At 43.0% G+C, this 144,179-nt stretch overlaps 2 protein-coding genes across 2 annotated transcripts; one reads left to right on the plus strand and one right to left on the minus strand.

The window, feature by feature from the left end:
• Window positions 1-71,302: 71,302 nt before the first annotated feature.
• On the plus strand, window positions 71,303-84,494 carry HIKESHI (heat shock protein nuclear import factor hikeshi). Its single transcript, XM_084261794.1, has 5 exons — window positions 71,303-71,394; window positions 72,170-72,407; window positions 78,564-78,715; window positions 80,615-80,733; window positions 84,263-84,494. The coding sequence occupies exons 1-5, from the start codon at window positions 71,365-71,367 to the stop codon at window positions 84,315-84,317; spliced, it is 594 nt and encodes a 197-aa protein (XP_084117920.1). The 5' UTR covers window positions 71,303-71,364; the 3' UTR covers window positions 84,318-84,494.
• Window positions 84,495-88,908: 4,414 nt separating this feature from the next.
• Window positions 88,909-107,131, minus strand: EED (embryonic ectoderm development). Its single transcript, XM_084266911.1, has 12 exons — window positions 107,000-107,131; window positions 103,954-104,106; window positions 98,093-98,185; window positions 97,129-97,194; window positions 96,264-96,389; window positions 96,064-96,145; window positions 94,400-94,491; window positions 93,346-93,479; window positions 92,160-92,265; window positions 90,653-90,811; window positions 90,135-90,208; window positions 88,909-89,239 (listed from the first exon to the last, which is right to left on the minus strand). The coding sequence occupies exons 1-12, from the start codon at window positions 107,123-107,125 to the stop codon at window positions 89,113-89,115; spliced, it is 1,338 nt and encodes a 445-aa protein (XP_084123037.1). The 5' UTR covers window positions 107,126-107,131; the 3' UTR covers window positions 88,909-89,112.
• Window positions 107,132-144,179: the final 37,048 nt, after the last annotated feature.

Consider the following 144,179-nt stretch of genomic DNA (forward strand, 5'->3'; position numbering starts at 1 on the left):
GGCAGCTGGTATGGTGGGAGTACAGAAAGAAATATCTATGCTGTTTTCTCTTCCTTTGGGCTAAATACAACAGCTCTGGTAACAGTTTTTGAAAATTTCCAATATCCCTGGAATATTCAAACTAGCATTTTGCTGTTGTTATGTTTGGTGAATATGGTTCTGCTTTTGTTAAATATTAAGCAAAGGTTTATGAATACCACTCAAGAGTGTTCTGCGAGGCCAGATAATCACGAGTGGCAGGGTACGTGGCAGAGTATGGGCAACTACCTAGGCACTTTCTCACGTCCGATGTTTTGGAGTTTCACTCCCGAACAGTTACAGGACCCTGATAAAGTGGCTGCATATCTGAAAAGAAATTGCCGAAAGTTTCCCAGAGATGCACAGTTTACTGCACTGTGCTGGGCCCTGGCCACTATTTACCAAACACTGCTTGATAGCAGTCATCAGTGTCAGAGGGAAAGGAAGGAAAACAGACCAGCAGAAACTGCAGCTACTGTAACCACTGGGACTAACACTGAGGCCACTGTAACTTCTATGACTAGAACTGTGGCTACTGCAACCTGCCCAACTGAAACTGCAGCTACTGTAACCACTGGGACTAACACTGAGGCCACTGTAACTTCTATGACTAGAACTGTGGCTACTGCAACCTGCCCAACTGAAACTGCAGCTACTGTAACCACTGGGACTAACACTGAGGCCACTGTAACTTCTGTGACTAGCACTGTGGCTACTGCAACCTGTCCAACTGATGCTGCAGCTACTGCTGCCCCTACAGCAGATACTGCCGGTAAAACAAAAAATCAACCCACATCAGTGTCGGTTGCTCCTGTACGAAAGAGGAAATACACAAAGAAAGTTGTTCCTGTAGTGAAGGATGAGGATGAGGATGAAATTGAATCAGGGCCACCCGATGAAGGTCAGGATAAAGCGGGGTCATCTGATGAAGGTCAGGATAAAGCAGGGTCATCTGATGAATCTCAGGATAAGGCAGGGCCATCCAAACCATCTCAGGATAAGGCAAAGCCATCTCAACCATCCCGGGATAAGGTTGTTCCATCTCAACCATCTCAGGATGAGGTTGTTGTCACACGATCCCTGTCCCTGAGTGAGCTGCGTGAAATTCGAAAAGATTTCAGCCGCCGCCCAGGTGAGCACATCATCACTTGCTTGCTCCGATGCTGGGATCACGGGGCCAGTAGTCTGGAATTAGATGGCAGGGAGGCCAAGCAGTTGGCATCCCTAGCTAGAGAAGGAGGCATTGATAAGGCAATTGGGGAAAAGCCTGAAATCCTCAGCCTCTGGAGGCGACTACTGTCAAGTGTGAGGGAACGGTATCCCATAAAGGAATACATCACATGTCAAACACCCAAGTGTAACAACCTAGAGGCAGTTGTCCAGCACCTGAGAGAATTAGCTGTACGGGAGGTAATTTATTATGATCTGGACAACCCACAGCTTCCCTCTGATCCTGATGACGTCCTATGCACTCCAGATATGTGGCGTAAGGTTGTACGAAGTGCACCAGCAGGGCACACCAATTCATTGGCAACAATGGACTGGAGTGATACATATCCACCAACCGTATCTGAGGTGTCCGGCCACCTCCGGAGATATCAGGACAATGTTTCTCTCTCTGTGATCGCAGCAGTAGAGAAACTGGTCAAGCGACTTGATGAAAATGTGTCCATCTCCCAACCCGTATGCAGCCATGTTGCAGCTATTGGGAGAAAGCGTCCATCATCCCAGAAGGGAGGATACAGTAGGTACACACCGCGAGAGACGCTGTGGTTTTACCTGCGTGACCATGGTGAGGACATGAGTAAGTGGGGTATGCAGCCCACCTCAGCCCTTCAAGCACGAGTAAATGAGCTGCGAGGCAAGAGGATCGCACAACGCGATTCTGCCAGGAAGAACATTGCACCAGTGAACAGCCAACACAGTCAGCAACAATAGAGGTGCCCTGCCTCCAGCCAGGTGGAGGAGAGGGATAATCGTGTTTATTGGACTGTGTGGATCCGATGGCCTGGCACGTCAGACCCACAAGAGTACAAGGCTCTGGTGGATACTGGTGCCCAGTGTACGATAATGCCATCGAATCATGTTGGGACTGAACCTGTTAGCATTTTTGGAGTGACAGGGGGATCCCAACAATTGACTGTGTTAGAGGCCGAAATGAGCTTAACTGGGAAGGACTGGGAGAAACACCCAATTGTGACTGGCCCAGAAGCTCCGTGCATTTTAGGTATGGATTATCTCCGTAGAGGTTATTTTAAAGACCCAAAAGGATACCGATGGGCTTTTGGAATAGCTGCTTTGGAGACAGAAGAAATTGAACAATTGCGTGCATTGCCTGGACTCTCGGACAATCCTTCTGTTGTGGGGTTGTTGAAGGTTGAAGAACAGCAAGTGCCAATTGCTGCAACAACCGTGCACAGGAGACAATACCGTACTAACCGAGACTCCCTGATCCCCATCCATAAGCTGATTCGTCAACTGGAGAGTCAAGGGGTGATCAGCCGAACCCGCTCACCCTTTAACAGTCCCATATGGCCAGTGCGGAAGTCTGATGGAGAGTGGAGGCTGACAGTGGATTATCGTGGCCTGAATGAAGTCACTCCAGGTATGAGTGCTGATGTACCGGACATGCTGGAACTGCAGTATGAACTGGAGTCAAAGGCAGCTAAGTGGTATGCCACAATTGACATTGCAAATGCTTTCTTCTCAATACCACTGGCGCCAGAGTGCAGGCCACAGTTTGCTTTCACCTGGAGGGGCATCCAATACACATGGAATCGTCTGCCCCAGGGGTGGAAACACAGCCCCACCATCTGCCATGGACTAATTCAGACTACACTGGAAAAGGGTGAGGCCCCAGAGCACCTGCAGTATATTGATGACATCATTGTATGGGGCAATACAGCAGAGGAAGTATTTGAGAAAGGAAAAAGAATGATTCAAATCCTTTCAGAAGCTGGTTTTGCTATAAAACAAAGTAAAGTCAAGGACCTGGTTGTACTTGGTGGGTAATGCAGAAGAATGGAGAAGTTCAATGTGTACCTCAAAGGAATTTGATTTTAGGTGAGAATAGCCAATATAATTAATAAGGTGGAGATTGTATTATAATAATTGCTCTGTGCATTCATTATTGCTATTATTGCTGTATGTTGTTGTATGTTGTACCAATGGAGTTACAGCCGGAGTCATACAAGTCAATGAAGGAAGAGTGCCACGATGACGGGACCAAGACCTGGTGTTCCAAGAACTTCTTCCTCCTTCCCTTTGAAAATGAACATCTTTGATTCACAGACTATGAACATGGACCATGTCAGATGTATCGGCCGAGAGCCCGAGATGCAACGATCCAATGGCGCATACTGACACCATGAGAGACTTTTACGATGACTGAAGCCTGAAGATCATCATGGACTAAATGTTCATTCACTCAACAAACTCAGAAGAATGGTCCATAGACTAAGGGAATAATACGTGTATGCACATGTGTGCGTATACATGTGTGCACACATATATGTGTGTCTGAAACAAGAAATGGTTGGATTTGGTCATGACGTAAATGGTATGGAATAAGGGGTGGATAATGTCCTGGTTTTGGTCAGGATGGAGTTAATTTCATTTGTAACAGCAGATGAATGCTGTGTTTGAGAGTAAAATGGGAGTAGTGCTGATAACACCCTGATGTTTCTAGTTCCTGTCAGACAGTCAAGGACTTTCTCAGCTCTTCATGAGAAAGGAGGGGCGAAGCCAGGACAGGTGACCCAACTGACCAAAGAGAGTATTCCATGCCAGTTACGTCCTGCCTAGGATATTGGGGGCTGAGGGGAGGAAGGCCTGGGGCGGCTCCGGGACGCGCGGTTCTTGGGGGACGGTCGGGTTCTGGGACGGCTCTGGGTGGCACGGCCTGAGTTGTATGGTTTGGTGAGAAACTGCATTGTGTATCAACTGCTTTATATATGTTTGCTTTGAAGTCCTGTTAGTATTGTTACATTGTATCTTTCTGTTATCTTAGTAAACTATCCTTATCCCAACCCACGGGCCTCTTAATTTCTTGATTTTGGGGTTATTTGCCCCTTTCTATTCCTTTTCCCTTCCCTTACTTCTCACCCCCCCCTCCCCTTCCCTTTAACCTGCTCTTTTCCTTTAAGGAGCAGGCAGCTGCGTGGATCTTGGCCCTCAGCCGGGTGAAACCACGACACTTTAGTGGAATTCCTTTAGAGAATTTTACCAGGCAATGTTTGGCTCATCTACTCATACATCAGCTCTGCAGGACACTCACAGAAGTTTTCTGAAGTTTTGCATTATGAATACTCACTCCAGAAAGTCACAGTCACTCAGGAAGAAACCACAACACAATGTAGCTACAGTTCAGTCTGCAAAAATGCATAGTTTGCCTCTTGTGTCCAAGTCCTCTGAGACCTGAGGACCTGATTTGACATTGACATCTTTCACTGCCTTCCTAAAAACTGGCTATCCCTCTCCATTCTTCATCATTTCCTCCAGGAATGACCAGGCTGCTGTTAGGTCCCTCCAAAGCCATCTCTTCATTGAGCTGAACAAGTCTCACTCCCTCAGCCTTTCCACAAAGGGTAAGTGCTCTTGCTCCTCCCCATGTTGGTGTCCGTCATGTAAGCTCATCAACATCTTTCTTGTACTGACAGACGTAAAACTGGACACAATATTTCATGAGTGCTCTAATTAGAGCTGAGTGATGATCGCTTTTCTTGATCTACTATCTTCCTGCTGCTACAGCCTAGGATGCTGTTGACTTTCATTCCAAAAGAAAAATCGGAAGAGACAACAAAAATAAGAGTCCACTATTTGTCAAAGATTCATTCCCCTATCTGTCACAAAATCCATATACACAGCTAGAATTTTTAATCGCAACTATCAATAATTAAGCACTGCAGAATAAGTAGTTTGCAAACACTACCCGCAAACTGAAATATCTGCAAATGCATGAAATGTATTGTACTCACAAAAAATATAAAATAGAGAGGAATTCAACAAATAACTTCCTACAGAATAGTTCATCCAGATGTACTAGAAATCATAGATTACAATAGCAATTTTCTGAACATTTCCCCATTGTTTTAATGGGAAAACACTTTATTTATATGATGTCATTCTGACTTACATGGCTGCCCTCAGAAGCACATCTGTACAAGCAGAATTGTTTCAAGAATGCAACTATGCAAACTTATAATAGTGTTCACTGGAAACTCTCCAAACACTTTTAACTATTACGTCAATTCCATGATATAGGTCAGTACAGTAAATACCATGATCCTGTGCATTTGCTGTCAGAAAGTCCAGCCTTTACAAAAAAATTAACCTTGCAAACAGGAAAAGGAAAAAGGGAATCACAGTTATTAGTATGTAGGTAAACAGTGGGACCATTTCTGAATGAGGTTTATATAGTTGACTTACAGCAATGCGTCCCATTTTCACAGCAGTTGTAAAACTGTCATTCTTTGATTTCAAAATATCATTGTAAGACAGAACTACCAGAAATAGGGGGGAAAAAAACCAACCAACAAAAAACCACAAATTATAAAGTCACAAAGAAACTTCAGCATTGGACTGACACTGAAATTAATCCCACTTTAGTTATTGCCTAACTTTAGAGACAGCCTAAGGTCTAAACAAATAAGTTTTCTGCCAGACAACTTTCCATGGCATTTCTGCTTTAAATGGCTTCATCTTGGGAAGACTTGGCAGCTTTATATTTATCTTTCATCCAAGCTTTCTCAGGCTTCTAGTTAAAAACCTTTAAATAGTCTAACAAAATTCTTATCAATCCAAGATTCACTCCAAAACAGGCTCTTACTGCCCTTCTCTCATATGCAAAAGGTCAACAAAAGCATTCATCCAGACACTGACTTCTGCATGCAGTTCTACCCTCCTCTAGAGGAAATGCAAAACTATTACTAAATTATTTATTCAATGATCCATGCCCTGGAGCACTGCTAGGACAACAAGCTCTCCATAAGCCAACAGTGTGCCCTCATGATCAAGAAGCCCAATTGTGTCCTAGGATGCATTAAGAAGAGTGTGGACAGCAGGTCAAGGGAGATTCTCCTCCCCCCTCTACTTGGCCATGTTGAGGCCACAAATGAAATATTGTCTCCAGGTCTGGGCTCCACAGTTCAAGACAGACAGGGAACCACTGGAGACAGTTCAGTGGAGGGCTACGGGGATGATGAAGGAACTGGAGAGTCTCTCATACAAGCAAAGGCTGAAAAAGTAGGGTCTGTTTAGCCTGGAGAAGACAGAGGGGATCCTACCAATGTTAATAAATATATAGAGTGGATGTCAAGAGGATGGGGACAGTGGTGTTCAGTGACAGGACAAGGGGCAATGAGCGCAAACTGGAACAGAGAAAGTTCCATCTCAGTCTGACAACCTTCTTCCCTTTGAGGGTGGCAGAGCCCGGGGACAGGGCTCCTCAGAGAGGTTGTGGAGTCTCCTCTGGAGCGAGTCAAAACCCTTCTGGATGTAATCCTGTGCAACCTGCTGTAGGTGATCCTGCTTTAGCAGTGGGGTTGGACTAGGTGGTCTCCAGTGGTCCCTTCCAAATCCTGCCCTTCTGTCTGTGATTCCATGTGATTCTACGGCAGCCTTATTGCTTCCAGTGGCCATCCCACTTGAGAGCTTAGGCATCTCTGCACTGTGCCATTCACCTGTCAGTTGCACAAGGATACCAGACATCTGAGACTGAACAAGAAATTCAGGTCTCACAGGGCTGGTGTTAATGAGCTAACCATTATACTTTATCCTGCTGCAGTTCCAACTGCAAAATGCCAATGTTGCTGTGACATTTCTTCAGAAAGCTAGGGAGAGAGTCAACTTTTAGCGAAAAGGGTGTTTGATTGGGTTTGAGTTTTTTCCTACTTTTAGGGAAAAGAACTATTCTCCAAAACCAAAAAAGATTTAAATAGTGAGTTTCATTAACAAGCTTTATGGACCTTATTGTTAGAAACTGAGTACTGGTGTGGTGATTTCCCTTGATTACAATTACAGGAGCTAAGTTACTTAATGCCAAGTAGTTGTCTGTGTTTTTTGCCAAATAAGAACTACTTCAGAGTTATAATGGTTCCAGCATATTGTGTAAATGCATATTTTATTTAGATTTCTTATCCCAAGAGTTAAAAATGTGTATTCATTATAACATAATTTCTTCAGTCTATGCCATGGGCTATTAAAAATAAGTTTTACATGATTTAATTACTCTTTTGAGGTAATAGATGCATAGAAAGCTTTAAAGCTTAGTTTGCTTAAAAACCTTGTATCTACACAATCAGTGTTGTGTGCATTGTCATCTCCCAAAGTACAAACCTTTATCTTTTGAATGTGAAAAACACCCCCTTTGTTAATAGAGTTGATCTATGATACATGGCTCCTTTCCCCAAAATCTAGTGAGGATTTCTCCCTCTAAAAAATGATTTGCTTAGTAACTAACCATTGATAGGACAACAAGAATTCGGCCATCCGTTTCAGAATACAGTTCATATAATGTAACCATCCACAAGTACTAGCCAAAGTCCTTCAATAAAACAGATAAATAATGGAACCTAATGTTCATCTCCTTATAATGATCCTTTAGGCCTCATCTATACACAAAGTTAATTACTTTAAACTGGCAGAGGGAAAGCCTTACCATCAGGCTTACAAAAGTAGGCAGCAATTTTTCATTCAAGTACATCTTTGTGGAAAACTTTACAATATTTCCTATCATCAAAATCTACAGAAAAGTATTGCTCTGAAGGTGTTTAACTGAAAGAGGTTATTTCATTTAATTAAACTGACCCTAATATTGGGATAATTCTCCCCTATCTGTAGTTATCTAAAATGTGTCTACTGTAAAGTAATCAACTAAAGCTCTAATGTCAATGCAGAAAGATGAGACTCTTCAAAGGGTAATTAATCCTCTGCTAAGACAGGAAGGATGAATCACCCTCTGGAAATACCTTTTTCCATCAACAGTACTTTTTCATATCATGCATAATAAAACTGTGAAACTCATTACCACAGGATGCTGTGGAGGCCCAGACGAAAGGCACTAATGCATTTAAAAGCCCTAGACTAATTGGTGTTGAATGGGTGCAGTAAGCAGATGGTCCGAAAATAGCCACCAGCTCAGGAAGTCCATAAACAATATATCTGGAAGGTGGGAAGTATCCCTTTGTATATCACTTTGTATATCACTTGTTTTTTATACTCTTCTCCAAACATCTGGTACCAGCCCCTGTGGGAAACAGAATACAAGATCAGATGGTCCATTGGTCCAACCCAGTGGGATACCCCCTTTGTTCCACAGTTAACTCACATCCTCAGTCAACTTATGTATTCTCCTTAAGAAAAGAAACCACGGGTACAAAAAAATTAGGAGACGGTTTTTATTTATATAAAGGGATGTTATTCTATTTAGTATTAAGACATTTTCTTTTGCTCCAAGATACTTTTCTGATCTGAAATATAGCCATTTTGATTTAGCCAATAGATTCTTTTTATAAGCAGTAATTTGTATAAAATTATGTCTACATATTCTAACAATAATATTTCCTAAAAAAAAAATCTAATAACTTTGTTCGGATAGAATCACAGAATCACAGAATTACAAGGTTGGAAAAGACCTTTAAGACCATCAAGTCCAACCTACTAAACCATATCCCTAAGTACCTCATCTACCTGTCTTTTAAATACTTCCAGGAATGGTGACTCAACCCCCTCCCTGAGCTGCCTGTTCCAGGCCCTGAGGACTCACTCAGTGAAAAACATTTTCCTAAAATCCAATCCAATATATTGTTACCTGCTGTCCATACCTCTGATAGACCAGTTATCTGTAATCAGTCGTCTAAAGTGGAGGCTCTATTTCTGTAGAAGCCACCTCTCCTATGAAGACAGGCTGAGAGAGTTGGGGCTGTTCAGCCTGGAGAAGGCTCCAGGGAGCTCCTGTACCTGCTCTCCAGTACCTGAAGGGGCTACAGGAAAGATGGGGAGGGACTTTTTAGAAGGGCAGGGAGTGATAGGACAAAGGGGAATGGTTTTAAATTGGAAAGGGTAGATTTAGATTGGATATTCGGAAAAAGTTCTTCACTACAAGGGTGGTGAGACCCTGGAACAGGTTGCCCTGGAACGTAGTAGATGCCCCTTCCCTGGAGATGTTCAAGGCCAGGTTGGATGCGGACTTAAGCAGCCTGGTCTAGTGAGAGGTGTCCCTGCCCATGGCAGAGGGGTTGGAACTAGATGGTCCCTTCCACCCATAACCACTCTATGATTCTATGATATGATTCTATGATCATGAACATATTTTAAGATATGATTCCAATAAAAGAATAACAACATATTTGGAATACGATATTACTGGACATGCCCTGCAGGGATACATCATAATTCTCAGTATACGTTCCACTTTTTTTTACTGTCATTTTCAGTATTAACAAGACCTCCTGTTTTCTGTGTCTCATTAGCTTTGCTAACTTTTGGGGACTGTGATTATATTTCCAAATATGTGAGCACAGTTTTAAACATTGTAAGAAACTTGAGTATGTTCTAAAGACTTTTTTTTTAATTATAGAATTGTTATTCATTTAATTCAGTAATTACTGAATTTTGGAAGCCTAGGATCATCAGGACCAAACTATTGGAAAAAGGACTTCAAGTCACAAGGTCAGAAGGAAAGAGTATCTTTTCGGTCTGAGAGAAGCAAGTTTGATAGATGCTGTAATAGAATCGAGGATCATTGGGTGACAAACATGTTCTGAAAACCTGGGTCTCACTCTTTTTAATGGTTCATGGCCATCGATGTGGCGTGACCTTCTCATGCCTGAGACAATCTTTTGAGAGGCTCTGCAGATAAAGTGCTCTAAACTGAGTTGCGTGCAGCAGTGTCCCTAGGACAGACAAGTGGCTTTTAAAGTTACCTTCTTTCTTTAAAATATCATTGCTGTTCTACATTTCTTTTCAATAATCAGTAGGTTATTTTTACACTCCAGAGGGACTTCCTTCTGACACACAAAACTTTCTATTAAAGTTTCTTAGGTTTAGGTCCTAACATTACTTGCAACTTCAATTTGCTACTTGCAGCATTGCATTTCCAGAGCCTTCCAGACACTAAAACACTTGTGGGATAAGAATTAGTTGTGGAAATATACACCATGCCTTTTTTCATAACCCATTAGTTTTCATAACATTTGTCAAGGAGCTGCAGCTATGTAGGACCCAGGAAAACCATTTGTTTCTTTTGTCTCAAACTCCGCTGGTCAGACAGATAGTTATTCGATCCTAGATGAGTTTCTATGGTAGGTGAAGCTTTTTCATTAATATGGAGTACATGAAATAACCAGAGGCATCCTATCCTCTAGGTAACTAATTGCTTTCCCACAGAAAAGCAGTCAGTGTGACTTTGTAGCTCACAAAGAAAATTCTGTGTTGCTGTAGCAAACATTTAAAATCACATTTATAAATTTTACCATATGAATGTCGTGTTATTTGAGACAGCACACTGCCTTTTCCATACAATGAGGCAGAATCAGGAGAAGGTGTTGAAAGTTGGATATGGCTTCAGTTATAGGTAACATTTTCCAAAGTTTTTATGTGTCTTTCAAACCCAAAGCCTGATTTGAAAAGGTATCTAGGCCATCTTCAAGCACAAATCCATTGTGAAGTGAACTAGAGTAAGAATGTAAAGAACAACTATTCTGCAGCTATTTACCTTTCCTCTTGGCTGGTGGGCAATATATCTGTTGCTGTACTGAAATTAATATATTGCCCAATGTCATTCCCTAATGTCAACGGCATTATTCCAGCCTACAGCTAAGATTCTTTCCATGTAACCGTTGGCACTCAGTTTAGGAAATGCTTTCTCTAATCAGTGGAGAAAGACTTCAGAGTAAGATGCAGTTTGGCTGAACTGCTTTCTGTCTATGTCTTACCATTGAGCATGGTACCCTTACAGTACCTGAAGGGACCTACAGGAAAGCTGGGGATCAACTTTTTTTAAGGACATGTAGTGACAGGACAAGGGGCAATGGTTTTAAACCTGAGCACGGTAGGTTTAGATGAGACATTAGGAAGAAGTTCTTCACTATCAGGGTGGTGAGACACTGGCATAGGTTGCCCAGAGACATGATGGAGGCCCCATACCTGGATACATTCAAGGTCAGGCTTGATGAAGCTCTGAGAAACTTGATCTAGTTAAAGGTGTCCCTACTTATTGCAGGGGAAAAGGATTAGATGACCTTTAAAGGTCCTTTCAACCTAATGCATTCTGTGATTCTCTATGATTCTCTCTCTAACGCATTCTGTGATTCTATGAATATGTAAGGAGCTCTGCAACCCAGGTCCTAACTTCAGTAACCAGGTGGCTATGAGTGTTTTTTCCTGCAGTTTAGCTTAAGCCAAAACCAGACTATCCACAAGAAGCACTAGTGCACAATAGCTGTTCAAAGTGTTAAACTCTAGGTGACTCTGTGGTCCTAGTCTCCAGAAAAATCTACAGAAGTCAGATTTCCAAATTGTACTTTCTAAATGTGAATCCAATGTCTCAGTCAGTATGATGCTTTGGATGATAATTTGCACAATTATAGAAACACATCTCCCCAAGAGGCATAAACTGAAAGTATTGAGATTAGGTAGAAAGACTAATCAGGAAAAAAAAAAAACAAACAAACCAAACAAGCGGTATTTGGCATTCCTGCCATCTAATGCTGAAAATTCTCCAAGTCAAACAAGAAAGCTTCTCTAGATCTGATGAACAGTGACTTTCAGATCTGCTTGTTTAAATCCAAACATTCTTTGGAATAATGCAAATGTGAAGATTTGACATTTTATCTTCTCTAGCAATACCAGTATTTTCCTTTAATCTCATTATTCTTAGTTTTTTGTTAATGGTTAGTTCATAGCAGAGCTCACAAAAGGTGAAGCAAGTCATTAAAAAGATATCAGTAAAAATAAACCGTAAAATGAAGAGCATAAAAATATAATATAGGTGATTTGTGACTAACTCAATCCTCTTACATGAGAAATAGCTGTGTTAAAGAACATTATTTTTCATAAACTTAGGAACTCAGAAACTAACAGCAGTCAAAATTAAGATATCTTTTTTAACCTTAATTCAGTCACTTTGTGCATATGCTGATATCTGCACATACAAGTAGATGCACTTGGTCACATAATTTTTCTTCAAATAAATTGCTCCAGCCAGGATGACATCTTGTGTTTCGTTACAGGTTCCCTGATTCTTCCAGGCAAACCTGACTTCTCACCTCTTCTTTCCAAACTGTTTCCTGATCCTACTGATTTCCATCTAGTTCCTATTTTCTCACCCCAGCCTGATTGTCCCAGGCCAGTTTTTGAGTTTTCATTACATTTTGAAAAGCTTCCCCGACAGCTCTCTTCCTTAATTTACTAGGGTCAAGACCAAACCTTGAGTCTATTCATGTCTTTCTACTACCACTCTGTTTTCACTGGGATGCCAAGTCTTAACTCAGCTTGAACCTGCATTTACAGGTAACATTGTGCAGTACCACTGTCACGTCTTCCTCCAACTCACAAATCCGCCATGGATTTAGGATTAGGCTAAGAATGGTGGAGGTTGGATGGAGACTATTAGCTCATGAAGGACCACAGCAACACATAAGGGAAGCAGCGGGGATTTGTAGTTCCAGATTGGGGCTAAGAAGAGTCAACACAACTCAGCAAACTTCATTGAGCTTAAACAGATATCTGTATAATTGGAAATGAATTGTAATTTGAAACATATACAAGGAGTTAAATTAAGTTAGATCACTTCATTTTAAATGTAATTACTTTCCACTCCGGATCAGTTTGGGTGCTATAATTCTGAAAAGATACGTTGACTTGCTCTCACCTTTCTCAGACCTTTTCACATTTTTTGGTTAATTTTGTTTGGCTTGTCAAACACATGAAGGTTGGATTATTAATAATATTCTAATGTGGCAGGTGCGTATTTGTGTGTGGGAAGGTGTCGTTTTAAAGTGACAGATGAACCTTTTGCTGAAATACAAGGTTTCCTCCCAGGAGAAAGTGAACTTATCTTTTCTTTTTTCTCTGGGTATGGTACACTGTATGATAGAAGATGTTAATATTAGAAGTAGAACAGATGGCTCAGATTGAGATTGAGGGCACAGCTACAACTCAGAGATTTGGAAACAGATTCAAAAAGGAGCCGACAAGAGCAGAAAATTCAATTAAAAGGTTCATTTTGAGGAAGCAGGTGTGTGGGGTTTGTTATTGAGACCTCCACATTCTCATTTAGAGTAACCCATTTATGAGGCTTGTTATGAACTTGTCTAACCCTATGGCTGGCATTTTACTATCTATGCCTACTTGAAAGGAATTTTAAATGTCATTGGGTAGCTCTTGCTCTCTCTTCCTCTCTCTGGTTACATCTAAGAATGTAACAGCTCTATTTCGCTGGAAGGGTTGACAAGCCAGTGATTCTCATTAGGCACAGCAGAATATAGATGCTTTGGGATCTTTCTGAATGGACAACTCTACAATAACTCAGTCCTGTACTGCTGCCATTAGTATTAAGCATAGAAAGTGCCAAAACTGATGTTTCACAGATTTTCAGCAACATCACAATGTGGTGTAACTAAGCTATTATAAAATTAATATCCTCCTAAGCACAGATTGTGTATAGCTCTGTATAAGATTCAGCTACTTTTTGTTCATTCCTAAAACTCTCCTAGGGCCTATTCTTGCTAAGATATTATTCAAACCCCTTAAGAAGACAGGACTGAAGACTGACTGGCTTACCAAGTCCAAACTCCCTATCCAAGAAACCAGATGATGTGACCCGTTTCATAAAATAACCCAAAGTCCATCTTGAATTCAGCCAGAAGAGTTTTGCCCTAACTTAGGTGTCATTCAAAAGCCTCACAGGTTTTAAAACTTTCTTCTAAGTCTCAGCCCAGGTTTATACAGTTGGCTAATTCCATCCTGCTTTCCACTTGTAGTTTTGCCTGTCGGGGTTCTGGTGGAGGAGGAGGGGGCAGCAGGGGTGGCTGCTGAAAGAAGCAGCCAGAAGCTCTCTGCAGGTCCCACAGAGCAAACACCAGCCGGCTCAAGGTGGAGTCATTGCTTATCAAGGCCGAGCCCATCAGCGATGGTCACAGCACCTCTGGGAATCACAGTTAGGAGAAAGAAACACAAGCAGCCGTTTTTTGCCCCCAGAGAAGGGAGTGAAAAGATGTAAGAAACTGTGCAGACACCAAGGCCAGGGAAGGGGGGAGGAGGCACCCCAGGTGCCAGATAGAAAGATGCCCCTGCAGCCCATGGAGAAACCCATGGTGGAGCGGGTGGCCCCCCGCAACCCATGGAAAAGGCTGAGACCCCATCTGCAGCCCATGGAGAGGCCCCATGCTGGAGCAGGTGGAGACATACAGAAGATGCTGTGACCCTCATTGGAGCAAAGCCCTGCCAGCACTTGCAGCCTGTGGAGAGAGACAGAGACATGGACATGAGCGAAAGACAGATCTGTGCTGGAGTAGGTTTGCTGGGGTGGGGTTTGTGACTCCCTGGGAGACCAGGCTGGAGCATTTCTGGGTCTGAGAGACTGAGAGACATTATGTGATTTATGACTGCACCCCATAGAAGTGACCCATGCTGGGGCAGCTAGGAAAGGTCTTCCATGGGTGGGACCCCACGGTGTAGCAGGGGGAGGGTGTGAGGAATGCCCCCCCCCCCCCCCCCACTCAGCTAAGAAGGAAAACAGCTTGTGAGGAACTGACTGAAACCTCCATTCCCCCAGTCCCTGCCCCTCCCCATGCCTCAGTGGGGGAGAAGAAGGGAGCAAAATCATCACTAAAGTGCAGTCTACTAAGAAGGGAGGGGTGGGGGGAGGTGCTTTAAGATCTGGTCACACTTCTCATTACCCGACTCTGGTGTCACTGGGTGTGCAGGACAGTGTCATCAATTAGAGAGTTTTCTTTCCTTTATTCTGTGTTGAGTCTGTTTTGCCCATGACACTCATTGCGGAATGATCTCTCCCTGTCCTTATCTCAACTCCTGAGCCTCTCAATATATGTTTTCCCTCATATCCATCTGAAAAGGGGAGTGATAGACTAGCTTTGGTGGGCATCTGGCCTCCAGCCAGGGTCAAAACACCACACCACTGCTTCCAGGCAATATCCTTCTGCAGGTATTTCTGTTTTCACATTTCTGCCTCCTTAATGTTGTCCCTAAATATCGAGAGTTTCATCTTAATTCACATAAAAGTACCTGATGCAGCAGTGTGTAAAGTAAATACTCTCTTCCTAATCCCTTTCCCTTCTCTCTCAGACTTTCATACCCACAAAAAGAATTTGCATGTTGCTTTTACAGCCGATACCAAATGTGCATTCTGGAGGGCTAACAAGAGAAAAAAAGGATAAAGCTTAAAGTTTCTTCCTAAGAATTACTTGTCAGCATTCTTGTTTGAATAAAAAGTGCTCTGTGATAGCAGGAGCATGAGTACTGTGTACCTGATACACATTCCTGCACTGAATCTAAGTTCAGAAACACACATGGGAAAATCAGGAAAGAAAATCATCTTTGTACCCCCTCATGTAGAAGTACCTGTAATCTTATCCTTCAATTCTTATTCAGGCAAAGCTCCCAAATCCGGATTCATAGTTACTGTTCCAGATTCTCCAGTGTCACCTTGCTGGTTTTTGTTGTTCTTGTGACATGCAGCAGCAATGCACCAGCTTTACATCACTCTCCAGTACACAGCAGGCCAACCCATATCCAACCCACGTAACTGTGTCTGAAAGAAGACTCATTTTGATGAAAAACCTGAAGATACATCTCATCTAATTAGATTTTTACTTAGATAATGACTCATGTTGAATCATGAGCCACGAGTGGACATGACTCAACTCTGTGTCTCCAGATAATCATTCTGTAATATGGTGAAATGCCTGTCTCATAGATATCAAATGACCCAGCAGAATCAAAATATTTTCAGGCTCACCTCAAAATTCTAGCTTGTGATGGAATACTAAACTAAAAGTTGTCTTAAAACTCGTGCATAAGTATTTTTTAAATACAAACTACAAGCTGTGTCCTCTCGACCAAACAAAGCAGTCTGTGCCCCTTAATGATTTTTGACTGCTTATTAAATCAAAGGTTCAAATATGAGTCCTCTGACACCAAATGTGTTCCTGTCATTCTGTACAAACATCACATGATGATGGTACAAGCTGTTAAGACAATGTGATTGACACATCTTCTTAACTACTCTTTCAGGTACTCTTTCTGAGACAACCAATTTGGTCTTCAATCTCATTAAATTCCACTATTTTGGTACCTTATATTAGTTGAAAGTTACAGTCTACAATGTATTTGAACTGGAGGTATTTAAAGACCCTTCTCACAGACAGGAATCCTGATCAGATACAAGTCAGACCTGCTGCCAGCTGTCAAAAGGAAGGAGAAAAAGTGAAAGAACGTTATCCCCTGACTGAGGGACGCTGACGTCTTCTAAACAGGGCCAGGTCATTTTTACGTCGCATTAGACAGAATCCAGCAGTAACCAGTAGTCAGTGTAAGCAGTGACACAGCCATGCTATGAAAGCCAAAATATGCTGGCATGTAAAAGCATTACAGCAGCAAGGCTAAGTTTATTGCTCTGCTGCTTCTCTACTTGCTAATAATAAATTACCGCATTAATCATCCGTTGTACTTATCCTATTGGAGATTATATGATTACTGATAAAACTTTTAACTGCATTAGCAACACTACACTAATTGCATTAACTGGCATAATAAAGTTAATGTATAAATATGGTGTCCTTGATACACACATGGTAAGATTGCACATCTCATTAAGATTAATATTGTTGGAATAGTGTCATACTATTTTTATGCAAGGCAGTATTACCAAACAACCACGACCCCCTGACTGGAAGTCTTAAAATTTAATACTAGGTAACAGGATTAAACCAGTCTTTTTCAGATGCAAATGTAAAGGCAAATTTAGAGGTTGTTTTATATAAATCAGAAGTTAATCAAGCAAGGCCAATTTAAGTCCTATGAGAGCCTTACTCTGAAAGAGATTGTACCAACATAAATGGCCCAGGAACCCTGAAACAGCGGATCAGGGTTAGTCTGATCAACTGGCAAACACCAGTTTCCTCCTATTTGTTCCCAGTTCTGTGTGATCTTTGACAAATAATGCTTTCTCATTATGTCCTCACATCTACTTCAACTTGCAGGAAACCTTAATAAATTAGGCTGTGGATTAGAAGGAAATTGAGAAATTTTTCTACACTGCCCTCCCATCATAAAAGAAAAAAATATTAAAAGAACAGAGAGTTTGGCATAAAATCTGACCAATAGGCCAACACATACAGGATGAGTCTGGGAATGGAGAAGAAAATTTATATCAAAGCCAAACAACAAAGATTGTCCAACAGAACACAGAACTAACTTGTGAATAAGCAGCAGGAATGAAATGGTTGAATTTGATCAAAAGAAAAGGTGACAAAGATTACGGCGTCTAGATTAAGATGCCTTGTCATGATTCTTGATTTCTGGTGGCTTAACAGAATCATAGAATCACTAAGGTTGGAAAAGACCTCCAAGATCATCTAGTCAAACCGTTCCCCTATATTACTTACTAAATACATCCCTAAGTACCTCATTCAACCTTTCCTTAAACACCCCAAGGGATGGTGACTCCACCACCTCTGTGGGCAACCCATTCCAATGCCGAGCCACTCCTTTGGAGAAGAAATTTCTCCTTATTTCTCACCTGAACATCCCTTGACACAACTTGCAGCCATTCCTTCTTGTTCTATCACTACTTATCTGCAAGAAGAAGCCAGTCCCACTCAACTCAACCTCCTTTCAGGCAATTATTGAGGGCAACAAGGTCTCCCCTGAGCCTCTTCTCGAGGCTAAACAGTCCTAGTTCCCTCAGCCACTCCTCATCAGATTTGTGTTTCAGACCCTTCACCAGCCTGGTTGCCCTTCACAGGATATGCTCCAGGGCCTCAACATCTTTCTTGTAGTGAGGGGCCCAAACATGTACACACTATTCAATGTGTGGTGTCACCAGAGCTGAGCACAGGAGGATGATCATCTCCCTAGTCCTGCTGGCTATGCTATTCCTGATAGAAACCAGAATGCTATTGGCCTTCTTGGCCACCTGGGCACACTGCTGGCTCATGTTCAGGTGAAAGCCTTTTCCTCTGTGCAACTTTCCAGCTTTCCAGCCACCCTCCCCCAAGCCTGTAGCATTGCCTGGGGTAAAGAATGTTCTTTCCTACATCTGCCCATTTTCACATCCACAGTGGGGGCACCTCTACCTAGATACTGACTAGCTCTGGGCCAAGGTTGTGATTGTGGTCCACTCATGGCTTGTTCCACACAACTCTACTCTTATCAAGTCCATGCTTTGAACATAGGAGACAAGTGCGAGAGCTCAGGCATCCTCATTCTGGGCACGAGCAAAGCAGCCTCCAGTTTCAGTTAGGAATGTCAGGTTGTTACCGTGAATACCTGTCTTTGCACTGCGATTCCTCCTTTGGTAAAACAAGAAATCTACCTTGTAACAGCGTTGTGAGTGGAATTGCAATATGAATTGCAGGTGCCCAGATGAAACACCTTAACAACAAATGTACTGAAAAACTAGGCAAGAGAAATACTGTTTCCTTTGAAGACAGCCATATTTTTAGCTCAGTGTTCCTTTAAAATACATGACCTTTTTGGCCTGCCCAATAGCTGCACTAAAGCAGTGAAATTTCTTTCAGTAAAGCTGTGAATGGAACAACATTAAAATCCAATATTTATTCATATTACAGCGCAGTAATTTGATATGTAATAAGCATTAAGGTAAATATAATTCCGTAGTGTACGAATCTAAAATTTGCTTTATAGCTCAAATCTCTGGGGGAGACATGATACTTGACATTTAATTTGAAAAGCAAGGTAGCCTGATGGAGAAAAAAACATATCCATGTCGATAGCAAAAACGCATCGGTGCATTTTATTTGATATGGTGGATTTGCTTAGCTTTATTTTCACATTTTAATAAGCTCATCTCATAAAAGTATAATGAAAATAGAAAGATCATCTATCATAACAATAGATGGGTACAGAATTTTTTTCTCTGGGTTTTTGTGTAGGAGAAAAATAGTTTTCTTCCTACTGTTAGCAATAAATGTAGATTAAACAGTATGAAATTTCCTAAAACATCACAAGTTGCAGAAAGGACATCATGATGCTTAAATGCCAATACCAGATCAATCAAAGAAGCTGAATTTTCATGATGCATAATTCTAAAACAATTATGACATAATTTTAAATTTGCAGTGTTAAATACTGTAATGTCAATACAATATGCAGTGCATTGGCAAAGATAATGTCCTATCTTTTTTGATATGGGCAGGTGAAGTTGACCCTTGCATAGGGAATAATTTCCCACCTACCTGAGTAAGGGACAAGTGATAGGATATGTGACACATAGAGAATCTTAGTGTAATCTCACCAGTGACTGGGATGGCTCCATCAGGGATCCTTGCCAGGGTAACTCAAAGAGAAGACAAGCTACCCCGTTGCACAGCTGTGATTGTCCTTCACTTTTTTCCTCTGAGCTTCCTTCTTTCTCAGGTCTGTTTGATCCTATTTTCATTTCCAGCAAGCAGAAAAGACCTTCAGACCTCCTCTCCCCTTTACAGAGCGGGACTAGAGGCACTGAAAGGATGTGAGGAATCTGCTCAAGTGCTTATCTGGGATCAGGATTGCATTTTTGAAGTAACCCTCCTGCCTGCCCCCACTGATCCCAGCTTTGTTTCTTAGTCTTTGAGAGCATGGAAAGTGTCTATTTCTGTTGAAAGCAAACCAAATAGACTGGTCCAGGAACAAAACTAATATGTTCAAACCACTGTTATTCAAAACCAGAGCTGTTACTCAAACCAGAGCTGAGTACAAGGGAATATCACCTCCGTGGTCCTGCTGGCTACACTCTTCCTGATACAAGCCAGGATGCTCTCGGCCTTTTTGGCCACCTGAGCACACTTCTGGCTCATGTTCAGGCAAGTGTCAACCAACACCCCCAGATCCTTTTCCTCTGCTCAGCTTTCCAGCCACCCTGCCCCAAGCCTGTAATGTTCCTTGGGGTTGTTATGACCAAACTGCTGGACCCAGCACTTCACCCCGTTGACCTCTACCCATCAATCCAACTTTTCCAGGTCCCTCTGGTGGGCCTTCCTACTCTCCAGCAGATCGACATTCCACGTCAACTTGGTGATGTCTGCAAACTTATTGAGGGTACACTCAATTCCCTCATCCAAATCATCAATAGTCATTCACTCCTGTTTATCCTCATGATCTGTGTGGAGAGTTATGTTGGGGTTGCATCTTTCTTCTGCCAGTAGTGTCACATCAGCTCAAGATGTGAGGGCATCACAATATCTTTTAGTGACCAGCCCCTAAACAGCACAGAGGACAGCATTTGGAGTCAAACTTTAGAATTTTTATGCAAAGGCAACATTAATGTCCTACTAACACCTGGGTCATCGTCTGGGAAGAACAGGTTCAACTACTACTGCAACAAGAAGGTCCATAATGCTTCAGTAGACAGAAGACACTGGGGTTCAAGAGCAAGGAAGGACATATGAATTGAGTAGTGCTGATAGATACAAAGAGACTCTATATCTAAATCCTAACATTCAATCACAAATGTACCTCATTTATGTGTATATGAGCTGCAGTGCTCTTTTTCCCAGGCACTATTCTAGTTGTCCTCATCAGCTGTTTCTCAGCAGCTCCTAATTATTCCTCACATACTGTGAACTTCTCCCTAATTACTCTTTCTCTGTCTCTCCAGGGCTTCTGCAAGAATGACAATGCCATTTGCAAATCTGAAGTGGCTCTGAGCTCTAAAGTTAACCTTTTGCAGACTTCTTTGTCCCTTCAAGGTCTTTACATTCTTATGAAGTCTAAATTTGAAAATGCCTCAGAAAAGACAGTTCACTAAAGACCATTCTTCTCAAGTTGCCTTGAGACTGGAGAGGTATATTGTATGAGAAGCCTTGGAAAAATTGGTTGCATTTTTGTTTTTTGAAAGAGTTTTGGTAAATTATGATTTCTGTAAAGAGGTCAAAGAAACAAAAATGCCAAAAGGTCGTTGGCCTTCCTCTAAACAACTTTTCCAACCTCCTAACCTTGCAAAGAGAAAAGTCTCTCAGGACTAATCACTTTCTTCTGTTGCATCTGTCCATATATCTCATTCTCAGCTCTTTTCCAGATCTAAATTTTCTAATGCCACACTTCTCTCTCTTCTCAGAGTCACACTGACAGGGAAGATACCCAGATATATCCAACCTTCTCCCCTCACCTAATTGAGAGAAGAGCTTTGGTGATCCCATTGCCCTTGCTACTGCTCAAGAACAGCAATAAGATTTTCTGCAGCCCTTCCTGCTTCACTTTAATTGTTACAGATCCATTGAGTTCTTTTCCTGGGATGAGACCAAAGCAATTTGTTTATTCTGAATGGATGAAGCTTCATGCCTGCATGCTATGAGCAGTGCCATCATTATTTGGCTAGGTTTCTTCCTCATCTTTTTATGGACTAGAATACCACTGACAGCCATTTCAGCTATTGCCAGTGTTTCTGGCAGCCTATGATCCTTCAAAGGCACCTTTTGCATGTGATGTGGAAAGAAATTCTGAATCACTGTCTTCTGCACAGACCAGGGAAAGGAAGTCTGTTGCCATTCTTTGTTTCTATGTTTATTATTTCTTTATTTGTTCCTTTCTTGTTTTTTTCATTGACTTTCATCTGCCAATATCTGAACTTAGTGGCAGATACTAATGAAAAAGTAACAGCCAAGGAACAAGCTCGAATACTGGATCCCATCTGTTTACTTTGAGAAACATAATTAACTCACTCTCCAAGTCAAAGCCCAGGAGCTATCTGGAAGATCTTCCCTGCAAGAACAGCTTCCAAATGGCAGTATGGGTGATATGGCACCATGATTGCTTCCCCTATCCTAGAGACTTGCAACAGTACTTCAGCACACACCCCTACTCTCAAACTTCCTCGCAAGCTCTCATCATGTGTAGCACACAGCCTCAGTATAATCCTATGAAAACACCATTCTTGATATAACACAGTTCCCATATTGCTTCTGACATTTTAATGGAAAACAAAAAAAAAATCCAATAAATAATATTTTTGGGTCACCTGGATACCCCAGGATACCAACCATGCCAAGAAATATGGAACAAGAACACAGAAACTCTAGAGAAAAACAACCTTAGTTTTGTGGACACAAGGCAGTTTATGTTCACAGGCATCTGTGAGCAGTCAGAAAATTAAGATATGATGCAAAGAGCCAACTGGTCTGTAGCTTCTGTTCACAGACTAGAAACGCGGCTCTCCTTTATGTCTTTTCATTTCTATGAGTTGCCCCAATAGCTACTGCATTGAATATACTTTTTGTGGAGAGTTCAAATATGGGTAACATCTCGGGTAGCAGGTGACTGGCACAATCCAAGAACTCATGAATGTCAATAACTGAGCCAAGCTTCACCTCCTTAGGGAAAGGAACACATCTTTCAAACATATGTGTCTTTTAAGTACTGTGTTGTCAGCATTCGGACAGCTCAGAAATATTCTTATAGACACTACATAGCTATTTCCATATATCACCTTGCTGAAAGCTTGAGGAAGCATCAAAAAGATGCCCAAAAAGCAATTTTGGAAATATCCAAGATTAAGATGAGTGAATCTTTCAAAAAATGGTTCCATCCTTACACTAAGCATTTTAGCAGCAGACAAAACCAAATACCAGATATAGCCCTCTTGAGTTAACACATAAGCTATTCTATATCCACAGAAGAAAATAGCAAACATAGGTTGAAATGTTGGCTTGACAAGGGTCATTTCTTAAACTACTCTTGCTCCTCTCAGATTGGGTTTTCACAAGTGAAGGACACAACCTGGCAGACAGGTAGGACTGATTAAACTGTCACATACCAATAATGCATTAAGCTACTTTGGTGGGGCAGGAGAAGCAGAGACTCAAGGTTGCTGCTACTGGTTATGTTTCACTATGTATGGCCACAGATGAAACCCCTGAGGATGTCAAAGAATAAACACGAGGGCATAAAGCAGGGGAGCATGTATTATGCATGCAAAAGTAGGGGAAAACAGTCATTAGTCAAGGACTTAACTGTAGGGACACAAAGGTACGGTAGCAGTGTCATCTCATAGGAGCCTGTTCTCTGTCCCTTAGGAATTTGAACAATCAATTTGTTTTACACCAAAGTGGACATAAACCATATTCACAGAAGTTTGACAGATCATTACCATAGGTGTCTAGAATTTCATTCGTATTAATTTTTTCCCCAAGTACAGAAGCAGACCAAAACCAACCCTTATGACCTCATTTCTTATAGAAGACAAAGATAAATACAGCGAAAAATATCTGGAATTCGGATTCAACTAAAACAAGCCTTCAAAAATGAGAATGTTTATAAAAAAATGCCTTCTGAAAACAAAACAAATAAACCCCCACTGTGAGGTAGTTCTGCAAGGTGGCTTTGAAAAAGAAACTTTGAAAGTTCATACACAGATTTCTCAGAGGTTTTCTACCTTCCATCCGGATCCTAACCAGAAACAAAACTTACACATGGCTAATTAAGTATGTCACACACATCTTTTCAATCAATAATCATGGTTAGGAATAATCATTCCTCTGTTTTTCTTTTCACTTATACAGTAGAATGAGAGGAATAGAGGTGCCAAACCTCATTCACCTCTTCCTTAAATTGTTTTTGTGCCAGCAGAAAACAAGCCTGAGGATTCACTCTTAAGTGTCATCACCATAAGACCTCCAGACCTTATCTGAGTTTCTTCTTGCTTACAACAACCAGCATGAAAGACTTCTGTCTCTAAAATGTTTATCATATTTGGGAGGAATCATTTCAATATAGGTAACTAAAAGTCAAGAGACACGAAACTGGAGCAGTTGGAGCTGTGCAACGTTTATAGTCAGGTGGTCTATCATTACCATTATTATTAATAATACCAATATGAACATTTAGGGCATGCTTGTACTTATGTGCGTAACTGGTCCTATAGTTGTGCTTACTCCATTGTGAGCCAGCCAGACATGTATCTGTGTCACCATATCGTGCAAGCAAGCAGTGTTCACTTGCTATGTACATCTGCAATCTAGGACTTATTGTCAAAAAGGGGGTGAATCCTGGGTTTGGCTCTGTCTACAGCTGGTATCAACACAGGCATGTGCTGTGCACGGACAATTGGCTGAACCTGAGCATTCAGCTACTTCTCACAATGGATCTAACAGAAATTAAACTTTGGCCTGACTTCACCGTTGAATTAATTCCCTCTCTTTGTGTGCCTAAACAGCCCCCACCACAGATCTGAATATCACTGTTTACCCTTTCTCCAGCTCATGATCAGTCCAACCCAAAACCCTCAGAAGACTGATTCTTACTGCCTGCAGCACTCCAGGAAAGCTGCCTGCAGTATCCAAACACTGGACTATAACTCCTTTCAGGTTTTTATTACTGCAAACATTATCTTCTAGTCACTGTTATTTTTGAATTTACTTTGAAACTCTGAGGAACAAAAAGCACAACGGGCAAATCTGGCTGGCCACCAGAATACACACACACACACACACATACCCCAGACACATGCTTTCCAGGTCCTGTGCTTCAAAGCTACTAACTTTGGGGACTGATCTGACATACAGAGCAAAGGTTGAATGTGCAGTTATTCTAGTTAGTTGCAGCCTGTCTTCTTTTTATATTCTGTTCCTTTTACCCTAGGAGTCTGAGTTTTTTATTTTAACAAATAACTTCTATAGGGGAAATAACTTCCCACGGCATCAGAAGAAACAAGGTGCTCATCCCATAACAGCAGGGAAGATGAAACATGTATATTCCCAGCACCACAAAGCAGCACAATTGAATTAGGTTTGCAGTTCCAGACCCCATCTAATGGCCACTTGATTTTTGCATTACTTAAAACAGAGAAACACAGAGCAATTTACTGCCCTCCATCCGTCAGCTTTCTGTGATGTTAGAAGTAACAGCGGTACTTTCCTTTGATCTGGGAAACAAGGAAAAGCAACAAGATGCTGTATGCACCTGATGCCTGTCTGCACCAAACTACAAATGAATGCCATATTTCTGAGTTGTACTGAGTCTAAAAAATATGGGGTTAGTAACTCATAGGACAGAGAAACAGCTGAGTCGTTGTTTCAGGTACGTCTTCAGCGATCAATTAATTGTCTGATCAATGCAGCATGATCTGGGAAGCTTACTGTAGAGAAGCACATATCTCTGGGGGGGGACCACTGCCAATAAAGTTAACAGCCTTTAGAAATGCAGCTGCCTTATTTGATTTCGGAGGAAAAATGTTGTGAAACGAGATATAAGGACATCATGGATAATTGACATCTAGAGTGATACCCTTCAACAGGAAGGCTTCAGACTGAGAATTTATTGACACCCACAGACTCTGGTGGCAAGAGTGCTAACACATACATGTTCACATTTGGAACCCAACAGCAGGAAGTCATGAATTTTTTATCATGCCATCACAAAGTTGAAGCTGATTTTTCCTGAACGGAACAATGCTCTTTTAAAGAATAAATAACGATCCACGTATAGGTTGTGGGACCTATAACAAGAGTAATGCTCTTGTTACAACTACCTGTTAGTAACCATGTGAAACTAGCTATATCAAATCCTTTTTGTATTAGGCAGAAGGGGCAGAGAACTGGAGAGATTTCTATGTCACCAGAGCTACTGGAAACCTAATTTTCCCTTGTGCATACACATCATACAATTTAGAAGAAATGAAGTAACTGTCTTTGAACCATAAAGAAACCCAGTTAAATATCTCACATGAAACAGCTACCGGGATACTCTGAAATTCTGTATTTTTGATTGTTTTTTCTCCGAGGTGCACAACACCAATTCCTCTGTGTGGGTTCCATGTGAGACTTACTCTGCTGGGTTTGGCTGCCATTAATTTTCTTCATAGTATCTAGTACAGGGCTGTGTTCTGGATTTGTGATGAAACAGTTCTGATAAAGCAGGGATGTTTTCATTCCTGCTGAGCAGTGCTTACACAGAGTCACAGAATTCTCTGCTCCACACTCCACCCCACCAGCAGGTAGGCTGGGGGTGCACCAGGGTTTTGGAGGGGACACAGGCCAACTGACCAAAGGGATATTCCATACCGTATGACACCATGCGCAGCAAATAAATATGGGGGAAGGAGGAGGAACGGGAAGTGGTGTTTGTCCTCCTAAGTCACTGTGATGGAGCCCTGCTCTCCTGGAGATGGCTGGACACCTGCCTGCAGATGGGAAGTAAGAAATTAATTCCTTCTTTTGCTTTGCATGGCTCTTTCTTTACCTATTAAACTGTCTTTATCTCAACCCATGAGTTTTCTCACTCTTCTGATTCTCTTCCCATCCAACCAGGAGGAGAGTAAGTGGCTCTGTAGTGCTTGGCTTCTGTCTGGGGATAAACCACAACACTTACACATGTACAATGCAATTGAGGGTCCAGTTTGAGCAGCTGGACCTGAAACCTGAGCAAGATTCCTAAAGGATGTTACAGACCCCACAGTGACTTTATGCACTCCATAAAATAACATTGAGCATAGAGACTTCACATGTCTCAGAGAAGTCATCACTACTATTCAGACAAAGAGCTGATCATTGCGGTGAGTACCCAGTGCTGAGGGGAAGAAGGGGTCTAGTCCAAGCCCTTTGTCTTTCTTGGCACCTACAGTCATTGCTTTCAAAAATTAGACAGATAATTCTTTCTTCAGGTGACTGCTATCTGACTGTCCTGCAGCTCAAGTGTTAGAGTCTGCACTGCGAGGAAAGAGGGCAATAACTGTGAATGGAAAATGACTGCCACAAAGTAATCGGGATGTTAACCAAGATTGCTCATTCTCCATGTGGATATGCACCTGCAGAATGCGCTGATCATTAATCCCTTGATACAGCCTCTAATCCTTTGGCTACCTAATAAAACATGTGGGCTGTGCTATCATTAGCAAATGAAAGAAAGCAAATAGAAAAGTCCTTTGCATGTAGTTTGTATTTCATTTAACTCACTTGCACCAGTGGACTTCCGGAAGACTTCTGGGTGATATTTACTTCCCTACCAGGTTATCATAGAGTTAAAGATCCAGCTGCACAGGCAGAAATGGGTCTGGCCTGAGGAAGGGGCAATCTTCTCTGAATTTAAAATACCTTGAATAGAGTTGTGATTGGTGAGTTAATATACCACAGGGCATTAAGCAAGAGGGTTTTATCAGAATTTTGAACCTGGGTATTTTGATTTTGCATAAATCCTGCTTGTAGTCCTCAGTCTTGTATCTAAGCTAGCTTCTACTTGCTAGAGGAAAGAGCAATCTTAGAAAACCCAGGGCATCCCATGTCCTAATCCTAAATCCATACAGGACTTACCATACAACCTGACCCACTCAGTTTTTCCCTTTCCAGAGCCTATTATGCAGACCAACTGATTAATTTATGAACACATGTAATGAAGTGAATGTGAATGAAGTGAAAGATGTTGTATGAACCAACATCACTAACTTCACTACTCTTCCTCCTTGAAGACATGGGAGCATTTTCACACAAGAATCCACCAGGTTACAGGGAAAGAAACCTATTGCTTCTCTTTGCAAAGTAAAAAGTACATTTTGAGGAAAGACAAGCATATTAGACCTCTGATGGTATTATAGGAGCTGTTAATAAATTGTTCCAATTTCACAGTCAAAGGCCTAATTTGTCATTATTTCTACAGGGCTGTCTGGATTTACATCTACAATTGAGCCATGTAAGTAGTTAGGCTAGAATATGTAAGGTTTGGGTTTTTTATAGAAATTTGTCATGGTTTACCTCAGCACACAGCTAAAACAACCACATCACCATTCATTCAGTCCAGTGAGATAGAGGAGAAGATTAAAAAAAGGTAAAACTCATGGGTTGAGATAAAGAGAGTTTAATAGATCAGAAAAGGAAGGGAATAATAATTAATACTAGTAATAGTAATAGAATATACAAAACAAGCGATGCACAGCACAACTGCTGACCACCACCAGAACTGATGCTCAGCTAGTTCCTGAGTCACACCACCTACCAGCCAATTCCCCCAGTTATATATCAAGTGTGATATCATATGGAATATCCTATTGACTAGTTTGTGTCAGCTGTCCTGGCCATGTCCCCTCCCAGATTCTTGGGTGCCCCCTGCCTTCTCTTTGACAAGGCTGTATGAAAAGCTGAAAAATCCTTGACTACTTGACAACAACTAAAATATCAGTGTATTATCAACATTATTCTTACACTAAATCCAAAACACAGCACTATACCAGCTTGTAGGAAGAAAATTAGCTCTATCCCAGCTGAAATCATGACAGAATTCGTGCACTTTATGAAGCTGTATGGTTATTTGACTACAATAATATGGATAGGAAAACATAAATCTCACACTTAGCATGTGAGCTACTCTTTATCAGGTGAACTTGGGTAGTTCCATGTCCTTAACAAATGGTGAAGGTAAGGTAGATATTTTCCCATCCCACACTGAATAGGAGTCAGGCCACATATCATTACCTTATATTACCACAGAGGAGAGCGGGGACAGTGACCACAGCTCAGTTAACATACAATGACGTGCAAAGCCATCAAAGCCTAGCACAACTACAGGCTGGGCAGAGACTGCACTGAGGAGCCCTGAGGAAAAGGACTCAGGAGTGTTGGTTGATGAAAAGCTCAACATGAGTTGGCAATGTTCACTTGCAGCCCAGAAAGTCAGATATGTCCTGAGCTATGATTAGCAGGTCAAGGGAGGGCATTCTCCCCCTCTACTCTGCTCTTCTGAGATCCCACCTCCAGCACTGTGTCTAGCTCTCTTCTTGTTCCCAGTTCAAGAAGGACACAGACCTATCAGAATGAGTCCAGAGGAGGTGATGAAGATGATCAGAGAGATCTCCTATGAAGACAGGGTCTGGTTTTGCTGAAAGCAAACCAAATAGACTGGTCCAAAACCACAAGTAATATGTTCAAACCACTGTTATTCAGTCCTTGGGACTTGATTGAGTTCATCCAGAGGAGGCCACAAAGATGATCCAAGGGCTGGAGGTTCTCTCCTGTAAAGACAGGCTGACAGAGTTCAGGCTGGTGAAGAGGAGGTTCCAGGGAGACCTTAGAGCAGCCATCCATTACCTGAAGGGGATACAGGAAATCTGGGAAGGGACTGTTTATAAGGGCAGGGAGTGACAGGACAAGGGATATTGCCTTTAAACTGAGGGAAGGTAGATCTAGATGAGATATTATGAAGAAATTCTTACCTGTGAGGGTGATGAGGCCCTGGACAGGTTTCCCAGAGAAGCTGTGGCTGCCTCTGGATCCCTGTCAGGGTTCCAGACCAGGTTGGAGGGGGCTTTGGGCACCCTTGGCTAGTGGAGACTGTCCCTGCCCATGGCAGGGGGTTGGAACTAGATGGGCTTTGAGGTCCTTTCCAACCAAAATCATTTTGAGTCTATGGTTCTATGATTCCATTGACATGATGAGATACATAGGTACATAGAAAGTTCCACTCTCCAGATAAAAACAAAATGGACTCAAAAATACATAATTCTCTTCCTAGCTCTTTTTTTCCAGCCTGACTTTTAATAAGCATGATCTATCCTTTCTGTTTCAACTACGCTTGGTAAAAGCCTGGTTGTTTTACCTTTCTAATGGTCCTAAGACCTACCATGTTTCGTTATGCTCAAAAAAATTTTTATGATAAAAAGTTAAGTGCAACTGATACATATAAGGCCAGGAATTAGTGTAACTGAAGAATTAATATAACTGTTAGTGTAATGGAAATCTTAATCATCAAATCATCATTAGTCTAGATCTAATTATAACAGAAAAAAATATTTCTATGCAAAAAAAAGTCCTAATAACGATATTAACAAAAGTAAAGGTTTTATATATATGTATCTTAATTTCTACTCCTTTTCCTGAGGTTATGCTTACCCACTCTTCTGGGTCACGATATTGCTGATTTCAACCCAGAGGGGGAAATGGAGCATGTTAGGATGAGTCATCAACATCTGGATTCCTTAACTGGGAGGAATATGATCTTCATATTGATGTTTTCTTCTTTCTCTCTTTAGGATCCATTTGGGGATCTATTTTATATGTTTAGTAACACTTTGATCCATGTCACATCTAAATTTACTATACATAATGCCTTTTAAGTATGTCAGGTACCTTTTCATTATTCTCTTTGTTATCCCTAAAACTAGGTTTGACCAGCTCCAGGTCTGCATTTCATTTAACTGACTGTGAGTTAATTGTTTATGACCGTTGGGTCTCCAGTGCCAGCCTGTGCTCCATCCCTTATCATACCCTGCCCGTGCTCCTCTGTACTGTGTCCTGTGTCTCCACCTCTCTGCTGACCTACCAGGCTTGTATTTCTCTATACAACATCATTACGTTAAAGTCATAAAACCATGGAGGTACAATAGGAAGACAAGCAAAAGTAAAATAAATTAACCATAGACACTTGGTCAATTAGAAAAATTGCTGTTACAGCTACAGCAAGTAAAACAAAGCTCAGACAGGTCATGAAGAGTTCAAACAAAACAAACCTGACACACCTCAGCCTTGCAAATTCAGCACAAAGCCTGTGGCCTGTTACTAGCAAAGGCAATACCATATTTGTCAGAGCCCTGTGTAGAAAAGCAGTAAGCTCTAAACTGAGCTTGTCAATTTAAGGCAGCCTTCAGAAGCATACAGCACTCATGAGACTCATTTAGATGGATCACTTAGAAAAATCCACTGTCCTAGTGGATTCAAGCCCCCTTTCCCTGTCAATAATCACACCTTATCATTTCCAGCTAAAGATATTAAGTGAATCAAGTGGGGAAAAAGGTTAAAAGAAATACACAGTCCACTGATGACCTGGCACATTTTTACCGTGAAGGATTTGCTATAGAAGAAGGAAATCTGATAGGCAAGAATTAATGGCTCCAAGGTATAAATACCATCATTTTCTTTCTGTTCCATTTCCACTCAAAGGTTTCAACCACACGAGCACTTACAAAAGTATTTAGCATCTTACATTTAAGTGGTCCCAAGTGTAGTTATGGGTTCTTTGAGCAAAGCTAATGAAAATAGTACAATAGGGGACTTTATTCCCAAAGTCTGGCTGATCCTTCATTACTATTGCAAGACAATGCCAGCAGGGAGAGTGATCCCTCCAGCCAGGTGCTGTAACACCATTCACTTCTCCAATAACTACTAACAGGATCGTTAAGACATGAGGGATCTTGTCAGCCCCTTTCAAATAAGGTACCTCGTCTCAAGGGGGTGTGCCTGGGCTGCAAGCCTTGGTGAAAGAGCTGTGTGCTGTCTTGCTCGGAGCTACCACAAGCCCAGGCAGTCACTAATGTGAATACATTTCCTCAATATTCCTCTGCTCAGGCTGACTACGGTCTCAGTATTTAAGACCTTTCCAGTGGTAAATAAAGGGCTATTACACAGACTGTGAGGTATTACCTGTCAGAGCAAATTAAAATTAAACACAACCGAATTAACAATTGTTGCTTTTTCTAGTTTCATTTCTGAACAAACGACCTAAAATGATGACAAACCTGTGCATGCTGCTTAGGCAGAAATCAATAGAGAGGTAGAAAATGCTGTTTCTGACTGAAACTGCAGTGATAGCTGCCTTTTAGAAAAGCCTAGCAGAGGATGTGTAGCATATATACTTCGAAACATTGCTCCAAAACCTCTACCCTTCACACACAGCCTGCAATCTGTTGTACCTACATGCATTCTTTTCCTAGTGACTTCTTAACCTTCTTGGTTAGTTCTATAAAACCATCATAGTTAGTGCTGATGACGTTCACTTTCCTCAATATGACATCAACATATTATCATGCCACTGTGGTATTGTACATCTGAACCTTGTTCTTCATTACTAACCAACACCAACTCCAGCAAAGAGCACAGACATTAAAACTGAATTAAAGTACCCTGTCTTCGCTTGGCATTTTAACCAATAACCCAGGTCACTTTAATCTCATCGGAACGGGATGACTGCTTTTCTCAGCATCCCCAACAATTTAATTCAAGCACATTTTTTGGACTTAATGTTTTCCTACCTGCATTTCTGCATAATTAAAGCACTTCAATGTGGTCAATGAAGTTAATAATATCCATTTGTCTTAGGCAAACCGGCAAATGTCCAGTAATCACCCATTTGTTTCTACCAGCAGTTGCTGTCTCCCCTTCTGTTTTTTCCACCAAATACATTGGAAGTTGAGCCTGGGTACTACTGCAGGTAGTAAAATAGTAATAAATATATTCTCAGGAAGCTGTGGCTGTAAGGACTCCATTGCCTACAAAGTCTATTGTAAATTATGCATCGCTGTTTAGTATCCTTGACATTTTTAGTGAGTGCAATAAAACACCTTTATAGAGTTGGAAAGAACTGTATGTCAGCTCAAGGGAAAAAAAGAACAAATGAAAGACATAATTGTTTTATCTACAATAGATTTCTTTAGCAGATTACTGCTGAAACGCACAGACTTCTCCCTTGTCTGCTAGGCAGGATTAAAACCTGGAAGGCTCCATATGTCATTCAGCCAGCCATTAGATTAGAAAATAAAGTGCAGAAAGGAAAAAACAAAGAAAATTGCAACTGCTAAGTTCAGAGTGACAGCAAGGAGTTACATTTGCCACCATTTTAAAAGTAAATAGAAGGATTGGAGGGTGAGCAGGTATCCATCAGCAGCTCTCCGGAGCTCTCAGCATCAACTAAATCCTCAGAAACTTTTCTGTGCCAAATTCTAGGACTTAAAATTAGCTATAAGCATGATAAAGTATTACTTGGAGCTGGAAGTAAACTAGCTAACAGACAGACTCTCAGGTAAAGCATAAGCAAGCTGTGCTCTGCCTTCCTCGGTGATCACAGTCCATAGGACCTCTCAACTGTCATGGTCAGTGAAGTCATATAAAGCAGATATTCATTTTTGCCTGCATGAACATTTGCATTTTCACACCTCCTATTAAATATGGACAGCATTCTGAATCGTTTCCAGCTACCTGATACCAAGAGAGAAGTAAGCAGCTGCAAAGCCTAATCATTGCTTTTTCCTTGTACTTAGGGTCTTTTCAATCTTGCTGACAGCAGAGTAACACAAACTATTGGATTATCACATGTCAAATCAGTTCTCTCTATCCTTCTTGAGGTAACTGTATATCTACCATATCTTTGATGGCAGCCAGAAATTCACTCTTTTGGCCCCCAAAATAAATCTATAACAAGGATCAGGTTGTGAAACTGAACTTTAGCTGTACTAATAGAAGTTATACTTCAAAGATGTGTTCCTCTGTTTCCTGTATAGAAAAAATCACCCTGACTTCTCATACAAACATCCCTGCAGTATTTCTTCTACTCCTAAGGAATTCCCCTGGCATGCACTCCCATCTTTGAGACAGAAGACTCAACCCAAGAAACCCACAACAAGCAAAAAGCCATCTAGAATCATAGACTCATGAAATGGTTTAGGTTGGAAGGGACTTTAAAGCCCATCCAGTTCCAGTCCCCTGCCACGGGCAGGGACACCCTCCACTAGACCAGGTTGCGCAAAGCCCCATCCAACCTGGCCTTGAACCCTGCCAGGGATCCAGGGGCAGCCACAGCTTCTCTGGAAAACCTGTTCTAGGGCCTCACCATCCTCACAGGGAAGAATTTATTCCTAATATCTGGTTAGAATCTCTTTGATGGACAACAGGATGGCCATGATCCAGCAGTGTGCCCTGGTGGCTAAGAGGGCCAATGGGATCCTGGGGTGCATCAAAAGGACTGTTGTCAGCAGGTCAAAGGATATGATCCTCCCCCTCTACTCTGCCTGGTCAGGCCCCACCTGGGGTATTGTGTTAAGTTCTAGGCTCCATGGTATAAAAAAAGACTGGGATCTCCTGGAGAGACTCCAGTGGAGGGATACAAAGATGATTAAAGGCCTGGAGCATCTCCCCTATGAGGAAAGGCTGAATGAACTGGGACTGTTCAGCCTTCAGAAAAGAAGACTGAGAGGGGATCTGATCAATGTTTATAAATATCTGAAGTGTGGGACACAGGGGGAGATGGCCAGACTCTTCTCAGTGGTCTGTGGGGACAGGACAAGGGGCAATGGCCTCAAGTTGGAGCACAGGAAGTTCCGCACCGATATGCAGAAGAACTTTTTCACAGTGAGGGTGACAGAGCCCTGGGACAGGCTGCCCAGGGGGGTGTCGAGTCTCCTTCTCTGGAGATATTCAAGACCCGTCTGGACACCTCCCTGTGCGACCTGTCCTAGGGAACCTGCTTTGGCAGGGGGGTTGGACCCAATGATCTCTGGAGGTCCCTTCCAACCCCTACAATTCTGTGATTCTGTGATTCCCTGATTCTGTGATTCCCTTTCCTTCAGCTTAAAACCAATACCTTGTTTACCACTCCATGCTCTTGTAAACAGTCCTCCAGCTTTCTTGGAGCCCTTTTATGTGCTGAAGTTCCCCTAAGATGGTGAATTCATGTTTTCTCACATCCTCCTGCCTTGGCAGTCATGTTGGATGGATACAGGCCGGGCAGAGATTGGACATACAGGTCTTAAGCCTCATCCACATCCCACTGCTCCCTCAGTTGGAGATAACTATCCATAAGGAAGTGGAAGCTGCATTCACACTAGGAAAAAACCAGACCATAAACTCCCCTCTGCTTTAGCAAGATTAAAGACAAATGGTTCATCTATCATACCTCTATTCAGATTTAAAGAAATGTCAGGTGGTCCTAACAAATAACCTCCATTAAGTAGTCAAATCAGGAACCTTGGCTGTCTAGTGTCAGTCATCAGAACTTCTATTTTGTTCACATACTTTTTTGCCTTTGAAAAGGTGTTTTGAATCACAGAATCACAGAATCACAGAATCAGAAGGTTGGAAAAGACCTTTGAAAATCAAGTCCAACCAATCCCATCCTAAGCTAAACCATATCCCTAAGTACCTCATCTACCCTTTCTTTAAACACATCCAGGGAAGGTGACTCAACCCCCTCCCTGGGCAGCCTGTTCCAGGCCCTGACAATTCTTTAGTTGTAGGTGGTGATAAGGTCTCCCCTCAGCCTCCTCTTCTCCAAGCTAAACAGCCCCAGCTCCCTCAGTCATTCCTCATATGATTCGCCCTCCAGCCCCTTCACCACCCTGGTTGTCCTTCTCTGCTTGAGAACCTCAATGTACTTCTTATGGTGAGGAGCCCAGAACTGGACACAGTATTTGAGGTGTGGCCTCACCAATGCTGAGGACAGGGGCACAATTACTTCCCTAGACCTACTGGCAACACCATTTTTGATACAAGCCAAGATGCCGTTGGCCTTCTTGGCCGCCTGGTCACACTGCTGGCTCATATTCAGCCTGCAGTCAAACAACACCTCCAGGTCCTTCTCTTCCTGACAGGTCTCCAGCCAGTCTCCCCCAAGCCTGTAGAGCTGGATGGGGTTGTTATGTCCCATGTGCAGCACTCTACACTTGACCCTGTTAAACTTCATTCCATTGGTCTCAGCCCATCGGTTCAGTCTGTTCAGATCCCCCTGAAGAGCCTCCCTGTCCTCATGCAGATCAACACTTCCTCCTAGTTTAGTGTCACCTGCAAACTTACTGAGGGAGCATTCAATCCCTTCATCAAGGTCATTGATAAAGATGTTGAACAAAACTGGCCCCAAAACTGAGCCCTGGGGGATGCCACTCGTGACCGGCCTCCAGATGGATTTGGTTCCATTCACCACCACCACCCTTTGGGCCCGGCCATCCAGCCAGTTTTTAACCCAGCTGAGGGTCCACCTGTCTAGGCCAGTGGCAGCCAGTTTCTCAGTCAGAATGCTGTGAGAAACTGTGTCACAGGCTTTACTGAAGTCCAGGTAGACCACATCCACAGCCTTCCCCTTGTCCATCAAGCGGGTCACCTTGTCATAGAAGGTGATCAGGTTAGTTTGGCAGGATCTACCTTTTGTAAACCCATGCTGACTAGGCCTGATCCCCTGGCCATCATGCATGTGCTGCATGATAGCTCCCAAGATGACCCTCTCCATGATCTTCCCCAGGACTGAGGTCAGACCGACAGGCCTGTAGTTCCCCGGATCCTCCTTCCGGCCGTTCTTATATATGGGGGTAACATCTGCCAGCCTTCAGTCAAGTGGAATTTCCCCAGCCTGCCAGAACTGCTGATAGATGATGGAAAGGGGGTTGGCTAGTACACCTGCCAGCTCTCTCAGCACCCTCGGGTGAATCCCATCAGGTCCCATTGACTTGTGGGTATCTAACTGGCCAAGTAGGTCGCTAATCATTTCCTCCTGAACCATGTCAGCCAGTTCCTGAGGATGAGTACTCAGGGAATATCTATCTTTACTATTAAAGACTGAGGTAAAGGAGGAATTAAGAACCTCAGGCTTGTTCTTATCCCTTGTTGCTAATGTTCCCTCTGCATCCAATAAGGGCTGGAGATTCTCCTTGACCCTCCTTTTACTGTTAATATACCTATAGGACTTTTTATTATCTTTTACAGAACTGGCCAGTCTGAGTTCCAGTTCAGCTTTAGTCCTTCTGGCTTTCTCCCTACATGATCCCACTACATTCCTATAGTCGTCCCAAGACCCTTCTTCCAAAGCTCATATTTTTCCCTCTTTTCCCTGGATCTCTCTACTCAGCCAAGCTGGCTTCTCTCCTCACCGACTTCTCTTCTGACAGATGGGGACAGCCTGTTCTTGTGCCACCAAGATTTCCTTCTTGAGGAGCAACCAACCCTCTTGGGCTCCTCTGCCCTCAAGGGCTGCTTCCCATGGAATCTGATCTAGCATCTTTCTGAACAGACTAAAATCAGCCCTACGGAAGTCTAAGGTGCTTGTTCTGGTGTCTCCCTTCCTAAGAATTCTATCAGCTCATGATCACTATGCCCCAGGCGTCCTCCAGCCTTCACAAGGTCAACCTTTTGAATGACCCATGATCTGCTCTTCTTCGATGAAATGAATGCCCTTGATTTCAATTGTCATTTTTTAGTTGCTTTAAGACTGTGTGTTAATAAAGAAGATAAATGCAGTTATTATTTAAATCAGTTTTTACTTCAGAGGAATGTGTTTTGCCTTACATTAAGTAACATGAAATTATGACTATCTGGACTGATCTAAACCAATATAATTAATTTAATTTCAATTAATTTTTATAAAGAAATGCACACTGCTGAACTGATTGAGGTTACCCACTCTTCCCTGAAACCAGAATTTTTTCAAGTTATAAAACTATTTTTGACATTTGGACTCTCTTTTCCAGGTACAAATATTAATTTTCCAAAGTTAAAATAAAAATTTAATTAATTATTTGTTCAATAACTACTTCTTTCAAAGGATGGATAGAAAAACATAGAAGGGTTTCTTTTCTTCCTCTAGTTTAGGAAAAAAAGATAAAATTAGTTTTAAAATATTAAAGGACATGTTGACACGAAATAACAAGATTTGTTAACTAATGAATGGCAATATTTCATTTGTTTATTAAATGATCTTTTGAATATGAAGCATTTTTCATTAACATTTTTCCCTGATATATCTATGTCACTGGATTAGTTTTATTAAATTAATCATTAAAATGTTTCTGTGCATTTAATTGAATTTTATTCCCATTTAAATGTAATTTGACACAAATTGCACATAAAACATTAATCATCTACTAGAAAGGAAATGTATCATTCATCATCTTATACAGTGAATATGCAAGACGTAACGTTGAGAATAAGTATATGTTAAGCCATGCTACTACTTACAGACACATACAAAATCCTATATATACATCTATATGGGTATAGATATTCATGTTTGGATCCATATTCACATGGTATATGTATACAGATATTGTCTTGCTTAGCAGAAAAATACCAATTTTTTTCTAAAGATATATTAGAATATTGGCTTCCCAGATCAAGCTGTTGTAATGGTTATTCATTAGTAAGGACTAACCTGTCTTTAGTAAAATAATTATCATTATAAAACAAGATTATAATAGATCATTTAAATCAAGGCTCCCCACTTACTGATTTAAATTATTACTAGAATTGGCAATTTAGGTCATTCTGAATTAAACTAATTCAGTCAAGCGCGGCCATTTTTTGTCATTGAAGTGTTCTAAAAGGTTTACAGAAAATTGAATTAGAATGCTGTCTATCAAAAGTTCACAGCAAAACAGCATAAGCTATTTAGAAGGAAATATCTCTTTACTAAACATGCTGTGTGTAAAAAAACCCCAACATATTCTGGTTCAAGTTAGCATATTCCAGGGACAGGAAGTGTGGTGTTCCTGAAGACCCTGTTTTCTGAGTCCTCCTTTGCCCTATACATGATGTAATACTTTCTACTTGAACATTATTTAATGTATTTTTTCTGTTTAAAGATGGATCTGAAGCAAAATAGAATTTTGAAGGAAGTTACAACCTGACTTTTCCCAGGCTGTAGTGGAATAGAATTACTCAAGATAAGAATAATCAATTGTGCCTGTATCCAAGCTTAGACCTGGAACAAGTAGTCAAGACTTTAGCCCCAACTGTCCGTCTGATCCCTATTTTCATATCTTGCTTCAGGAACTTTTCTGCTTAAAAGTAAGCCCCGCAACCAGCATCTGACTGGACTTGGTACAAGGGTTGTACAATAAAGAACCATCCGCAGGTCTTGGCTCACGTGCAGAAGCAGCTCCCAGGAATGGCATGAGAATTGCATATAAGAGGCTAAAACCCATGGTGTCCACTTACCCCTTGTGCAGACATTTTGCATGGAGATCTGCAAGGTCAGCACAAGAAGCAGCCAAAGGAGGAAGTCTCACAGCAGCCAGTAGGCCCTGTTTTGGCTGAAGAACACGGAACAAACAGATAAACAGCTTCTGCACAGAATCTTGAAAGCCACATTGCCCATAGTGAGAGATTTTGCTTAATCCATGGAATGAATGTTGAAGTTGACACTTCTGAGTATGATAATGAGCTTAAAGAAGTACATGTTAAACATAGTGTTATAGTACTCAAATCTCCACCTGAATCATGTTAAATGTTCCCCAGGGAGTGGAGCAGCTAACGTTAAGATATAAAGGAATTTGAGGAAAATAGCACTGCGGGGAGAGATGAGAAAGAGGCCATCGATGGACTGTGCTCTTTCTTCTCCACCCAAGTTAGGGGCACCTTCTTGGTAAGCATTGCACCTTCATCTCTAAGTGAAGAGTAGCCAGGATAGCACTTTGCTAACACTGTCATCATATATTAGCACTACTGCAGTCAGTGTATTTATCAATGGCAATTCTGAACTTTTTATATCTGTCACCTTAATAAATAAATAAATCTTTTCAACTTTCCAAAACCGACTCAATGAAAGTCACTCCCATTTATAGGTCATGTCACTCTCATTTATAAAAAAGGGAACAAGGAAGACCCAGGGAATTACAGGCCGGTGAGCCTCACCTCTGTGCCTGGGAAGATCATGGAACAGATCCTCCTGGATGACATGTTGGAGCACATGAGGGAAGAACATGTGATCCGGGACAGCCAGCACGGCTTCACCAAGGGAAGGTCGTGCCTCACCAATCTGGTGACCTTCTATGATGGAGTGACAGCATCGGGGGATAAAGGGAAGGCGACCGATGTCATCTACTTGGACTTGTGCAAGGCCTTTGACACAGTCCCCCACCACATCCTTATCTCTAAATTGGAGAGAAGTGGATTTGATGGGTGGACCATCCAGTGGATAAGAAACTGGTTAACAGACCGTAGCCAAAGGGTGGTGGTCAATGGGTCTGTGTCCAGGTGGAGGCCGGGGACAAGTGATGTCCCCCAGGGGTCTGTCTTGGGACCGGTGCTCTTTAACATCTTTATCAATGACATCGATGATGGAATTGAGTGCACCCTCAGCAAGTTTGCGGATGACACCAAGCTGAGTGGTGTGGTCGACACCCCAGAAGGAAAGGAGCCATCCAGAGGGATCTTGACAGGCTGGAAAGGTAGGCCTGGGGGAACCTAATGAGATTCAACACTGCCAAGTGTAAGGTGTTGCACTGGGGCCGGAAGAATCCCAGACACAGATACAGACTGGGAGAAGAGCTCCTTGAGAGTAGCCCTGCTGAGAAGGACTTGGGGATTGTGGTGGATGAGAAGCTTGACATGAGCCAGCAGATTGCTCTTGCAGCTCGTAGGGCCAATGGTATCCTGGGCTCCATCAGGAGAGGAGTGGCCAGCAGGGACAGGGAGGTGATTGTCCCTCTCTACTCTGCCCTCGTGAGGCCCCATCTGGAGTACTGTGTCCAGATCTGGGGCCCCCAATACAAGAAGGATGTGGAATTGTTGAAGAGGGTTCAGAGGAGGGCCACAAGGATGATTAGAGGGCTGGAGCACCTGCCCTACAAAGAGAGGCTGAGGGAACTGGGCTTATTCAGCCTGGAGAAGAGAAGGCTGCGGGGGGACCTCATTGCAGCCTTCCAGTACCTGAAGGGAGCTTATAAGCAGGAGGGGATTCAACTTTTTAAAAGAGCAGATAATGGCAGCACAAGGGGGAATGGACTAAAGCTAAAGGAGGGAAGGTTTAGATTAGATATTAGGGGGAAGTTTTTTACAGAAAGAGTGGTGAGGTGCTGGAACAGGCTGCCCAGAGAGGTGGTGGATTCCCCGTCCCTGGAGGTGTTCAGGGCCAGGTTGGATTGGGCCCTGGGCAGCCTTGTGTAGATCCAGGCCTGAAGGTTGGTGTCCCTGCCTGTGTCAGGGGGGTTGGAGCTCTATGATCCTTGGGGTCCCTTCCAACCCAGACCATTCTATGATTCTAAAGTACTTGAGGATGCTCTGACAGGCAAACATTGACTCTGATAAGCCGCTGCATACAATCATTTAGACAAACTGTTGACCAAGTCTGGGACTAAGACTGGACCTAGCCACACCTAGGCTTCTCTCTGAGAAGGAGTTTAGAAAGCAAGGGGCCTTGTGACCCTTGTGACCCTTGTGACTCAACAAGAGGATGTCCCACAGCCATGCAGCAGACTCTTACCCTTTACATGATAAATGGCTGAACTGATTTTGGATGTCTACCTCCCCCACTGCCCCCACAGCTGGCATGCTCATCACATCTGGATTTTCAACCTCTGAACAATGAAAGATTTTCAACCTCTGAATGAGGAAAAATGGCTCATAGACAAAAAGGAGGACATATGCCATGTTCAGTGAAGGTTTGACTTAATCTTGTATTACCACTGCAAAAGACCCGGATGAAAGACAACAGAGTGTTTAATAAGCGTATGACTATGCTGGAAGGAACTGTCAGTCCACCGGATGATGGGATTAATCACAGAACAATTAATATTGAACATCAGCTCAAAAAATTGGAAAAATGTGCTTGTCAGGGGGAAGAGTGAAGTGTGCTGTTCAGCAGGTTGAGGCATAGGTAGGTAGGAGTCATCAACTGCTCACATAAAAGGGGAGCAATCACTTACACTGCAGGTCTGCAGAAACAGGCTATATCTGAAAATAAGCCAGCAATGGCATGAGTAAGGCAAACAGTTGTCAGAGACATAAGCAGGAATATACTGTCTGAGAACACATCCCACAGTGATAGCTTCAGCTGGTCTGTTCTCTCCAGGTTTCCACCCCACACTTCAGGAAGGATATAGACTTTTGAAGTGTGGAGGCTAACAATAGAAAAAACTCAAGTTCAAGAAGAGAGAAAAAGAGCTGGAAGATATCTAGCCTGGAGACAAAGTTGGATGGTAACCAGTTCACCCACCCATTTCCAAACCCATTCTGGACTCACCATCCTAGGTGATGTCACAAGAATAGTGAAGGGTCTGGAGGGGAAGTCTTACAAGGAGAGGCTGAAGTCTCTGGGTTTGTTCAGCCTGGAGAAGAGGAGGCTGAGGGGAGACCCCATCGTGGTCTGTGGCTTTCTGACAAGGGGGAGCAAAGGGGAGACACCAATCTCCTCTCTTTGGTGACCAGTGATAGAACCTGAGGAAATGGCATGAAACTGCAACAGGGGAGGTTTAGGTTGGATGTTAGGAAGAGGTTCAGTACTGAGACAGGGGTCGGGCACTGGAACAGGGTCCCCAGGGAAGTGATGCAGCACCAAGTTTGGCTGAGTTCAAGAAGCATCTGGACAATGCCCTCAGTCCCATGCTCTGACTTAGCTGGTCCTGTGCCAAGCCAGGAGTTGGACTCGATGACCCTTCCAACTCAGAAGATTCTAGGATTCTGCAATTCCATCAGTTAGAGATATGCCATCGCATCTGTGACACCATTCATCCTGTAACATTTTGTAATTCTAAGCAAGCTGCCAAGAAACTAAAGTAAGATTTACGTGATCAAACCCAGACATTACAGGGCAAGCACATTTCAGGCTCCTTTGGTAACTATAGGTAGGAAATTCACTCCAGCTGCAGCAGAGGTGTTTGTTCCTGAGAAGTGTGGCCTACAAATTCCCCAAGGCAAACCCAGGGTTGTAAGATTGGGCATAGGTCCTTTGAGTAGTAGATATCTAGTGAGTTGAGATTAATCCCACCCTAAGTTATTCAGGAGAACAGTACAAGAAGAAAACTATGTTTTTTTGCAAAATTATATATTATGCCTATCAAAGGAACTGCAGTTTTCTGCTACTATCTGAAAAGTGCATGTTCAGGTGTGGTACCACACAAAACACATTCTATTTTAAATACAGCTAATACCAGCATCAATTAGCCTAAATAAAATTAATGAACAGAAAGAAATAATGACTTAATTGGGATTAAAGAAAATGATAGGATAGACTACGTGGTTCATTTTCTATTTAGGAAGTACCAGCCAAGTAATATGAGATGTGTTAAAGTGAATGTTAGCTTAAGTATCTTCCAAGTTAATAAGCTCCAGTGTTTAAAAGCAGAAAAGCCTGGTCTGCTGGGAGTTAAATGGCAGTGCTTCTTATCTGGGAGACATATTACTAAATGGAACAAATAAGAAGAAACATGGAAGAAAACTCAAAAAGGATCTGAAGACATTACAGAAATATTGAGCTTGCTGCTAAAGAAAACAAAGCGTGCTGTCCTTCAAGCATATGAAATAGAGCAGAGAGTTTAATCTTTTGCACAAAAATGTAACTTCCAGAAATAGAATCATAGAATCACAGAATCATAGAACTGTCTTGTTTGTAAGGGACCCTTTAGATCAAGTCTAAGCATCACCCTAACCTTCCATCCACTACTAAACCATTCCCTCTGCACCACATCTATCCATCTTTTAAATGCCTCCAGGGATGGAGACTCCACCACTTCCCTGGGCAGCCCATTCCAATGCCTAACAGCCCTCTCTGGAAACACGTTTTTTCTTAACATCCAAACAAACCTCTCCTGGAGTAAACTGATGCCATTTCCTGTTGTCCTATCACTTTTCACTAAGGAGGTAAGGTAAGCACCCAAAGGTCCAGTTCATCTGGGATATACAAATTACTGTCGCTTTCAGTCTCTCCTCTCTGAGTGACCAGTGTAGCCAGACACTTGCTGAAACCAAAAATCCTGTATTTACTTACCAAAGCACTTCAGAATTCAGAGTCACTTTTCAGTTCTTAACTACTGGAGTGATTACATCCTGTAGAAAACAACACAGTTCAATAATCTCATGTGATGAATAAGAAAACCCTGAAGCATGTGCTTCCCTGTCCTCATTGACGGCTAGATAGGGCAAGTCTGAAAAAATGGATCAAATCCAATGATTGTAATAAGAGGCAAGGGAGGATCAGCTGGGGAGCTGGGGCTGTTTAGTCTACAGAAGAGGAGGTTGAGGGGAGACCTTATCACTGCCTATAATTACCTCAAAGGAGGTTGTAGAGAGGTGGGAGATGGTCTCTTTGCTGAAATGACAGGTGATAGGATAAGTAGGGATGGGCTCAAGTTGCTCCAAGGCAGGTTTAGATTAGGAAAAAGTTCTTCTCTGAAAGGGTTATTGGGCACTGGAACAGGCTGCCCAGGGAGGGAGTTTAGTCACAAACCCTGGACGTATTTAAAAGACAGGTAGATGAGGTGCTTAGGCATATTATTTAGTAGAGAACAGTTATGGTTGCACTCAGTGATCTCAAAGATCTTCTCCAACCTAGTGATTCTGTGTGATTTTGTGAATGCATAGTGCTATTAAGAACCTTAGATGATCAGTAGAGGGTCATACCCACAATTTTTCACTGGAAGTAGTGCTGATGTTTAGGAAAAAAATTTTTAAAAAAAGGAAAATCTGTAGCAATCCTCCCCTAGCATATCTTCTCCACTTTGGACTTCCCTAGCCCTTCAGTGAGACAGGGAAATCTTACAGCAGTTTTTCCTAATTGCCATGTCCTGTTTAACAGCAATTTTTAAAATTCTTTTGTTTTCTGGCATCTAAAATAACCTGGGGCAGCAACCTCCACATTTTAGTTATGCACTTTGTGGAAAAACATGCCTTCTGTTGTTTTTAAATGCACAATCTGGAAATTTTATTGGGTGTCCCTTTAATTCTCATGTTGCAGAAGGTAGAGACCATTCCCTAGTCCTGCTCTTCCTTCATTGCAGTATCCTCACTCCTTGAATACTGTCTTTTGTTCTTCATCTATGGAAGAAACTACATCCATCCAACAGTGCTTCCTACTCTTCTAGACAGTTTTGTTCACCTTCTGCATCAATGAAGAGAATGACTAGAACTGTAAACATCATGGATTTGTCTGGGGGACTTTCTCCTTGTTTTCTTTGAACTTGTGTTCCTTATCTTCTGTTTGTCTTTGTACTAACACCAACACTTGAACTGACATGCATTTTTTCAAACTTTCTCTCTTCTCTATTCATCTGCTTCAAGATGTTGATCTGCTTGAAAAATAAATTTAACTAATGAAAGTGACCTCAGTTAGGAATTGTTCATTCTAAGCCTTGCTACTTCTTACTTTGTGGTCCAAAGGGAAATGCAGGTGCCTGAACAGCAAGTCTGAACCTAATCACAAGGGAATTGAGTGCACAGACTTCAGTGTGCTCATGCCAGCGTGACCCTAGATGCAAATTACTGGTGCATTCACGTCTGTAATGGATTTACACAATATGACTCTAGAGATATTAATTAAGCATGTGGACCAAATCCATCTGTGACATCATTCTGCACACATTGGGATGCCTCCCCTGCCTGCAGTACTGTACACCTTATCACAACAGCTGATAATTTGACCACACATGACCATCTGTAAAGATGCCCTTTAGCAAGGTCTGGCTGAGTGGTGGGACAGGCTTTAGCTGGTTTCACACATTCTTCACCGAGTGAGAGAAAGGTGAAGACTCTGAAAAGGCAGAGGCTTTTTTATTTGCAGTGTGCATCCCGATTACTTAGAGGAACGATGGCAGTAATGCTTACACTAGACCCAGAGGCAATGAAAGAAATAATTCCCTTGGACATCTCAAAGCCATTACGGTATCACCACTGTCTTTCATTTAATCAGACGTGGCTTTAACTATACCTTTAACCTATGTATCTTCTTTGTATTTGTCTGGAGCCACAGCAGTGGCAGAATCGGCGTATTTTGCTCAAAAAGGAACAGAATGGTTTGCTACAATCTGAAAACTCTCTGTTTCCTCTACCTTGCCCATAGTGGCTAAAAATATTAACATCACACACGTTATTTTTTTGAAAATGTGGTGCAAATGCATCCCAGTGCAGAACTGGGTGCCTCTGGAGACATCTTCTGAGCACCCCCCACTCACGGAGTACAACCAGATAACCTCCCAGATGCAGATGTTCAGGTTATACTGCAGAACAACCATCCTGACAGCTCTCCTAATAGATAGCTTTGGAAGTGTACCCAGTGCTACACAATAGGTGAGCAGTGTAATACAAATTACACTGAGTTATGTTCTTTCTGCGGATGACTATAAAATTATATAGGGCTCTCTACATAAGGGACTTAACTTACCTTCTGCAATGAACACAAATGTGTGGCATGAATCACGAGGACAAAGATGAAACTGATTCTTAATAGCTAATTGTTTCACAGGGGAGACATCACCTTTATGGGAAAAAAAGGGCCTGTAAATTTATACATAGCTGATGCCTCCTAAAGCCTTCAGAACTGAGAGGATTACTTTCCTTACAACATATTCTGTGTTCTTTCTTCCTAATTTCTTGCATGTAAGCTAGACAGCTGTTTTCCAAGCTCAGGATGTGTCTCAACTACATCCAAGTTTCTTCCAGCACACAATCTTATTCTGTGATGCAACATAAAGTCTAGCAGCTCCAAAATGTCATGTTTTTCTTTAACATTCTTTTCCTGATATTTCTTTAGCCATTTTATGGAAAACCTGGCCATTGGTCTCTCAAGCTTGAGTGTTATCCATGGTTATCACTGGTGTGTTTGGCCATTTGAGAGGAGGGACAGCAGCAGAGCATGACTCTCACGACTGTAACTATCATTTGAGACTTCTGTTGCCCCTTCCCACTCTGCAATCCCATCTGTGGAAAGTGGCCTTAGTCACTGAGAGGTCACAGCACTGGAGAAGTCAACCATAATGTTTGTTGTTCAGGTATATCGAGATCCAGGACTCCCTCTGCTGGTGACCTATCCCTGTCTTATCAAGACAAACTACAGAGGTTTTTCACATCTACCTTAGAGTGGTTACGGTTAAAAGCCATGGAATTTTATCAGAGGGTCAACACTGGAACCACTTCCTTGCATGTCCTGTACCAACATCAAAACAAAAAATAGAGTTATCTTGGGCTTAGCTTTTTCTGTCCACTAAAGGAAATGGTGAGCACTTAGCTGTCCTTCCATTCAACCTTTTATTTTTGCACACACACAAGCACAAACACAAACTTTTGACCAGCTAGCTTATCCAGATCTCACTCAAATGTGCCACCCATCCAAGCTTCTGCAGAGGGAGAACATAAGTAGGAAGCAGAGGAGCCTTGATCCTGCTTTATCTTAATCAGCCACTGCTGATACATGCAGGAAAGCTACAGTAGCTTTCTTCTTCTGGAAGCACAAAGGACCCAGACACTGAGTCACACTTCTTTTCACATGTCTCTCTTGGCCTTACATTAAGTCAAGACATTAAAGATTCATCACTATTCTTCTAGCTCTTCATGTCTGGCTGAGTACAGTATGAAGATTCCCATGTCTTCACAAAAATCAGATGCTTCCCTAAAAACATCATTTTCCTTTAATGACCCAAAGGCCTGACTTGAAATGAATTGGTAAATATATCAGACTTCTAGGAAATAAAAATAAATAACCTCAGATAGTAAGGAGTAGAGGAACTCCAAAATTCAGTAAGCAACTCTGAAATGACATATCATCTTCTGTTGCCAAAGATTTTTATATTTAATGTCTCTGAGTCAAGGGATATGGACTGTGAGACTAAGAGAAGCAGCAAAAAAATTATACAGTAGTGGAAGTGTTTCAGGAACCTTTCAATACTTTTTGGAGGAGACTGACATTGAACACTTATTTCCCCTTCATTCTTCCCTTTAATAACAGTGATATCTGCAGCTCCAACTTTCCAAATAGCACAAAGGTGGGTATGTTGTCATGAATTTTGGTAATCATGGAGCATTTCTATGTAATCAAAAGACATGGGAACCTGGCCCTGTTTCACATAGTATTACTGAGAGTGGACTTTTATGTGAGTCAAATTAAACCTCACAACTCCTTTTAACTGTAAATGAAGAGGTACCACTCTCATTTTGGATGTGGAGGAACCGGGGAAGGATTTTAGTATAATCTGCAGAATCAGGAATCTCTGTTCCTTTCACTGAAGGAAGCTCCACAGAGATTTTTACTACTTGCCACCTCCTTCCTCAGTTTCCCAGTTGATTTTTTTCTTTGAAGATTTCCAATGATTTAAAGCCACGCTACTCCTTTTTATGTTCACATAGCCATTCCAGGAGGAAGGGCATATGTCTGTTCGCACTATGAACCTGCCACGTGTAGGAGCTTCTCTATTGCATACTGTGAATAGACTTTATTTTTCATTCATTTCATTTTCTTGAGGGGAAGAATTTTTCTTCCCAGTCTTGGAGTCTGCATGAAAAATGATCCGACCTGCAACTCTCCTTCCACTGAGTTGTGTGAAAAGGATGCACCTTGTTAAAAGTGGTCTTTGTATATACACCAGCTCAGGAAGCTCAGAATCAATCCATCATCTATTTAATCATATTTAGAGACTCTTTCTCTCTGTTCTGCCATAGATCTTTCCTGCTACTCTAATTTCTCCTTTGTTATACAATGGTGGTAAGTCTTAGTGATGTCACTGGAGCTATTGCATGAGTACTTCCATTTTGATATCAGTAAAGGGTGGAAAAGTTGGACATAAAATAGTTGCACCAGAACTTGATAATGGTCTCAAGAAATAGTCCAATGAAACAGTAGCCCTGCTTAATCTGTTCTCTGAAAAAGGGGAAAAAACATTACCTTGGTTCATTTTTAATTAAATGTCAAAACACATAGAAATCTGCATAACCCTTATTACATCTGGATACAGTGTCTGTGTACAAAGGTGACTTCTTCCTAAAATTACTTCTCCGTTTGCTGTCTACAGCGATATTCTTCATAAGGTTGTTCTGTTTCACTGCCTGTGACTAGCAGAGAAGACCTAGAGAAAAACACTGAATTGACCGGAAAATAATCAGATCTACACACTGTAAAATAAATGAACACTTAACCATTCCCATTTCCTCAGGAAGACCTAATTCTTTATAGACACAAAGTGTTGCAACACACAGCTACAGAGCTTGTTACTCATGAAAAGAACTACCTTACAAAGGAAACACTAAAGCAGCATTTGCAGAGGCGAAGCTTCATTTTTAGGAAGGTCAGTTTGCTCAGGGCAAAGTCACAAGACACTCTTTTCCAGCTTTTGTAGGATGATATATCACCACATCAGTCATGCATAGGAAATGTACAGTCAGGGTTTATGTGCCAAGGGGAGATAATCTAGCCAAATCCCCACTGGCAAAACAAAACAAACTAGATAATAGCTCCAATATCTGCACAAAGCCTACAAACCTGACTGTTTTTCATAGCTCCATAAAACTGATAGAACAAGTTCCTGGGATGAAAGAAAGAAGAAAAATGGGGTATGCATGTTTTCCTCTGGCAGAGAAGATCAAAAAAATTATCTGCTGATGTAGGCATTTCAGTAAGTGATTTCTATGTGCAGACGCAGGGGATTAACCACAGGGATTTAATGATAGAGTACCTGTCGCCTTTTGTGGATCAGCCAGAGTTGTGGTGTTGAAGTAGGTAGGACCTGAGATGAGGACAAAAGTCCACAATGGATGGTTTATGTTTTCTCTCTAGTAGTCTCTCTGTTTAGAATCTGTACATCTTTCATTTAACCCCAGTCTCTCCATCTATTAACTTCTTGCACACACACACACATGTTATTTACCCAGAAAGTGATCCCTGTCTCTTCGACTGGGGGCAGTATGCTCACCAGGAGATTCTCCAATAGCTGTAGGATCCCCCACTTCTGGAGGTCTACATCAACACAGAGCTCAAATCAGCTGCCCACAATATGTCGTTGTCACGGTGCTGTTGCCTTTTGGACAACAAAATGGAAACCATTGGCTTAAGCACTCAGAAATTAAGAAAACCCCATACATAGTTTGGGAGGCATTTGAAATTTGAAATTCTAGATGAAGGTCCATATTTTAGACTACCTAAATACTAGTCCTCAATGTTCTGACCAGCTGACCATTTTGTATGGACTATATCACTCTCCATGGCAAGCTCCATTAAGCCTATCTGCAAGTATAGAGATTAGGTCATGTGTGCCTACTTGGGCATAGGCTTCAAGTTTGGTTTGGGGGTTTTTGGAGGCAATACTTAGTCCTCAGGACTTTCAAACCTATCCACAAAGATGTTGATATCCTTAACAAAGCTCTGTGAATACAGTAGGGAAGAAACCCAACAGTATTAGTGCCCCTGCACTAAGACCTTAGTTTTGATATTCTTTTTAGAGATAGATATAAGCATAATGTGAGCTAAATCGATGTTGGTTTTATGCATAAAAATCCAATAAAAAGGCTTTCCAAGGTTGGAAACACACAGCCAAAGCAGAAGCCCAAACCACTCCTGAGGCTGTTGCTTTATGACAGGCTTTAGGGGCTGCTAGAGTCTAAGGTACAGACAGTGTGCTGTGGGTTTTCTAAAGCATAACTGTGTTGTCAGTGCCCCTGTGTGGCCTGATAGCTTTCCAAGATGATCTTCCAGACAGAAGCTGAGATATAGTCTCTCCAAGCCAAGAACATCAAAACCTGTGATAATGTTCAATTATGGTACTTTACTTCCATTATGTTTAATGCCTAATGTAGATATAATTGATTTCTCTTCTCAATATTTATGCATGCAACAGCATGGTTATTCAATAGCTCCACTCTGCTTGGTTCTGAGAATACACTTCTTGCAATACATGCCTTAGACATTGAAGACCATCTCTATTTGAAGAAATATTTTAAGACTACTTCTACGTGTGTTTTTCAAAGCCAGGTACTTGTGGTGCCCTTCTAGCACCAGCTCAGAGTATGCTATATCCTGCACAGAAAATACTTCCCAGAAGATAACACATTTCTCTAAATATTTCACAGATACAGTTTACAGCTTGTCAGAAATGTCATAACAGAGAGGTTTTGTCAGAAAAAGCTGAGGCATCAAAACCAAAAGTTTTCACTACTACCTACTATGAAACTTTTGATCAGGAGAGGTTCCTCAGCTGCATGACTGAGGTTTTAGATGAAGAAAAGGCAAACTAGCAGGAATTCTGCCTGGTAAGAGGCTTTTTTTTTAGTATGGTCAAGACCTAGGATATAATCTCTTTACAACTTAATTCAGACCTGGAGACTGATCTCAGTTCATTTAAATGCCAAACATGTTTGAGAGGTATTTGAATGCAGCGACAAGGAGGACCAATGCATATTTTGTTATTTACATACTCTCAAACAACTTCTGCTTGAGCTAACAAGAATGCCAGGATCTCATTCTTCAGTCTTGAGCACACTGCAGAGTTCTTTGTGCCAAAAGTGACTCCTTGTTTGCATCCCTAATATTATGTGGACTGGAACCTCTCATGGACTGTAGGTCAAATTAATCACCCAAGCACACTGCTTATCCTGAAATAATGTGGGGTTTTTTACCAATCAACCAAGTAAGCATTACTGGTTAAGAAACTAGGAGAGGCCAGTGCCTACAGCATGCTTGCAACAGAGTACAGGTGGCCCCAGGTCTGCTCCTGTCACATCCACCCTTGCTAAGAGAACATTAGGCAGAAATGACATCTTTCCTTTCAGAGATGCCAGAATCTTTTGCAGGAGAACCTTGGGTTGCCTGTTATAGGGTAAGAAAATATTGACAGCCACTGAGAAACCAGGCTGAGGCGAGCTGCCAGTACAGAAACCAATGCTGTAACTTGTAAATGGTTTAGGAGTCAGGGAGCACAACAGCTATTGCAATGCAAAAAGAACAACACAATAAAAACAGATGCTTTATAAGCCCTGGAGGGTTGGTTGTGGCAACTCCATGAAAGCCTGCAAGCCCAATGAATGCCTTCCACCACTATGGACTTCACCACTGCTCCTGCTCACAGACTGATTTTTCAAGGTCTACTTGCACCCCATGCCTTCCAAGGGGCACCAGTGCATTAGAGAACATTCCTGCTTTGGAGAGGACAAACACAAGGACAAAACTAGAGTTGCACTTTCCTGAACAGAAAAAATAAACCTGCTTTTCCTAGACTGGGCAAAATTTGCACATGTGGTATTCACCACTTCCCCTAGATACAGCTAGTGTCTAAAAGAGACAGATAGAAAATGTACAGCCAGCAGATCCTTCCAACTAAGCTGGCCATGCTTTCTAAAGTGTCCTCTACTATTTCCTAGCCATGCTCCAACAGCAGCACAGGGCAGAGTGTTCTGTACAGATAAAGTGTCAAAAATTGCTCAGAACCAGTCTTCATATTCAAAGACATGTTTTCATTTAATTTAGCAATTCTGAATGGCCTCCAGTCACTTCAAGATGTTGAAAAGCACCACAAATATAAAGAATTACAGCATTTGCTTTAACCATAGAAGCAATTAACTCTCCAGCAGAGTGGAAAACAGCTTTTGAGCTGTATTTATTGATGCATAGATTTCACTGTAGTGTGATATTTGAAGACAAATTGCTGTGCCCATAATTAAGACTGCTGAGGAATTGGCAAGTGAAATATAATGATGAAAGACCAGCTCAAAGGGCAAGTGAGTTAGATTGGTCAGGATGATACAATCTATATGACCTCAGTGCCCTATTCCTGCTCATTGATTTCCCAATTAAATATAACTTTTTATTCAATCAGTTAGAATATACTGCAGGTTATTGATGCACTGCTAGTAAGAAAAAGCAATGAAGTAAAGATAAAACAGTGGGTGAACACTGTCTCATTTTAACATTTTATTAACCTTAATGGGGTCATGATGAAGATGATGTTATTCACTTGGATCTTTTTGTTCTTTTTCATCTCTTTTTTTTAAATTTTAGTTAAAAGTGAACTTATTCTGATCAACCTAAGGCAGGCAAAGCCCAGTCCTGTGAGGTGTAAGGCCCTTTTGCTATCCTTTATTTGAACGATGCTAAAATTCCATCATCAGTACTGCACCTTCACCTCAGCTCAGCTAGATGAGAGACAAATGAGGAAATACACAGAGACAGAAAGAGACATAGAATAGTTTCTGTACAAGGAGAAATAGAACAGGCTGATTTGAGCTTGGGAAAAAAACCCAAAAGAATAAGACAATAACGGTCCATGAAATGAAAAATAGCTTAGAGAAGGTGAATAGTATTGTTTAGCCCTGATGAACTTAAGGCATCATCTGCAGAAAGGAGCTGGAAAGGCTGGAGAAAAGACTTCCAGGAAGAGTACACCTGTAACAGTGCACATTAAGCTGGACATGAATATTGCTGGGGGGTTGTGAGAAAAATGCTTTTGACTATAATCAGGTTTGCATGAGAACTTGTTTCTGGTTTATGAATCAGATCCTCGTGCAACTGACCCATCACTATTTTTCCAGGAGTAAGGCAGCAGCTTTTATTTATCTTTGCATCATAATCTCTTTACCTGTTGTAATACAGATTCAACATTCAGCCTATTAAGGAAAACTAGATTATTCTAAAATTTTCACAGGCTTGGGGGCCAGATAATAGTAGACAGAATATAATAGCAGTTACTCATTTTCACAATTTTCTCCAAACAGTATTTCACCCACGAGCTGGAGAGACACATAATTGAATACTACCATCTTGTTTGCATTCTGGTCTACTCCAGCTTGAAGGTAAGGAAACACCTTCTTTTTACCCAAAATTAATTCCCTTTCAAATAGCAACATTTTCAGAAAACCATTAATACTGGCAGAATATGAATAAATTCCAGTGGTACACAAATTAATGGCTTTGTGAAGATTGCAATGTCATAAGGACCTGGTCTACCATGAGCTGACATTTGTGCACCAGGAATAGGAGTGTTGGGGTCAATGGGACTGTATATAACAGATGAGTTATGGAGACAAGCCAGGCCTCAGGGCAGTGATTTTATTTTTTGTTTAATGTGTCTAGGCAACATATAAAACCAGATCTTCTGTTCAGGGAACATGGATTGTGAGATGCATTGAGTTTACTGTCTATTGAAAAGTTGCAAAAATGGACAAGGAGGAACCCTCTACATCTCTAGTATAACTGTGGAAACCAAAAGATAGCTCTCTACTCATTGAAACCAGACACACATGGGCATACAAAGAGACTCATTTTGCTTTCAAGCTTCACTGAGAAATACCAGAACAACAGTTTGGAACATGGGCAGACACTCCTTCACCTGACAATGCAAACAGTCTTTCCAGGTTCTTCCATTACAGACAATGCCTTCTATCAAAACTGTCTCATTGTCTAAAAATTACAGCCCCATAAGACTCTATTTTCATAATAAATGAGCAGCCTACTACACATTTATCCTCATGTCTCCTTGCCAAGGTACAGAAATAGCATTATTGCTATTGCTGAGACAGAGGTATGATAAGGCTAAATAATCTGATCTAAGCCCCAAAGGAGATGAATGAGACATGGGATTTTCATAGAATTGGGTTTCCTCAGTCTTAAGAAGGAAGGCAAAATTGAGCTGTTATTGCTGTCTACAGCTACCTAATGGAAAAGTGTAAATATGCTGGAGCCAGACATTTCTTGACAATGCACAGTGATAAGACAAGAGGCATTTGGACCCAAGTCACGACATGAAATATTCTGATTAGATACGAAGAAAAACCTTACACAAGGGACTGGAATAGGGGGACAGAGAGGCTTCTGAATGTCCATATTCCATTTTGAGATTGAAGTCTCAAAACAGATAAAGCCCTGAGCAACCTGACAAGGTTGAGGAGGAGTTTGGACTAAGTGACCTCCAGAAATCCCCTCCAACCTATTTGATTCTGTGAGCATCAGAGCAAGGATGGGGACACAGCAATCCTGTGTGACAGATCAGTGGTGTCTGTAACACATCACTCATCATTTCTCTGTTCAGAGGGACCAGGAGGTTTACTGAAACAACAGTAGTAGTCGTTATTTCTAAGGGTATTACACTAACACAGCTATTAATGGTTAGTGCAGTATTTGAGGTCTTTCTAGAGTTAAATTCAACTGTAAACCCATCAAAACCCCCAAAGTCATGTAGACCTAGATTTGAATTTCTTAATGCACGAAAGAAGAGATATACTGAACTAATAGAAAATTACTATTTAGCACTTTAAAGAAGTGAGCACAAAAATACTACTTTATAGAGCTTTAGGAAATTCTTAAAATTCATCTTAATTTGGATGTCAAGTTTCTTAAGATAAATGGTTGTCCTATATGTGAAGGGTATTTACTTACACAACCAACTTATGAAATCTACCATACTCGTCACTTTGCATTGCTGAACTTCCACGCACAGTATTTCCCTTAACTACTATCACAGTTTATAAGCTCAAATTTAGACCAGCTGCTCAAGATCTATGAAGAAGTTAACCTGAGAAGCAATTCTGCTGTCCTCAGTAAAAATATTCTCACTTGGCTCCTCTGAAGGATCCGTGCTCCACTTAGATTTATATGGAATCTCTACAAGTCTCTGAAACCTCACATAGTAGAAATATGAGAAATTATTTTTTTTTTTATATTACCATGCCTGAGCACAGCACTGTCACAGCTTGTGAGTGTGCTCCCTCCCTGTTCCCTGCATGCACATCTGCATGCGTGATACACTAGCAAACTTCATGTTCACTGGTCCTAGCTGATATCTGCCAGCCATGAGCTTGAGGGCTCTTAGGTCTGGATACCAGCAACTGGAAAAGGTCAGGGTCTGAGGGACAGCTACCAGACAGACTGAATGTCAGTGTTGTGTGTTTGTATCTGTGTATATGCACCAAGTGCTCAGACTCATTGACAGCTGGAACTGAGGACCCAGACTGGATTTAACAGATCAGGAAGGCAGCTCACCTGGATCCCATCATCTGCATGATCTTTCACAGAATAATTTCTACACTAGCTCTTCCTTTGGCTTACACTACCTTTACACCCTTCTCTTGCACTCTTCAAATGCCTTGAAGAAGAGTCCCTAGATGTGAAAGACCTTTTGCAGCTGCAGTAGCTTGGCATGCAAGGGGTTCCCTTGCATGCTGTGGGAATCAGAACAGCCACCAGGAACCCAGAGGGTGGGGAGACTGCCTTGTGATGTGCCTATGCTTTACAAAGCCAGTCCTACAGAGCTCTGTGTTGGTTCAGTCTAAAACATCGATGAACACTGGTCATCTAAAACAAAAACAAGGGCTACACAAGGTCAGGTGTAATCTGCCATCCTCATTCATCCTCATGAACTGTATTACCTTCTGTACACTCAATGAGATTGATATGTTCTGGATTCTTTGACCCAAATATGCCACAAACTTTGTGACTTCTTAACTGAAACACTTACAGACTCATACAAAGATGACTGCAGCAAATGATAATCCTGTTGTGTCCAACACAGTAGTCACAGCCGGGTAAACTTGTTAAAGATCATGAGTAAAAAAGGAACTGCAGAGCTTCAAATGCAAAATGAAATTATTTAGTTATTTAGTTATAGCTTACTCCTACTACTCCACAGATCCAAATCTTAATCAAAATCTGTGCAGAAGGGGAGCAGCCTTCCTAAAAAAAAGAGGGTGTGGTGGGTTGACCATGGCTTGAGACCAGGTGCCCACCAAAGCTGTTCTATCACTGCTCTCCTCAGATGTGCAGGTGAGAGAAAATATAAAGAAAGGCTCATGGGTTGAGGTAAGGACAAGGAGAGATTACTCACCAATTACCATCACAGGTTTGTCTTGGGGGAATTAATTTAATTTATTGGCAATCAAATCAGAGGTGGGTAATGAGAAATAAAACCAAATCTGAAAACACATCTCCAATGAGGAGTTGCATGGAACTCCTTCCCATAGGCTGCAGTTCTTCATCAACTGCTTCAGTGTGGGTCCCTTCTGTGGGGTGCAGACTTTCAGGAACAGGCTGATCTAGTATGGGTCGCCCATGGTACCACAAGTCCTGCAAGAAAACCTACTCCAGCATGGGGTCCTCTCTCCTCAGGGCCACATGTCCTGCCAGGAGCTTGCTCCAGCATAAACCTCCTTTGGGTGCATGCACCTTATCCAGTGTGGGGTCCTCCATGGGCTGGAGGGGATCCTCTGCTCCAGCTCCTGCAGCACCTCATCCCCTCCTTCTGAACTGACCCTAGTGCCTGCAATGTTGTTCCTCTCACATATTGTCAGTCCTCTCTTCTGGTTGCAATTGGTCTTGACAAGGTTGGGGGTTTTTTCCCCTCCTGAACTATGTTATTCCAGAGGTGCTACCACCATCATTGATTAACTTGGTCAGTGGCGGGTCCATCTTGGAGCTGGCTGGCATTGGCTCTAGTGGACATGGGGGAAGCTTCTAGTGGCTTCTCAAAGAAGTCACCCCTGTAGGCCCCCTGCTACCAATATCTTGCCACACAAACCCAATACAGTGTGAGAAAAAAGCCCAAATCCCCATTTCTGCTTAGGGAACAAATCACAGTAACTTTTCACAGAAAAGGATCACATGACACCATTCCACCAATCCCCCTATGAAAATAAGGAGGAACTACTTACTCAGGTTTTTTATTGCAAAAAAGCACCCACTATATCACATCCACAAGGACACTGGAAGGAAGTACTGATGTTATAATGAATAGTTTAATTGCCTGCCATAATTCATTGGACATAGACAACTGATTCAATGGATCTTCAAAATTAATTCATGATGACCTTGAAATGGAGAAACTGTGTGAAGGACTGTCACTCTTTTTTTTTTCCCACAGATAAATCTCCAAATGTTTTTGGGATTTGTTTAATATTTTGTCATCATGAAAGCTGAGAGAATCCTCTCAGAGTCTCTAGATACCCCTAGCTGAAGCCCATCTGTTTAGGAGAGCATATGATCCATGTTCATATCCTTTTATCCCCCTTTGAGGATCACAGTTAAAAGACATAGGTTCACCACATAACAGGTATTAAAAGACACTAGAGTTTCAGCCTATTTGTCTACTGTTCAGACCTCTATGCCTGAGCTAGGCATCCTGTGTTAGCATTGTCATAGGTGGAAAAAAACAGGCACTCCGTGGGGTATATATCCTATAGCAAATATCTGTAGTAGCTGAGGTGAAAGCAGATAGTTCCTTCTATTGGCTGTAAGGTCAGTCCAGTCTGTTTAGCAAGTGACTCAGTTAGATGTCTGCATTTGGTGGTCGTGATGAATCCCATGCAGTTGTCCCAGGATTCATAGACGTCTCAGATGGGCCCAGTAAGGAACTCACAGGACCCCCATATGGAAAATTATCTCATTACTGACTTCAGAAGAGAAAACACGTCTGAATTCCGCAGGATTTCAATATCACATGCTTTCCCACTGAAACAAAGTCGCTTCCCTTTTGAAATAGCCAGGGAATGCAGCAGTCAGAAAAATCCACAAAAGAAACACCATGACAGAGAAAAATCTCTATGACATTACAGAGATATTAATCTGCAAAATGGGTTCTGGAAGACACCTAGTCCTTCTGAACAGGTTTGTTGTTTGTTTGTTTGTTTGTTTTTTTTTTGGTTGCTTTTTGTTGTTTTTTTTTTCCTGTAGTCTGTTGTCTGAGAGGAATTTTAACTAGGGACTCCTCATCTCAGAGCTTGGCAGTCTGAGAAAATTGTCCAGGAAGGCTTGTCGAGAGGACAGGGCCAGGGCAGCCATATGACTGAGGAGGTGCCACTATGGCATTATGTTGCAGAGTTTTCTGACCCTGTGTAAATACAGGCCAGATGAAGTACACAGGTGGATGATTGCTCTTCTACAGCATCTTCCCTTGTGGACTCCTTACTCCAAACTAAAAGTTTCTGTTACTGAAAATTGATTCTGTTCTGGGACCAAGCTATCTGCAATGAAATAACTTTTACTCTGAAATAGGAGTATCCCCGTAGTGATCTATGCCAGGATTACTCCAGTGGGAGTACTGTGATGCTCATGTTCCCCATTGAGGCATTTTCCACCACATCTGTGCTGAAAAACCTCCTCCCTTCAAATGAAAGCTAAATGGGATTCTCTGATTGCTGCCTAATCTTGCTCTTTCCACAGTGATTTTGCCAGCAAGGAAAACAGACAAATGGTCTGTGATTACATTGGTCACACTTTTCATATTTTTTTACCTGTCCTCATTATTTGTGGAGAAAAATGACTAAAAAAGGCTCATCCACAGTCTTCTCAGAAATGCAGCATCCTTCTCATCTGACAAAGATTTTCCCTTGATGTCAATGGAGCTTTAGTGATTTGCATCGCTTAAGAATCTGCCTATTTGTATTTTGCAGGGCTCAAAACAGTGAGAGGATAAGTCTGAAGTGAGTCAGTATTTTGCCTAGGCTCCAGTGAGATCATTTGAAAAGTCCCTTGGCTGTGGGCTTTGTGAGATCTGAGCAGTTCCCCTTACAATGGATAAGCATTCTTCCAAGGGAATCATCTCGGGGCGGGGGATCCTTCCTTAAATTCTTTCTGTTGATTCTTAATAGCTCAAGCGCTATCACAGCATTTGCATAACAAGTCTTCTCTGTGCCATGTCCATGCAGAAATCAGCATGATCCCCCAGTCTGGGCTCCTGCATAATGATATTTGCTGAAAAAGTTTCTTTAGTCTGGGATTCATGGCTGAGCTACAGCACTGCCTGCAGAGAAGTGTAAAGTCCTGCTTTAAAGATTTCCATACAAATGATCTGCCAAGGAGGTATTCCAGTGGCTAAGTGCTAAAAACAGGTGCCTTATTTCTTCAAAAATGCTTCTTATGTAAACTTTGCCTGCACTGGGTAGAGACCATGATCAAGGCACAAACAAATGAGCTTTACACCGCTACATGGTGTTCTGACTTTCCCTACAGAAGTTTCCTCATACGAATACCAATTTTTCACAGAATCTCCTGTATCAGCATTCCTGGAACAGGCTTAGCTTTACATTTCTCTCCCAATCCCTTGCTATAAATAGCTGAGTCTCATATATCATTTAAGGAGAATAAAACATTACTCCTTGCATTCATTTATTTGATTTTACAGCCTTGCTTGTATGTTAATCAAACGCATAAAGTGCTGAGGTGCAGAGGTGCCAAGTAAAAGTCAATATTTTACCGTGGACCTCATTTATCTACATTAGCCTGAAACAAGGTAGATCTGTAAATTTGGATATTATTGAATTTAATGACAAAGATCAATTACAACATCTTTGACACGACAGGGATTTGTCAGATGAGGGGGGGAAAAGCACTACTTCTTCCTAAGGGAGCTTATAAATGCTGGCTGGTTGGGACTATCCATCTCCTGTGGTGGACTCAGGCATGTGAAAACTTAAATAACATTAGTTGTATTTGAAATACAGACCCACGGTTTACAAGGAGTTTAAAACAGATCTGAGTTATGCTGAGCTCTCTGAGGGATTGCTCAGCAGGATTGGCTGGAGTATAAGGAAAAAAGCACTAGAAAGTGCCTTCAAGGGAGAGATACACAATTTGGCTGCAAAACTGAAAGCAATTGTGAACTCTGGCTGCTTTAATCTGCGTCCAGTACACCAGTGCCAACCGCAACAGTTTTATGAGCACTGTGGTAGTACTGACTGTTAATTACAAAGCTCCCCGGAAGCACAAGCACTGCTTTTCCAAAGGAAGCTTGGGAAAATGTGGATAATAAAATAACCCCCTCTGATGGGAATTGTCACCATGTTGATGAAGTCAACAGCTAGAGACGTGTAACCCTTCCTACCCATCCTTCAACCCTTTGCCCTTTCTTCAGCATTGGGTAGGAAGCATTACTCTGTCCATGCTGATGCACCATCCTCCTAGTAAGATGGTGTTTGCCAGCAGCCTCTTACAGCTTGACCTGAGTGTTCCAGTTAAGGTTTCCCAAAGGAAAAAGGGTTATTTTTTTCCTCACTGATTTTCCAGACTTCCACCCAAGGGTTGTTAGGTATTATCATAGCCTTTGAACTTACCAGGAACTGAAGAAATTCAACATGTCTCAGGATTGGCCATGTATTTCAACATGTTTTTCCAAGTCTTTAAACATGCAAATTCTGTAACCCTGATGGAACTTCATTAGACTGCTTACACAAGGAAAGGCTACAAGGTTGTATTCTGTATGTTCACTGGAAAGTCCTAAGCAACAAGACCCCCTAAAAAGCAAGGTCTCTTGTTAAGAAAAGTTCTTTCAGGTTGAATGAAACATTTTTTAAAATGTATACAAGGTACAAAAACCCTGCTCCTAGAGAAGCAGTCCTCTTGACTAAGAAAGAGCCATACTGTGACCATCTTTGATGTATCTGAAGATCTGCTGGCTCTTGTGAATACTCCTCTTGGGTAAGCATCATGGCCTTGCCTTCATCTGAAGTTGCATAACTGCATTTAATGAGCTGTAGATGACAGGACAGTGCAAACAAGAACTAAGGGTGTAGAGCCCTGGCAAACATTGTGGATCAACAAGTGACAGAAAAAACACCTGAAGTTGCAGTGTCACATTGTCCAGTGTTCATTTTACCAACTGACATGTTTCATTCAAAATGTGCCCAGTTAGCAGAGATCTAATACTTAATGTTCCAACTAATCCAGCTTATTTTGCCCAAAACATTTTTGGGAATTCTTAGCAGGCAACCTGAAGAACCTCTTTTCTGGGTAAAAAAAAATGGCTGGTTGGCTAGGCCCAAGGAGTTGTGGTGAATGGAGTTAAATCCAGCTGGTGACTGGTCACAGGTGGTGTGCCCCAGGGCTCAATGCTGGGGGACAGGTCTCTTCAATATCTTTATCGGTCATTTGGACAAGGGGATTGAGTGTACCCTCAGTAAGTTTTCTGATGACACCAAGTTGATCCAGAGTGTTGGTCTGCTTGAGGGTAGAAAGGGTCTAAGGAGGAATCTGGAAAGGCTGGATCAATGGGCTGAGGACAGCTGTATGAGGTTAAACAGAATCTCACTGTTTAATCTCACTTGATCCTGGCCAGCAGGATCAAGGAGGTGATCATCCCCCTGTACTCAGCACTGGTAAGGTTGCACCTCAAATACTGTGTTCAGTTTTGGGCCTCTCACTACAAGAAAGATATTGAGGTGCTGGAAAATGTCCAAAGAAGGACAATGGAGCTGGTGAAGGGTCTGGAGAACAAGTCTGGATGTTAGGAAAAATTTCTTCACTAAAAGAGTGGTCAAGCATTGGAAGAGGCTACCCAGAGAAATAGTTGAGTCACCATCCTGGGAGGTATTTAAAAGATATATAGTTGTGGTGCTTAAGGACATGGTTTAGGGATGGACTTAGAAGTGCTAAGTTTACAGTTGGACTTGATCTTAAAGGTATTTTCCAACCTAAATGATTCTATGATAAAAAACTTTAACAGAAAGACTGATGAACACTTACAGTTGGGCAGAATACACAAACCTGTGGAGCCAGTACAGCTGGACCTAGAAAAGTAATTCTAAATGCAGAAGGAAAGTTAAGCACTGGGATAGCACACACAGAAAAGTTTAGGTTGCTTGTAACCCAAACCTTGGAGGGAGGGTGTACGTGTACCTCTGTGTGTGTGGCAAGAGGGGGGGTCGAAGTTCTTGGACTAAGCTGCAGAAAGGTGCCTGGAGCTTCAGTAACATTCTGTAAAGGTTCCAGCACTATGTTGTATCACCAGTTTGGCTCCTGAATGTATATTTCACTGGTTTCTAGTTAAATATATGTCATTAATAAATTTATAAACTGTTTCATCCTGATTATGGCTTGAGCTGAATTGAGCAGTTTTCCCCCAGAGGTACAATCAGAGCCAGTCTCAACTTCTGACCACTTGGTTTTCAATATGCCAAAACCTGGTATTTTGTCACCATCTGCTGGACACACAGTGCGATTCACTTGAAAATGTAAATTCAGCCCTAAAACTTCTGATTTCCTGGACAAAATAATCCATACCTCTCCAAAAAGATTCAATGATCTTAAAGACAGCAAGGACATGTGAAGCCTCCAGGGAACTCTGGTCCTGAAAAGTCATCTGCAGAACAGACAGAAATTGCACAATCTCCTATATTCTCCTACAGTTAATTTGTTCTGCTGCTGCTAAATCCGTCACTGAACCATAGTCAGGTGCTGTCAGATATCACTGTCATGACAAATGCTTGAAGGTTGTTGGTAAGTGAAATGAAATTCTCAACACAGACACTAATTTCCTCTGTCACTGGAAAATAAAAGATGACACAAGGGAGTAAGCCTGGCACTTCTTTACCACTAAGACCAGTGATCATCTCTTTCAGTTTCTCAAACCTCTAAAAAGCAGCACTACTAAAAAGTTATTCTCCCTCTTTCCTGCCCCTTGCTGTCACCTAATGCCATTATGGCTTCTCCCAGTCTCAATCTTCCTTCTTTCCTCTTGTACCTCCTGCAACACCTAAACACCAGCACTGTGACCTGCAGAAATTAATACATTCATCCCACTTAAATCTCAATATAACTGGGGCTCCTGAGTTGGAAGGATGTACCGCCCAAGCACCTTCTGTAGTTACTGGCAACAAAGATGCTCTTCCAGAGGACAATTTCTGTCTTAGAGGAGCCACTACCTAGAAAGGACAGAAGGAAACCATGTTTTTAATTTAGGTACTTCCTTCAGGTTGTTAAGTTAGGTGAGAAGGCCCCAGTGCTTCTTTCTTGCCCTGGTGCTCAACCTGGAGGCAGCTATAGAGGAACTTCTATGTCCCTCTGTGAGACCTGTTCAACATGGATGGAGTCTGTGGTGCTATATGAATGCCTTCAAATATTTCATAGATAGACAGAGGTGAGCTTATTTTCATGGCATCATTTCTAACTCAAAGCTACCTGGCACTAAACTGCAAGTTCCTCCTTTACAACATGAAGGAATTAGGGCTTCTAAAAGAACAGGTCATCTGAATTTGGTTTGTTTTGGGTTTTAGTTTGACCAAAAAAATGTTTTTTCTTACTCATGTCCTGGAAACAACTGAAATGTTCCATCTGAAACTCCACATATATTTTTTAAAAAAACAAACAACAACAAAAAAACTGAAAACAAACAAAACTTAAGGCAGAAACTTAGTGAAAGGAACTTTAGTCCTAACAGATAAAGTTTGGAAAAGTGAAGAAGCAGCCAAGAAAAGGTTATGATAACGGCAAACTATAATACAAATGGAAATATTTTGATATAAAATAGTGCTACCAATTGCACCTGTGTTCACTGTCTCTGGAATTTGAATGCTTTATGCACTTCTTTGAACAGACCCAAAGAAACATAGCTGGTCTGCAATTAAGTTGAGTACTTTGCCTTCTTTTTTCCAGTCTCCAAGTAAATATTCAACGTCTGCAGATTTATCCGGTAATATATCCTGATCATTATTTCTGTAAACAAAATGATCCCTGGCTCCTGAAGAGTGAAGATTAATACCACTTGGTCAACAGCACTGAGGAAAGCAGCAACACAACAAATACAGTCCACTGCCCAGCAGCAAGACAATTAAAATCCCTTTCTGAAATGACCTTAGAGTCACTGACCCCGAACCATTCAACATCACATTGCACCATGTTCCATTTGGCCTTGTTCCTCCTCTATCCCATGAGGCAGCTCCTTCTTCACCGCTACACAACTCCATCTTTCCTGTCACAAATTTCCATTGCCCCAAATGCCCTCAGCCCTATTACCTGCTGGCACCTGAGTGTTTCCACATAACCTCATCCAAGCTCTCAAGAAGCAGAGCTCTGAGATACATCAGTGTAGTGGGCTGACCCTGGCTGGAGACCAGGTGCACACCAAAGCTGCTTTATCACAGCCCTTCTGAGGTGAGCAGGGGAGAGAAAATATAATGAAAATCTTACAGGTCAAGATAAGGCCAGGGAGAGGCCACTCACCAACTACCATCACAGGCAAAAATGACTCATCTCTGGAAAATTAATCTGATTTTTTTCAAACAAATCAGAGTTGAGTAATGCGAAATGAAACCAAATCTTAAAACACCTACCCCCACCCCTCCCTTCTTCCCAGGATCAACTTCAGGCCCCATTTTTCTACATCTCTACCTCCTCCCTGGCAATGGCACAGGGAGAAGGGGAATGGGGGTTGGGAACAGTTCATCGCACATTGTCTCTGCCACTCCTTCCTCCTCAAGGGAGTACTCCACACACTCTGCCCCTGCTCCAGCCCGCGGTCCAAGAACTTCTCCAACATGTGTCTTTCCCATGGGCTACAGCTCTTCACTAACTGCCTCAGCATTGGTCTCTTCCATGCCGTGCTGTCCTTCAGGACCAGACTGCTCCAGCGTGGGTCCCCCATGGGATCACAAATCCTGCCAGGAGCTTGCTTTAGCACAGGCTTCCCATGGGGGTCACACCTTCCTTTGGGTATCCAGCTGGTCTGACATGAGGTCCTCCACAGGCTGCAGGTGGATATCTGCTCCACTATGGACCTCCTAAGGCCTGTTAAGTCAGGCGAAGAGTTCATTCTTCAGTATCACCTGATCTCACATGACCATCAAAGAGAGCTTTACTACCTTCCCAAAATGGGAGAGCCACCCAACTGTGGGCAGATCTAGTTAGTGCCTATCTGACTGCTGACAGCCAGAACTGGCTACAGGGCTAACTGCTCCACTGCAGTGAATCAGGAAAACAGATCACAGGCAGCTTGCTCAGCATAGATCTGGCAGATAAATCATCAGGCATCTGCAACTGCCTGAAACACTGTGAACATTAGGAAGAAATTCTCTCTATTTCTTTTCTCACTTGCAGAGCAGCAGAGGAGAAAAAAAAAAAATCCCTTTCCTTGGAAGAGCAGATGCAAAGCCCTAACTTCTTGTGGCCAAGAAGTTACAGCAATTAAAAATATGGATAAACTTCTGTACAACAAACTACTCCATGATGCAAGTTTGTGGGTGACACTAAGCTGGGTGTTGAGATTAATATGCCAGAGGGACAGGATGCCATGCAGAGGGTCTTGGACAGGATGGAGAAATGGGCCCAGGTGAACCTCATGAGATTCAACAGAACCAAGTGCAGGGTCCTGCACCTGGGTCAGGACAATCCTGGTTATCCATACAGTTTGGGAGATGCTGTGCTGGAAAGCGGCCCTGAGGAAAAGGACTTGGAGGTACTCATGGATGAAAAGCTGGACATGAGCCACCAATGTGCATCTGCAGCCCAGAAGGCCAACCACATCCTGGACTACATCCAAAGAAGTGTGGCCAGCAGACCCAGAGAGGTGATTCTGCTCCTCTACTCTGCTCTGGAGAGACCTCACCTAGAATACTGTGCCCAGCTTTGTAGCCCTCAACACAAAGAGGAGGGCCACAAAAGCGATCAACAGACTGGAGCACCTCTCCTGTGAAGATAGGCTGAGAGTTGGGCTTGTTCAGCTTGGAGGCTCCTGGGGGACCTTCCAGCGTCCTTCCAGTACCTGAAAGGTGCCTATAAGAAAGCTGGGGAAGAACTGCTCACAAGGTTCTTTCACCAAGGAGCTATAAAACGAAGGGTTTTGAAGGAGAGAGTGAGTCTTTATCATAATTTATGAGGATCTACAAGATGAATAGTGTCTCTTCGTCTCCCCGTTCATTCTCTTCCTCTGTTGTCTGCTTGATCTCATCAAACATTTAGATTGTAGTTACATGTATCTGAGATAACAAAGCCAAGCTGAAACAGAAAGGAAGAAGACTCTTGTACCTTGGCTGAGAACACTCCTGCTTCCGCCTGCCTACAACCCTTGAGTGAGGCAACGCATACACCTTCTAATTTGTACCCACAATCATAACCTCAGGACATGTTTCTGGCATGTACTTGGCCACAGAGCTCCCTAGAGTTAGTCTAATTCAGGTGATTCCTGTGTCTGAAGTAACCATGAGAAGCTGCATCATTTTCCAAAGTTCACACATTTCACTCCTGGCACTTCTGACAGGTTTCTGACACCCTATTTTTCCAGTGCCAGTTCCTAGCATATGTACAATTACTCACCTAGTATCCTTTCCACCAACCTTGTTCCTTTCTCCTCTTTTTTTTGTGGAATAACAGAGCATTCTTTTTCTTCTGTTTCATGGCACTTCTTACTTTCTCAGGCATTTCACTGACTTCTTTCTCTCAATCACATACTTGTGAAATAAGAGTGCTGACCTAGCTTAATCACTTGCATTTTTCTGTACAGCAGTTTGATCTGTAGAGGAATTAGATGAAGACACTGTCTTGGCTGTAATGTGTTTATATAACTACTGACCTGCCAGCCTCACCTCTATGCCTGGGAGGGCCATGGAACAGATCCTCCTAGAAACAATGCAGAGACACATGGAGGACACGGACATGATTCATGACACCCAGCATGGCTTTAGTAGGGGCAAGTCCTGCCTGACCAATCTAGTCGCTTTCTACAATGGAGTGACTGCATCAGTGGACAAGGGAAGAGCTACAGGTGTCATCTATCTGGATTTCTGTAAGGCCTTTAACATGGTACCCCACAACATCCTTATAAGTGGGAGAGATACAGATTTGATGGGTGGACTGTTCAGTGGATAAGAAATTGGCTGGAGAGGGTGGTGGTCAATGGATCAGTGTCCAGATGGAAGACGATGACAAACAGTTCTCCTCAAGTGTCTATACTGGGACTGGTGCTTTCTTTATGATATTGACAGTGGGATTGAGTGCACCTTCAGCAAGTTTGCTGATGCCACCAAGCTAAGACACTAAAGGCCTTAAGGAAGATACAAGCTTTCTTCCATGCCTTCTATCTCACTGCTTCCTTCCTACACCACTCTGAAATTATACAGAAGAAAATAGAATACAGAGGTGATACTCCTACTTCAAACATCCAACCTCATTATCTTCCTGTTAATGGTTCCCTCGGGACGCTCAGCTTGAGCAAGGCTGCTCCTTCTGTGATCCTAGAGACAAAGATAGTTATGTGCAAAACCCACAAAAATACATTTACAACACACCTGCCCAAGAAGGAGGATGGCAACCTGCCAGCCATTGCCTGCTTGGAAATGCAAGCCCTGTGATTTATAAACGGGAATCACCTCTTTCTAGGCCTCTAGCTCACCTTGACTTTCTCAAGGCAGAAATTAGACTGAGGCTGTATCATCATGCAGAACAGGAGGATAGTGATGTTTATACTCCATACTCTGAGCAGAGCAATTTATATCCACAACTTTAGGTGTACAATGAGCTTCAGCTACAATCATTGTTTTCACGAAGGTGAAGGTGAGGGTTTCACTTGAGTTATTCCCATGTGTTAAATAATTGGAAGAAGGGGTGTCAAGCCCCGGAGCTCAGTGATTTATGCTCCTGGCACCTTTGGTGTATTAATGCCACTGTCCTTTTTCAGGCTTTTCAAGGAGCTAGCAACCTTGGTTTTGAGACTATTGCAATGTGCCTACCTGTCTCTTCTTTAGTACACGAAGGAAGAACACATCCTGCCTTGTTATATCCATCAACTCCTTCAGGCTGTGGAAGAAGTGCTTTATTTTCTTCTCCTGCCCCTTTCTCATCAGCCTCTTCCTCCTTCTCAAACATCTGTGAGGAGTCAGGCTCAACCACAAGCACTGCCTTACGTCTCACCTTAGCCCATACGGACACCAGCTTTTGCCTGGTTACAATCTCACTGAGATGCTCTGGTGGCCCATGCTTGTCTCCATTTAGCTTAAAGCACAACACTTACTAAACTCCTTGGCATCAGTCAGCACCCTGCTCTCTGGAACCACTCCTTTTCCCTGAAGGAATGTGTCAGACACAACCCTGAGGGAAAGCAGGAGGCAGTAACAATATAGGAAGCACTTTGTACCTTGGCAGCTGTTTGGTTTTCTGTTTGTTGTACAGAAATTCAGCTTTTCAGTCACACAGATGCTCTTGTGTCTGGTGAGCATAAGCGAAGCTGCCCCTCAATGTTTAGCTGTGTACCTGCTGGCCTTGGACAGAAATAAGCTGCTACACCCGCTGTCCCTGTGGCAGGGTGGCGTCATTATTGGGTACAGGGGGAATCTGGGAAGAGGTTAACCCCCACCGCTTTCAGACACCAGACTTCCACAGGTAGCTGGGGCACCTCATCTCTGTCAGCTCTCTGTCGCAGGCAGGTCTCGAGGGTTTAAAACATGAACTTGGCTTTGTTGAGGGCAGGAGGTCCCTCAGAGGGAGTAGTCAGGCAAAGTCTGGCTTTTTCCCTCACTCCCAAAGCTGGTAATGTTATTAGCATGTTAGTTTTTAATTTGAATGTGGTAACTGATTTTGCCAGGAGTATAAATGAGATCATTTCTCCATGGATATGACAGCAAGAGGAAGATCACAGTGTGGTCCATAATAAAGCAGAGGCCCTGCTTAGCACCAAATTGAAAAAGATGCACACTAAAAGGGCACCAAATCCTCAGGGGTACCTCTCTCTGCTTAAGCTTCGGCTGCCAAGCTGGAGTCAGCCAATTAAAACAGCCTTAAACTTTCTGAGCAAAATGTCCTGTGGTTGTGGTAGTTAGCAGTAGTGGTGGTGGTGCTTGTGAATTCCCTTTTCCCAAGGCATCCGGTGAAGACAGCAATCATCCGTATGACCCTGATGAAAACCTCTTTTTTTCTCCCAGATTTGGAGCAGGGATCAAGAGCCCTCACTCCCCTCCTAAGAGTAAGATTCAAGCCAGCATCTCCACTGCAGCAGCAGGCATTCCACCTCTGCACTTCATGTGAAACACTTAAGATGTTCACCTTTACACTCTGGTAGGTGATGGCAAGAATTGTTTTCCAGCTTCTACTGCAAACACTGGATATTCTTCAAAGCTTAAATAGCTGGTGGGTTGCTTTCAGCACTAGCAAGATTTAAAGCATATATCTGGAAAATAATTAATGGGCATTTATTATACATGGAAAAAATGCATTAGAGTAGTAGCATTCTTTTGAAAAGCTTGTCATTGGCTTAAATATCTGCAATGATGATACTCATTTGGGTTTTAAAATGTCAAATATATGGTCTTTTTTTAAAGTACAAAGGCAGTATGGCACCTCCTTTTGTGGAGATTAGTATCTGTGAATAGTGCTTTTGAGGTAGTCCATGCAGGTTTGATTAACTTGTTGATGAGCGAACAAAGTTTTAAAGAATTACACTGTATAAATGGATCTTTACTTCCCGTTTTATTTCTTTTCTGATCTTCCTGAGTGACTGGGTCACTGCCGACTATAATCACGTGGGAGCTCTGGGCTTCTGTACCTACTTAATTAATCCTGCTCTGAAAAGACATTGTATAAACCTGACCTACAGACTGCATTTTCCCTTAGAGGAAGTCCTCATCAACGTCTCCCTGTGAATTCTCTCCTGGTTCATTAATCTTGTTCTCTGTTGTACGTTGTGACCCAGTTATTACAGAAGGGATGTCAAGAATCATACAGAACTGCTTTGTGGTATGGTGCTGCCTTTGGGAACCAGAATAATGGGTTCAAAACACCTCAGACTGAGGAGAGCCTTGAAATCCTATCTATCTCCTATTTCTGAGCAAGTGTGCTACACTGAAGGATTGTCTGTCGTGCCTCCCATCTTTCCTTGCCTTGCTCAGTCACACTACCCCTCAGTAGGGTGTTCGGTCTGAGATGTGCCCTCAGCATGTTGAATTCCAGGCAAAAATAGAATTACTGCTCTAGAGAGCCGTTCGAGCTCATCCTTGCACACAGGGTTTTCTCCTGGGCCCAAGACAAAGCATCAAATCCTCCTGGAAAGATCAACCTTGTACAATTGTTAAAGACATGTGGGAATACCAGCAGAGTGATGGAAGGTGAAGTATTGCCTCCTCCTGGATAAAGGTTATGAAATAGGTTCATATACCAATAGGTTTCATGCCCAGCCTAAGGAGGTTGGAGACCAGCTTGCAATGCCTGATCTCTGTGCCTTCATTCTGTGCATTAGTCGTCTTCCAGTACCACAGAATCACAAAATCACAGAACATTAGGAGGTGGAAGGGCGCTCGAAAGACCATCTACTCCAACCCCCCTGCCAGACCAGGATCACCTAGACCAAATCACACAGGAATGCATCCAGGTGGGGTTTGAATGTCTCCAGAGAAGGAGACTCCACAACCCCTCTGGGCAGCCTGTTCCAGTGCTCTGTCACCCTTACAGTGAAAAAGTTCCACCTTATAATCCTCTGCTTCAGCTTGCATCCCCTGCCCCTTGTCCTGTCGTTGGCCATCGCTGAGAAGAGCCTGGCTCAATCTTTTAGTCTGGCCCATGGCCAACCTGTCATCCAATGGGACCCCCAGGTCCTTGTGGGCAGAGCTCCACTCCCACAGGTCACCCTCCAGCCTGTACTGATTCAAGCAATTATTTAAGCACTTTGGATCTTGCCTTTTCCTTCCACAGCAAGACTGGCTTTAATTTCTAGGTACAGAAGACATAAAGTTTCCTCTGCCCTTCAGCACTCGGCGCAAATCCGCCACATTTTAAGGTAGAAAACAGAGCAAGACCTGGCGACCTTGCTGAGGGCTGCGTTTCCCCTTTCCCGCCCAGGCGAACTACAGTTCCCATCACCTCCTGCGCCACCCCGCGTGCCCGGCATGCCCCGCCGGCACGCTTTGCACGACGGGAGTTGTAGTCCGTTCTCTCCTCTCCACCCCGGCCGGCCGCGCTCCGGAAATGATTGGGCGGCCCCAGGGTGAATGGGGCGTGTTGATTTCCGGGAGACGGCGCTCATGGAGGCTCGGGAGCAGCGAAGCGTCTGAGGGGGGTTCGGCGGTCGCCGTCATGTTCGGCTGCCTGGTGGCGGGCAGGCTGGTGAGCGCTGCCCGGGCCGCGGGCGGGGCCCTCAACCCGCTCGGGGCTGGGGTGGAGCTGCCGCAGGGCCGCCCCTTGGGACTCGCTTTGCCCCCGGGCGGAGGGGGCTTCGTCCTCCTCGTCGCGGCCGCCCGGTGCCTCGGCTGGCCGCTGCCTCATCCCCAGAGGCAGCTGCCGGGTAGAGCCCCGTGGCCGGGAGGCGGTCACCATCCCCTCAGTTACTGAAGAGGCTCGGGCTCCTCAGAGGCAAGCTGGGAGCTCACGAGAAAGAAGCGTTTTAAAGCTAGAGTGTGCGTTGGCCGCAAGGATGTGGCGTCTCGGGTAAAGAGGAGGGTATCTTTTTGCTCTGGCATTCAGCCGTCCTTCTACTTACTGCCTGTCTCAAGGTCTATTGTATTTCTATGTGAACAGGTTTCCATGATCCTGGGGTTGTGCCAGCCAGGTGGTCTACAGCCACTGCTTATAGACTTGGCAACCTCTTCTGCACCCTATTTTCCTCCTACGCACATGGGGAGCGAAGGTATTCTGATCCTGTAGTCCCGGGTGGGATATACGTTCAGTGCAGGTAGAACAAGACTGTTGTGCCTTTTTAGTGATATTTTTTGCAGTTGTTCTTCTGCTGTGTTTGACTTTTATCTGGCTGTTTGCTCTTTAGGTTAGTACGTTCCTCACTTTTTTTGTTATGTTCCACTTTAGGTGTGTTTCTGTGAAAGGAAATTCACAGCTGCAAAGATGAAAACCACAGTAATACTAATCAAGGTTTTATTCTTTTCAGGTACAAGCAGCTCCTCAACAAGTGGCTGAAGACAAATTTGTATTTGATTTACCGGACTATGAAAATATCAACCATGTAGTGGTCTTCATGCTGGGAACGATACCATTTCCAGAAGGAATGGGAGGATCTGTCTATTTTTGTTACCCAGACCAGAGTGGGATGGCAGTGTGGCAGCTGCTGGGATTTGTCACGAATGAGAAGCCAAGTGCCATCTTCAAAATCTCTGGTCTGAAATCTGGTAAGAGTGGTAAACTGTAGCAGTCTGTGAAACAGATGTGTTCCTGCATGCGTGAGGGGATAAATGTTTGAAAGGGGTTTTGGACAAAAGGTGATTTGGAAAGGCAGACCTCTGTGTGTTCAGGTAGTCCCTGGCAGATGTGGTACAAGAAGCAGTCTGTCAGCTTTATGGAACGTGCACTAATGTTCCTAGCAAAATTTCTCTCCTTTCTCCTGATCTGGAGATTCCTTTGAGCAGGCTTGGCACGTGTTCTGGCACTGTTGCATGGGGAAGAATGGAGGAAGAATGATGTTGTAGCTTCCATTGCTACACCCCATAGACACACCCAGCATTATTTTTTTCGTGTCCACTGTTAATTGGTTTTATTCTTTATCACAGAGAGAGGTTTTGTAATGTGAAGTCTGATGCAGTGATTCCAGCCAGCCACCTGCTTCCCATTCGGTTGCAGTTGCGCTATATAATTGTCCAGTAGAGGGGAGAGTCACTGGGAAACAGATTTCCCAATGTTTTTCGTAAGAGACCTGAGTCAGAGAATCACAGAATCACAGGGGTTGGAAGGGACCTCGAAAGATCATCGGGTCCAACCCCCCTGCCAAAGCAGGGTCCCTAGCTCATATTGCACAGGTAGGCATCCAGACAGGTCTTGAGTCAGAGAAGTCTGACTCATATGAGAGCCAGAGAATGCTGGTGCTACCTGAATTCTGCATTTTTCTGAGTATATGTGTATTATATGAATAATGGTCAACTTTTGCCTTATTAAAGGGACAGGTGTCACTCACGCAGCTTCAGGTGGTATGGTGATAAAGTAGTACACATCTTTCAGTGTAGACTGCTTCAATCTCTGTTTAGGTAGGTGTTGGTGTTGCTGTGGTAAAATGTATCAATTCATAACGTGGCATGTTTCTTTTTTAATCCCCCCTGGATGACGGTGGGACATGAGATAAAGGCTCTTAAATTGCAGAGCAGAATGAATTCTGTTTGTATATGTTCCTCAAAAATGTGGGTACTCCAGAAGAGGTAACAGGAAGGGGCTGGGGAGTGAGCAGGGCGGCATGGTTTTATGTATTCTAAAGTTGTGGTGTTAGTGAAAAAGTGTACTGCAGGTTCTTAGGTGCTTGAAAGACTTCCTTATGAATGCTTTCTGACAGCGTCATAGGAAAACGCGTCTTCAGGTGCTTTTCATGTGATTGACCATGATTTCTGAGTAAGGGTTGCTCTCAAGGAAGAACTCAGGCAGGACTGAATGCATTTGCAAAGCTTTGAGGCAGTGCTGTGCCTGATCTGAGCAGCAAAGACCTCCACTGTTCCCCTTGTTCTCCCCAGCTTATCACTGACTGCAGAGTCAATGTAAGCTTCACAGCCTTCGTGTCCATCACTGTGATGGAGAAGACAATGAAACTCTAGAAGGGCGAGACCCAAGTGGGATTAGAGAGGCCTGGAATCATGGAGAGATGTCACTGACTGTTGAAGTCAGTGTTTTGGCTTTAATCCCTCATTGAGAGGAGCAGATTTGTGTCCATTTGTCAGCTCCCACTGGAGCAGTCAGTAGTTGTAGCAGAGTTTCTCACTGTGTGACAGAGAGTGGGCCAGCATGTTTCTTCTGTGGACCTGAGCAGCCAACTGAAGTGACGTCATGTTTTATTGCACAGGCTTTGGGAAAGCTTTGGGAAAGCCTGTGCATTATCATTTGTGTCATTATTTTAACTTAGGTTTAGTGTCTGAAATGCCCTGGAACTGTCCCGGCTTTGCAATGTGTGTAACTCGCCCACGTTGCTGTAAGGATTGGTTGGGCTGTTGAATACAGTGATATTTGGCTTCTGGGCTGTGAGGGTCAAGTATAACAGTGTTGCCCCTTTTCTTTTGCTTCTCTCATTTTTCCTGTCCTGTGCTCACTCAGAAAAGCCACTGCAGGTAAGCACTGGATTGTATCCAAGTGGAGTGCCAAAAGATTGTCTCAGTACATGAACTAAAGGGGAAACTGCTTTTGTGGAGTAGCCATTCAATGTGAAAACATGATTTGTGCAGTAGAGACTGAATTATGAACCTGGACGCTCTTTCTTTGACTACAAGTGTGATTTAATCTCTGGTAAGCTTCTTTGAATAAGAGATTTCCAAATTAGGTCTTGGATGTGTCTCACAGGAACATCATAGTAACCTCTGTAAGATTCCTTTAGAGCTCCTCTAAATCAGGAAAAGCTTATTGGATTGTATTTCTCAGTACCAACTTAACAAGGAGGCTTTTCCGATGTTCTTGTTAACTTTTAACTGTTCTTAAAAACTATGAGAGGCTAGAACAACAAGTGCTTGGGTGGTTTCTAGGGGTTTTTTTATTTGCTTTTCTTGTTGATGCTGTTTTGACCCCAAGATCTAGCAAGTGAAGTCTTGAATCTCCTGTGTTGAGTCGAAGGCCCAAAGTGTCCAACATTATTTTTCTTTTGGAGGATTGATTGCCATGTAAGATGGTGACTGGCTTTGCAATGGACATTAAGTAATTTTTTTTTCTCTTTATATACAGACTTCATGTTTGCTGGAAATAAGGCTGTTAAATCAACTCTGCTCAGCCCTCTATCAAAATTGGTAGTTAGAATTCATGCTGAAAGCTGAATAAAGCATGTTTGTGGGGAGTTGGATTTTTCTGGACATTTCCCCTCCCCTCACTGGGATGACAGGCAATGTGTTTTCTTTCAGAGTCAGAGACTTTTAGGAGTTGGAAGGGACCTCAAAAGATCCTCTAGTCCAACCCCCCTGCCAGAGCAGGATCACCCAGACTAAATCACACATGAACACATCCAGGTGGGGTTTGAATGTCTCCAGAGGAGACTCCACAACCTCTCTGTGCAGCCTGTCCCAGGACTCTGTCACCCTCACAGTGAAAAAGTTCCTCCTTTTATTCCCATGGAACTTCCTTTGCTTCAGCTTGCACCCCTTGCCCCTTGTGCTATCACTGCCCATCACTGAGAAGAGCCTGGCTCCATCCTCCTGACAATCTCTTCCTGCTTCTGGATTTTCTCATTACAAATGAAATGTTTAACAGCCTACAGGCAAGGCAAACCAGAATGCTTTGTTGGAGCTGTGCTCATAGTGCTAGCTGTATTCATTGGTTAAGGTCACAGGAATTTGTAATGGAATTGCTGTGAGCTTCATCGCTAAACACCAGGAATTGTGGTCAAGTGTTGTGGTGTAATTGAAGAGTTTAAGAGCTTTATTGGGGTTCCTGACACCCTTGCAGAGCATGATTGCTCTTGCAAGGCAAGTTACAGGTTCTGCTGCAGTTTGCTATAGTTGTTTTTAGGTTGCTTTGGAAAAACACTGTGGACAGAAAGTGTTACTGGCTTTCCTTTCCAAAGCAGGAAGTTATGACATGGAGAAGCAGTTTGGGCCTCAAGAAACAAACTTTAGAAAATGCCATTGCTGGCAATTGTCATTGTTGCTAGTTTGTCTGTACTTCAGGTCTGGAGTGGAATAGTTGCTGGTCATACTTCAATGTATGCAGTTATGTATTCCTCTCTGACTGTGTTGTTTTACTATTTGAGAGTAGATGGGTTTCATGTCATTGTGCATAAAGAAGGGGCTTGTAAATATTTCTTGTCTGGGAATCGTGTGGCTTTTTTTTCCTGTTTGTTTCAGGTTTTAGTAATTTATTTTTCAGTTGTGCCTGAAAGTGTGGTAGGAATGTTAAGCAAACCTTGAGCTGTGATTTTTGCACCTTTACTGGAAGAGTGTTGACAAGCGGATTGATGGTTATAACATGGCCTGTTTCTGCAGCATGCAGTGATGGGGATGGTGCTCTGTTTTCCAGTTGCAGATGTTGCATTAGATGGTATATTTGTATTTGAGGCATGTACGTGGTTAAGGTTTTTGGCATGGTTGGAATGGAATGCAAGGTAATGAGGACTCGCTGTCTTGAATCCAGGGTTCAGTGAAGGGAAAGGAAGGAGTGGAAGAATTGCTGTGACACAGTATGTTGGAGAGTGTAGGGTCTGAATGTGGAAATCACAGAATTGTAGAGGTTTGGAGGAACCTCCAGAGGTTGAGTCCAACCCCCCTGCCAAAGCAGGTTCCCTGGGACAGGTCACACAGGGAGGCATCCAGCCGGCTCTTGAATGTCTCAGGAGAAGGAGATTCCACACGCCCCCTGGGCAGCCTGTCCCAGGGCTCTGTCACCCTCACTGAAAAAGTTCTTCCACGTATTGGTGTGGAACTTCCTGTGCTCCAACTTGAGCCTATTGCCCCTTGCCCTGACCCTACAGACACTGAGAAGAGGCTGGCCATTTCCCCTTTGTCCCACACTTCAGATTTTTATAAACATTGATCAGATCCCCTCTCAGTCTTCTTTTCTCTAGGCTGAAGAGCCCCAGTTCATTCAGCCTTTCCTCACAGGGGAGATGCTCCAGGCTCTTAATCCTCTTCATAGCCTCTGCTGGACTGTCTCCAGGAGATCCCTGTCTTCTTTATACCAGGGATCCCAGAACTGGTCACAATACTCCAGGTGCGTCCTGGAGAAGAGACCAGCACCAACATCTCTGTAACTGCCTTGCAGGTAGTTATAGAGAGTGATAAGGCCTCCCCTCAGCCTCCTTTTCTCAAGACAAAAAAGCCCCAGCTTCCTCACCTGCTTCTCACAGGAATTGTGCTCCAGACCATTCCCCGGCTTCATCCCCCTCCTCTGGACACACTCCAGCATCTCAACATCCTTCCTGCAGTGAGGGTCCCAAAACTGGACACAGCACTCAAGGTGCGGCCTCCCCAGAGCTGAGTAGAACAGAACTATCACTTCCCTACTCCTGCTGGTCACACTCTTCCTGATACAGGCCAGGATGCTGTTGGCCTTCTTGTCCACCTGGGCACACTGCTGGCTCATGTTCAGCCAGCTGTCAATATCTTAACAGCGATTACTTCACTCATAGATGTGGCACTGTATTGCAGCTGTAGGCTCTGGAGTGAAGAGGGACACTAGGCTTCAGCTGAAAAGGGTACTGGGTTTGTGAACATGCTTTCCATATGGCTTGGATGTTGGCTTCTTTCTGGTAGTGCCTTGTGTCCCTGCAGAAGAACAGTCAAATTCTGAGATCTTCAGTGTTGAGCCTGAGCTCAACCTCCTAAACTTGTGCTGGTTTAGCTGGCTGAGTTTTTGTCTGTGGAACTAAGTCAGGTGCTGCTTTAGATTTTAGTTAGTCTTTCTTGCTGCTCAAGATAACCTGTAGAACAGCTCTTCATTGGGTTTGATTTCTCCTGCTAGTAATAGACCTGAGAGTGCTACTGAAATATCACTTGTGTGTTCAGAGGGAGCTTGTCTATGGTGTTGGCTCGAACTCGGGTGCAGTGTTAGTATTTCTTTACTGATAACATCATGGTCCCCCAGCCCCTTTCCCTGTATTTTCAGCCCCCAACAGAGGAGTGCATGATTAAGTGACCCTGGGGGTCTCACAGTTTACAGGGACCCTAGCTGAAGCTGGGACTGAAAGGACTGGCTAATACTCAGTTGAGAAAGGTCAGAGGTGATGGCAGAGGGCTGGGATGATGCCTGAGTGGTATGCAATTTGGGGGTATCTTTTTGGCCCAGTTCACTGTTTTCTTTGCAGCTCTTGCAAAGTCAGAAGACTATCCTTCATCATCTGTCTTACCTGTTTGTTTGACCTTTGCTGTTTTTGGTGGTTTTGAGTAGCTCAGATGAGACCTGGGGCTGGCCAGCCCCCTACAGGGATAGCTTTGAGTCAGAGTGACCTTGATGTGACACCTTGAAGTGACATTCTCTGTATTTCAGTGTACAGACAGGTTCACAAGCATCTGCTTTGGATGGGTGAATCCAACAGCTGTGCAGCAGCCATGCTGCCTGTTTCTCTGTTGTTGTTACAATGGGAATTAAAAGGTGCTTTCCTCTAGAGAGCGGTTCTGCTGCCTGTTGCCTACAGATTGTATTTACTTCATAGGGGGCTTTAAAATTATGGGGGTTTTGGTCTGTTTGGGGTTTTTTTCTGTGCCATGCTGTTGTGCTTGTGCCTTTGCTTGAACTGCATGATTTTTCTGTATTTCTGAGACAGGGAGAGCTCTCTTGTGGGTGTTGAGGAATACCTTCCCCAGAAGAAACACTGTGATTTGAGTAACGGAGCCTTTACGCATGCCAAATCTGATGTGTGCTGTTTGTGGTGCTTTCAGGGAAGGGCAGTCAACATCCCTTTGGTGCCATGAACCTCCCTCAGACGCCAACGGTGGCCCAGATCGGAATCTCAGTGGAACTGCTGGACAACCTGGCCCAGCAGACTCCTGTTGCAAGTGCTGCTGTGTCATCAGTAGATTCATTCACTGAGGTAGCCCGGACATTCTGTTTTTGGAAATTCTCTGTACTATGAAAGTATCAAGAATTGAGCCTCAGAAGGACTAATTAATAAATAGTAAAAAAGAAATCTCCTATGGATGGCTATAGGAATGTAACCAAACTAATCATTTAGCTGGATGGTTTGATATTTTGAAATTTTTTTGTCTTAATACTGGAAAAAGACTGAAATTGCTTCTGTAAATGACTGGATTTTTGCTTAGTGAAATCAGGCCAGTAGACTGGCTTGTGGTGGTGTAGCTCTACTGTAAAAGAAAAAGCCCAACCAAAGCACTGATGGCTCTGGCATTGCCTTTCAACATTTCAGCAGTTGGTGAGGCTCTTTCTTGAGGCTTTTTTTTTTCTTCTTTTCCTGCTTGCTCTCCTTACAGGTGCATTTGCTGAGGTAGACTGGTAACTGAACAGTAATCCTGATAATGTAGCTGAAGTCATCTGGCAGTTTGTACACATAACAGCTCGGAATAAGTAAGGCCTCTTGGAGAAAGGTATTATGGCCAGGAGTTAACTGACAGCAGTTTTTGTATAGTGCCATTAATGAGCTTTTTTTTTAGGGTCAGTTGGCATCTATATCACACTTCTGATTCTGCCAGTTTTTGTCATAGCAATAAATCATGACATCATAATGTGCCCCCAGGGGTCATTTGCAAGATGGTGCATTTTTCTGGCAATAGTATTTAAGGAAAAAAACACCTGCCTCATGATTGCATAACTTTTTTTACAAATGCTATTTCCAGTTAGGTCACTTTTTCCTATTAATAATCATAATTATTAATAATAATTTTTATAAATAATAATTAATTTGTGTGTTTTCAAAAAATGCATTTGAGCCAAAGATGGCAGTAGTAGTAACTCTGGTAGAGAAAACATTTGAAGTCACAACTGAAAGCTTTGAGGGAGTAGATAACAAAGGAAGGAGATATGACTGGGAGCATTTTTTATGAATGACTAATGGCTTTTATTTAATATTTGGTGAAATCTCTTTGTCATTGCTACATTATAGCAATAAAGTAGGTTTCTGGGTTCTAGGGCTTCAGTTCTTCCACTCCTCTTGTCAGAGCAGGTGGAGGGAAGCACAGGAATGTGCATATGTTGCCCTAGGCTGTTTTCCTCCCTTGTTTCACTGTGTGGAAGTGGTTTGGTTTCCCACCAAAATGATACACACCTTTTTATACCTTTATTTTTTTACAAAAAGAACGTATTTATAGAATGGCTGGGAATGTCCTATAGCCTCATTCTCTGCACACAGGGCTTACTACTTGTTGGCTTCTGTTTCACTCTTTTAGTTACCTGTTACTACAGGATAGGAGTTTCTTCTTCATGTTTTCCCCAGCAAGCACTTGCAGCAGAGGATGCTGTGTATAGCAGCCCTTCAGTGGTGAAAGCTAAAGGAAATTTCCCTGTTGCTGGAGTCTGACAAGTTGTAACGAGGCAGAGTGCAGACTTTTCAGCTGCTTTAACAGATAGTGTTTTGCTTTGAGCTGGATTGGCAGCTTTGGCCTGATCTGCAGTTCTTCTGATGGTTTAATTTGGAAGAGAGGCACAGCTCTTGTCACTGCATCACATCTTTGTCACAAGGAGATGCTGTTCCCCAACCTCTTTATCCAGGTGGATGGAATTGGGCAGGGAGAGGGCGAGTGAAGACTTTGAAAATGATTTCTGGATGCTGGATGGATCGGAGGGCAAGACTGAGAGTTAGGATGTTTCTGTCATTATAAAACAGACATCCCCGGACCTACTAGATCCACTTTCTCCTTGTGTTTTAGATGGCAGTGCTTATTTTTCTTCCTAGGGGAGTTGTGTATCTGTTAAAGTTCTGCACAAAAATTCAAACTGAAAAAAGAGCTTACTTAGAGTGTCTCTCTCTTTCTTCCAGTTCACTCAGAAGATGTTGGATAACTTCTACAACTTTGCTTCCTCGTTTGCTGTTACTCAGGCGCAGATGACCCCGAATCCTTCTGAAGCTTTCATCCCTGCAAACGTTGTTCTGAAATGGTAATGGCAAAGATCTCTAGTAACATCTTTTCTTTTTCCCTAGGCATTAAACCAGCTGATGTGTAAGTATTGACCTACTGTGGTGCTGTTCAGTGAGGTGATGCAAGAAAGTTCAGAAGTGTTTCACAGAATCCCAGACTGGTTTGGGTGGGAAGAGACCTCAAAGCCCATCTAGTTCCAGCACCCTGCCATGGGCAGGGACACCCTTCAACTAGCCCAGGGTGCCCAAAGCCCCATCCAACCTGGCCTTGAACCCTGCCAGGGATCTGGGGGCAGACACAGCTTATCTGGGCACTCTGTGCCAGGGTCTCACCATCCTCACAGGGAAGAATTTCTTCCTTATATCTAATCTAAATCTGCCCTCTTCCGTTCATAGCCATTGCCCCTCGTCCTATTGTTCCATGCCCTTGCGAACAGCCCCTCCCCAGCTTCCCTGTAGCACCTTCAGGCACTACTGGAAGGTGGCTATAAGGTCCCCCTTGAGCCTTCCCTAGGCTGAACAACACGGAGTCAGCCCGTCCTCACAGGGGAGGTGCTCCAGCCCTCTGATCATCCTTGTGGCCTCCAACAGCTCCATGTCCTGCTTATGTTGGGGTCACCAGAACTGGACACAGTGCTGCAGGTGGGGTCTCACGAGAGCAGAGGGGCAGAATGCAGTTGTTTATCTAAAGGATAGAGAGGTTCTGTCCACTGTCTTTGATTCTATCCATTATCTCCATGTGAAGATTTGATATCTTCCTGTCAAATTTTTGTTGTAAAAGTGAAATATTTTTTTTTTGCTTCTAGAAACCACCCTTGCTACATGTGGGTTGACACTATGCACATGCTCTGTAGTCATGGGAAGAGCAAACACACTGATAACGTGTCAATTTGTGCTTACTTCCTAGACATAGTTCCAGCATAGTTACGTTGCTTAAGAATGTGAGAGAGGTGGAGCAGCCGTGTGCCTGATTGACCTGGTTCTGTCATCAAAACCCCTGAGCCCAAATGCCAAAGTTTCTCTGAGTTGTTTTTTTTTCCAAGGACTGGTTTAAGAAATCCCTGTCTATGGGGATAGCCCCTGGAGTCTGGTGGTAAATCACACTCTGCAGACAGATGTCTGGAAAACCCTTTATCAGTTTGTATCTCTTTTTTTAGCCACTACAGTGTTAACCTCAGCCCCCTTTAAACGTACTTTGAGCTCTCCGAGTACAGTTTTGCTGTTAGTGCAGCTCTCAGGAATATGTGAGCAGGTAAAGTTTGGGGTGCAACTTCATGCAGATCTATTTAAGCAGGTAACTCTGTACACTCTGTGAGCATACATGGATAAACTGATCACAGAATCAAAAGCTTGGAAAAGACCTTTAAGATCGTTGAGTCCAACCGTTCCTGTCCTAAGCTAAACCATATCCCCAAGTACCTCATCTACCGATCTTTTAAACACATCCAGGGATGGTGACTCAGTCACCTCCCTGGGCAGCCTGTTCCAGGCCCTGACAACTCTTTCAGTGAAGAATTTTTTCCTACCATCTAATCTGACCCTGCCCTGGTGCAGCTTTGTGCCATTTCCCCTTGTCCTCTCTCCTGTTACCTGGATGAAGAGACCATCACCCACCTTTCTGCAACCTCCAAATGGGGTGGGAGAAACCAAAAGGAAGGCAGGCTAAAGAAGCAGGGTAGTGGTTAGCTGTTGCCTGGATGTTGCTGGTTTTGCTTTTGGTGGTTTGTTCAGAACAGTACAGTGAAGAGAAGCCTAACTAATAAACTGAACACATTTGTGTATGGAAAGCTGTTACTTTCATTACAGCCACAGAAAAACAACTTTTTTGGCTCTGTTCATATGCTTGTGAGTCATCACAATATGTTAATTATAGCTTGTAATTATGTAGAGTACCTTAGTCTTTGCAGTGGGCTGGCTGCAATGGAAATTCAATGGTTTGATTTAGTAATTAATTCATAAATAATACTTTCTCTAATTTAAGTGGGTTTAAAACCTTTTAGAGTCTCTCTTCTCATTTGAGTTGGGCTAGGAGCTATGAGGTAGAGGCAAACCTCTTACTTGGTTTCTTTTGTTTTGTTGGCAGTACTTTCTGATACCTCACAGCTTGGGTCTGGGAATCGAAGAAGGTTTTTAAGTTTTTTGTAGTTCAAAGCCCAAAGGCTGCTTTTTCCTTTTAGGAATTATTTTTATGGAAATTCAGAAATAGTACATTCTCCCTATTTCTCCACTGTAGGCAAATGTTTGAGAATTACTTTTCTTCAATAGATTTTACTACAACATTCCCACATATAAAACATGTAGCAGTTGTTAGAATTATTTGCTGAGGGTAGGAAAACCAACAGGACTCTTTTGTGTCAAGGATTCTCTTGCAACTACAAGGCAAATGGATACCTGGTCTTGGTGGGGCACTGTCTGCGGTCCCCTCTTCTTTACCTGTGAGCGGGTTACTTGTAGCCTGCTGGGAAGCAATCACAAGCTGGAAGTTGTGCAAGCCTCCTCAAGTCTGTCCAGCTTGATAGCTCATGTCCACTGTCTCGTGACCTGAGATGTGAGAACAGGACTCAGAAGAGTGATCTCACCTTGGTTTTTCAAGTATTACAGGGTACCCCAAAATGGCATCAGGTTTTCTTGGTTTGGTTTTACAGTCCCAAACTGGTTTGGGTGGGAAGGGACCTCAAAGCCCATCTAGTTCCAACCCCCTGCCATGAGCAGGGTCATCCTCCACTAGCCCAGGGTGCCCAAAGCCCCATCCAACCTGGCCTTGAACCCTGCCAGGGATCCAGGGGCTGCCACAGCTTCTCTGGGCACCCTGTGCCAGGGCTTCACCACCCTCACAAGGAAGAATTTTTTTTCCCCATATCTAATCTATATCTACTCTCCATCAGTTTAGAGCACTTGTCCTACCACTTCCTTCCTTGTCCCTCCCCACCTTTCCTGTTGCCCCTTCAGGTACTGGAAGATGCTCTAAAGTCTCCCTGGAGCCTTCTCTTCTCCAGGCTGAACAAGCCCAACTTTCTCAGCCTGTCTTCACAGGAGAGGTGCTCCAACCCTTTGAGCATCTTTGTGGCCTCCTCTGGACTTGCTCAAACAGCTCCATGTCCCCCTTATGTTGTGGGCACCAAAACTGGTCACAGTACTGCTGGTGGAGCCTCAAGACAGCAGGCTTTTGCTGGGTTTCTTCTGTTGTGATGCTTGATCTGGTTGCTGGGGTGATGGGCAGCCTCACACTCATACTGCTGCCTGCTCACACTTTGATTTCCTTGCCCAAAACACATTATGCACACAACAGCTGCTCTTAATTAATTACAGTTCTATAAGCTTGGTTGAGCATCCTCTGTGCTACCACTTCTGAATGAATACCTGGGGTTGAAATGCACAAGCCTCACAGAGTGTTCTCCACACGGAATCCAAAAGGATGGTTTCAGACTTACTCCCTGGTGTGTGAAGTACACGTAATTCAACGTGTTCTCTGCAGAGACCCAATTAGCTGTATCATTTTAAGCCAATTTATTTGCAGCATCTTTTGGATTTTCTTATCTCTGTTTCTAGGTATGAAAACTTCCAGAGGCGCCTGACACAGAACCCTCTCTTCTGGAAAACATAAGCTTCAATGGTGTCATGGGAATTGCTTGTTGAGCAGCGTTACCTGAAAGATGCAGCAAGTTACTCCACTGAAGAATTTCTTTGGGGGGGGGAACCCAAACGATTACTCTGAATCGACAAACTTGTAACTTTTGTATTACTCTTAAAAATTATTTAAAATTAAAGTTTGTGAAAGCCACTTGCCTACGCTTTTTATTGTTTTTTTTCAAAGTGAAGTACTGGGCTGCAAGAAGAAATGAGTGCTGCAGGCTGGTGTGGAGAAATGCTTTCCTAAGTCTGCGTTTGAAGTGTAAGGTTCTGCAAGATGAAAACTGGCAGCGCCTTTTCATGCTTGTGTGGTGTTTGGGGATGTTCAGTTGTGTTAAAAAAATAAATAAAAAATTAGTTTTTCACAGAATCACAAGGTTGGAAAAGGCCTTTAAGATTGAGTCCAACTGTTCCTGTCCTGTGCTAAACCATATCCCTAAGTACCTCATCTACCCGTCTTTTAAACATCTGCAGGGAAGGTGACTCAACCCCCTCCCTGGGCAGCCTGTTCCAGGCCCTGACAACTCTTTCAGGGAACCATTTTTTCCTACCATCTAATCTGACCCTGCCCTGGCACAGCTTCGTGGCATTTCCCCTTGTCCTACCTCCTGTCCCCTGGCTGAAGAGACCATCACCCACCTCTCTACAACCTCCTTTCAGGTAACTGCAGGCGGTTCCTTCCTCAGTCTGAAGGGCAGTCGGGCAACTAAGAATTCTTTTACCTTCTGGTGCTTACAGCGAAAGTTCCTTCACTTTGAGGACAACCCATCCCTGTCCCCAGGTCACACAGATTGTCCAGTAGATTCTCCCTCTTTTTGGCCTGAAGACACTTGAGCTGCATCTTGGGGTACTGGTCTCTAACTTTTCCAATGTGAAGGTGTAATGAAGAGAAGTCTTTGGGGATGCTTTCCCTGCTGCAAGTTGAGTAGTTCTGGAGTGGCCCTTATGGACTGGCTTTGAGTTGGGGATTTGTGTTTTACAGCTCCAGGCTGCTCAGGGAGGTGAGAGCTGGTAGGTTATTGGCAGCAGAGGTATTTGATTGATTTGTCTTTCTCTTCAGTTTCATTTTATTATGGTACGAAGAATGACATAGAGGAGGAGAAAAATAAGCCTGGTGATTCTTAGTGGATGACTTTTTCTGGAAGGAAAAATGGGTTACATGAAAACACTGAAGTTCTGTCACAGTTTTGTGAGGTTGCCATATGACTTCACAGGCCAGAGAGCTGTGCAAAGGGTAACCTTGTGAAGTGTAACAAGAACCAGTGTAGAGCCCTGCACCTAGAGAATAACAACCCCAAGCGCCAGGACAGTTTAGGGCTTAACCTGCTGTGAAGCAGCACTGTGGAAAAGTACCTGAGAGTCCTAGTGGACAACAAGCTCTCCATGAGACAGCAGTGTGCTCTCATGGGACCAAGAAGGCCAATGGTACCTGGTGCATCAGGAAGAGCGTGGCCAGCAGGTCAAGGGAGGTTCTCCTGGGGTGCATGAAAAGGACCGTGGCCAGCACATCAAAGGAGGTTCTCCTGCCCCTCTGCTCTGCCCTGGTGACGCCACATCTGGAGGACTGTGTCCAGTTCTGGGCTTCCAGTTCAAGACAGACAGGGAACTACTGGAGAGAATCCATCAGAGGGCTACCAGGATGATGAGAGGACTTGAACAAAGGCTGAAAGGGCTGGGTCTGTTTAGCCTAGAGATGATTGACCAGTGCTATTTCCCACATTCACACCTCAGCCTGATGTGGATTATTTCCTTGTGTAATAGCTGAGGACCCCACCAGAGACACTCTTGAGAAAGAAAGGGTCTAAGCTCACCCTAGGCACCTGGAGAGGAGGAACACAGAAGACTCATGAAAGCTGCTTGAGCAGTTTGTGAAAAGTAAAACTAATCCTAGCCCAGGTAACTTACTGAGCAAAGCGCTGAGCTGTTTCCCAGAAACCACGTTAGCAACCCCAAACCCTGAAATACTTGGTCTCCTGCTTGACCAAGGGCTTAGTTTTTCTTAAAGACACACTTGTAGGCCAACTGTTTGTGGAGAGGCAGCAATGAGGGCACTTAGCCGGGGTCCAGGCTGAACTCCCTTGTCAGAACAGGTCATTAGGATCACGCTGTGTAACCTGTGAGGTTTGGTAGCTGTTGCACAGGTGGCAGATGCCTCACATAGCTGACAGTGTCATAGGTGGTGTTGGAAGAGGGACCAAATGGAAGCGAGAGTTAAAGCATCATTAAATTGTGACACAGCACTGGAGGTTGCTGCTGGCTCAGGTTCTCAGGTTTCTAAGGAAGCATCTGCTTGGTGAGGAAGTAATTAACACTCCATGTAATTAACACTCCATTGGCCTTTGCAAGGCCTCACTAGTTAAGAAGTACATGTCAGCATGACCTAACGGCCTCACTGGGTCAGCATGATTCCATTAACAGAGGAGGGAATTATTTATAAAAAAGAGGTACTGTCTAACCCTTCCTTGTCTGTCTGGAGCCTCCCTGCATGAAGTAATCCTGGTGTTACTGCTCATTGTTGCTGTTTTCTGTAGTCATCTGACACAGTTTGGTGAAGAATGAGTCCTATCACCTAATAATGGTACATGAACCCTGCAAGGACCCTTGCTGGGCAGAGGCTGTCACCCTGCTGCCCTGTCCCCTCTCAAACTGCTGCTGTTCATACAAGGTCCAAAGCGCCTTCTAGTTATTCTGTGATGCTGGTGGGAGTGGTCGTGGTTGGTCTTCAGGAAGTCAGACTGGACCATGTGGGTGGGATGGCCAAGTCTCTCTTGCCCTGCTCTTGCCCTGGCTCCAGTCTTTAGGGCTGTAAATTCACGTAGCCGTAATACACACTCATTAATTACTCCAAATGCTTAAGACCCTCTCCCAGTGTGGCAGCTGCTGTAGGTTGAGCCAAGTGTTGTCTTCCTGGGCTTGGTGAACGTAGTAAACACTCAAGACCATCACTGTAAATTACTTCTCCCTTCCTTCCTACCTGATGTGGCTGAGCTCACGATCAGGAACTTGCAGAAGGAAGGCTCCGTACCTTCAAATTGTATCAGAGGAGCTTTCCAAACCCTCTGTGAAGGTAAGAAGGGGTGCATCTCTGCACATCACTCATTTGAAGCCTAAAAGTGCTTCTTCTTCCTGCCTCACCCAACTGTGACTTGGCATCTCTTAGGACAAAACCCCAAGGAAGAAATTTCTACTCTGTGAAGAGAAGGTAGAAACCTGAGCCCTGCTGTTCAAAGCAGCAGCCTAAACCCAAGCTATTTGATCCCCCTTTTTACACATGTAAGTTTGGACTTTTTAAGTTTGCAGATTTTTGATTAGCTCATTTTGTCAGTTTTGTCCCAGGAGCGAGGAACTCCTGTGGGTGGCTCTGAAGGAGCCCGGGAGCCCGGTCCTGGTGCAGGAGAACAGCTGCCAGCACAGTAAGAGGCGACAGCTCTGAGCACTGCCGCTGCCCTTCAATGACCCTTCAGGTCCTGTCCCCTGCATTGCCAGGCTGTGGGTAACCCCTGTGCACAGCCTCAGCTGGCTTTCAAAGGAGACATTCTTTGTTCACTGATCTGCAGAGTTAGGCCCAGCTTGGGACACATGCATGTTCGTGCTCTCAGAGGTAATGACGACAAACAGGAGAACAGAACTTATCCCAAAAGATTGACATTTTATCTTTTTTAAGCACCTCCTGCTGCACTGCCCTGTTTTGGGATGAAGAGTGGCTTAGTGTCTTTTCTCTGCATGCTTCAGATGAAAGACAGTTCCCAGAGAGGTGGTAGATGCCCCATCCCTGGAGGTGTTCAAGGCCAGGTTGGATGGGGCCCTGGGTAACCTTGTGTAGATCCAGGCCTGGAGGTTGGTGGCCCTGCCTGTGGCAGGGGTTTGGAACTGTGTGATCCTTGGGGTCCCTTCCAACACAGACCACTCTATGGTGCTGTGATTCCTCACCCAGGTACGTCCAGCTATTGTGCAATGTCTTGGCCCACTTCCACAAGACAAACATTTCAACCACCCACTGACAAGGTTGCACTAGTGTTCTGCACAGGGATTATCCCTGCTAAGGATGTCTGCCATCTCATCCATTACCCCCCATTGCTAGGGCAAGTAAACCACTGATGCAGCTGTTTGCAATACTGACAATAGAGGCAATTAAAATGTACTTCCAATAACTAATTCTGATTTAAGATAAATGCAGGAACTAAACAGCCAGAATCCAAAAAAGTAGAGCAATGTGAATTAAAAAGAAAAAAAAGCCAGTAAAGTTCTCCCCAAATCAATAACAGAAACTGAAAAACTCATTCCATTTTTAAACTATTAAATAATTAATCAATTTCAATGTACAACTAATTATTTTAAAATATTTTTAATAGCCTTTTAACATTGATTTATATTATATTCCTAAGCATAGTATTCCCTTTGTGTGGTCCCCAGACAGCATTCAATAGCCTCAGTAGGTTTTCAGGTGCAAATAAGCTGCAAGCACACACAGCAAATGGCCAGCAAGTTACAGTGTGTTTATGTGCAGTGTCCTGGGTCCTAAGTGAAAACTCACTGCAGGAAATAATTAAAGTGGACAATTCAGAAAACTTTACAAAAATACTTCTTTTTATTAAAAGCAGCAAATTTCAAGCAGAACAATACACAGAATGTAAACATCACTAAGTTCAGCACCAGCCAGCTGAACCTTCGAGGAAGTCTACACTAAATGCATCTACTGTACTAGCAAGTTAACAGACTATATTATAATTTGAAAATATATCTTCTATTTTGAATTAAGAAAAGGTGATTTATCGTAGTCTGTCCCAGCGCCAGATACTGGCATCATCACACACAGCTATAAGGATACTACTATCCCTGCTAAAACTGGTTTGTCGAATGGCAGCGACACATTTGGGATGAGTAAGAGTCGTACACCTAGAAATAAAAGAAAATTAGTCAGCTGCAATATTTAATCTGAACTTGTGTTCCTACTTATGTGACCTGGGAGGAACTGAAGGGCAACAAGATTATGCCCTTTGCGGTCTATCTTGTATCCAGATGTGGCCTTGGGAAAGCAGTTGTTTCCTGTTCCATTTTCCCCTGCCATTTCTCAGCCACTCAGTTTTCATTAAAGCACTGACTAAAGCTTACTGAATCACATAATTTAGGACTTCATAATCAACATTCTTTCCCACTGGTTAGGGGTAAAATACTGTAATTGGGTGTTTAAAGGATGCAGCATTTTTAGGAACTTCATATGTCTGTGTATATATACACACACTCAAACATACACATATAAACGTATCTAACTACAAGCAGATAGTTTATGACACAAATACAATGCATGTACATAGTGTACATTTATACATAAATATAAAAGACATGCTGTAAAACTGCCTGGCCACACAGGAGAGGAACTGGACAGCCACACTGCTCTCTCCACATCAAGCTGGTAGCTAAACTTTCCCTCCTTTCACCTCTCCTTTGTCATGCACTACACCCACCTAGCACATCTTTTCTTAATTGCTTTGTAATTTTCCCAACTAATTACTTTGTAAGCCCTTTAAGAAACAGATTGTCTTTTACAGTATCTACAAGCAGTGCCCAAGATAACATGACTGGAGCCTCTTGGTGCTACTGTAATTTAAATAATAATTCATACAAAACTAAGAAATGTTAACCTTCAGAGGCTCAGAGTGTTTATTTACCTAGTAACTACTAGGTAAATACTACTGTTAAAGAGTTTATATAGCTATTAGTAATGGAAAAAGGAGAAAATACCCCAACTCCCTGTCTTAACAAAAATAAAATGAAAAGAATAAGTACTTACTTGGCTTTATGAGGATCCTCTATTTCCAAATCCCAAACATAAAGTTTGCCAACCTGATTGCCCAGAGCAAGCATCTTTAAAAGAAAGCAGAGGATACAGGAGTTTTAAAACACCATCTCAAAGAATGGATGTCAAAAATTTTACAAAGGCTCTACAAGCTGATGAATCATTTGCGATCAGCTGAACATGAGTGGCTCAGTGAGTTTGCTGGTGGGGTTGGACATGCTGTAAATTTTGCCTTCTTCCTCCAACTTTATGGTCCGCATCTGCAGGTGGGGAGGAAGGTATCAGTAAACATATCTTTAGGGGAAAATAAATGTATCTTTGGTGGAACTTTTTCCATCAGGCAGAACCCAGGATGAAAAATATGGAGGTCCTCATTTCATATGAAGCCCCCACGTAGCAAATCATACTTGTTCTCAAAATTCACATGACCTGAGCCAAGACTTCCCATGTCGATAAATATGAATCAGTGAAAAGCAGCCTTCAAATACAGCCAAGTCACAGCTCACACATACCTTCTGCCAGAAATCCATTGAAAACCTCATGTACCAGATATCACATTGGCTGTAATCAAATCTCCCAAGTATGGTCACGTTTGACTCGCTGGGCTTGATTTTATCTATATCATCTTCCATTTTGCCAGGTTTCCAGCACACAATGGCATTTTCACAAGACTGGGGTGAAACAGTGAAAAAAAGTCACCTATATTTACAATTCATACTGCTCAAAACAGTCTAACTACAATTATAACCAAACCTTTAATCTCGCAGCTTCCCCAGTGACATTAAACAAATCCAACTGAAACTCTCACATCTCTCACCTTAGATCACGACCAACACCACGTCGCTGCCCATCGCCAGGGGCCTGCTGCCCTCACAGCTTTGCCAGATAATGGGATTGCAGGAGCCCTCCCTTACCCACTCTGGATGAAGCCAAGCAGTTGTGCTCAGGCACACTCATGAGCAGTTTAAATTAACCTGGATTTTAGAACCATTTTGATTTGGATTGGGGTTTGAGGATCCCTTCGACCATGCATGCACCAACTTTCTGGCAGCAAGGCAGCTGCCTTGCCAACTTTACTATCTGCAAGCCAATGTTACTAGTGGACACAACACTCTAATAAAATTTACTCCTTTACAGGAACCGTTGTTTCTCCCTTTAGCAGCAGGACCCTGCTAGTAGTACTGCCCCTGTACTCGGCATTGGTGAGGCTGCACCTCAAGTACTGTGTCCAGTTCTGGGCTCCTCACCATAAGGAGGACATTGAGGTCCTGGAGTGTGTCCAGAGAAGGGCAACCAGGCTGGGGAAGGGGCTGGAGGGCAAATCATACAGGGAGTGGCCAAGGGAGCTGGGGGTGTTTATTCTTGAGAAAAATAAGCTGAGGGGAAACCTTATCACCACCTACAGTTACCTGAAAGAAGGTTGTAGAGAGGTGGGTGATGGTCTCTTCAGCCAGGTGACAGGAGATTGGACAAGGGGAAATGGCACAAAGCTGCACCAGGGCAGGGTCAGATTAGATGGTAGGAAAAAATTTTTCACTGGAAGAGTTGTCAGGGCTGCCCAGGGAGGGAGTTCAGTCACCTTCCCTGGATGTGTTTAAAGGATGGGTGGATGAGGTACTTAGGGATATGGTTTAGCTTAGGACAGGAATGGTTGGACTTAAAGATCTTCTAGGTCTTTTCCAACCCTGTAATTCTGTGATTCTGTGACCTCTCACCCATATCTGTAACCTCTCTTTCTGTACATTCCATGCAGGTTCTGGTCTACTGGTATCCTTGTACTTTTAGCAGAGATACAGCAGCAGTAATAATTTTACTTTTTAAGTATGAGATGCTTGTACATCCTACATCCTGATAAAAATCAGGATAAAGTTTTTATCAGCTGATAAAATTCCCAATACACTCCATAAAGTCATTTAACACAGCATGGTAAGTTAACCAAAGAACCCACTTCTAGGATCTCTTTAAGATCCTCAAAACAAGCAAATATGAGTAATATAGTTGAAAAAGTTGCCACTTTACCTTGGAAAGAATTAGATCTCCCAACCATCGTACACAGTCAACATAGTTTCTATGTATGTCTCTCGTTGAAAAGTCAGGGAAGTGAATTTTCTGGGAAATAAAAGGCCTACAGAGAAAATTGCCAAGTGAGGTTCAGAGAAACACAGAAGCACGAGTCTAATTTTTAACTGTCAGTTTTAAGATAGCTCAATGCTGAAAGGGCAGGCCTCTGTCTTTTGTCACTTGAACAGTTTTATAACAAAACAGATTTTGTGTGTTGCTTTGTTGTTTGATTTTTTTTAAATAATGGCAACAGTCCTTCTTTTCACCCTTATTCCTAATGAAATACGATTTCCCACTGTACAAGACTCTGAAGAGACAAACAAAACCCCTCCTTCAGATGCTGAATACAGCTTCCATTGCCAAATACTTCAAGATCTAATTTAAAGCTCAGTTTTCCTGCTGCTGTTGCTGCAACATCTAGGCTGTTAAATAGAAAAGTGCACCAAATAAAAGCATAATTTAATATTTGGTAATATTACCCAAAAAAGCAGGAGTATTTCACAGCTAATCTCACTGCTGAACACGCTCAGTCTGTTTTAGACAATTCAGTTTTCTCAGTAGTTTAAGTGGAAGTTAAGACTAAAAAACTGATGAACTTCATAAAAGGAGGATTTATCTATCATGTATCTCATCACTATGCCTACTTGACAATTTATTGGATCTGGGGTCAGGTCAGAAAATGATAGAAATTAAGGTTACTACTACGTGAACAGTTTTGTCCCCACCCCACAGTCAGATCACAGACACAGTAATTAGTAGCAACTACCCAATATAACATTGTTTGCTCTCATTAGATTTGATTCCCTCCTAGAAATATTGAAGTGAGACAAAGAAAAGCCACTGACATCTTAAAACATAGTGAAAAACAAGCTTTGACTAAGAATGATAGAGATTTCCATGCATTTTCTTGTCATGGAGATATGAAATAATTAAACTATTTGAAAAAAAAAGCGTCAGGGCTTTAAATTTGAATTCAGTAAGACACATCAGTAAGACACATTATCTAGAGAGATTCAGCATCCAGAACAATCCATATGTCACTCACAATCCCCAAGAACCCCCAATTTGGATAGGAATTAACCTGGGCCATTGGTGAGAATATTCATGTTTCGCAAAGACAGCCAAGAGGGTGAAGACAACATACCTGTTGGTTTTATTTGGGTTGTACTCATAAGACTCTTTGATGGCATTTATCATTCTCTTGGAATTAATTCTCCAGAGTTTTAGAGAGTGATCCATCCCACAGGACATGATTTTTTCACCGAGTAGATCATAATCCTATGTATATGAAATAATTTTGAGCACCCCCAGTCTGAGCTGCATTATAATGACTCAGATTTTATTCCATAATTTCCACTAAACCAGCATTTTATGCACTAAGAATGCAGTAAAACTGCATAATTCAAAGAGAAAAATACTAACAGCTCAATCCTGCTCACTGCAAAGCAGCACAGTATCTTAATAATTACATTTACTCTCTCAAGAAAGAGAAGCATACTGAACAGCACTGACAAAATCTACTGCTATTGCTCCACCCTCAATAAATTGCCTAGGTTTCATTTTATGGAGCAACTCTGGCAGAAGTCCAGGGCTCCAACACGGGTGATGACTATTTAGAACCACAAGAGAATAATACAGTGCCAGGTTTATATAGATGCACCCCTCACTTTTCAGGTCACACAACAGGAACGGAAGCAGTTCTTCAAGAGCAGCATACTAGAAGTCGACTGTTCTAGCTGGTATTTGGTGGGTACCAGTGTCTGTTCATAGCCACTGAAAAGCAGCATAACTCACCTGGAATAACTCCTTTCCCTCACTACCATGTCTCTCAAGGTTTATTTGCTCTTGCTGCTTTGGCTTTGTAAGACCTCAAGAAGTTCAAAAGTGGGACCATCATGAAAGCTTTTTACTCTTTCTAGCCCCACCGAGCTCTGTTTTGTTTATTTCTAGGCTGCACTGTGAGAAACTAGTTACTGAAACACAAAGTGAACACCTGTCCTGTATACTGAGAGGTGACCAGATCAATCAAATGCCCTTAGATTTAAACTTGTCTATCCCCTTAAAACAGTATTTATGCACTTCAGGGTTTTTTTTAAGTAGGTATAATATCAAAACAGTGCACAAGAGGATAAAAAGTTGCATATTGTGGGCTCACTACCCTTGGTAAATCTAAATCACTGCCCCAGTCTTCCACTTACTGCACTTAACACCTCATCCCTGTGCCCTTCTACTCCTCCAAATATTGCAACCAGCGTGTCTGTCTGGATGTTCCACAGTCTCAATGCATGATCTATAAAGAACAAATAAAATTACATGCTGCTTTTTATACGTACATATAATATATTTCAGCTTAACCACTTTCAATAACAGGTGTTCATGTAAACATCAAAAAGGCACTTGATTCTTCTTCAGTTGTTAGAAACAAAGGAACTGCATCAGCTAAAAATGCCATTACAGCTAAACTGCCATTAAGAGTAATTCTGTAATTGGGAAAGTGAGCCCACCCCCCGCCCCTAGGGCCAGCTCCTAGCAAAAATACACTTGGATTTTTAGATCACATGAAAAGCAAAGAATATCATCTTGGACAAATATGGTTTTATTCAGTCTTATCTCAAAAACAATTTTATATGTTAGAAAATGTTTTAATTCCTTTTGGCCATTTTTACAACAGAGAAATTTCAATTTTCCATTTTCCTAACCTGTGAGATACTATTATTTATGAACCATGAACCATAGGAAACGGAGGAACTTTCTATAAAGCATATATATTCCAAAACCAATTAGCCTAATACACTTGTTTAAAGAGTTTTAACAATTTCTAATGAAGATCCTCTTGTGGATCCCGTGTGTAGATCCCATGTGGAAATAGGAACCTCTAGTGCATTTCCTTTTTGGATTCCACAAGTACCCTGCACTGAATTACAGCAACACCAGCTGGAAGGCCACTCAGTCCCAAATATTTCCCTCTTTTTCTACTCATCACTCAGCCAAGCAGTTCTGAGACCTCAATATTCTCTTGCCTCACACCTTCTCAGAGATAGTACCTGGTCCTGAGATTGAACATTAAAACTTACACTATGGCTGATGTCACAATGCTATTAAAAAGAGAACCTAAGAAAATATGCAGACCTCAAGAAATTCAACATTACAGAGCAACAGCGCAAACCTGAGAGTTGCAAGAATCATAGAGGTTCCCAACTCCTATTCTCCTGTAGCTTCACCAGTAACACACATTACTAGGGGGCTAAAGTCAAAAGTCCCCTAATGTGAACATTCCCAACTCGAGCGCTCCCGAAGGCTCACTCTTGCAGGAGATCAACTATTCCCTTACTTAACAGAACAGTCAAGATAAGGAAGTGGTGACTGTTTATATGTTCTGAACAAGACATAAGACACCATACCAAAACCTCACTTCTCCCTTCACTAATGTATTTTTTTTAAGTCAAAGTCAGAGCTGCTCCTGAGCAGCAGAGAATGAAGTTTTCCCCATGATTGTGCTGTCTGCGACATTCAGATCTCCCCACTAGATGGCAACATGCTTCAACAACTGAAAAGAAAGAATTAACTGTTAGAAAGTTAAGAGCAGCCGCAATGCTCAGGCTTCTTCTTTCCTAAAAGCCGCACTGTTCACAATCCCTTTGCACCACAAGTGGAGTTATGGTTATTGTAGGCCATGGATTTAATACATACAAGAGATATAGCCATAAATGAGCAAGATTTGCTCTAGACTTTAAAGGTAAACTTGTTCAGTGCCATTCATAAAAAAAATAAAAGGTCACGGAGGTTTTGGCCATTTTCAAGACCAAAATCCAATCCAAAGTATCCTGATTTATACAAAAACAAAAGAGGGGTTTTTCCTCACCTTTGCTTACAGATAAAAGGAGATTTGGATCTCTTGGATGGAATTTCAGTTCATTGATTGCATTTCCATGGCCCACGTAGTGCTGGGATAGAATTCAGAGACCAAGTTATCATTTTCCCTCACGTTTACATGTATTTAGAAGACATAAGTTTCATGCCTTACTGAATCACAAGTTGTATCTTGAAGTTCTCAGCACTCACCTTTATGCACTGCATTGTAATAGGATTAATTATCCTAATAATACCCCTGGACCCTGCCACAGCCAGGAGGGGATGGCTTGTATTGCTATCATACGTCCACGCACAGGTATAGAAATTTTCATCTGCCTACAACATGTTACATTAAGGAACACAGAAGAAACAGGAGGCTTTGGGTTGTTTGGGTTTTTTTTTTTAACTAATGTGATTAGAGCAAATTTGTTGCTATATTATGCAAGTGTCCAGGTGTGTCTTCTGGGCCCAATAAGAAAAAGATACATTTGATTATGCATCTGCAAATATATGCATCACTGTCTTTTCTATTGATGCCAGTTTCCTCATTTCTGTTCCACAATATATATGGAACACGTTCTCCTTCCTGGCATGACTTTTCAAACTCCTTCTCCAAAACATCCACCGATTAGGAACAAAATGTGGATGAATCAAGACTGAATTCACAAGCTACTGACTTGTGTGATGCAAATGATCAACACAAGTTATTACCACTTCAGACCATACAACCTAATTCTTAGGTTTTAAACCTAAGTTTTTTTCCAGTAAGCCAAGACCACTGGTAAAGCAGTGAATGTGAAAGATTACACAAATATTAGTGTTGGGAAGATTAAACTGAAGGAGAATCAGTTTTCAAATATTTTAATACTGCATGTTCCATGAGTCTGTATTTCTAATATTATTTCAATAGGAGGGACTCTAGGATGTTGGAAAGAGGTAAGACTTGGACCTAACATAAGGAATGTGCCAAAGTATTAAATCACAGCAAAAACTGTTACATGCTTTTTCCTACAAAGTCTCTTCATTTTTTCATATAGAGGAAGCAAACAAGTGGCCTTTTAACTTAAAAGGATACATCAGCATCCACATAGGACTGCAACAGACGGATCTCGCCTTGGGAATGACATTCATATAAAGTAACCTGGAGGGGAAAGGAAAAAGAAAGGACAGATCACTGCTTACTTGTAATATTTCAGAAGGAAATCACACACATCTATGGATTCACTTCCTGACAGGGAGCGGTAACACACCTTTATGGTATAGATTTCATCCTTCATCTGTGTGTTTCCAACAGATGGAAATGGTCTGATAAAAGAATGGTCAGAGCAGCCTCAGCAAAGCACCACTCCAGGACTTGTCAGCAACCCTTCCCAGATATTAAAATCCAGTACTTGAATTGGCTTAGTCAGATTAAGCTCCTATTTGAAATTAAGTTACCACAGCCATCTCTAACATGACTTGGGTCTTTTAAGGAGCTACTGATACTTTGTTTAATCTTAGTTTAGTCCTTTGGGTAACTGCCAGGTAGAACAAACCCAGAAATTAAAAGTCTCTTGTTTATTCACAACACTTCTATAGAATGCAGTTCAGGAGTTATTTTCAAGACTGAAATGACACAGATCCTTCTTCAGAAAAAGCCTGTAAATTCACTCCACACAGGCCACTAATTTAGCTACCAAACTGCTTGGCATCCTTGAAGACACGTCTCATCTTATTTTAGAGCATACAGCCTTTTGGAAACAATAACATCTAAGAGAAGCAATTTTAGTGAGAAGATACATTTATGCACCCATTTTCCTTATCCCATTTTTGTATTACTGAAGGATTTTTTCTTTTCTAAGAAGCTACTTCTCAAATAGCTAACACACGATTTCTTAAAACAATCCAAAGGAGGCAACTCTCTCAGATAACACATGCTACACACCCCAGAAATAAAGCTTTCTATACGAAATACCCTGTGTCTGTACTAAACACAGGTAAAGGGGTTGGTGGGAAAAAAGAACACAGGCAGAACCACAGGGAAAAACCAGATTACTCACCCTGTTGCTGCCTACAGTGGCAAAAACGAGAGGATCGCCTTCTTTACTGTGCCAGTTAAACTGGACTCCGAACAAAGGCTGGCCGTGGTCCTCCTGTAGATGTAAAGTAAGGTTAGAAGCAACAAAAAAAACCCCCAAGAAAACCCCACAAGCAATGTGGAAATTCAGCTATGGTGGTAAACAGTTTAATTGATATGTTTTCCTCCTGAAAACACCGGGTGCACATCCAGTATAATTTCAGATAGCAAACAGATAAAAAGAATGATTTTGTAACATCACATTTGAACTTGGCTGTCTCCAAGTTATCTCTTTCTCCCCCACACTTCAAAAAAATGTTGTCTCACAGCTACAGCCAGAAACTGGCAGAACTCCTGAGTTAGTTATATTTACAGCACTGCTACTTTGTTTTGCAATTATCAACAAAGGCAACCTCTGCATCTAAGGTCACATCTATATATTTTTTATATTGTTATAATTACTTCCACACAAGGATTTACAGCTTCACAGATGAGAATTATCAAGACAGACAGGAATTACACTGGTAAAAGGCTGGAGAAGGGCCACATTTAACTCTTACAGCAGTTATATCTTGCAACTCTATCACAGGCATGACAAACTCCCTTCAGCATGTCACAATGCTGCTGCAAAGTTCATGTCCACAAAGTGTTTTCATATTGCCTCCACGGTTACCACAGAAATGCCAAGTATTATTTTTATACAGCTTACATCAGTCTCGATAGAGGGGGAAAAATAAAAGCAGCTATGTTTATGAATTGTGATGAATATGGTGGTGCTTGTTAATAATTGATAACAGTATTTTGGCCTGTCCTGACAGGATGTTTTCAGTAAGAATAATGTTCATTAAAGTGCCTCCCCACAGGGGACTGTCTGGGACAGCGCAGGCAGGAAGGAAGTGTCTCATGATGGCTGTTAAGCAGCTTTCGAATGGCAGTGCTTCAGAGACAGCACCAAACACTAGCCCTGGCAGCTCCAGCCTATCCAAGAACCAAAGAATAAATCTGAGGAGGGGGTATGGGTGGGGAGCCCAACACTACTCAGAAAAGTAAGTCTGGAAGAATTTAAAATACCATTATTTACTGAGAAATGCAGAAACTAACAGGCCTAGCTAGAAGAGCTGGAAAGAGAAGGGAGAAAAATCTTTCAGAGATGAATGCCCTCCTGCAATTCTTAGAGAGGTAAGAACTTTCAAAGTTGAATACAGATTAAAAAGAGTATTTCAAAGTTTAAGTCAAAGTATTACCTATCATAACATGAAAGGACAGACCGGTGGCTTTGTGTTGAGGGATGCGGGATATTAGCAAAGGGAAAAGTATCAAGGTTATTAGTGACCCCCTGACAGAAGGAAAAAGCAGGTATTCAGCATTAGAGTTTAATTGGAGATGAAAAATAAGGCAAACTGCATGCCAAAAGTTGCACACACAAAGCTGTGATTTTTAGTGTACAATGAAGTTATTAATTTTACTTTCTAGGTTTATTTTTTGAGTGTACTTAAGTCTTCCTTGAAGAGAACGGCTGAGAGGTCAAGTGCAGAATACTTAAAAAAAATCCCACTAATAATTAGTTGGTTTTGAATTTCTGTATAAGAGTTTCATGCTGGTGATACTGAGGACTTTTGACATATTGGATGAAGGTAGCACAGGGAAAATGCATAGATTTTTACTGCTTTATTACAGAGACATAGTAGATTTTGCACTTGTTTTTCTGGAATAATTTTGTTCTTTGTTATGCACACTGCCTCTGATAAATTTAGTGAAATAGGGAAAGTGAAGAGAAAGATGTTTTCCTCCCTCAAGACAGAGGGAGAACTTCCAGCATAAGTTGAGTGAGGTTTCTGATTTTGTAACTAGGATTAGGCTGATACATACTAAGTAGAGAGATACAACAGAGGGCTATCTCCTGTGTCTGTATCTGAGTACATACCTCAAGTATTTAGTAAGCTTTTTCAAAGACAACGTATTTCCCTGGAAAAATTACTGTGCAAGATAAATGTCTTTAGACTACTTACATCATCTGCATTACTTCCTCACATCGAGTGCTACAGCCTCCAAGACCCTGACCGTACACATCAGTTTTTTCCTGGTGTTTCATGGATGAAGGAGTCAGGCAGAGGCTCCTGCAGGAAGTCACTAAGGTATCTTGAGGATGTTATGCTCACCTCATTTAAACTACCATCATCCTCACTGGTCAGAGACAGCACATAACTATTTTAGAATCATAGAATGCATTAGGTGAGAAGAGACCAGCAGTAACCAGGGACATCTTCACTAGATCAGGTTGGTCAAGTCATCTCCAGGGATGGGGCCTCCCTACCTCTCTGGGCAACCTGTTCCCATGACCTACTACCCTCATAGTGAAGAACTTTTTCCTAATATCCAACATAAATCTCCCCTTTTCTAGTTTAAACCCATACCCATCGTCCTATGCCCTCATGAACAATTCTTCCCCAGCCTTCTGGGGGAAGAACAATTTTCAGGTATTGGAAGACTGCTATAAGGTCCTTCCAGAACCTTATATAGAACCTCAATCCATATTCACAAGAGAGGTGCTCCAGCCCTTTGATCATTTTTGCGGCCCTCCTCTGGACACACTCCAACAGGTCCATCCATGTCCTTATTGTGCTGAGGGCTCCAAAACTGGACACAGTACTCCCAGTGAGGTCTCACCAGAGCAGAGCAGAGGGGCAGAATCACCTCTCTTGATCTGCTGGCCACACCTCCTTTCATGCAGCCCAGGATGGGGTTGGCCTTCTGGGCTGCAGATGCACATTGATGGCTCATGTCCAGCTTCTCATCCATGAGTACCCTTCAAGTCCTTTCACTCAGGGCTGTTAATATTTTGCTAATACTAATTTTTGTCCCAAATGCTATACAACGAAGCAAGTTTTTAAAAACATTACACTCAGGTGCTCCATATTATGGTTATCCTGAGGTGCCGAGTATGTCACGCAAATCTGACCACTGGTTTGTACAGACAGAAGTTTGACCCAGTAGAATTGTGAAATGCCATCCTGACCCTGGTACGAATAAAGGGCACCAAACCTAAAGCACTTGGGTTCATCATGCACCAGAGAATGAAGACAGAGGAGAAAACAGATCTACAATCATTACAAAAACAAATATATAAAGAATCAATGGCTAGATCTTCCCTTACTCACTCAATGCCAGCTCTGGCTCAGTCAGACAATAAGACTAGACCTGGTTTTAGACTGAAGGCAGTGAAGCGTATGTTATGCCAACACAGAAAATAAACACCCACAGAAACACTTTTAATACATTGTCACCCACGCTGCCAGCGAGGAAGCGACTGACCACATGCATTTCCAGTTCCCAAAAGTGGAAACAAGGCATTACTGGCCCAGGTTTTAGTTACCTCTCCTATCCACATCAACAAGCTAGTCTTGCGCGTGGTTGTGAGGAGAAGATGAGACAACACCCAACTGTGCAAGTGGTGGTATTGTTTTAAAAGGAGTGCCTCAAAGCAGAATACACACAATTCTTTGTTGGAAGATCTATAAACAGAACATATATGGATATAGGTAGGATGTGTGTTTGTTTGCTCTATATGCTCACTTATAAACTTCATTTTCATTCAGCTCACAGAAAAAGATTTTTCAGTACACCTTACAGTAACTTATTACCTTCTTGCAAAAAGAAAACAAATGGGCGTTTTTTATATCCTGTCATTATCCAAGTTATATTTTTGTTTTCCTGATGCTTAAATTTCACTCGTAATAACTTCCATGGTAGTGTTTAAAAAGCATATTTAGCAAGCATCGACTTTTTCAAGCTGAATCATACCCACTTAACATTCAAAGTGGATGGTAATGCCGTATATCTTTGCTTCCCCGAGGAAAAAAAGTAAAAAGTAAAGTAAGAGGGAAAAGCAGCAGTTGGAAAGTGGAAAACCACGTCATTTATAATGTCTTTAAAACACGTTGACTTTTCATTAATTTCAGTACATGCACCTTACCACATAGTTCAAAGACTATAAATTAAGGGATATGTGATGTGATATGCAGAGAGTCACAAATGTCTTTCTAAAGCTATCCATCATTCAATCATTAGAGTTTACATCTGCAAAATTCGTATGGAGGATCAGAAAAAAAGAGAGGCTTCCTCAAACATGAAATAAAAAGGAGTTACCAAATGTGGCTACTGCCTAGTCTTTGTATTAACATGCGCATTTATTATTATTAGCATTAATTTCAGTTCAAAGAGAGATGAGGAGAAAAAAAAGATACTAAAAATATTCCACTTAGCTGAAACGCTACATTTAGTCCCTCACAGCTTGATTCCACTTGCACAAGTCTCTGTTCCCAGGCCCTGATCCAAATCCACAGAAGTCAGGGACGTCATAGGGTCACCCTACAGTGGGGCCTGGGTTAAATCTGAGGTGAGGGGCTGTTTTGTTTTCTCAGAAGGCACTTGAAAAACACTAACTACTTCGGAATATTTTGGTCTGCAGACAGAAAACAAATACGCTTAGCAAAACCCAGAACTTGTTAAATGTTTCGGTGCCAAAAGGCCTGCTCCTGTGTTTGAAGCATGACATGAAGCCACAATAAGCACTACCTGCGGGGGCGACTCATGTGAATCACAGGAACAGCTGCCTACCCAGGTGAAAATGAAAGAGATTCCCTTCCTCCTACACCCTGAAAGGACTAAGGGTAATTTTTATACTTAAAAAAAACCCACATGAAGATTAACTTGCTTCCAGATAATTTTGTATCACAATTTCTCCAGTAGCAAAGCTCCTCTCCCAGGCTTCCACACTGCAAACTTCTCATCCCCTCCCGCTCAGCTGCCCTAGCTCTGCAGAGAGGCAAAGTTCAAAAACAGCTACATCGGCACAGCCAAACAGTTAAGTGGGGGGAATGACAAAAACCTCTTAAAGCAAGTCTGCAGAAAATACCCACTACAGAGCTGCACACATCCTCTCTTAAACTAAATATAAAGCTTAACAAAACTCCCCTCTTGCTCCATAAGCATTTTTTCCTTTATTTAGAAGTCTTATAAAAATCAGATCAGATGGCACACTTAGAGCTTTTGCCACACAATTATCCCACACAAGGCTGGGGAATGAAAGAACAACATCCTGACAGTGAAAAAGTATCAAAGAGAAAATTCATTCATTTCACCATAGTCTGTCAGCAGTACAGAAGAAAATAATAACCTTAAAAACACGAGAACAGGGAGTAAAGACCATGAATCCACATCCCACATTATGTGGGATGATAACTATGACCTAGATCAAGTGCAAACACATAAATCACAATCCTTACAATAAATTAATTAAATTGCACTATATAGTGTTTATGGCAATTGCCAGAAGATAGAAAATATCTGATCTGATAAGCGTAAGGAAAATCAACTCCAAGATTTTGGGTTGGTTTTTTGGTTTGTTTTGGTTTTTAAATACATTTCAGTAGAAAGAAAAAACTCAACCAAACAAACAACAAAAACCTGTGGAAGTTCTGCATGCTTTGCATCAAGTTGTCATAGGTTTTGTTTTAGTTTAATTTGTTTACTCAGTTTCTTATCTTTATCTCAAGCAACTACAGCTTCAATGAAATACATAACTATAACATATCGCACACAGCTTTGCAAACCTGCACAAAAAATGGGTTAAGTGCAGCACTACCTATTGTTTCCTATCTCACATTATCCTTTTTCTTCAAAACTTCAGCCATTCCAAGAAAGAAATGTACGTTCTTCAAATGACCACGCAACACAATTGTATACAAGTAGTTAAAAGTATCTGTCCTGATGCTGTCTCATTAACACCACTGCCAGCAAGATGCACCCAGCATTCCCATGTTAAAGCTTACACATAGCACCTACCTTTAGGCTATTTACACATTTGAAGGAATATTTGCACTTTTTTGACTTCCATTTTCCTTTTCCCCAGCTTTTTCTTCCGGGAGCATTTGGAGTGTTTGTTGGTGTATCGGGGCGTTCAGTGTTAGTACCGCTTTCAATACTAACAGCATCATCCTGAAAACATTCAAATTACACAGAATGTAATAAAGAAATCATTAACTCCTGTACAAATCCAACTAGCTTTGCAGCACTTGGCCTTTTCACTTTTTCCTTCTCCACAAGAACAGAGAATCTCCTAGGGCTTAGATTTAAATACGTGAACCTAAATAACATTATTACCAGCATAATAGCATTCCTCCCTAGAAACAGAACATGAGTCACACAAGGACTAATCCAAAAGGGAGAGACATGAACTGTAATCTAGTGAAGTTTCTTCTTAACACTCACTAGCAGCCACTCTTAAGAAAATGTCTAAAGATAAACTGGTTGCTTTCCCTAGAAAACATCATTGACATAGACAAAATGAGTATTTCTGAAGTACTGAAGGAAGATGTTGTTCGTGCAAAAGCATTATGCTTAGCCGTACCAAGAATCTAACTCTTCTGAGAGACTTCTGGACACCCTCGGCAGCATCAGGCACCACAGATTTCTGCAATGTCAGCACTGCCACTAAAAGAGGAAGTCTCACCTCTCCCTCTTGCTCTTTCCTACAGACACTTGCTTCAACTAAAAGTTATGTGAAAAACCAAGCAAACAAAAAATGAAATTAGCTTGCTGTCTGATCAGCTAATACAACACAGGTCCAATCACCAGCAGCCAGGGCTACGGTAAGAGTGGGGGAGAACTGAAAAATGGAGTGTGCAAAACAACCCATCCAGTCGCCAGGCAGTTTTAGATCAGCTTCAGACAATTAACAGACACTACAATAATTATAAGCAGTCTGACTGCACAACACTACTCAAAAGGACATTTCTATTCTCTGCATCACCCATCACAGCACACTTCAATCTCACCTGCCTCGTAAACGGCAATCCTGTGTTTCCGTATCAGTAAGTTCAGCTTGTTAAAAAACAACATTTTTTTACTGGCAAGGTAGTTTGTTCACTTTCAATCAGTATAACTGGGGGAAAACAAATCGTATCACGGTCTAGATTACTAGATCTGAACTAAGGGAGACAGAGGCTGACAGTCTGTCACGGGAGGAGATTAAATGAAGCATGCAGCTGCAACAGGAACTCCACTAGAAATACAGAATAAGGTCAACTATAAACATTAATACACCAATTCCCACCAAACACTCATTCTTTGTCCCAGTTTCATATCTGTATGATCAGAAGCCAGCAGAGGTACAACAGTCTTCAGCTGCCCAACAGCCCTGAAAAATCAGGACATCGAGAGGAGGAAAAGAAGGAAAGACAACACAAAAGCCCATAAGTGAACTGTCCAAACCTGGAATCATTCTCCTCATATTGCACTCCTAAAAGGGCAAACCCTCCCCTGAAACACATAACTGAGTTTAACAATTTCTAAGTTGTTCAGTTTCTTCTCTTCACTCTAAAAATCTTCAGAGCTTGGCAAATTCTCACCTCCCAGGTGTGCTGGCTAGCCTATAATACTTCACAAGCCTGAAGTTTTCTCTAGACTAGTCAGGTACCGTCAATACAAGAACACCAGGTACCTGGTATGATACGAGCAAAATATAGCTGACAAGTTTTTATCCAGGATACTGATGTAACAAAACACATCCTTTTTCCAAATCAAGACTATTATGCCAAATTTAAGCAGAGTCCTGGTCTTTCAGGAGTAGCTGAGTCCAGTAACCAACTCTCGAAAAGGGTGCACTTTTACCACTGAGGCCACATTTTCAATAACCAGACTGCTCACACCCTTTGGACACTGATAGCCTACAACAGACACCAAAGCAAACCTGAATGCCTTTATCACCAGATTACACCTGGATTCACAAACACCACTGAGTAGCAAAAAAAAAAAAAATCAGTAGCAGTGATACGGACACACCTCGAACCTGCCTGTCACCTCACAAGTGGCACTTCCACATGGTGGGATGTAGTCCAGATTCCTCACTATCTGAATAATGCTCTAACCAGAAGAAAACCCCACACTCTGTACAGCCGATAGTCAAATAACATCCACCGCTAACTATATAAAATCACAGAATCACAGAACGCTGGGAGTTGGAAGGGACCTCAAAAGATCATCTAGTCCAAGCCCCCCCCTTCCAGAGCTGGATCACCTAGCCTAAATCAGCATGATTGCCAGATAGCTCAGATTGTTTGATTTTCAAGTATCAAACTACGCTGTTTCAACCAGATTACCTTTGTTCTAGCACTAGATGTAAGGCTAACATAAGATTACAGCCCTCAGCCCCACCGCCGCCTTCTGCTGACTGAAGCTTATGTGCGCTACCCCTTATTCCTCATTTTCCTCATTCACCAAAGGGCTGCACGCATACATTTATGCTGCATATTAACCTGCGGCGTGCTGGCAAAGCCACACGTCACAGAACTGCAAGAAGGGTGGGAAATTTTGCTGGTTTAAAGCCAAAAAAAATAGAAGAAAAAAAAAAACTCTGACGTTTTGAAGGGAACTTCGGAGTCCGCTTAGAGTTTGGGCCTCAAATTCTCTCTCACCCACGTGGAGGAGAAGAAGTGGGTGTCTTTACCCCATCCCCACTCCTGGCTCTCCCACCGGGGCCTCTCTTCTAACGGCCCGCCCGAAGGGGCGACCGCCGGACTGAGGCGGACGGGCTGACACCCCCGCCTCCCTCTTCACCCCCATCCCTTCTCCCTCCCGGGATGCGTCCCGGTGGGATTAAACCGAGACCACGGACCGCGGGACACCCGAAGGGGCCGGGCCGGGAGGGCCCCTCACAGCGGGGCCCGGGAGGTCGGTCCGTCCGTCCCCCACTCCCCGCTCAGCGCTCCCGCCCGCCCCCGGCGCGAGGCCCCGCGGCCGCCGCGCGCGCGCTCCCGCCTCACCGCCCCTTCCCCCCTTTTCCCCCCTCCCCTCTCAATTGCAGGCCGCCTACTCCCCTGCCCGGCCTCACGTTCTCGTCGCCAGACAGGTCCCCGGGGTTGCTGTTCTCGTCGCTACTCAGCTTCTGCTTCTTCGCCGGCATCTCACCCCCAGCTCCCGCCGATGCCGCCGCCGGGGCTTCTCCCCGCTCAGACATCTTCCCCGCCCCCCAACCCGCCACGCAGCCGCAAAGCGCGGACGGGGAGGTCGAAACGCCAGCCGTAAAGCAGTCCCGCGTCCCGTTCCCTAGCCGGGGAGCAGGGAGCTGCCACACTGCTGAAAAAGCGCTCTTCCCGCGCCCGGCGGCGCGCGGCGCCGCAGGGGCAGGTGGTGCCCCAGGGGCTGGCGGCGCCTGAGGCGGCCGCTGGTTGATGGGACGGGACGGGGCGGTCGCGGCTCGGCCCGGCGGGGCTAGGTGTTAAATTAGCCCCGTCTTCTGACAGCTAGTGGCGTTTACATCGCTGCTGGTAGCGAGGCCGTGCCGAGTGGTGCCGGCTGAAAACGAGTGTGAGGTAGAAACAAGCAGTTTCTGTCGCTATGGGTGGCAACGGTTCCTCTGCCCATCCATGCCCTGCCCTCGAGTGCCGTTTCCTGTGATTAAAGGTTTTGGTTTGGGTTTTTAATTTACTAAATTCATTCAGTCTGAAAGCGGTGTTGCTCTGTGCTGCTGCCTGCTTTTGTACTCCCTGGCGAGTTTCAACTACAGCTACAAATGAAATCACTGCAGTTGCCAGATTTTTCTTCATTTGTTTCAGAAACCACAGGTCCCGTAGTCATAATGACTACAAACTGTAAAAAAAAACCCAAAACTCTACCAAAGGGGAAAGTAATCTGGTCACCAGCACAGTGTCATCATATCTGCTTTTGTTGTAGGGGCAGAGGCAAGTCTTTCCTCCCAGAAGGAGACATTCCAGTCTCGAAAAGTGCTTGCTTTGAGGGCAGTGACAGAGATGAGCTATACCCTGTATGTAAAATTTAATCTCTCATAGCCTTCAGAGATACAGTGGAAAAGATATGCTTAAAGTGGTGTGTGTGCTACAGTGTTTTCAGCAACAGACGGCCTCCTTTTTTCATTTTCTTTTTCCCCTCTTCTGCAGAACTGTAGGCCCCAGTGAAGCCTTACGTAATATGCAGCAAAAAGTTGTATCTTACAATGAACAAAAGCTCTGCTTGGGTCTGTGCTGTGAGATCAAGGTTATGATAAAAGTGTGGGAAAACATACAAAGAACTATCTTGATTTTAAAACACAACAGGATGTTTTTAGACTGGCATCTTAATTAAACCATGCCTGTGCTGCAGTTCTGTTGAATGAAGGGCAGGCACAAAGTTTTCAGCAGTGAAGGTTTTTCCCTTCTACCCATGGGTGTCCTTCAGCTCCCCTTCATTTTGAAGCTGACAACCAATGTCCTCCAGATGGCCAGCTACACATTCAACTTCACTATGTGTCACTGGCTCATCCAAAACATAAGGAAGGTGAAAGCCACAGCTGGCCTGTGCTGAGGAAGTATGCCCACCCATACCCCAAATCAAACCATTCATTCTCCATCACCAACTTACTGGGCCCAGACTGGTCTCTGCCTTCTTTTGTCTTCTGGATGCTAAAGGACTTCCTTCACCTGGTGACAACCTTGATGGCCTCTCTATAGGCAGTTCTTAGTCTAAATCACTTGTGGGGTTTTTTTGCTTTCTCAAAACACATGAAAGGCCTGTCAACCAGGTTCTTGGGCATGACCTCCAAGAGGATTTGCTCCATCACCTTCCCATGTCCTTTATCACTGTGTCCCCTGTCCATGGAGTGGTGGACCTATACGTTCCTCAGCCTGCCTTTTGCTGCTAGCATACCGACAGAAGCCTTTCCTGTTCACCATCCCTGTCTGGTTACAACTCCTGCTGAACTTTGACTTTCCTAACATCAGCCCTCTATGCTCAGGCAATGTCTCCATATTCCTCCTGGGCAGCCCATCTGTGCTTCCACTTTCTGTACACCTCCTTTTTATGTTGGAGCCCAGCTGGGAGTGCCTTGCACATAGAATCATAGAATCATAGAGTGGTCTGGGTTGGGATGGGACCCCAAGGATCATAGACCTCCAACCCCCCTGACACAGGCAGGACCACCAACCTCCAGGCCTGGATCTACACAAGGTTGCCCAGGGCCCAATCCAACCTGGCCTTGAAAACTTCCAGGGACAAGGCATCCACCACCTCTCTGGGCAGACTGTTCCAGCACCTTACCACTCTCTCTGTAAAAAACTTTCCCCTAATATCTAAACTAAACCTTCCTTCCTTCCTTTAGTTTTAATCCGTTCCCCCTTGGATCCATCCATGCTGGCCTCCTGATGTACTTGCTTGATTTTCTGCACATCAGAATGGACTGCTCTTTTACTTACAAGAGGTTTTGCTTGAAGATCAACTAGCTGACCTGGAGCCCATGCCCTCAGAGGCAGTCTTCCATTGGATCCTCCCAAGAAGAATCCTGAGTATGTTGAAATCTGCTTTCCTGAAGTCCAGGGTTATGATTCAACGACTAGCTTTGCCTATTTATCTCCAGATTTTTAACTCTACTGTGCTTGCTGCTGCCAAGACATCTTTGACCAGTTCTTTCTGGTTTATAACATTTCCAGCAAGGCATCTCCCCTGGCATCTTTCTCCCTTGATATGCTTCAGGTATTCTGTAAAAAAAGGAGGATCTCTATCCTCCTGCATTCCTCTGGTGGTGATTTTGGCAATCAGCTGGTTCAGGTAGCCCAGTACTTTTTTCTCTGCTATGCAGGTAACAGTTATGGTACCTATGTGCAGAGATAGCCCTGCCCCTAAGCTACCTGGTACCAGCATCTGCTGTGTAAAAAGTGTTCCTTCTTATTGATAGTAACTGTCTTCTCTGTGTGTATAAGTCAGAATTCCTGAATTAACTGGAAAAAGTAATTTATTTTTTAATTCTGCTAGTTCAATGGGAAAACATAGCCATGGCAACTGAGGAGGATTCTGTTCTGCTTCATGTATTGTCAAGAGCCCTGTCAGTTAATCTTCAATTACAGAGATTGTTTAACTGGTGTTTTATGAAATATCTGAAGTCACAGCTGGATTTTCAGACCACCAGTTCAGTTTGTAAGTCTGGCAGGTAGCATAGCTTTTGCCTTATGAAAACAGCAAATTTAGAAACCAGTAAAAAAAAGTGTACACATGGAAACCAGTTGCATCCCTTTTGCATGACAGGAGTGCAACAGCCAGAAAGGCTGCAGTCTTTTTTCCCCTCTCACTTTTGAAAGAATAATGGTTGGAACCTTTAGCTGACTCATGCTCTGGAAGCAAGGAACAGCTCACACATTTAAATCTTGCTGCAGAAGTTCAGATGATATGGATAAAAGTCATATATTTTATCCATCTGCTAGAATAACAACCTGCATAAAAATGAAAGGTGTATATGAATCAGAAGATGAGCCAGCTGAGTTGATCTGACAGCTCAATGCTACCAAAGGAAGGACATCTCAGACACCACACCCCCTTCCAAACCTTCTCCATGTTCCTAGTTCTAGTTTTCCACCACTTAACCTCCTATGGGTTCTGCTTTTCTAAAGGCCATCAGTGAGCCAGATCAGCTTACTAACCCAGGAGAAAACTGATCAAGCACAAAGTAACTTTATCTTTTCTCTTCAGCTAATGAACAAGACCAGTAGTCTGCGAACTCTCTGATGATCAACAGAACTGGTGCAAAAGAAGGCTGGGAGCTGCAGCCAGGAGTGGAAGATGGTGGAGAAACAGGATGTCATCCTGATGGTAGTGATGAGCTACAGTGCCCCAATCCTGGAATCTCCCTGTGTGCCACTATTTCATGGTTTGTTTTCAAGGGTGAGTTTGACCCAAGGTGTAGGAGTGCCTGTGCTACTCTGACAACTCTGCTTCCAGAGGGGCAATAATGTGCAGTTATCACAGCATGGTTTGGGTGGGAAGGGACCTTAAAGCCCATCTAGTTCCAACCCCTGCCATGGGCAGGGGTACTCCCCACTTGCCCAGGGTTCCCAAAGCCTCATCCAACCTGGCCTTGAGCACTACCAGGAATCCAGGGACAGCCACAGCTTCCCTGGGCACCCTGTGCCAGGGCCTTACCACCCTCACAGGGAAGAATTTCTTCCTCATATCTAAATCTGCCCTCTCATAGTTTAATATCATTATCCCTTGTCCTATCACCCTAAACTCAACCTGTGGTTTCATGGTCAGCAGCAGCGCTTCTCAGGCAGTCCCATTCCTGCCCATCCAACTGATTTCTCCTGCTTCCACCTGCTCTCCTGTCCTCTGCCAGCGAGTGATTTATATAGCTGTGGAATGAATCACACAGGTCAAATGATCCGGCAGAAGAAAACAAACAACATTTCTCCATTTTCCCTGGTTGTATTAGATCAGTTCCCTTGTTTGTTCACAGTGTAGCTACACAAACAGTTCTGCTGGCGCTGTGCAGGGAGTGGCACAGGAACAATTGGTGGGAAGAGAGGGAGGTGGGAGGGGAAAAAAGCCAGAATTACTTAAGTCAGTATCATTACCAAATAAATCCTCATGGACCCACAGCTCATGTGAACAGAGCCTTTAGTCCAGTTTAAAGTGACCTTTCTTCCAGAATAGCTTGTTCTGTGTGTGAGGGAGCTCTCACTGAACCAGCACGGTGCATTGACAGGGTATGAAGCATATTTACAAGGGGACTTTAGACCCCAGCTTATTGAAATGTGGGGGATCTGCAGTCCCCCACTGGCTCTGAAACAAACTCCAATAACAACACAACCCCTATCGACAGGATTCTGCTGCCAGTATCAGCAGCAGTTTAAAATGTCCTAAATGTTAAGGACTAATGTCCATCCTTTTGGCCACCTCAAAAGTCATTCCTAGAAGTATGAATTGTAAGCTACTAAATCTTATCACCAAAGCATCAAAGACTCTGAAAGGCTGGTATAAGAAACCAATGGTCAGATAAACTGTATTTCGCTTGCCCTGTCTGTATAGTGAACAGAAGTATGTGCAGCTGCCTCCTAGTATTTTCTCCACATCTTCCCAAAAAACACCAAGCTTTGCATTCAACTTGGAAAGATGCAGCAGGTCAGAATGATCCAGGGAAGCCCCATGCTTGGCACATCTTGGGCAGGCTGCTTTTGGGCTGGCTCTGTCCTTAACACCAGGGAATATTCTTGGATAAACAACCCTGTTACACAGCCTGTCCATGGGGAGGTTAGTACAGACTCAGGCCTTGTGCTGTGTTGTCTGTTCTGTGTAAGCATTACTCACCAAAGGAGCAGCTAGTGCAAAAATATATATATAAGACTGAATAAAATTTTGCAAAATGTGGCTTTTGCCATTCCCTATTTGTACATAACTTTTGCCTTTTTTCCCATGCCCCACCCTAAGTTTTCCATGTAACTTACCACGACAATACACTTTCCCTTAAATATTTTTCTACTGAAGTAGCCAGGCACAACAGTTCACCCAAAATATTTTCCACTGAAACACACACAGCCAGGATGACTGTGTTGGCATCATCTTCAGAAGCTACTCACAGTGCTAAATATCAGTGCAATGATTAGCTGCAACAAAATCTGATGATTTAGAAATGCCTTAGAGACATAATTACTCTTTCTAATTCAGGCTTTCTTTAGCTGCACGGTGCAGGAATTATTTGCTGGGAAAAATGGTCTGACACCTAAGGTTAATCTATATTTAAATAAATGGGTTATTCTCTCAGCTCATATTTCAGTTTAATTTTTTAGTAGTTGTACTGGAAAATCTCCAAAGTAACTGTGAAACCTTGTAGCAGGGTGCAGGCAGAGATTTGCCAGCAGTGCTGAGGAGGCAGCAGTCCACAGCAGCAGCTGCTGGAGCTCCTATGTCCTGTCACCTCGTGGCTTTGCTACTGCTTTTTCTTCTCCCATAAACCCCACTTCCCATCATCCTCCTGTCTCTGTGGTGATGGTCACACCAGTTGATGTAAACCTTCTGACTCTCTACAAAGAGGAAAATCTTGGGTAATAATTTTTATTCTAACCACTTCTGTTGTAGGTGCTGCATGCTCGAGGGTTGTTAAGCTTTGTGCCCCCTGAAATGTAAACCAAAAGCTACAAACAAAGGGTAGGAAAAGTGGGGAAGAAGGGATGATTCTCACGCTGGTGGCAATCGCTTCCCATGAGAACCTGCTGAGAACTCTATCGGGGGTTTGCAGGTGCAAGGTCATGAGAGTGAAGGCGTGAGAACAACAGGACGAGAGAAACAAGGGAAAGATACTGCCCCAGAGACTCTGGGAAACATTGTCCAGGCAGCTGGGGTGCAAGGACATGGAGCTGGGGGTGGAAAGCAGGTACAGATTTGTGATGGAAGGCCCTTAGCAATACAGAAGGCAACACCCCAGGGTGTGCTGCTGGTACTTGCAGTGTCCTTATGTTAGTTACGAAATCACACACTTCAGGTGGTGAAAGGCAACACTCGTTTCTGGGCCAAAACATCTTTTTAGCTGAATGAGAGCTGGTCAACAAAACTCATTTGTTAGGTACCTCTCTCCTACATCCTACAGCCTTTCTTGAGTTGACATTGCCAACTGTTTAGATATGCAGTCAGATAGATCAGGGATCCAATCAGATTGAAAACTAACCAAGCCAAAAAGAGTGGAGCAGTTTTAAGTACTACACCCAGCGTCAGAGAGCTGAGAGGTGCATGGGGCCGTTCCTCTGAGCAGCAGCAAGGGCTGAGGTTTTCTTAAACCCACTGTGAGCATACACTTCCAGCCACAATCTGTTCAATAATAATTTAGCTGCTGGAATGGAAAATGGGCACATTCCGCACAGAAATGACAAAGAGGTGGGAGGGGCTCAAAATACGCTGGGGTATAGGATTAGAATTCCAAAAACTCTTCACATATTTCTAAAAGGGTCTGAAAATAGCTGAAAATTCCAGATGCCACACTTAGGCAGAAATGTTCAACTGCACAAGCATGGGACAGAGAACACAGAAGTAAGGACCAAATGTCAGGAAGGAGGCTGAGGAGATTAGAACAGATGAAATAAGTTTATAATGTCAGCTACTGCAGCTAAGGTCTCATCTGTTTATCCAGCTCCAGGCACCACACTTCGAGAGCAATCTGAGTCAGCTGGTGTTGAGAGAAGAACCAGCAGGAATAATGAGAGTTGAAGCCATGTCCTGGAAGGGAAAAATTGAACAAACTGGAACTTCTAACCCTTAACAACAGAAATCTGAGAGGAGATGTGATAATAGACATGAGAGAAATGAAAGGCCACTAAAAGAAGAAAAAATATTTTCTATAGAACAAGAAACAAGGGGCTTTAATTATGGTAACAACGTGCTTGGCTGTTTGCTGTGGCTCTTTTGGGGATGAAAACTATGTTGTAGTACTCAGCCCTGGTGAGAGGCTACACATTGAATACTGCATTCAGTTTGGGCCCCTCACTACAACAAGGACACTCAGGTGTTCAAAGAAGGGCAGCAAAGCTGGTGAAGGGTCTGGAGCACAAGTCTGGTGAGGAGCAGCTGAGAGAACTGGGACTGTTTAGTCTGGAGAAGAGGAGGCTGAAGGGAGAACTTACTGCTCTCTATAGCTGCCTGAAAGGCTGTGGCCAGGTGGGTGTTAGTCTCTTCTCCCAAGCAACAAGTGATAGCACAAGAGGAAATGTCCTCAAGGTGCACCAGGGGTGGTTTAGGTTGGGTATTACGTTGCCAGAGAAGCTGGGGCTGCCTCTGGATCCCTGGCAGGGTTCAAGGCCAGGTTAGACGGGGCTTTGTGCACTCTGGTCTAGTGGAGAGTGATCCTCCCTGAGAAAGAGAATCCTTTAGCCCACTTCCTTCAGGGTTATTATCAAAAGACAGCTACAGAAAACTCTTTTAATAAATAAATAAGGTTTCTTGTAATAAAATTAAGTTATTTGTATACTTGTAATCTTGTCAGATACTTATCTGAGGTACAGACAGCAGGAGCACTCGCTAGCTTCGGACTAGCTACTGATACCTCGCTTTTTTCACTTCCATGTATAAAGCTGAAGGAAATTATAACGCTGGTTTCCTCACTAATGGACTTTGGACCCTATTGAGGGAAAGTGCTCTTTTAAAAGCTGCTTTATTATTTTCAGGAGAAAAAAAAAATCCAGACCTTTTCAAGGGCTCTGAGAGCTTTTGAGACGACTTGCTGAGAAAATTGCAGATTTAACTTGTTACTCAGCCTTCCTTCACATGCAGCATCTGTTGTATCTAACTAAATGTACTTATTTCAACATTCCTTTCACTTGGGTCTAAAACATAGTTCTTGCCATAATTTATAGTTCTGCTTGTATATATAACACAATCTGAATTAGATGCAAAGAATGTTGAATTGGAGGCAATCATAGCTAAGGGGCTTCAGACACAGACTGACCAGTTCCATACTAGAGTAAAAATACACTTTGTGAATTTTTAAGAGTAGGAGAGGTATTATATCATCCAGCTTAACCTCCTCTGTAATAAGTACAACATAATTTTACTGAGTTAGATAGACTTGAGCCCCAAATCTCATGTTTATAAAAAGTATTTTCCACAAAGACATCCAGTCCTGAACTGAAGACTGGAAGAAATGGAAAATCTCATGTTTTCCTTGCTAGTCTGTTCCACTAGCTAGTTGCTCTCATGGTTGAACAATTCTGCCTTATTTCTCATGTGAAATTTGCCTGGCTCCAGCTCTTACCATCTCTTATTCTCCATTCTGCTAAAATACAGGGACCTGGTATTTCTTCCCTGTAAGAAAGTCTTCCCTGACACTGTCCCACGTGACATCCTTGTCTCTAAAGTCGGTTTGATGGAGCGACCACTTGGTGGATAAGGAATTGGCTGGATGGTTGCACTCAGAGAGTTGTGGTCAATCTTTTGATGTCCCTGTGGAGACAACTGACAAGTGGCATTCCTGAGGCATCAGTTCTGGGACCAGCGCAGTTTAACATCTTTGTCAGCAACATGGACAGTGGGATTGAGTGGCACCCTCAGCAAGTTTGCTGATGACACGAGGCTGTGTGGTGCAATTGATGCGCTGGAGGGAAGGAATGTCATCCAGAGGGTCTTGGACGGGCTTGAGAGATGGGACCGTGTGAACCACATGAAGTTCAACAAGGCCAAGTGCAAGGTCCTGTACATAGGTTGGGGCAATCCCAAAGACAACTACAGGCTGGTCAGAGAATGGGTTGAGGGCAGCCCTGAGGAGAGGAACTTGGGGGATGTTGATTGATGTGCACCTTGGTATGACCTGGCAATGTGTGCTTGCAGCCCAGAAAGCCAGCTGTGTCTTGGGCTGCATCAAGAGCAGCCTGACCAACAGGTCAAGGGAGGGGATTCTGCCCCTCTGCCCTGCTCTGGTGAGACCCCACCTGCAGTGCTGTGTGCAGTTCTGAGGTCCTCAGCACAGGAAAGATGTAGAGCTGTTGGAGCAAGTCCAGAGAAGGCCACAAAGATGATGAGGGGACTGCAGCACCTCTCCTATGAAGACAGGCTGCAAGAGTTGGACTGGTTCAGCATGGAAAAGAAAAGGCTCTAGGGATACCTTACAGCAGCCAGTACCTGAAGGGGCTACAGGAAAGCTGGAGAGGAACTGTTTTCAAAGGCAGGGAGTGACAGGATGAGGGGGTATGGGTTTAAACTAAGAGAGGGTCAATTTCAGTTGGATACTAGGAAGCAATTCTTCCCTGTGAGGGTGGTGAGGCCCTGGCACAGGATACCCAGAGAAGCTGTGGCTCTCCCTGGATCTTTGGCAGGGTTCAAGGCCAGGTTAGATGGCATCTTGGGCTAGTGGAGGGTGTCCGTGCCCAAGGCAAGGGGATTGGAACTAGATGGGCTTTGAGGTCCCTTCCAACCCAAACCAGTCTGTGATAAGAATAAGTTTTGCTCTCAAGCCACATAGTACTCTTTCTCTGGGTTTTTTTTTTTTACTTTTTAAAGAGAAACCACACAGGTTTTCTAAGGGTGGAGACCAGCCTCCTTGCTGGAAACAGCTGTGACCACCAGACCCTGTGTACCCAGCCCAGAAGACCTCTTGCCCAGAACCAGCTCATGATGGGACTGGACAAGTTCCAGTGTCAGTGCAATGATACTGACATTGAAATCTGGGTTTGTATTATAGGTGTCAGCTCCTACAGCCGTTTTTAATCTGCTTGTGACCGTGACTCACAACACTAAGTTTCTCTGACCTCATTGCAGAACGTTCAACACCATTCTCACAATTCATCTGTAGAGCTCACACCACCTCAAAGCTGAACATTGCATTTGTAAAGTCAACTTTTGGTACAATCCAGACGCATGGAAGCTGTAAGATTGGGATAGTGTTTTCAAGTTGCTGCTGGAGGAGCCCTGCCTACATTTTTGGCCTACAGACTACAAAGAAAACTGTAGATCTGCATATTTTCAAGGTTCCTGAAAATTCCCGCTGGAATGCAGCCACTTTGCTAAAGAGTTGAGCTGGAGGCGCCAGAGGTTTACTGAGAAGGTCCCAATTAGCAAACTAAACAGAATAATATTGTGCAAAATAGTGATATTTTACTCTTCACTCAACAATGAGATGTTGAAATACAAAAAGGGAAGGGAGAGGGAGAGGGAGAGGGAGAGGGAGAGGGAGAGGGAGAGGGAGAGGGAGAGGGAGAGGGAGAGGGAGAGGGAGAGGGGAGGGGAGGGGAGGGGAGGGGAGGGGAGGGGAGGGGAGGGGAGGGGAGGGGAGGGGAGGGGAGGGGAGGGGAGGGGAGGGGAGGGGAGGGGAGGGGAGGGGAGGGGAGGAGAGCCTGTGCCTTGTTTTACCCAGAGAATGGCACTTCACAGTTAAAGAAGATGTAATATCTTAATCACACTCATGCTCGTGCAGAGATGCTCGTAGCACCTAAGAGTTCTCACCGGGCTGTCAGGCCGCTGGTCGTGATCATTCGTGTCATATGCACTTCAGTTCTGATTCACAGCAATTTGTAAAGGAGTAAATTCCTTACCCAACGCTGGTGACACATCCTCCAGAAGAAGTCTCAAAAGCCTCTGAGTAAAGAAAATAAGTCACACATCTCTGTTTTCTAATATAATCCCAGGAATTATTATGGCTCATACTGGCACGGCTTTATTTTTAAAATAGATGTTGGAATATTGCCAGCAGCCACAAACAAAACAGTTATCTACCACGTTGCTAGGTTGAAGTAGTGTGCCCAGTACTCAAACCAGATTTACACAGGTACACCCAGCTTTTCCACTCCTTCTGAGCAGTGATGGTGTGCTGTGGTTCTATCAGAAAGTTTAATGCCGTGCTGAATTGACACTTCAGTCTACTCCAGGTCACAAAGACAATTAGGCTAGAAGAAGGAAATGGAAACACACCCCCCCCCCCCACCCCCCCCCCAGTAGACGCTGTCTTTTTTTTCATATCAAGTGCAAATCATTTCAGAGGCATCCAGGGTAAAAGTTTTATTACACATATTTTTCTGTGTACTACCTGCAGCATGAGATGCTTTGCGTGTCACTGTAGTGAGGGGGAGGATCTGAAGGTCTTTTACAAAAAAATTACAAACACCACATCAGGATCAAGCAGATTCCACTATCTCAAGCTGTCAACACTCAAAGCCAAACAAGGTGATTCAATATAGATGCCAACGATTTTCTGCCATGATCTTTTATCAGGATCACAGAATCACAAAATTGTAGGGTTTGGAAGGGACCTCAAGAGATCATTAGGTGCTCACCAAAGTATTGGTGCTTGCATAGGAATTACCATTTTGGGTCTGAATTTTGATCTATTTTTGTTGCAGGCCAGATCCTGTAAAATGAGGGGCACGAATATTTGCAGTTAGTGGTTTCTCCCTAACAGCATCACTTACAGTTTGACTGCACTCATGCCATGGGATTTTAGGGTTTCTCTCTCTTCCATGCCACAGATTGATCTCTATTCATTTAAGTGGGTGCCTTTACATTTTTCATGACAATACTCAGAAAATACTCATGAAAAATGCAGAAAATACTGTTTTTCAGCCCAGCTAATCTCTCACCCTGATGCCTTGTAAGTCAAAGGAGGTTGGAAATAATATTTCCCTCCTTCCTTTCTCGCTCACCGCTGTTCTCTGTGAGTGAATGGCTTCTTGTGAAAAGCACATGAAGAATCCCACTGTGCCTCTTTCAAGCATTCATTTCATGCACTTCATCATAGTCTGCCCTCATTGTCCCGCTTCTAAAATTAAATTTCAGCATTTTTCCTTTAATGCCCATGGTTTTCCATTCTTACAGGATTTTTACTGCCCGCTTCTCAACCTTTTTCTTTCAGCTATATTCTTTATTTGTCACAGTGGCCAAGCTAAGCACGTTATTCCAGAATATCCCTTCAGAAACCCTTTTACTCTGTCTCCAGGTCTCTCCTTCCTTAAATAACACTGACTCATCTGCAAGTCTTACCTCCCTACTTCTCACCTCTTTTCCAGCTCAGTAATGAACATTCATAAAGAAATCCATGGACACTGCTCCAAACAAGGAATATAATATGAGAAGGCAATTTTACAGATAATAAGACAAGTTGTTTTTCTTAGAACGTAAGCAGGAGTTGAGCTTGGGTAGAAAATGCTTTATTGATGCCTGGTTTATAATGCTTTTCCTTTGGAAGAGCCATGGCAAGTAGAAAGAGCATTTGTTCTCTCTTTTAATCCTGCTCAGTAGAACAACTCTAGGGACAGCATTGCTCCTGGCATTTATGACAGAGTAGGTGACACTGTCCCCACCATCACTCCCTGGTCTGTATAACATGCTATAAAAGCACAAGCACTGTGGTAGCACACCAGGCTGTGAGGAGTGGGATGTCTCCTGCCATTTGGCAGCATGGCAAGGCCATGAGAAGTACTGCAGCTTCTGCTTAAAATATTTGGCTACTCAGTGTTAACTCTTGGCCGTGATGAACCTGGGTGAAGCAAGTACTGATTTCCTTCATCTCTGGCCTGTTATAGTATTTAACTTCTCTCAGACAGCTTTGCTGTTCCTTGTAAAGAATCACAGAATCACAGAATTGTAGGGGTTAGAAGGGACCTCCAGAGATCATTGGGTCCAACCCCCTGACAAAGCAGGGTCCCTAGGACAGGTCGCACAGAGAGGCGTCCAGATGGGTCTTGAATATCTCCAAAGAAGGAGACTCGACATCCCCCTGGGCAGCCTGTCCCAGGGCTCTGTCACCCTCACCCTGAAAAAGTTCTTCCACATATTGGTGTGGAACTTCCTGTGCTCCAGCTTGAGCCCATTGCTCCTTGTCCTGTCCCCACAGACCATCAAAAAGAGTCTGGCCATTTCCCCCTGTGTCCCACACTTCAGATATTTATAATGTTGATCAGATCCCCTCTCAATCTTCTTTTCTAAAGGCTGAACAGCCCCAGTTCATTCAGCCTTTCCTCATAGGGGAGATGCTCCAGGCCCCTGATCTTTGGAGTCCTCCGCTGGACTCTCTCCAGGAGATCCCTGTCTTTTTTATACCAGGGAGCCCAGAACTGGACACAATACTCTAGGTGGGGCCTGACCAGGGCAGAGGGGGAGGATCACCTCTACTCAAATGCTCATTCAAGTCCAACTCTGTCACCTGATTCTTCTCCTCTTTCTATTTTACTGATGGATTCAGACCACTGTCATGTAAGAGTGAGATAAATTTCCTTTTCAAAATATGTGTAAGGATCTGTCACTTATTGGTCATCTTTCTAGTTTATCACTCCATTTCTAACTGCAGCTTAACCACTATCCCAAGAACCACAGTACGGCTTCGTTGCCAACTGTGTACATCGTCTGCCACGTTCCTTCTGCACAGCTTTAGTCTGTGACTCAGTACCTTCCTTTAGGTTCAGCTGTGACACAGCTCCCAAATGTTCTTTGCTGCCTCTCTTCCATGGATACTTGACCCTTTTTGTCTGTCAGCCGACTTTTAAACACATCTTTGGCAAAGTGACTGAGCTCGTGAAGATGGATTATTTGAACTTTCTAACAAGTTGTCTGCTGTTCACTCACAGAATCACAGAATCACAAGGTTGGGAAAGACTTTTAAGATCAAGTCCAACCGTTCCTGTCCTATGCTAAATCATATCCCTAAGTACCTCATCTACCCATCCTTTATACACATCCAGGGTTGGTGACTCAACCTCCTCCCTGGGCAGCCTGTTCCAGGCCCTGACAACTCTTCCAGTGAAGAACTTTTCCTTAACATCTAATCTGACCCTGCCCTGGCGCAGCTCCACGCCGTTTCCCCTTGTCCTATTTATTCCACGTTTCCATAACTTCCTTCCTTAGTCTATGCTAAAAAACTAATTTCTCCTCTCATTCTCCACTATTTCCTAGCATATTTTGTGAAGAAAAACTATGTTTAAAAAAATAACCTATTTTCTCTGCACTGTCTTCTTGTCCTTTACCATTGCACTCACTGCATGAGGGCTTATGGGCAGGATTCACAGAAATCCTACCATTACATTTCCTATATACCCTATGCAAAACACCATGCATATAGGTTGGAAAGCTAAGCAGACACCAGATGGAAGTTTGTCCCAATTCCTTCCTCCTGTGAAATCATTCTGTACCCTGTTCTGTGGGACAAAATAGCATGTGTTTATGTAAATAAAGATATAATCCTAACATGTGTGCTATAGTTGAACAACTAGCACCCTTATTCCTTGGGGTTTTAGGGATGAAGAAAGAAATAAGTATTGCACATGTAGAATTGTGAATCTTAACCCATCTGCTTGACTGCTCAGGCTGCTTGAGCTATAGGGACAAGGTGGACTCAGTGGTGCAAATAGGTAATTGTCCCACAGCAACTGTCAGCATACATGTTGTGCACTGGAATGCAGCAACTCGAGTATTTTAAGGGATTTTCCAGGGTCTTTAGACATTTACCTTAGGATGGGGTGATGTCTGTCCTGCATGTCTTGTTAAGAGTGTAGTAAAGGGATGCAAAACAATCACAGAATCACAAGGTTGGAAAAGACCTTTAAGATCAAGTCCAACCATTCCCATCCTAAGCTAAACCATATCCCCAGTACCTCATCTACCCTTTCTTTAAACACATCCAAGGCCAGTGACTCAAGCCCCTCCCTGGGCAGCCTGTTCCAGGCCCTGACAACTCTTTCAGTGAAATTTTTTTTCTAATGTAATCTGACCCTGCCCTGGCACAGCTCTGTGCCATTTCCCCTTGTCCTATCACCTGTCACCTGGCTGAAGAGACCATCACCCACCTCTCTACAACCTCCCTTCAGGTAGCTGTAGGTGGTGATAAGGTCTCCCCTCAGCCTCCTCTTCTCCAGGCTGAACAGCCCCAGCTCCCTCAGCTGCTCCTCATAGGATTTGTCCTCCAGCCCCGTCACCAGCCTGGTTGCCCTTCTCTGGACACGTTCAAGGACCTCAATGTCATTCTTGTAGTGAGGGGCCCAGAACTGGACCCAGCACTCGAGGTGCGGCCTCACCAATGCCGAGTACAGGGGCACAATCACTGCCCTGGACCTACTGGCCACACTGTTTTTGATACAAGCCATGATTCCATAGGCCTTCCTGGCCGCCTGTGCACACTGCTGGCTCATGTTCAGTCTGCAGTCAACCAACACCCCCAGGTCCTTCTCTGCCTGAGAAGTCTCCAGCCAGTCTCACCCAAGCCTGTAGCTCTGCACGGGGTTGCTATGTCCCATGTACAGGACTCTGCACTTGGCCTTGTTAAATGTCATCCTGTAGGTCTCAGCCCACCAGTCCAGCCTGTTCAAGGGTCTTTGAAGTAAACAAAGACCATTAATATTACAACTGGGGAAAAAAAAAAACAAAACAAGAGTATATTAACTCAGGGCTTTATATTACAGTCTTTAGTTCCTCTCAGACCACATTCATACCTGATGGGAGTGGATCCTATTAAATAAGATTTGAAGTTGTCAGGTCTAAATTGGAAACTATTTGCTTTTTGGGAATGGTGCTGTGTGACATAAAGGTGACTGATTTCATGGACATCGCTTCAGATCAAGACGTTGGTGAAGAGGAGGAAGGTGACTGCCTGAGACTGTAATAAAGTCATGTGCGGGTGTTACCAGTATGTCAGGAACATCAGATGTGAAGCAGCTGCAGTCACTGCAGCCAAAATGACTGACATCAGGTAAGTTCACCACCTCTCCTCAGAGTTACTTGTGTGGATGATTGATAAAACATGGAGCTGAAGGTTACATCCTCCTCCACAGGCAAAATAATGGGAAGAGCAGAAGTTGCTGCTGCCAAGCATGAGAGAGGGTCAGAAACTCCATTAAGCACATCCCTTGTCCTTGAGAAAAGGAGAGTTATTTTCATTCCGATGGGTATTTTCCTCCCTTTTTCTTGGGAATTGATATTCTTGCATCTGAAGCCCTTTCTTTATCAGAATAAAACATTCCTGCCCATCTGCAAAAGTTTTCAGGCTTGCTTCCAGATCAACAGCATTTCCCAACACATAGGGCAGAAAACTTATCCAGAGGGATGGAGCACACAAAGACAAGGCAAAGCTCTTGAGGTGCAAAAGGCTTGGCAGAGGTCAGAGGGAATGATGACTGTTTGTTCTGGGATGGAGATTGTAAGGATTTCTACTCCTGATGAAGCCCATATAGCAACTATAGCCATTTCTGGGCAGCTCCCTTCAGCCACCACCTACATTGACAGGTGCTTTAACCCTACAGCAGGCGCAGGCAGAAGTTTGTTGGTGACAGGCCCCTGACCAACTGTTTGTACCTCCTGACAGTGCTCAGTTCTCATACATTTGGGAAAAACAAGTTCAATGAATACATAGCTCTCGCCTCTCAAAGATATTTGCATTATTAATTACTGCTGTGTAGTAGTTCAATGCTTCTACCTATTGTCTCCTCACCTAGATTTCACCGGAGATAAAGCAGAAATGAGACACCACACAAAACAAAAGACCTGAAGAAACTGCATCTCTGTAAATGACACCCTAGTTTCAAATGTGAGGGTTGTTTGAGAGCAGGATAGAAGGTCTAGAAGGACTTTTTTGAAATAGGATGTTTATGTCATAAGACTGTAGCCACGGCCATAGCTACACCATGTATAGGGTGACACTTGTTAACCACTCCATAAAATCAGCAGAAGTTTTCTTTCTGTTCTGAAGTAATTCCTTATGAGGTGTTTGAATACCTGTTTTCAAAACCTACACCTAATTAGGCAACACAGCATCCTTTGGTAAAAATAATCCTGAGATTATCGATGTAGCATTGACTGCGTTTTTCTAGACCAAATGTATCCCAGGGCTTGGCTGTGTATTACATCTTCCCTGGTATGTTTTATCCGTTTCCTGATTCTGTGGCATGAACTATGTAAGACCATTTTGTACACATTATATTTTGACATATTTGGAACATATGAAGGGCTTATATTTTGGAATATTGTGTAATTTTTTGAGCTATACCATCTGATGTAATGAAAGATTACCAGTAAACCTCATCCCACCAATGCCGATGTGAAGTGTAAGCTGTTCTGTCTGAGCCACAGATGGTAGAAACCTGCTACAGCCTGGATGATTTCTGCCTCACTTGGGCATAAAAGGTGGTGGACTTTTATCCTAAACCATGGTAATTTACAGACACAAACAAAATAAAAGAATTTTAGAATCATAGAATGTGTTGGGTTGGAAGGGACCTTTAGAGGCCATCTAGTCCAACCCCCTGCAGTGAGCAGGGACACCTTGAACTACATCAGGTTGTTCAGAGCCCCATCAAGCCTGACCTTGAATATCTCCAGGGATGAGGCCTCCACTACCTCTCTGGGCAACCTGTTCCATGATCTACCACCCTCATACTGGAGATTTTTTTCCTAATAGCCAACCTAAATCTCCCCTTTTTGAGTTTAAAACCATCACCCCTCATCCTATTGCTAAGAACCAACACAGTGCCTGCTTGCAACAGTGTGTTTGCTTCAAAACCCAGTTGAAGTTTTTCAACTAGAAGAATAAAAGAATCAAAACCAGAAGAATGAAGAATTTATAACAAAGGAAGCGCAGTGCTCGTGTTTTTGAAAGAGGACAGTGGAAATCTCCACTGGTTAAAAAATATTTAAAAAAAAAATTACCCTGGAATTTTTAAAAACCCCACATGTTTATCTGATTGCTCTTATTTACTTGTTGTACTGTGATGGTGCAGGAGAAGTTGAACTCAGCACTGTATACACACGGACAACTAGTTTTACAATCTAAATCTAAGAAAAAAAAACAGTAGACCTATATGGAGACTGAGGAAATGATACAACTGCATTAGTCAGCAAGACAGTATGTATTGCCAAGTATTTTCTAGGCATCAGGGCCAAGGAGAGCTATGAAGAGGAATCTGACAGAGAACAATGAAAGGGCTGATAAATTATTTAATGGGAACAGGGTTTTTTTCTGAAAACGTGGCAAATATGAGGCAGAAGCAGGAGCTACTCTCTCAATATGGGTGGTAGAAAGAGGTGGGTAGGAAAAGCTGTGGACCTTAGTGAAGGTGAAGAGATACAGCTGAGCTTTGGTGAGCACAAATGAGGCAGGCAGCAATACAGTATAGTTGTGGCTGTGTATGTCAGGTATGGGTTGCACACAATAACCACGTGGTTAGAGTTATTTATATTCTGAGCAAAGTTGTCCATGAGTGTCATACTCCTAAGTAGCTTGATTCTAGACAACTTCTTCAGCTTGCTCATGAAAAAGAGCCTAAAGTTTACCCAGAATCTTTGTGTGATGCACAGGGAAGGCTTTATCCGTGAGGAACCTGAACAGTTGAGACCATCTGTATTTAAACGAAAGCATAAGAAGTCAAAGTCAAAACCAATACCCAGCATATGGGTCTGACTAGCAAGCAAGATCATGGTATGGTACATGGAGACTGAGAAGGGTAAGCAGGTTTTGGTAGTGAAGGCTGAAATGTCTTGCTTAGATAAACACATACACAGAAGATATCAACTCTGGATGAGGTTTTACTTTGCACACAGGAGACAGATAGGGCTCAGTCATCACTATAACATATATGTCTGTACCTGAGCAAATCACCCAAGCTCCCTTGATAGCAGTGGGGATCTATTAAGTGGATTTTAGGGTGAAATCCATTTAATCCAGGCTAAATATATAACACAGACCACTTCTGAATAAACAGGTGCCTCACCTTGGTCCCTGAAAACACCCGTTTCTCTCCACTGACTACAAAAGGCACTTCACATGCCCAGTTCAGCAGTAGATGTCTCTGCTAAAGATGCCTCATGTTGGGTGAAGTGACCATCAACCCTTGAAGCACATCCAGAACAGAGCTGGAAGTCTCCAGAATAGACACAGCAGATCAATATACACGTGAATAAGAGACGTCCTAGAGCTCAAGTGTGAAGAGAACACTAGTCTGTGTGTTTGTGTATGTGCTGCTCTCTGATGTATCACACATGAAATTATTTTCGGAAAGAATGGAAAAGTTCCTGTTGTGGATGGAGGCTCCCACTGCATCAGACATTGGCTATCCTAGCGTAAGGAAAGCAACAAAGTGATTTCCCTGATGATTACAGTTAAGCCCAGTTCCAAGAATACTGTCTGTGTATCCAGCAAACTCTCTTGGACATGTGCATTTCCTTTGGCTCAGAAGTGCTAGGGCTACAGAATACCATATAAGTGCATGAAATGTCCAGAGGTTTGAGGTTTTTTTTTCCTTCAAAAGAAAGCTTTCAATGGTGCAAAGCTGCGTGCAGAAATTCATACTCGTCTCTTTCCACGGGCAGGGACAGGTGGCTGTCTCGTGAACATGGCACATCTGTAAACAAAGCAGATCTGGAATGCAGTTTTAAGTTGTTTCTTATTCCCACTCAGATATCTCACAGCTGTGGACGAAGGGTATTCAGAGATCAGCATGTTTTTAAAATAGTGACTTTGATAAAGACAGACAGAGCTCAACACTTGAATCAGGATCTCACCACTGCAACAAACTGAATGCACCAGGATGAATCCTTTGAGTGGCTAAGTAGGAACTGTGTGAATAAATGAAACAAAAAATGCTGTGAGGTAATAAATCCAGAGTCTTTGGCTGCATGGTAAATCAGAGAATCATATGGGTTGGAAGGGACCCCAAGGATCAGACAGTTCCAACCCCCCTGACACAGGCAGGGACACCAACCTCCAGGCCTGGATCTACACAAGGCTGCCCAGGGCCCCATCCAACCTGTCCTGGAACACCTCCAGGGATGAGGCATCCATCACCTCTCTGGGCAGCCCATTCCAGCACCTCACCACTCTCTCTGTACAGAACTTCCCCCTAATATCTAATCTAAACCTCCTTTAGCTTCAATCCATTCCCCCTTGTCCTGCCATTGTCTACCCTTTTTACAAGTTGATTCCTCTCCTGTTTCTCTGCTCCCTTCAGGGACTGGAAGGCTGCAATGAGGTCCCCCCGCAGCCTTCTCTTCCCCAGACTGAACAAGTCCAGCTCCCTCAGCCTCTCTTTGTAACAGGAGGTGCTCCAGCCCTCTAATCATCTTCATGTCCCTCCTCTGAACCCTCCAACAATTCCACATCTTTCATGTATTGGGAGACCCAGCTTTGGACACAGTACTCCAGATGGGGCCTCATGAGGGCAGAGTAGGGAGGGACAATCACCTCCCTGTCCCTGCTGGCCACCCCATTGGCCGTTGGCCTTCTAAGCTGCATGAGCACACTGCTGGCTCATGTGAAGTCTCTCATCACACCAGAACGGGTCCTTCTCAGCAGGGCTACTCTCAAGGCTCTTCTCCCAGTCTGTATTTATGTCTGGAATTCCTCCAGCCCAAGTGCAAGACCTTACACTTCGCTATGTTGAACCTCATTAGGTTCAGCCAGGCCCACCTTTCCAGCCTGTCAAGATCCCTCTGGATGGCTTCCTTTCCTTCTACTGCATTGTGCCTATATGCAAAGAAACAATGAAAACTCTTTGTGCCTTTCAGCCTCTACAAATAAAGATTCATAACTTACAAGCAAAGTGGAGAAATTTAAAACCAAAAAATAAGAATTTTTAGCTGCTCTAATTCCTGTGGTAAGAAAGTATTTGGATAATGGTGGGATATCAATAATAACCAGGAAGCTGAAAAACAAACAACATGGAATAGCAAACTCAAAGGCAGTCAGCCCAGAGTTTTCCATCAAAGTCACCTCAGAAAAAATATCAAATAAAATGCAGATTTAAAATAAGTATTGTGGGGAACTCGCCACTGTGTTTCTACAGGCTGATGACATGATGACTGCTTTGATTTCAATGTGATGTAAGGCCAGACCAGCACACTGTTGACACAGACCCATTGTTTCATCCCAGCGGAAATGCTGTTGAGTTAACGGGACAGGTCCTCACTGATTCAGACCAGAATCTAAAATTGGAACAAGCCAAGTGAAGCAGATTATTTGATCATAGAGAAGACTTTTTAGTTCCCTAACTTCCCCAGGACACGATAAATCAAATGCCAGGTAGCTGGTAGGGTGAAGGACCAGAGTAATGGCTGGCACACGGAGGCAGTAATGAAGTTCCTGAAATACATTGAATTTCTCCCTGTGCAGAGAAAATATAGGAAAAATATATGTAAGTTCTATGGCATCATAAGTCTAAATATGTGTGGACAGGGCCAAGGTGAAGCAGGGTGCTGCAGCAGTCAAACGTGCAGGTCGTGTGGCAATGCAGAAGGAGACAATGGCTCAGTGTCAAAATGGAGACCACTGATGAGTGTCATTCCTGAGGTGTTGGTACTGGGACCAGTGTTGTTTAACATCTTTGTCAGCAACATGGACAAGGGGATCAAATGCACCCTCAGCAAGTTTGCTGGTGACACCAAGGTGTGTGGTGCTTGACATGCTGGAGGGAAAGGATGGCATCCAGAGGGACCTGGACAGGCTTGAGAAGTGGTGGGACCATGTGAACTGCAAGAGGTTCAACAGGTCAAGTGCAAGGTTGCAAGGTCCTGCACATGGGTCAGGATAATCCCAAGAACAGCTATAGGATGGGCTGAGAATGGATTCAGAGCAGCCCTGAGGAGAAGGACTTGGGGGTCTGGGTGGATGAGAAGCTCAATATGACCTGACAATGTATGACAGCAGCTCAGAAAGCCAACTGTGTCCTGGGCTGCATCAAAAGCAGCGTGACCAGCAGGTCAGGGAATTCTGCTCCTCTGGTCTCCTCTGGTGAGACCCCACCTCCAGTGCTTCATCTAGCTCTGGGGTCCTCAGCACAGGAAAGACATGGAGCTGTTGGAGCAAATCCAGAGGAGGCCATGAAGATGCTCAGAGGTCTGGACCACATCTCGTATGAAGGCTGAGAGAGTTGGGCTTGTTCAGCCTGGAGAAGAGAAAGCTCTGGGGAGACCTTAAAGTAGCCTTCCAGTACCTGAAAGGGATACAGAAAAGCTGGAGAGGGGCTGTTTGCAAGGGCAGGGGGTGTTAGGACAAGGGGTAAGAGGTTTAAACTGAAGGAGGGGAAATTTCTGTTAGATATTAGGAAGAAATCCTTCCCTGTGAGGGTGGTGAGGTCCTGGCACAGGGTGCCCAGAGAAGCTGTGGCTGCCCCATGATCCTTGCAAGTGTCCAAGGTCAGGTTGGATGGGGCTTTGGTCAACCTGGTCTAGTGGGTTTGGGGTCCCTTCCAATTGAAACCATTCTCTGATTCTATGATGGTACCTGGACAAATGATCCTCTGTGCCAAGTCTCATGCCAATGATGTCACACCCTTGGCAGAGATATGTAGGTACCCTCAAAGTCTGAGATGCAGCCCATAGCTTTGGCCTGAGTTGTCCTCTGTTCCACAGGATCATGAAAACTCCTTCATAGGGAAGAGGTATCCCCTGGAAAAATCTCCTGTCTCTGGATACTGGTTGCCCATCTCCATCCAAGAGGTTGCTGTATTGTGATATTGCTGTGCTGCCTACCTCACATCCCTTTGCAAGCTTCTTGAAACAGAAAAGCCTCACACATTCACAAATGATGTTACATACTCTGTTAGCATAGCAGGTTCCCTGGTTGCTTATGTTTTAGCACACACCTATGAATTTGGAAAATCATAGCAATTCGCCCATACATGAAAACCTACCAAAAAGAGAGGTTTCCTAGAAAGGTGGTAGAGGCCTGATCTCTGGAGGCATTCAAGGTCTAAGCAACCTGATCTAGTTCAAGGTGTCCCTGCTTACTGCAGGGTGTTGGACTAGATGGCCTTTAAAGGTCCCTTCCAACCTAATGCATTCTATGATTCTTCCCATGTTAGTACCAGTCATCTCTGCTCCCTCTCCAAAGCTTGAAGACACCAGGTTCAATACAACAATATTTAATGATATATTCTCCTCTATCAAGGCTATTAGCAGACTATAGAATTACCTAAATGAAGCTCATGGACAGTCTTAAGGTCTTACTGAACTAGCATTTGTTAAAGTTTAACATAAACTGCATTAAACTGCATTAAACTGCAGAACCCTGATGTCAGAAATAGGAACCTCTGGTTCCTCTGTGCATACTAGGAAAGCACTAGGTCCCTTTCAGAAAAGAAATCTAAATTCATCCCGAGCATCATTTGTATGTCTGAGTCAAAGGTTTAGTAACATGTCTAGCCAAGCCACAGAACGTTTTCACATCTGGATGTGTCCCATGTGCTAAACTGCTTCAGTCTGCGAATTATTCCAAAATACACTCGGCTTTATTATTGTAAAAGAATGTAATGTTATATAACCAAACGTGAAAGCACAGATTGTGGAATATTTCAGAAAGAACAACATGTTAAAACTGCACTTTTAAAACAAGGTTTGAATTTAACAGAGAAAATGGCCTCAACTGGTCTGCATATGTCAATAGTTTAGTTTACGTAATCGGCTGAGGAGAGAGCAGCCTGCCAGCAGAACTGCTTTTAAAATTAAAATCACACCGGTGGGATGGGAGCAGCTTTCTAACCTTCAGAGCAGACATAGGCCCAAGACTCAAATGTCAGAACTGAGTCATTCAAAAGTTTGAAACATTTAGATCCTGGGGCATAGCCCCAGTACGTCTGTGAGGCAGATTTAGAAGTTATCCTCAAGGAATGATGGCTGAGTCTCTCTTTATAATATACAAAGAAATCCTGAAGGCTAGAAAAATAAGATCTTGGGATGAGGTGGATTTTATATGAAATATTAACAGTATCGAGACTGACTTTGCCCTGGTTTTAGTGAATGGCTTCTTAGCATCTGAAAAGTATCTTGAGTGCTTCTTCACCCTTCACCTCTAAGTCAAGGGCTGCTAGAATAACAACCAAGCTCATTCTTGGCCAAGATACATAGCTGCATTAGGAGGAAGATGGGGGTGCAGTGGAAAAATGCCAGCTTAGACCTTTCAGAGACCTCAGATTTCTGCCTGTAAAAAAAGAGAAGTAGCCTTCCACCTAAGAACAGAACTGAAGGAACATGTGAGAAACATGCCTTTGCTTGCAAAAGACACTGTGTCCTAACAAGATGTCACTGCAGAGTAAGGTGTTAATGAGTTTCATACTTGGGCATCAGTTTGATGTAGGAGATAGAAGGGGACACCAGAGTGGCCTCCTTTTTAACCCTTGACAATTATTTTATGTAGCATAAAGATGGACCATCTACAAGTCATTTGTTCCTCTGGAGTTTTTGTCCTTTATTGTGCTGCAGGGTAGCCTTTTTTTAAAAAAATAAATTAAAGTTTAGTTTAATAGCTCATCAGCTAGTCGTGGTTGTCTCTGTCACTTTCTGGGCATGATGAAAAGAACCCTTGTTTTCCAGCTGAAGAACGGACAGCTATCAACCTTCAAGACAACACCGCTCCCCATTTCTGCACTGTTGCTATCTGTGGAGGATACCAGCCTGCTTAATTATCTGTGGGCAAAGTCTGCTGCCTGGACATGCAGCTTCTCTTCAGTGCATTAAAGAGAACGTAGTTGGCTTTGTACAGGGACCCCTCTCTAATCGTGTTTCGGTAGCAGGAGATCTCTGCAGTGGGAACCGCGGCCGCCTTTCCCATTCTGTGCCACTAGGATTACACAAAGGAAGGGAAGGGAGGGGTACGTCATCCAGCTGAAACTACAGAGAAAATTCAGGAAGAAAGAAAAACATCTGAGTTGGAACATAGCCATGTCTCAGAGGCTGACACCCTACTTCTGTGAAAAGCACCATAACCATAAGGATAAAAAAGCAGCCGAGGCCTTGTGTTTCATTCAGAGGAAGGTTTTTTCAATTCAACCTCCATTTAATAACAAAAAAATAATCAAAATTCAGAGCAATGCAGGTCTCTGTAGGCACACCAAAGTTCTGGGTAAAACGTGCAACAGATAGGATACCTTTTTTGGTTAGGAAATCTGTACAGTGCGTGTCAGAATCCGGTGAGTAAATCAATTAATAACTCCCAGCCTATAGCTTGTTTGTGAATCATTTGTTTGCATACTTTACTGTCCATTACTCATGTCATGTGGCTGCTTAGGGCTTTGTCTTCCCTGCAAGAGGGATCTGTTCTTCACATGGAGGTACCTGGGCAGCTTTGCTGTCCCCAGCTGGATTTTCTCTGAGTTTACAGAGATTGAAACCACGGTGCCTTGCTCCCGTTAGGATGTATACTGGGATAGCCAGCTGGAGGAAGGCAGCTATTTTAATGGAAAAAAACCACGGGGCTTGTGTTTGTTTTTTGTTTGCTTTGCAGCGAACATGTCAGTTTTGTCCAAGACATTGTTTCAACTCCCTAATTGAATGACGGAAATTTTTAAAGCAGAACAATGAAATAACATTCTTCTGAGGGGGAAAAAAATAGCTGGTTGTCATCCAACTATTTGCAAATCATTCTGATTGCAGAAGTCAGGGTAAAACAAACTCGTTAGAAGTATTTGTGAATGCATTTGTTATTGGGTATTTTTCAATATGTTCTGCTTACTACCACATTTGGGCATTGCTCTGTGAAGAGAAGGGATTGCTACCTCCTGCCCAGCATCACCAGTTTCTTACCTCTTTGATTCTACTCAGTAAATAAAGTCACGCACCACAGCAGCTCAGCTTTCCCCCATCTTACGCTCTCTGAAGCTTTAACTCATTCTGATAAGGAACAAGGTATCTAGAGGTAAGCAGGAGGCCTGACTAAAAATATAACTGTGAATTAAAAGCTGACTTTTTGAATGCCTTTCTTATTATTTAAGGTCTGCTTGTCAAGTGAGGTGACATTCAGCATTGAGCTGGAACTCAGAATCTCAGCCTTAGTCATTCTGCTTAATGCAATAACCTCTTGAATGAAATGGTTTATTTCCTGGCAAAGGGTTTAACTGAGAAATTAGACTGTGCTCTGGCATGGCACTTAAATTGGCTTCCAGAAAGCTTGTGATTATCTTCTGAAGCTGGCTGAGCCAAGAGTCTGTTCTTTATCAGTGCTTCTTGGTCTGTTCTCTCCTTTTCATACCAGTTCCGCACAACACTTCAAGCTAATGATTCGGACTGCTTGGGAAACTGCTCTGATTTGGTTCAGGACATCACTTCTGATTTTTTTTTGGTAGCTTAATTTTGTTGCTGCAGCCTGTGTTGTGCACATGTAGGAACCTCAATCATCATCTTCTGAAAAAATGACTCAAGCTTTTAACCCACTGCTAATAATCTCAGTTAATTTTGATTATTCTTCTTTTCTCCATCTTTCCTTTTACCCCTCTACCATTCCCACTGGTTATTCTTCCAAAGTCAAAGTGCTGAACTTGGGCATTTTTTTCTAGTCTAACAGCCACTGAAGTCATTGGAGAGATTCAAATTGACTTCAATGTCCCCGGGTTATGGCCTAGGTCTAGAAAGATATTTTCAAGTTATGATCCTCATCGTAGCTTAAGTGATAAGTGATTTCCTCTGGGAAAGTAACTCATAGTGCTAAGGAGGCATTTAAAAATATGATTACATTTTTCAGCTTCTACAGAGAGAATTGGGTCTCATGTGTAGCAAGTAGGTAACATTATTATTCTTCCAGGACACAGCGTCTCAAAGAGACACACTTGTATCTCAGCAGAGAAACCAATATTCAACCAGTGTATTAATGAAATTATCTTTTCCCTCTGAAGGGCTGTCCCTCCAGATAAAGACTGAAGCATGTAAAATATGGTGTAAAAAAGAAAATAACTTTCATTACCAATAAATCCACCATAAAAAAATTACTTTCTTCTGCCCTTGAGACATACTCTCTATAGGTAAAGTGGTAAGTCATCTGCCCCCATTCATATTTTAGTCTATTAGGTTGCAAATGCTACAATCTCACAGAAAATGTCAGGCAGTACGAGGGTCCTGACTGACATTCCCATGTAGGGAAATGGGAGTACAAGTGGGAAACATTTTTTAGCTGGCTAGTCTTGAAGTCTTTGCAACTTGCAGTCTAGAAGTAAGTCACCATGAGGTAAAAAACTTCAAATCCTTTTTTACTAATCCCCTGAGCTCATTGGGACCTTTCCTCTCTTGGGCATGAATGAAATAATAAATTTTCCAGAATGCTTGAAACAACATCTCCATCTAAGTATTTTTGCACATGCAGGCAAAACACACAAAATCATTCAAGCAACAACAGAAAATCCAGAGGCATGTTGGATATTTTAAAGTGACCAAAGGTCACAGTGGCTCCTACTTGAAACCTAATCAGTTTGCCAGAATAAGAAGACCCTTTCCATGATTTGTTGCATCACAGTAGAGAACTTTCCAACAGGAATACGAAACTATTTCGTTCTGGAGAGTGATCATAGTTGGAAGAAGTTCACAGAAACAACTTTTGGTCTATTGCTTAACAGGACAATATTGATTTAAGGGAATAATCAGGAACCGCTGCCTGCGTGGTGCCATAAGAAAGGTGCTTCAACCCTGATCTGAATTGGTGACAACTCTCTAGAAGCTTGGGCATAACTGGTCAGCCCCAGGTTTCAAAACTGAAGTCTACAGAGAAGTTGCTGGCAGTGCGTGAGGAACTTGCTTTCCAGCCACTAAATTGCTTTAAAGGAGAACTTTAAAACACATCAAATGCTTCCTGAAAAATATTTTTCCATGTACACCATTTCTGTGCCTGTCACAGGGCTGTTATGGGAGTGAAATGTTCTACCAGCCGCTCTCCCTGCTAAGATGCCCAGCATATAATGACTGTGTGTGAGAGCCTTGGATTTGAATGTCAGTTGATCCAAAGCAGAGGAAACCCAAAGAACTTCATAGCTCCAACTGGGATGTGGAAAAGCTTCCTGGTTTAAAAAAGTAATAATAATAATTTTTAGAAAAAGCCATTGAAAACTGGTAACTCCACATTTATGCCTGGTGTTATGTGATCCTTCCTCCCTTTGAGCTACAGTGGATACCTTGTTCCACCTTCAGAAAACATCCGGCTCAGTGGAAGGAGGATGTTTGTTCTGTTCTTCTGAAGAAGTTTGAAGCAGAGCCCAGTCTGGGGGCCTCGATGAAAGGCTTTGGGATGCCACACTCCCTTGAGGAGATTTTTGAAGGAATCTAATTTGCTGTGAGATACAAATGAAACCATTTACTTGAACAGGTTTTTCCCCTTCATGTGTAATGTAATCCTCCTTCCAAACTGGCCGATTCCTGTCGTCCAGTTTTCCTAAGGCACACACTGACTTGCTGTGCATATCCAGTTATAAAATCAAAAATTATTGAATGCTCTGACTATCAGGGCTGGGTTATTTGCAATTACAAATTACCAGAGCTTTTCAAATTTGCTGGCTAAGTTTTTTGCCACATGTTTCTCAGCTGATAATCTAGGTCACCTAGATATTTTTAAGCCCGTTGTCATTCTTTGTTTCTTTATGATGACCAAAGAAAGTATAAAAAGAGTTTGTGTCTGTCTTTTACATTTATCCTGGAAAAGAGATTGGAGAACCTGCAAAAGCCTTACATAAAGTAATCAAAACAAATGAGTCTTCATGGAACTAAGAATTTTGTCCATTGCTTAAAGTATAGAATTTTCATTTATTTCTGTTGTCGCGACCTATTAAATCCAATTTCCATCCCATTCTCTGAAGAAAGATCCCATATATCTTTTAAAAATCCCATAGCTTGTATTTATTTAGCTGAAACCATTGAAAAATTCTCTGCTGAAACAAAGAAGAAAGCTAATTTCCAAATTTTTAACAGATAAACAACAATCAAATTCCCAAATATATTGGGATGCTGCTAAAAATACACAAGTGAAACCATCACTGTCTCAGAGGCCTGGTTCTTATCTTGTCAAAACCAGGGCACTTCATCTTTCTACACTGCACTGCTGTGAGAAGATTGGTGGTGCTGTGTGTGTCAAATTCCCCTGAAACTCCAATCCTGTCTCCTTTATCTAATACCTGGCCAACTGGGTCCAACCTTGGCTGCTGTTGGCATCAATGATTTTACTGAAAGGACTAAATAAACAGTTCAGTGCTCACCCATGAGAAAACATCCCTACAGTCAAGAGTTGTTCTGGCTTTACAGTAGCAGAAATGGGGTCAGAGACTTGTCCCGTGTCATTCTCATCCATGCTAATGAAAAGGTCATTGAAGATGGCAGATTCTGCCTCTAAATGCAGGATAGAAATAAAAGTGAAATCTAGCCTCCCAAGCCTTTTTTTGGACCATGTTGCTGGTTTGCTGCACTCTGGTGAGACCCCACCTGGTCCGTAGAACAGGGAAGACATGGAGCTGTTGAAGAAAACTCAGAGGAAGTCATGAAGAAGCTCAGAGGCCTGGAGCACCTCTCCTATGAAGACAGGCTGAGAGGGTTGAGGTTGTTGGATCTGGAGTGGAGAAGGCTCCAGGGACACCCTAGAGCAGCCTTCCAAAACCTGAAGGAGCCGACAGGAAAGCTGGAGAGGGACTGTTTACAGGGGCATAGAGTAATAGGACAACAGGGAAGGTGTTTAAACTAAAAGAGGGAGATTCTGACTAGATATAAGGAAGATCTTTTTTTACAATGAGGGTTGTTGCCCACAGAGGAGGTAGGTACCAGTCCTAGAAATATTCAAGGCTAGGTTCAATGCGGCTTTGTCAGCCTCATCTAGTGAAAGATGTCCCTGCCCATGGCAGAAGGTTGGACTAGATGATTTTTAAAGTTTTCCTCCAACCTAAACCATCTTATGATTCTACGATCTGTATAGCAGATGCAAAACCCACTGCTTAGTAAAAGTCAAATGGTCGCCATGCTCTGCCAGTACAGCCTGTTCCTGCAGAGCCATTTCGGAGCGATCTTGCATCTACTGCAGAGCTAGAAAGGCCTAAAAGCGTTTTTATCAATCAAGCTTCTTGTTTGTTAAGTAGCAAATGAAGTGGATCAGATTGTTTCAGTTCCAGCTCCAGCGGGTACAGCTGCTATTTGATCTTGGCATGTTCCTTTTAAGCCTCGCTGTGTGAAAGCAGTGACATTTTTATTTGTTTATTTGCAAAAAAGCCCTTGTGAACACATCCACTGCTCCATTTGGGGGTAATTTCATGGTGTTCAAACAATTTAGTTTTTAATCTTTTTCTTCCTGCAGCATGGGAAGTTTTAGAAGGCTGTTTTCACTCCTGACATCTCAGGCAGGAACAGTCCACATCTGGGTTTGACTTCTTTAACGACACTGAAGAAATTCCATTGCTCGAGGAATTCTGCAAAGCAATACAAGGAAGCAAAATCACCATCACGTATGTCTTGCTCTGGATGTGTGGACCAGGGAAGCCAGCTAGAAATACTGTCTTTATTATACACGATGGACTCACACCCCTTGAGCTCCACTGATTTTTGGACCAAGAGGGGTGACATAGGTGTGCTTCCTCTAAAAATCTGGATCATAAGAGCAACTAAAGCCAGTCTGGCCTCTAGCATAAATTAAAGGAAAGTCAGAGAGACACCAGCTCCACTGCTCCTTACACCAGCAGTGCAATATTACAAGCAAATTTCAAATTTGCCTTTAAAAGAGTATTTATAAAGAGTATAATCCTGTCCAAGTGGTGTAAGAACATCTTGATAATAGCCTCTATGTGTTACGTAGAAGGAAAACAACTGATTAGATACCCTACATAAACATACTCTTAGCTTTGTGGTTTATCCATTACAGTGCTAAAAAAATGCTATGCGAAAATTCACTTTAGACATTTCATTAACCTTAACACTGACCCAGAATGATGATACATGCTGACAAACCAACAGCATATTTTACATAGCAAATATATGTCTCTGTCCCAGTATTCTCTGAGCACAGAATAAATAAATGTAGATTTTCCAGCTGTACCAGCTGGGGAAATTAAAGACCCTCCGCAGTAAAGCACTTAGCATCTTGTTAATTTGAATAGCTCCCAGGAAAAGTTTTAAGCAAAATAAATGACCCCTTCCCTTAACAAGAAGTTAGGGGCCGCAAATAAGCAAATTTGCATGTGGGAAACGCTTATTATTTGCCAGCACTGAATGTTTCATGTTTAAATCAGCAAAAGAGAAGGATCTCTCTCTCTAGAGTTTTACCAAGGAGCTAGGAAGTTAATGGTGGAGGGAAGATACTACTCGTGTCTGCCTCAGAAAATAGGCTAAAGCCAGCACTGTTAATTCTGCTGAAGTACTCCCATATTCTGTATCAAATGAGCTCTTATGTTTTTGCTTAAATTCCTAGCTAAATAGGGCAGGTCTGAGGAGGGTGCAGGATTAATGCAGGTGGATTCTAGTAATGCAAACAAGCTTAAGGGACCTTTTAGGAAAAAAAAAAAAATATATATATATATATAGACTAAGATATTGTAACTACAAGGGCAAAGGTAAACTTTGCCAAGATTTTCAGAAGTGTCTGGGATTTTTGGTGCTATCCATTTACTTTTTGACAAGTGGAAAGGAGCTCAGTTTCACAGAGGAGGAGCAGAGTTTTTTCCAAAACCATATTTTCTGAGGAATTTCAAGGAGACCGCTTGGATTTTAAAGATGTTAGTGCATTCACATCACCAGTATCTCTGGAAAATCTTAGCCACAAGGGAGCCAGCGTCTTCATAATGTTGCAAGCTGTGTGAGATAACCAGCTTGGCTTTACTTTTCCAGCTAGCTCATAACACAGCCCCTTCTGAGGAAAGCAATGAAAACAGTTTGGTTGAAGTATTGCAAGAGGCTGTACTGTCAGGGAAGCAGAAGATATTCAAGACCTGCCTGGACGCCTACCTGTGCAACCCGTCCTAAAGAACCTGCTTTGGCAGCAGGTTTGGACCCAATGATCTCTGGAGGTCCCTTCCAACCCCTACAGTTCTGTGATTCTGTGATCTTATATTTCTATCTCCATGTGACAAAATCCAGCCAGTAATGCTCAGATGTCCCATGTAAGTGATCTAAGAGAAGCTACCTCACCGTTTTGGCAGCCGTCCAGGCTGTGCACTTTGTGTCCAAAGTTGGGGAAAAAAAAGGCCACGGAGGCAAATGGTTTCACAGGAAGTTTGACACAAAAAAAGCAGCTGGAGTATTTTTAACAGAAGCAAATATTTCACACAGTTTTTACTTTCAAAGGCCTGGCTGTAGCTTTTGTTTAGTTTCTTTTGTACTTGGCTAGCTCCCAGTGTACGATTTGCAGAACATGATCTGCCTTTCCTGTACCTATGGGTTTTTTGGTAGCTCAGGATTAGCATCTGTTAAAAACCACATCTTGGAGATCTCAAGGCAGCATATGCAACTCCACTCGCCAATATCTCATGATAACAAGATCAGTAGCAGTGTGTGGGTTTTACAACCAGGGAAATAGCTCATCTTGGGCATCTCATCAGTCATTAGCAGTCACCGTAAAAGTGATTCCAACAGCAACTGTAGGTGATATCAAAAGTAAGAGCAGAAAGAATGGAGTGGGTTTAGGTTGGAGGGCTTTTGTTTAAACAGCTGTTTAAATGGCATAAGACTGGCCCATTACAACTACGTAGCAATTTCATATGAAGCATTGCATGTACAAATAATCCTAGAATCATAGAATGGTTTGAGTTGGAAGATCATCTAGTTCCAAGCCCCCTGCCATGGGCAGGGACACCCCCCACTAGATCAGGCTGATCAAAGTCCCATCCAAACTGATTCCACTTGGACATCGAGCCGTTGATGGCAACTCTTTGAGTGCAAAAGTACAGCCAATTTCTTATTCACCTTCAAATTAATTTCTCTTTAATTTAGAGACAAGGATGTTGCATGAGATAATGTCAAATGCTTTGCACAAGAGCAGGTTTCTCCTCCCTTATCCACCAACACTTGAACTCCATCGCAGAATGCCACCAAATTTGTTACAGGTGATTTGCTGTTAGTGAAGCCATGTGGGCTATCACAAATCACCTTCTTATGTTCCATGTGCTTGACCATAGTTTTCAGGAGGATCTGCTTCATGATCTTGCCAGGAATAGAGGTGAGACTGACTGGCCTGTAGTTCCTCAGATCTTCCTTTTTCCATTGTTAAAAATGGGTGTTGTTTCCCCTTTTCCAGTCAGTGGGAACTTCACCAGACTGCCACAGCTTCTCTAATATGATGGATAATGGCTAAGCAACTGCATCTGCCAGTTCCTTTAGGACCCACAGATACATCTTATTAGGTCTCATGGAGTTATGGGACAAGTTGAGAGAGTTGGGCTTGTTCAACCTGGAGAAGAGAAGGCTCCAGGGAGACCTTAGAGCAGCCAGTACCTGAAGGGGCTACAGGAAAGCTGGAGAGGAACTGTTTTCAAAGGCAGGGAGTGACAGGATGAGGGGTAGTAACCTTAAACTGAAAGAGGGTAGATTTAGATTAGACACTAGGAAGCAGTTCTTCTCTGTGAGAGCAGTGAGACCCTGGCACATGGTTGCCCAGAGAAGCTGTGGCTGCCCCAGGATCCCTGACAGGGTTCAAGGCCAGGTTGGATGGGGCTTTGTGCACCCTGGGCTAGTGGAGGGTGTCCCTGCCCATGGCAGGGGATTGTTGGAACTAGATGGGTTTTGAGGTCCCTTCCAACCTAAACCATTGTGTGATTCTATAATTTGTGCACCTTCAAGTTCCTTCCATGGTCTCAAATCTGATCTTGTCTCGCAGTGGGCAGCTCTTCGTTCTCCCAGTCTCTGCTTTTGCCTTCTGTGACTTGGGCACTTTGACTAGATCATTTGCCAGTGAAGGCTGAGGCAAAAAAGTCACAGAGTACCTCAGCTTTCCCCATAACCTGGGTAACCAGATCTCCCATTCCCTTCCAGAGAGGTCTTCCATAAAGTAAACCCAGAAAACTAAGTTCTCTTTCTCTCAGCTGTGTGGGTGCCCCAGCACACGTTGCCTGCCCTATTCCAGTGAGGCACAGCAACCACAAATATACTGGGATGTCCCCTGTGAAATGAACAGCACAAGGCAGCAAGAAGGTGCTGGTAAATCTGACTCAGAAAAAGAGGGTACACATGGATGTATAAGGGACATGAAGACAGACTGTGTAAGAGCTGTGCATTTAAATCTGCAGAGAAAGCACCTTACACAGAGTTGTGTAAGGGGTTTGAAACCCTGCTATCACTGTAACACCACCATTCCATCTGTGTCAGCAGGAGCGTTCCACTGCACCGGACAGTCTGGTCTCAGTGGGGAGAGGGATACAACGGGGAAGGACACAGCTAAGAATGGAGTACAGAGAGAAAGAAAATGTCTATATGTCACCCCCACCTCTGGCTTTTATTTATTCCCCTTCCTGCATCCCACAAAAACCTCATATTGTGCTCTCAGCAAGAGAACTGTTATATACTGAATATCCAGCCTAAATCACAACAGGGCCAAGAGCTCCACAAAGCATTCCTGTAGTTCCTACATGACACTGGACAAGCTCTTCAGGCCACTCTCCACTGTCTCTTCCAGTGCCAGAGCATGGGGCCATCAGGTGAAGCTAGGAGAGGCCAGGTTTGGTACAAACAAAAGGAGACAGCTCTTCATTCAACAGGTTTGCCACAGGCTCTTTTGTCTTTGTGTTTTAGGGACAGGCATTAGCCCAACTCTGAAACAACTTCAAAGGTCTCCCTCAGAAACTAAGGAGGGCTGAAGAATGAGAGAAGGCAGTAAAAAGGAGAAACCAGATGATAATAGGGAAGAGAACAGTAATGGAAAAGAAAGAAAGAGATGGCAACAAAGGTTTAAAAATTGAAAAGGAACTAGAGAGGAACAAAGAGCAAAGGACTACCACCACTCTGGTACGCTGCTGAAACAGCAGTGCTGCTCTGGCCAGGAGCAGAAGGACAAAGGGAAAAGCCTTACAGTTGTGGGGATTAGTCAAGCTTAATCCTCCAGTTAACACAACTGTCTGGCTTGACCAAGGCCAGAAGGAGGTAGCTGCAGTGCTCCCACAGAGTAGTGCAGTCTTAGCTGGGACAAGTGTAAATAAAAAGGTGAGGAAAAAAGTGCAACTACAGGACGAGATGCCAGGGAAGCAGAAAGATAGAAAACCATCCAGCTAGCTTGATCTTAATGTGTGCTAGGCCTCACCTTGCAAAAAAGGTGTAAGTCAAAAAACATCTTGAGCTGCTCTATGAGCAAATTTGTGCCATAGAACCATAAAATCATAGACTGGTTTGGGTTGGGAGGGGTATTTAAAGAACCTCTAGTCCACCCCCTGCCATGGGCAGGGACACCCTCCACTAGCCCAGGTTAGCCAAAGTCCCATCCAACCTGGCCTTGAACCCTGCAAGGGATCCAGGGGCAGCCACAGCTTCTCTGGGCACCCTGTGCCAGGGTATCATCACTCTCATGGTAAAGAATTTCACTGCCTGAGTGGGAATTTTCCACTTTATGACCATAGTGATCAGAGGGTTTAGAATAGAATATAAACAGGAAGACTGGATACCAGGCTAATGAAGACCAGTGAACCAGAAAACACAAGGAGAAAAAAAAATCTTAGTCTCAGGACAGAACATCTTGGCTAATGATTCCCCTGGATATAGGAAGTGAAGGCATGGAGATACGGAAACGATGACTGGATTCTCTTTGCCTGTGTTTCCAACAGAGCTTGGCACTGTTACCAGCCCAGCTTTGGGAGTGGATTCTGGCCACAGGGCTGCCAGTGCTGTGCATGCCAGCAGGCCTTTAGCTCTCATGTCCACAATGAATACAAGAAACAAGGAGAGACAATAGACAGATAGGGAGACTTTAAAAGAAAAGGAGGGAAGATCTGTCTTATTTGTGACATTTAGAAGACATTTATCACCTTGTTTTCTAAACATCAAACAAAATTACAGAATGTCCTAGATCAGAGGAACCACATATTTCTCTCTGTTCTTTTGGAATGACAGTGGTTGGTGAACTGAGTCTTAAAAAGATGATGGATAGACACATCTCCTTCCTTTTCCAGAAACTGGAGTCATCACAGAGACAGACAGCTGGAGGGAGGAAGACCAGTTTGTGGCATAAATTTTAGTGCAAGAACAGAGACTTTTTGCCAGGTACCAGTTGTTTCAGAGACTCATCCAAATTATTTTTAAGTATAGGAGTTGCTTGACTTAGATAGAATTCATCATTTGCTCAGGGAATGCTATCCAGCTCCCATGAGAAAAGCCTTCTCCTAAGGGTGAGGAAGATACCTATATATCACTGTGACATTCACTCACTAGGATATAGTCTGGCCTTGTTTTGGTCCTCTGTACTTAGACTGCCTGTCTTGTTTACCAGGAGTTTGGTCTTTGCAAATGCTTTCCAAATTCCGCTTGATTTAATCAGCATAAATTTCTCTTTCCTAATGGATTGGCCTTTTTGTATGTGAGCCAAGAAGACTTCAGCTGCAGAGAGAGCAGGGAGGGCTCACTGGTGTCACAGCAAACCTTCCACCATCCTGCTGGTCCTGCTGTGCGCATTTGTTCCCACTCCTTTACTAGCAGCAACTCCTCTCAAGGTCCACCGCGTTTCAGCGAACTTTGCAAGAAGCCCTGTCACTTCTTACAGCCACCTCACTCCCCTTGCAAATACAGGCTCCTTATAACCTCTCTGTCACTTACTGGCTGCATCCTGTCTCTGCAGTGACAAACTGCAACCTTCAGCTCAGACCGATGGAAAATTTATACCAGCTCAAAACTCCCTCTCACCTCCTTTTGTTATCCTCAGGACCTCACAGAGACCCGACCTCCAAAGGTTGTGGCAGAGCTGCTTTTAACAGGCTCCAAGGAACAGTAGGAGTTTGCTCCTACATCCTGATATTCCTCCCCTTACTTCAGCCAGAATTTAATAAATCTGGCTCTTTTCCAGGAATGGAAGCAAAAGAGAGAATACCACCTTCAATCTTCACATCTTGCATTCCCCATCAGTGAAAGGATAATAGACCACATTTGCACACTTCTGAGGGGTGTTGTGAAGG

This window comes from Gallinula chloropus (genome assembly GCF_964237585.1).
Source record: "Gallinula chloropus genome assembly, chromosome: 1".
In the NCBI taxonomy this organism is placed as follows: Eukaryota; Metazoa; Chordata; class Aves; order Gruiformes; family Rallidae; genus Gallinula; species Gallinula chloropus.

Excerpts from the sequence above, each read along its gene's own strand:
- HIKESHI (XM_084261794.1), top strand. The coding sequence starts at position 71,365 with ATGTTCGGCTGCCTGGTGGCGGGCAGGCTG. Across the intron at positions 71,395-72,169 it reads GCCTGGTGGCGGGCAGGCTG|GTACAAGCAGCTCCTCAACA; the intron begins GTGAGCGCTGCC and ends TATTCTTTTCAG. Across the intron at positions 80,734-84,262 it reads GCAAACGTTGTTCTGAAATG|GTATGAAAACTTCCAGAGGC; the intron begins GTAATGGCAAAG and ends CTCTGTTTCTAG.
- EED (XM_084266911.1), bottom strand. The coding sequence starts at position 107,125 with ATGTCTGAGCGGGGAGAAGCCCCGGCGGCGGCATCGGCGGGAGCTGGG. Across the intron at positions 96,146-96,263 it reads TTACAATGCAGTGCATAAAG|CACTACGTGGGCCATGGAAA; the intron begins GTGAGTGCTGAG and ends ATTCTATCCCAG. Across the intron at positions 93,480-94,399 it reads GGGATGAGGTGTTAAGTGCA|GATTATGATCTACTCGGTGA; the intron begins GTAAGTGGAAGA and ends TCATATACATAG.